Here is a 144,179-nt window from a genome sequence, read left to right as displayed (position 1 = left end):
GAGTTAGAACCAAACCCACAGTTTTGCTTCATTTTACCCGGCATAGTGCGATAATCTATCATCTTTCAAGTACGTACACGGTGTTTACATTTACTTGGATTCATACTTTGTTCCGTTCTCCTCAAAGATTGCAACTCAAACCTTGGCGTGACCTTTTCTCAGAGTTGTAATAATATATTATTTGAATGACGCAATCAAATAAATATTACATTTCCAGGTTATAAAATATTGTTTTCAGAGTGAATTATTTGCTTTTGTTTACATTATATTAGGCCTAGTGTCTTGTTAGCAGCATTAGCATATCATATCATATCATCATATTAACATAACAGTGCATTTGTAATGGGAGAAGCTCAAAGGTTGCACGTGCAGCCAACAGCGTGTTAACAGTAGAAAGCAACTAAAGGTAAAATAACACGAGTTCCGGGTGTTCATCTTTTACCAAACGCAGGGTGCAATCGTGAACACAGTCAAAGCAGAAGTTATCAGTATCAGAATCAGAAAAGGTTTATTGTCATTGTCAGTGAACAAAAGTCACAGGCTATTAACTTGCTTTGGTGATTCGGTGCAACATACAACAATGAATGAGGCAAAATATGTCAAATAAGGCCTGCATTTATGTAAATTATGAATAAGTTATGCTTTTGATCTCACAATTCAAAGTGAAAGTATCCCATTACCACGGAAAACTGCTTTTGTTTTCCGTTTGCATTAAGGAGGACGGACAAATTATTTGAGACATTTTCATCTTATGTCAAAACTGGAAGGCAAAACACTTGGAGAAGCTAAAATGTAACCAGGTCAGAGAATCAGAAAAGGTTTATTGCCATTTTCATTTTGAACAAACATAGGAACTTGTCTCGGCGTTAAGGTGCAACATAAAACAATGAATAATAAAATACTAATAATAGCAACGTCTATAGAGTAAAGTATGGCGTGCATAGCTTACGAATTGACAAATAAAATAAGGTGGAGAATAAAAGATAAACTTGTCTCGGTACACAGATACACAGATGTACACAGATATTTACATAAAAAAATACAGATGGTCATAAATAGTGCAGAAAGTGAAATGTGCGTGAATAATATTGTTGAATAATTGTTAAAGTGGCAGGTGTTAAGTGTTCATGAGTCCAACAGCAGAGGGAAAGAAACTGTTCTTGTGGCAGGAGGTTCTTATCCAGATGGACCGTAGCCTCCTGCATAGTTCTATCACAGCTGCTATCAAAGTCATAAATGCAATGGCAAAAAATAAATAATAATAATAATAGCTAATATTCCAAAATAAAATCAAAATGGAATAGCATAGAATAGGTAAAGTAGGGATAATAAGGGAAGGATATGGGTACAGTTCATTGTTCTGGATGTTAACACACATTTGCACATGCATTAAAAAAAAGAAAGAAAAAAACAGTTTAAAGAACATCCATCCATCCATCCATCTTCTGCCGCTTTATCCGGGGCCGGGTCGCGGGGGCAGCAGTCTGAGCAGGGACTCCCAGACTTCCTTCTCCCCAGACACTTCCTCTAACTCCTCCGGGGGGATCCCGAGGCGTTCCCAGGCCAGCCGAGAGACATAGTCTCTCCAGCGTGTCCTGGGTCTTCCCCGGGGCCTCTTCCCGGTGGGACATGCCTGAAACACCTCCCGAGGGAGGCGCCCAGGAGGCATCCGGAACAGATGCCCGAGCCACCTCAGCTGGCTCCTCTCGACGTGGAGGAGCAGCGGCTCTACTCCGAGCTCCCCCCGTGTGGCCGAGCTCCTCACCTTATCTCTAAGGGAGCGCCCAGCCACACGGCGGAGGAAACTCATTTCGACCGCTTGTATCCGCGATCTTGTTCTTTCGGTCACTACCCAAAGCTCATGACCATAGGTGAGGGTAGGAACGTAGACCGACCGGTAAATAGAGAGCTTTGCCTTTCGGCTCAGCTCCCTCTTTACCACAACGGTCCGATGCAGCGACTGCATCACTGCAGCCGCTGCACCGATCCGCCTGTCGATCTCACGCTCCATCCTTCCCTCACTCGTGAACAAGACCCCGAGATACTTGAACTCCTCCACTTGGGGCAAGGACACCCCACCCACCTGGAGAGGGCAAGCCACCTTTTTCCGGTCGAGAACCATGGCCTCGGATTTGGAGGTGCTGATTCTCATCCCAGCCGCTTCACACTCGGCTGCAAACCGTCCCAGTGCATGTTGCAGGTCCGGGTTTGATGGAGCCATCAGGACAACATCGTCTGCAAACAGCAGAGATGAGATCCTGTGGTCCCCAAACCGGACCCCCTCCGACCCCTGACTGCGCCTAGAAATTCTGTCCATAAAAATTATGAACAGAACCGGTGACACAGGGCAGCCCTGGCGGAGTCCAACATGCACTGGGAACAGGTCTGACTTACTGCCGGCAATGCGAACACAGCTCCTGCTCCGGTCATACAGGGACCGGACAGCCCTGAGCAAAGGGCCCCGGACCCCGTACTCCCGGAGCACCCCCCAAAGGACACCCCGAGGGACACGGTCAAAAGCCTTCTCCAGATCCACAAAGCACATGTGGACTGGTTGGGCAAACTCCCATGAACCCTCGAGCACCCGATGGAGGGTATAGAGCTGGTCCAGTGTTCCACGACCGGGACGAAAACCACCCTGCTCCTCCTGAATCCGAGGTTCGACTATCGGTCGGATTCTCCTCTCCAGTACCTTGGAATAGACCTTACCCGGGAGGCTGAGGAGTGTGATCCCTCTGTAGTTGGAACACACCCTCCGGTCCCCCTTCTTGAACAGAGGGACCACCACCCCGGTCTGCCAGTCTAGAGGCACGGTCCCCGAACGCCACGCGATGTTGCAGAGACGTGTCAACCAAGACAGTCCTACAACATCCAGATACTTTAGGTACTCAGGGCGGATCTCATCCACCCCCGGAGCCCTGCCACCGAGGAGTTTGCGGACAACCTCAGTGACTTCAGCTTGGGTGATGGATGAGCCAGCCTCCGAGTTTAAAGAACAGTTTAATTTAATTCAAATAAAAAATAAAATAAATAAATGCAGTGGCGTGCGGTCAGGACAATTAAGGCAAGCAGTGATTGACCAATATAGTCTAAAATCACCTTGCGTCACAGCTATATTTATATTGGTCCAAAATATGTTCAAATAAGCCTGTTTTCCCCTCACTCCGGCTGCTGAAGCTTGGGTCTTTAAGTGGCTTTTATAGGTCATGACCATTACTGGCAGGAAGTATGATTCTTCTTTTCCCACAGCTGCGCAGTCTGTGACCGTGTTTGGCTGTTCATGCTTCAGTCTCTAACATTAGCTTTTGTTTGTTTTAGAGGTCTGCACATGCGCTGTGAGGACCACACTGCCTCAAACCACAATGAATAAACCTGTGTGTTAATGGATGATTGGATGTTTGCAGGTTGTGGATAACTGCGCATGTGCAGAGCAGATGTGAATCAACAAATGCGGCAAATTGAAAAAACAAACTGACTTAAAAAATACCTTTCAGTGACAGTCTTTGTAACTAAGGCTCTGTTCACGTTTCTAATTGTTAGACGTTGATTATGAGTACAAGCAGTTATTTAACAACATCGAGAGAAAACTTGTGTACTATATTCAGCAGTCTGAACAGGTATTGGAGTTTAGCTCAGTAAGAAAGTTATTCACCGAAGACCAGGGAAGACTGGGGTTTGGAACAGACCTTTGCATTTAAGATTGTTTTTGTGTACAAATATTATCCACTAAATATAGTTGCACACCCCAAGTCTCTTTGCCCATCCATAAAGGTTACTGCATAAATAATATTGCTATTGCATTGGAAAATCATGAAGAATGTGCTGCTTTTTTGTTGCTGTTTTTGATGATTTGTCAAATTTGTTACCTTCGATTCTGTAGATTATTGTATTCTCTTGGATTGTCTGGATCCTATTGGGTTTGATACAATTGCAAAACAAGTTGCTTGCAGATCCGCTCACAAATAGAGCTCAAGTTGTAACTGCTGATGGCTTACAATCTGAAATGAAAGGTGTTCCCCAAGGGGCCGTCCTTGGACCACTGCTATTTACAATTTACATAAACTCAATTGAACATAATCTAAAATATATTAGTTTCAAAATAATAATACAAATACAAGAGCTGACAAATAATCTTAAAGCCAGATTGTCATTCTTCTATAGAAACATAATATAATCCTCTTAATTGTAGAAAACAGCACTGCATTTTGTATAAAGCCCTGTGATTTTAGTGATTTTGTCTAATTGTTTAACACGTTTTCTGACCAACAGATCACGTATACAATCTCAGGACATTCTTATTTTACATTCTCACCAAATCAATACGAAGCAAGGGAAAAAGCCCTTCAGCAACTTTGCTCCCAGCCAATGGAACAAAACAGCAGAAAATTAAATTATTTTCGGCTTTTTAATAAATTCAAAAGACTGGTTAGAGACTGGTTCTGTACCAGTGTTCAGGTTGTACATGATTTTATCCCATTTTGTATTTTTGAGTTTTTTTTAGGTAATTATTGATTTTATTGATTGTTTTATGTTATGTTTTATTTACATTGCATTGTTTGTTTTATTATACATTTTGCATTTGACAGGGTACTGATGGAAAAGAGAGTTGGTTTTCCCCTGTATACATAAAAAAAAGAATCATCAGTTGTATGTACATACAGATAATACTTGCTTTCCTTAAGACTTGATTAAAACTGCACCATAATAACTAATCATACAATATTTGCCATTTTTCATCCAGCTACATGTATCTGATATCTTCCAAATTGCCTCTATTTGTTTGTCTCTTGGCAACTATTGGCCCCGTTCTTTATCTGGAAGTCCTGGATTGGTCCAGCAGCACTGATAATAAGTCTAATCACAGATTCTCATCCATATGATATCTGCATGCCCCAGCATAAACCTAAAACTGCAAGTGAAGAATCAATGCTGACTAATCCTTTAGAAGATTAGTGAACGCAGACATTGAAATTAAGACTCACTAGCTGCAGGAACCTTAACGAAATTGATTGTACAGTGTTTCCTTCAGTGGATACATCTTTGGGCACTAATCATTTTGTGCTAAACTCTTTGCTAGCGCTTTGAATATTTTTTGTAAATATTCTTGGAGTTGTGTTTTGTTCCATTTCTGCATGAGGGGTGGTTGATTTAGCAATGTTTCATACCTTAATAGAGACAAGTTTATAGGTTCATTATCCTCCAAACATCATTTCCATAGTTTGCCCATGAAGTTAACTATTCAACACTGACCTTGAAGAATATAATGCAATCATATCCACCTGTTCAAATGTCTGTGTAGCTCAACGCTAACAAATGTGGTGTATTTCATTTACTGTAATTGTTCTGCAATAGTTTCTCTTATCAGGCTTCCAAAACATGTCATTGTGTTGCATCATGTGAATCTGATCACACTGATATGAAGTTGAAGGGCATGATGTAACACACTACCAATAACATAAAGTTATGAGTCTGATAAACAGACTGATACTTGGGGTGAGATACGGGCTGGCATTAGATTTCAAACATTGCAGATTTTTTACCCTTACTGGGTCTATTCTAACCTAGCTCATGCCAGATTGATCTGTGTCTCACTCTGAGTTCTTCACATAAATACTTCAGGGAAGGCTCTTGCTGAAAGCCACCGGGACGTTAAAAAAATACTTTATGCTGATTGTTAAATCTAGTGTCAAGAAATGCAAAATCCTCTTTCTCATTCACAAATTTACAAAACGCCATTGTGTTCACATTTTAAAAAAACAAAATAGTCCATTTTCTTCTAAAATAGGCCAAAGTGCGGCTGTTCGGATTGTTTTGACTTCCGCTCGAACCACAATAGTGCTCTGTGATTGTTCCTGTCCCGCCTGCTTGCCCTAAATGCCATGTGACTGGCCCGTTTGCCACTGGTGCGGATTGCAAACAAATCAGTGGGAGCCTAACAAGATTGATTCTCAAGAGTTCAACTCAAAAATATCGTGATTCATCTTGCTGCCAATGTTAGGTCTAATCTGGCTCTGTCAGATTGATATGCGTATCACTCTGAATTGAATCTGAACAGGCAAAAGCAGTCAGAAAAAGACGAAACGTCTTGACAATTTTTTTTATCTGATTGGTCGAAGCGTTGTTGTTAAATCCAGTCGGATGTGTGTTTCCATGTGGTTGTTTTTAAAAGGACAATATAGCTCGTAAATCTGCTAAAATAGGCCTGAAACTGTCGTTGTCGTTGTCATCGTCATGTTTGTTTAGGTTCATCCTTTTTACCTTCGCCCAAACTACAATGCTGGGCTGTGATTGGTCAGGCCCACAGCAGTCACAATCAAAACAAACATCGAAGAGTTTGTGAAACAAATATTTGAGAATTCATCTGGCAGTGACATGCATTCAGGGGAGGGAGTGAATAAAATAAAAAAAAAGTGAATTAAAGTGATTTTTTAAAAATAATTATAAAAAATATATATATTTTGTCATCTGGTATGTATTATAAACACCCTTTCCCTTTGGAGGAGGCAGCACCTGCTCTGCCTCTCGGAGCACACACACACTCCTCACAAACTGAGCTGGTGCAGTGCAAATTATGTGTCGCTCTCGCTCTCTGTTTATAACAAATAAAACACCCTGACAATGTGCTCTGTGCTTCCATATTCAAGATAATGTATGAAATGTATTTCTGAAGCGTGTTTTAGGCTCACAGATTCATTATAAAACCTCTGTAAAAGTTCACTCTGCGAGGCAACAGTACATGTGCCTCATGAAAGAGGGCGCTCCTGAGCCCGGCTGTGTGTGGACAGGTTTGCTATTTTCTTCGTTATTATTTTGTATGTAGAATCTGGACAATCTGGACCATTACATTTCCAAGTTAAAACGTTTCGCAAATCTGGATTTTCAATCAAAGCAAGAGGTTATAACTAAAGGAAGACCTACACCGGCGTTGGATGGGTTGCTTCAGACAGGCGTGATATCTCTAAGAACGCTGCAAGCATTACCAGTACACTTAGCCTGGCGGTTAGTGACACTGCCTGGAGTTCCGCTTGCCCCCCAAAAAAAATTGTGTTCAAACTTTTTAAACTTATAGGTTCCTCAGTCTAGTTTGTTTTGGGGTGAGTTATGTCAGTCAGAGATGAACAGAGGCAATGTTTCTTTAACATTTTTGATAACATCAGTGATCAGATTAAAGTCGGGTTTGATCATTTTGCTGAGCTAGCTTTCCTTGGTTTAGGGGTTTGCACAACATTTTGTGAAATGTCCCAACATTTTGATGACACAAAACTGCAGAGCCTGTCAAAATATGCAATGTCTTTTGACTTTATGAGACTAAGGGCGGATCTAGTGGGACTGTATAGCACACAAACTGTGAGGAATGAATCCAGTCTCCTGCAGCTTCTCCTCTTTCTGGTCCAGAACAAACTGTTTAAGGAGCTCTTTTGGGTTCATTCACGTTTGTAAATCTGCCTCACTAGCCCTGAACCTCACCACACGTCACTGGTGAAAACAGACATTTTCTGAGCGCTGATGCCTCAGTTGTAGAACAATATAGGATAAACTCAAATGTGAATCAATCAAAATGCAACTTTGTGTGAACAAATGTTGAAGAAACACTTTTGTAATCACATTAAAGGCTCATTAAATTTGATTTTTCACAAACTGTCCCTTTCAAAGGACTTTTTTTCTCCTGGTACTTGTACTAGTGTTTAGAAATAGCACAGATAGGTCATCATGTTACATTTTGTTCATTTTAAACCGCAATATTGACCTAAAACAGTTTAATAATAGAAACTGGACCATTGTATTCCTGTTCACAATTGTAGAGCTGATAAGCCCCACCTCTTCATAGTTACATTTCACTGTAACAAGCAGCAGGTTGTCATTTACATGTTTTAAAATATAATATATATATTAATATATGTAAGAATGGGGAAAAGAAATGTACTCTTAGTTGAACTTGTATGTTTCTTTTCAAATATCATAATTATTATAAGACAACCTTGAGTGTGAAGCGCCTAACAAACAAAATTGTTATTAGCTATTAAAATATGATTATTATTACAGAATGTTGTGAGTTTCCATGCCCTACAAGTAGGCACAGCCTCAGATGTATCTTCTGTGTAAATCACCTGACCCACTGACCACCTTGCCAAATGCCTACTATTCCTGGGATACGCTCTAGAGGTGTTACAATTTGAGTTATGCATCAGGCCAAAAGAAGGAGTGTGACCTCAGTGAAATGTCTTGGAGCTTGGGGATGGTGCATGCAATTTCTTTAAGGTTACAGTGTGACAGCTTGTATATACAGTGCAATGTGAATAACACAAGAAACAAATGTGTCTTGCTTATATGCAAAAATTCAGGCTTGGCAGTTGTGTACAAGCAACAGAGAATATATGTCATCTATGGGTCCCTCTGCACCTCATTTTACATGTGGCCAAATGTAAATATAAGCACAAAAAAGGGTTTTCTGTCACTGCTCAGAAGCATAGTAAGTCATTAGACACAAGCATGCCACAAGCTACAAGCATTGGAGCACATACAGAACAACACACATGTAAAGGGAAAAAAATAAATAAATACAATTAAAATAAACTAGAAGAACTTGCTTTTTTGTGAAGCCTCTTCTTTGTTACACATTAAATAATTTCATACCACATTTAGTTACCTGGATAGTGTATGTTAATTTTGATATAGGTCAAGGAGCTGACAATTGTTTTACTATACTGTCGTCAGGTTTATGTGCACGGTATAACTTTTCTGGTAGGAGATCAGAGATGTTGTTTATTTGTTCACTGTGAGCGAGCTCTCTTCTCCACTGATCAGGGGTCTCGTTTATAAAGGGTGCGGTCAAAAGAAATGGACGTGTTAAGTTTGGGATTTATAAAAAGACAGCTTGATGTGGTATTGTGCGGTTGTGTTCGCAAACTCTGCACCCGCTGTACAGAGAGGAGGCAGAAGGTGATCTGAGCTCGGATAGAGGGAGCCAGGTGGAGGAAGTTTGTGTTTAGTGCACAATCTATTTAGATCCCTTTACTATTACTCATTTAATCATAACTGCTTGTGAAATGAATTAGGAGAGCCTTTTTAAGTAAGTCATGTTTTATTTATTATTTAAATTTTTAAGCAGGTGCTGGAAATGAAGGGTATCTTAAGCATAGCCGTCAAAACGCTGCTGTCATAGGTATGGATCCCCCCCACACACTCATGTCTGCTCCGTGCACTCACAGCACACACACCGCAGCGGACCTGCTATTCCCTTGAACACGTGCACTCACACACGGGTGGGGTAGCGGGTCTTCTGCCACTGTAGTGTGTGTCTCTGTCCCTCGTTCTCACACACACCCGGTGTTTCATCCTGACGTGCTCAAACTTTCACATGCTACAGTACACAGCAGGTTTTATTAAACAGTAAAGAAGTGCCTCCGGGTAATTCTTTACTGTTTTGTTTAAATATTACAAGTGCCACTAAACACCCGTGGCAGAGCCTTCTTCAGCCGAAAGCTAAAATGGAAAAATGCTTCTTGTTGGCAGTGCCCGGAGGTTATGATAATCTGGATAGGAGCAGATTTGCTCTTGAATTACCTCTTTCCCCTCTTCTCCAAACCCGACAGGACATTGTGGAGCCGAGCGGCCCCGAGCGAGTCTGAGGGGGGCCTGGACAGGTCGCCAGCTCAAGGTGGTGCCTCAATTTGGCCTGAAAGCCATAGTGACCGAGAAGAAACGCCAGGTTCATCCTAGTTTTGTTAACCACAGCAGCAAATGATGCTTTTTGAGAGCAATCAACTATTGTGCCAACAATATAGATCAACGTATATCCAGTGTTGGGGAGGATACACTTAATGTGATGTAATTAGCATTCTTCATAGGTGTTTTAAAATGTAATATGGCTTATACCAATGACACAATACAGACAATTAAAACACACAATACATTGTATCTGGTGTTGCTCCGCAGCTTTCGACTCCTCAGGCACGAGCTGAGATACATCCTCCTGAACCAACTCAACAACTGCCATAGTCTTTATAAAAAACTAAATATTGTAGACATTTTAATACATCATCTTTTGACAGACGCATTAATGATAGAGTAATTCATACTTTTACAAAGTATTTTGTATTTAGTTTTTTGCCTCTCAGCACATTCTGTCATTTATCCTCACAGTGCAGTCTGCACTCTCTACTATGAAAATGCGCAGTATACAGTCAGTTATAAAAAAAAAAAGATAGCGCCTGTGTCTTTGCTGCACACACTCTGCCCCTCCTTCTTGGATTCTGGATTCTAGATTTGACGGAGAAGCATAAATCAGCCTTTTATCTCATTCATAACTCACTTTGCATTGTCCTTACATGCATGTGATGTGGAGGAGAGGAGGAAGCGCATATTTCTGCTCCAGGTTTGACCTGTGAGGAGGAAATGACCTGCTGCTGTACGGGCTTTATAAATCTGAATGTTTTTCTATGTACATGAAGGTTAGGTTTTGTCCCCACATTCTTCTTTTCAACAGAGTTCCACATACTGTTTTATAGATACACTTTTAATCCTGTCTGGTACCTGTGCCCAAGACACCGCGCGCCAAAGACTTCAGCAGCTTCAGGCCGGTGGCTCTCACGTCCCACCTGATGAAGACACTGGAGCGGCTGGTCCTGGACCACCTCCGCTCCACCGTGAGCTCGGCCATGGACCCGCTGCAGTTTGCATACCGGTCTGGCATCGGAGTGGAGGACGCCGTCATCTCCCTCCTGCACCGCTCTCTCTCTCACCTGGAAAAGCCTGGCAGCTCTGTGAGGATCCTGTTCTTCGATCTTTCCAGCGCCTTCAACACCATCCAGCCGCTGCTCCTGAGGGACAAGCTGGAGACGGCTGGTGTGGAGTATGACCTGGCAGAGTGGATCCTGGACTACCTCACGGACCGACCCCAGTTTGTGAGAGCACGGGACTGTGTGTCTGACACTCGGACCTGCAGTGTGGGGGCGCCACAGGGCACTGTCCTCGCACCCTTTCTCTTCACCCTTTACACTGCAGACTTCAGACATGACACGGACAGCTGTGTCCTGCAGAAGTTCTCTGACGACTCTGCCATCATCGGACTCATCACGGACGACGATGATGCGGAGTACAGGGGACTGACACAGGACTTTGTGGACTGGTGTCAGCGGAACCACCTTCTTATCAACGCGGGGAAGACCAAGGAGATGGTGGTGGACTTCCGCAGACGCCACCCCACTGCCCCCTCACCAGTGAACATCCAGGGACGGGACATTGAGAGAGTGGACTCATACAAGTACCTGGGTGTTCATCTGAACCACAAACTGGACTGGACTCATAACACAGACGCACTGCACAGGAAGAGCCAGAGTCGGCTCTACCTCCTGAGGAGACTCAGGTCTTTTGGAGTGACAGGGCCACTCCTGAAGACCTTCTATGACTCTGTGGTGGCATCAGCTCCTGTAGGTGTGGCCTGCTGGAGCAGCAGCATCACAGAGAGGGAGAGGAGGAGGCTGGACAAAGTCATCAAGAAGTCCAGCTCCGTCCTGGGCTGTGCTCTGGACTCGGTGCAGGAGGTGGGGGACAGGAGGGTCCTGGCTAGATTCACATCTATGCTTGACCATTAGTGTCACCCCCTGCAGGACACTCTGTCCGCTCTGGAGAGCAGCTTCAGTGAGAGACTGATCCACCCTCGCTGTGTGAAGGAAAGGTTTCGCAGGTCTTTTCTTCCTGCTGCTGTCAGACTTTATAACAAACACTGTTAGTCCTGAACACTCGCAATACTGACCTAACCATGTGCAATTATGTCGTGATTCATGTGCAATTACTGTGAAATTCATGTGCAATCCATGTGCCGTCGTGACACATATTCATGTACAATTACTGTCATGATCACATGCAATGGTATTTATGTATTTATTTATTTTTATCTTTATTATTTTTTCCCCTCCATCCCTTGTTGGGAAATGGGAGGTTTTGTCTATGGGAGTTTTTGTTTATAGGAGATCTTCTACTGAAAGTGTTTTTCAAACTTCCTATAAGTGATCTGTTCTTTTCTTCTGTATCTATCTCTGTATCTACCTGTGTTGCATCAATGAAATTTCCCCATGTGGGACAATAAAGGAATATCTCATCTTATCTTATCTTATAAATTAGTCCCCTTACCAGTAACTTGGCCTGGTGGTGTTGCCTGCTTGCCTCCATGGGGATAGGGAAGTTTAATCTTACACTGTGGACTATATAATAATAACATATCCTTATAGACAATAGGTGGCTGACCCTTCCCCAGAAAGGTAGCATACTGCACCTTTAACATCTAATACAATATAATAATGTGAGTTAAGCATGCATGTTCATTCCTTTAGTCCCACACAGCTGTTGAATTTGGCCTCTTGTGGGTTTTTACAGATGTATATGCCACAACAATGTTTCATGTTAATTAAGCGTTAATGTGACAATAGATTTGTGCCACTGTTCCCTTGTCTGTTTCTTCTTTTGTCCTCATTACGCATCTCTCTGATTGATGTATTAAACCTTTACTTTCACCGCTGCGCTTCTTCCATTAGTGCTAGACAGTTAATTTTGCTTTCATCTCTTCACTGCCTCTTCATTGTTCCACCTTTTGTCGTTTTCAGACATGGCAGTGTGTTCAAAAGATGGGCTCCCCAAGACAATGATGTCATGGAAAGATGCCAGGCTTGATGTGGAAATGAACAAAGTGAGCAAAAACAGTAGGAATTTCATGTTATTGTTTTTAATTTCCCAGAAATGACCAAGACAGGTAAACTCAACACAGATATAGTGAGTCCCAGAAACCAGGAATCTCTTTGCTATGGCTTTGAAAGTACATTTTTGAGGACTCGCCACATCACACTAGCAGAGTGGTTAACAGTCTTGATCTGCTTCTGAAAGTTCAGGGCAGTCACAAAAAGTATTTTGCAAACCAAATTAGCAGATTCTTTCAAGTTTCTACACTATGTTACAGTGTGGTAGAGAAATACATGGGCTCCATTTATCTGCATATGGCAGTGTGGCACCATGACATTTCAGGAGCTATGCACGTGGGCGATTGTGAAATTTACTGTATTTGTTTCAGTGTAATTCTGGCGCACTGGTACAAGAAATGAAACCTGCACAGACTGTTTTGGTAGGAACTTTTTGTAAAATATATTTAAAAGCAGCATTTTCCAAAAAAGAGCATTTACAAAACTGTTCATAACAGCATCTGTTGAATTCAAACGGTTATGTCCCGGCTCTAATTCCACAGCAGATAACCTACTAACTAGGGTTGGGTATCATTAGTCTCAAAGTCTTATCTCAATACTTGGCTCTCGATACGATGTCTACCTCGATACGATTTCCAATAAAATTTGATAGATTTTTGATGCAATTCCATTTGATAAAATTGGAAAAAAGCATATATATATATATATATATATATATATATATATATATATATATATATATATATATATATATATATATATATATATATATATATATATATATAAATAAATTTCAAGCATTACTTTTATAAACCGGTATATTCTTATGTATTACTATGACACATTTTATACTAAAAAAGTAATAATAACAAAAACTAGTTATAATTTCCACTACTTATTCAGATGCATCCTGGTTGTGAATAATAAACCCAAATAATAGGCTACACTAACCCACTTTTTTCCTGTCACCATTATTATATTGGTTTAAGAAAAGTGTGCATTTTAAACACATAGGCAGGTTTATTTGTAGAGAACATTTCATACACAAGGCAATTCAAAGTGCTTCACACAGCAGGAAAAATGCATTAAAATCACAAAGAAATTACAGAAACAGAAATACAATAAAATTAACTAATTACGAAAAAAAAAAAAAAAAAAAAAAACACCTAGCCACAAAGGGTAACGTGTTTTCGGAGTCCAACTCCCTTTTAAATCAGTCCAAATGATTGTACCTACTTTAGGGTGACACATAGGGTGAGATGCAGTATTAGACACAATGAATGAGGGGTAAAAGCCTGTTTCGCCACACAGCCAGGAAGGGAAGTGTTCTTACTTTCAGGTTAAAACACCTCATTTAAACTCTTTATTATCAATAGAACAAACTAACTTTTTTTGTAACAAAAGATCCATTGATGAGTGCGCCGGTGCATGGACTTTCAGGGCTATTTTTAGTTCAGCGCGCAGCTCGTTCTCCGCAGCCAAACACCGATGTAAAGTGCTGGTAGAGTTTACGCGGGGTATTGGAGGCTTTAATCTTTGTGAACAATTTAGTCTGTGCGTTCAATAGAGTACTCAGAGCAGAAATCTTTCCTATGAGCTCCGATTTGCGTGCAGGGTTGCAAAGGCTAATGTTAGCAGTGGTAGCGCTTCCACAGATGAGGGGGGTCCGGTACTTATGTTCCCCGGTACTTATGTCCCCCCTTTTCTATGAATGGGGGAACACAGCTACCTCCTCAAATGATAGAATAGACAACTGGTTCAGGTTCCACATCCCCAATAGTTGTGCATAAATGTATGGTTTTACAGTACAAAATATAGCAGCATATAACCCTACCCCAAACCCTAACCCAGGTCTCGGGGAACATAGGCACAGGGGGACATAGGGCTGACCCCGATGAGGGGAAATGGCTCACGGCTCATTTTTAATGCTTTTTCCGCCTTTCGGATTGCCACTCCGTGTCTATTGTGTTAAAAACAGAATATGTAAACATGTCTGTTTTTAACAATTTACAAAACTCTGTCATCTTCCAAACTTAAAGGCCCTTTTCACAAAACTTAAGAATGCAGAGCTCTCGCTAAAACAAATCAATAATTAAAGGACATATGGAGGATTTTCATTAGTTTTAGTTGTCAATATCTTTTTAAAAATAGTCTAATAGATGTGCAACAGGCTTTTACTTATGGTAAACTAAAAAAAAGTATAAAAATACATGAAATGTATACGTGGTGTTAACGCGATATGCTTTGAGTTAGAATGATGTGGTTTTAGCAGCGACTCTGAACCGGCCCCGGTCGTAAACACTCACATTTTCCAGCGTAAGGAGGAGGCGTTACTGCTTAAGCTTGGTTTATGCTTCCCGCTTGTAAATTCTGTGCAGAAATGAGACGTGCAGAGGGCAGCGGAGAAGACATTATCAGTATTTATAGTCTGCACGGGGTTCATGTGGTGTCGAGAGTAGATATCTGAGCAAGCTGCTAGGAAATACAAATAATTTCCGGACGACGCGTGAGGGGATGTGTCGGCAAAAATGACGAAATTTTGCGACATGGCCCCTCGTGGACCTCGCATAAACCTACCTTTAGGGAGCAGTGGAGAAGGGGCGGTAGTGTCACATGCATGTGCATGCATGTGCACCATTTGAAAATGGACTCACAGCGTTGGACTTCTCTTTCTTCTCTTTTCCTCCACAAAACCTTTAATGAACTTAAGCTTAGAGTGAGTTACAGTTGGATCGTCACAGGCGTGTTCTCTGTATTTTAAGCTTCAAAACGATATGTTTTTTTTTCAATCCGACTCATATTCACGGGGAAATTACTCTAATGAGGAAGTGAATCTAAACGCGACTGAACGCAAAAACACACATGGAGCGCGGACATGTGATATACAACCGTCTGCAGTTCCAAACCTGCCGCATTGAAATGAGACTTTCTTGGCCCGACCTGACTCACGGGTCAAAAGACAATCCTGCATCACTACCATGGACCAACGTAACACTCACTTGCTAAGCACAAGCTCAGGAGCAGATGAACCAGATGTGAAGACAAAGGTAAATTAGCTCACACAGAGTAATAAAGGACAGAGGGGACGGTAGGGACAGATGTGATGTGTTGATGTTAAACTTCAAAATGCTGTGTGTTTTATTTACAATCCAACTCATATTCACTGAGAAATTAGTCTAATTAAACCCACAGCGCAGACTACTGGCGCATCTCTATTGTGTTCTATATTTATGTGTAAATATCTCATGTTACAATGTGGGCACCTGTGGCTTATTGACAGGCCCGTATATGTAAAATGTATGTTTTCTTTGTAAATTTCATTGGCATGGTTTTTAGCTCTCTATAGCCCGAAAAGTACGGTAAATACTTATACTGTATATGTTTATTCAAGTAAATGTTTTTGCCTCTAAACTGATGCTAACATGCAATAAATGTAATCAGTTTGTGGTATTATTTTAACATGATTGAACTAACCTGTTTGCAAAAACGACTTTGCATTCTATCTACTTTTATCAAGTGTGTGTGTGTGTGTGTGTGTGTGTGTGTGTGTGTGTGTGTGTGTGTGTGTGTGTGTGTGTGCGCGCGCGCGCGCGTGCGTGCATGTGTTTGTGTGTTTTATATTGAAGTTAATGTATGTTAGTCTTTAGATTTGTACGTAGGTACGTCTTAAAATGCTTCCAGTGATTATCCATCTGTAACTCGCTCTCTGCTGTAAGATTTAGATTTATTTGACTTGGCTAATTCCCATAGAGTATAATGGAACCAAAAGTAAAGATCTGCATTTTTTCAGCAGAACTAGCCAGGCACTATACTGAAAAGGACCTAACTTGCTTTGACTAGTCCAGAGGTTCACAAACCTTTTAGGCCGGAACACCCAAAATAACCCTGAAACCGACTCGGGATCCCCACAACAAAATTAAATTGTTGTTTGTAATAATTTTAAGTTTCAAACCATATACAATTAGGTTTAATTGTGTTTTATTATCTGCCCCAATTTAAATACATTTTAACATGGATAGGGTATTGCTACCATAACCCCAGACTATAGATTAGCTTTGAGTTCACTAGCAAGGACCACGCCACAACAATGGAATACAAAAGAATGTTTATTGATAAGTCATGATGGGTCGATGAGAGATCGAGAGATAGAGAGATAGATAGAGAGAGAGAGCGATAGAGCGATATCGAGAGAGAGAGCGATAGAGCGAGAGCGATGAGATAAGAGAGAGAGATAGAGAGATAGAGCGATATCGAGAGAGAGCGCGATAGAGCGATGAGATAAGAGAGAGAGATAGAGCGATATCGAGAGAGAGAGAGATAGAGCGATATCGAGAGAGAGAGAGATAGAGCGAGAGAGAGATAGAGCGAGAGAGAGCGAGAGAGAGCGAGAGAGCGCGAGAGCGAGAGAGCGAGAGAGCGAGAGAGCGATCGATGAGATGGCTGGGTAGAGACTCAGGATGGGGGCTCTGTCTCGGGTAATCAGCCCAGCCGATTCAGAACCCCCAAAATGATTTAAATGAAGGAAGTTGATCTGGATCTTGACGTAAGCCTGGCTGAAAATAATGTTACGAGTGACACGGGGGAAGAGGAGCTGGATAGCCAAGCACTCTTGAAGAGGAGCTGGATGAAATCGAAAGCAGTCCGTCCGTTACTGAGACGAGGGTTAATTCTGGTACATTTGAATAGTGTTTTAGTGTTTGTGGTCGTCGACGGAAGCAGATGGAGAATGAGATGCAAGAGTGATAGGATTGAACGGACAGTCGATAGAACTGGATTTATGGTGGAGTCTCCTTCCTCCGGAGTGGAGAGCGAGATGTTTGCGTGGATTTAGGAGTTGACGAGCTGCGGGTAGCAAAGAAGTCAATATGAGCGATGAACGAGGGAACTTAATTGAGATGAATGAGATTGAGAATGAGAGGAATGAAAGATATGAGGGTAGTAGTATTGAGGAGTAGGAATTGAAGCGATCGTAGAGCGTCGGATTTGGGACGGTGCATCGAGAGTAGGAGTTGGTCAATTACGGTGACTTGAGTATGAGCAATGCAGGAGACGGATTGATAGAGGGGAATAGACTGAGTATTATGAGTTGCGCATAGTAAGATATCCCTTATTGATCTACTAGAGAGGTGTAGAATAAGCCTTCCGACTGATCAAACCCCCAAAATGTCCAGAACGATAGTCGGGTATAATTCTGGCATTATGTGAATGCCTGGTAGAGGAGACTAAGCGCCTGAGGACCGTGTAGTACGCACGGCAGCTGGAATGGGTTGGAAGGGGCCGGAGCGCTCCGGGCGGTCTCCAATGCACCGACCGATGCGCGGTGGATAAGGTGCACGTTGAAAGATGTTTCTTCTGAAAAGAAGGAGGGAATGTGAGATGGATGAGCATCCCGGTGCCCGGTGACTGTTCCGGAGAGAGACTGCTTCCCGGTGCCCGATGAGACCCTGGTGAGGACACAGAAAAGCTTGAGTGGGATGTGGGATGAATGGGGAAGGGGTCGAATGGTTTGGATGAACGGGGAAGGGGGGGGGGAAATAGAGCGGGATGAGTGATTAAGGGAGGGATGAATGAAGAGTCGAAAGATCGAGTGGAGAACGGACTCTGTGCGAGCAGAGGGTCGAAGGAGAGACTGTTGAGAACCAGAGGGGCGTATCCCGGTGGCTCTGTGGTAGACGTCCCTGTGCCCGGTGGCTCAGAAAGGCTCTGGGAAATGAATACATGGATTGGGGCGAGCATGAGGATGCTGCCGTGGGTCGGGGCGAGCGCGTGGGCGTGGCTGCTGATGAGATTTGTGCTTGGAGTGAACATGTTGCCGGCGGGGCTCTTAGCGAGCGTGTGGCTGCGGGGCGGGGCTCTGAGCGAGCGTGTGGCTGCGGGGCGGGGCTCTGAGCGAGCGTGTGGCTGCGGGGCGGGGCTCTGAGCGAGCGTGTGGCTGCGGGGCGGGGCTCTGAGCGAGCGTGTGGCTGCGGGGCGGGGCTCTGAGCGAGCGTGTGGCTGCGGGCGGGGCTCTGAGCGAGCGTGTGGCTGCGGGCGGGGCTCTGAGGATGCGGAAAAGCTTGAGTGGGATGTGGGATGGGGAAGGGGTCGAATGGTTTGGATGAATGGGGAAGGGGAGGGGGGGGAATAGAGCGGGATGAGGGATGAATGGAGGGATAAATGGCTGCTCTGGGGCGAGCGTGGCTGCTCTGCTCTGGGGCGAGCGAGGATGCTCTGGGGCGAGCGTGGCTGCGAGGATGCTCTGGGGCGAGCGAGGATGCTCTGGGGCGAGCGTAGATGCTCTGGATGCTCTGGGGCGAGCGTAGATGCTCTGGGGCGAGCGTAGATGCTCTGGGGCGAGCGTAGATGCTCTGGATGCTCTGGGACGAGCGTAGATGCTCTGGGGCGAGCGTAGATGCTCTGGGGCGAGCGTAGATGCTCTGGGGCGAGCGTAGATGCTCTGGGGCGAGCGTAGATGCTCTGGATGCTCTGGGGCGAGCGTAGATGCTCTGGGGCGAGCGTGGGCGAGCGTGGATGCTCTGGGGCGAGCGTGGATGCTCTGGGGCGAGCGTGGATGCTCTGGGGCGAGCGTGGATGCTCTGGGGCGAGCGTGGATGCTCTGGGGCGAGCGTGGATGCTCTGGGGCGAGCGTGGATGCTCTGGGGCGAGCGTGGATGCTCTGGGGCGAGCGTGGATGCTCTGGGGCGAGCGTGCTGCTGGCGGGTTCTGAGTGAGCTGTAGTTGTAACTGAGCTGTAAGTTGTGACATGTGGGTTGGCTGAGGGCTGTAGCTGAGAGTAGTAGCTCGGAGCTGTAACTGAGCTGTTGAGCTATTGAGCTGTAGCTGTAAATTGAGCTATTGAGCTGTAGCTGTAAGTTGAGCTATTGAGCTGTAGCTGTGAGCTGAGCTATTGAGCTGTGAGCTGAGCTATTGAGCTGTGAGCTGAGCTATTGAGCTGTGAGCTGAGCTATTGAGCTGTGAGCTGAGCTATTGAGCTGTGAGCTGAGCTATTGAGCTGTGAGTTGAGCTGTGAGCTGTAGCTGTGAATTGAGCTGTGAGCTGTAGCTGTGAATTGAGCTATTGAGCTGTGCGTTGAGCTGTGAGCTGTGCGTTGAGCTGTGAGCTGTGCGTTGAGCTGAGAGTTGCGTTGAGCCTGCGCGTTGAGCCTGCGCGTTGAGCCTGCGCGTTGAGCCTGCGCGTTGAGCCTGCGCGTTGAGCCTGCGCGTTGAGCTGCAAGGCGAACATGGTAAGATGAGGTAGCATGAAAAGCCAGAGCTGGGGAATTTTATTTTTATTTTTTTTACTTAAGGTAATATGCGAATGAGAAGATGAGAACCTGCCGCAATGCTAGAAACAGAATCTTTGAAGATACCTGTGGCTAACATGTGGTGGCGAAGCCAGACAGCTGAATGTGACATGAAAGTAATTTAGTGGAAGCATGAATTGTGAGCCTACGAGATGTGAAGGTTGCATGAGAAAGGAAAAGGAAGCTTGAGAGTTCACGTGAGAAGAGTAGGACCGATGAACAGCATGAACAGAGGGCGAAAGAAAGATTAGCTTAAGCCAGAATGATAGTGGATGGTAAAGAGCCAGCGCAGAGAAGATGGTACGTTGATGGTACGTGCAGTAAAATGTAGGTACAGAGGAGGGATAGAGGAAAGCATGTTGAGGGAGTCGAGTGCAGCTGCAGCAAAGGTGATAAGAATTGATGAGGAAGTTTGAGAAAAGAGGGAGTATTTGAACTCAACATTGTTAAGACAAGCTGGGACATTGCAGAGTCCCTATGAACGTTGTTTAATCTGGCTTCAAATTGAGTTGTACAACCTGGCTTCCGCCACCAGGGGGAGCTGAGAGGTCGCACTGCGGCCCGTGGAGCAATGACGTCAACTGCGCGCCTCCGGACGGACGTGGAACCAGAAAGTGAGGCTGACGAAAACATGGATATTTATTGACGTAGCGTCTGAAAGAAATGTCCACCGGCTTCGGCCCGGTGCGCCCGCTGCGGTACGGTCTCTGTTGTCCACCTGAGTGGAGACGCGCGCCTGCCGCAGCACACGGAGCGCAGCACACGGAGCGACGCACGGAGCGCGCCGGCCGGCGCGGGAGCCGTGCCCCGCTCCGGAAGCTCGGATAGCGCCCGGTAAAAATGAGGGGCAGAGAGCGAGAAGGAGCGCGCGTGGGTCCAGGCCGTTGCTGTGGAGTGGAGGTCGGTGTTCTGTGTGGACGCCCGGAGGTGGGGTCCGTGAGAGACACAGGTGCGGAGGAGCTGATGGTGTTTGGAGCTGTGGAATCGCGCTGGGTGAGTCCTGGGGGGAACTGACCGACTGAATGTTTCAGACTGAATTGCTCAGATTAGGAACGGATCAGAATCTGAGGAAATGGCTCATGGTTGGTTTGAATGAACGTGCTGTACTGAGTGTCTCTCTGTCGAGAGAGCAGAGACAACAAGAGATGCTGGGATTGGCCTTTGCATATATAGGCCTTCTGGGTAATAAGAGGCGTGGTTAAAGAGTGGAGGTGTGGTTGCTGGGGAGGTAAGAGGTTGAGGCGTGGTCCTGCTCCCGAATCTAAGTTAGCGATTACATCTCCAACTACACTTAAATCCGGTGTATTTACGGCATTATCTGTTCATTAATACATGCTGTCCCATTCAATTAAACAAATAAACAAACTAAACATGTCATGACTCATAAGTCTTTTGCAGTGGCCATTCCTTTGGTGACAAAAATCCTATGCGGCCCAGAAAGCATTTTTGCACTGTGGCAGAGCGGTTAGAGTGCTCACCTCCAACAAAGGTTGATTCACGAGCTAAACCAACATCACATGATCTCGCTGGGTGGAGTCTGCATATCCTTCCTGTGATACCCTGGGTTTTCTCCAGGTTCTCCAGCTTCGCCCCACCATCCAAAGACATACATGTGTTAAGTAAATTGTCCCTAGTGAATGAATGTGAGAGTGAATGTGTATCTGTGTGTCTCTGCGTTAACTCAGCGACAAGCCGGCCCCTGCCCAGAGTGTACCCCGCCTAAGGCCTAAAGTCACTGAGATAGGCTCCAGTCAACCGCGACCCCTAACAACTTAAAACAAACAGAGGTCAGAGTGTGTGTGGATGATGAAAAAAGGTGGGCACAGGTGGCCAATAGACATCTTGTGTGCACGAGCTCTTAAGGGCACCAAACTCCACCCCCGCAACAGTCAAAAGAACACACGGCAACAGCATGAATACATTTTGCAATGTCTTAATATATAACAATGGATCCAATCATTATAGACAAAAATATAGATTTATATTCATTTAAGTTGCACTTGTGTTACCTGTAAGTCAGTGAATATGAGAAATTGTGTTTTCCTCTCGTATTGTGGTTCTCTGGTAGGAATGTGCTTCTCTCTCCCTTTCTGTGAACTATTACCAGTGGACACAATTTGAAATTGCATGAATAGTTTGCATTTAGCTACAATGTATATCACTCAGGCTTAATCTGAATACAATTTATACAGGAAACATTTTACTTTTGAAGTTCAATACATTTTGTATGTATGATACTTATGAGCTGTACGCTTCATGTGGAATTGCTTGTTTCAGAGAACAAGAGAATATAGTTTTGAATACAAAGAGTGAGCAGCTGCAATGACTGTAGACACTGATTTGTACTCTCGCTCTGCATCAGTCATTATCATCATTTACATGTGCACTACCCACACTGTATCCCATGTTACCTATGAGACAGAGGCAAGCTTTTTCAAGTAGTTATTTGTATAAATTTTTTCATTATTCACAAAGAGATATGGCAGCTGCACTGTGCTTCAGTCACCTGTCTTTGATGGAAACTGAGTCCTTATACTATGGACACTTAGATACAGAAACACTTTCTTAACTGATGAAATATTACCACCAGGAAAGATAGGCCTGTGTCAGGATATTTCATGAGGCTGTCCCCCCAGTAAATACATGAGACAATTTTGTGATTGTCTCTCTGTCTGTATCTCTGTGTCAGACCTAATAGAAGACCCTAAGACCCTAGTCACTCGAAAAGGTGAAAGGGTTCAAAACAAGATTTCTGACAGGAGCAGATCCCCTCCATTTTGTAAGATAATAAGAAAGAACAGTACATTTGTCAAAAGAAAATAAATTCACTCCTTATTATATACAAAAATAGAGAAAAAGTTCAAAAATGCATGAGCAAGCATAGTTTGAATGGCCCCCTGACACAGGCACATAAACACCCACACATCGACACACACATCGGCCAAGACATGGCAATATATCTTGTCAGTTTTAATAAATAAGCACATATTTCAAAATGCTGCTGTCATAAGAAGTGCAATGAGACTAAAAGGGTGAGTGATAATAACATAGGAGCTGATAGAACGCACACGTCAGTCTCAACTCTGACTCATCCCTGTATTGTTCATAAACACAAAGACGAGCACATGAGAAGGGCACATTATAAAACGATTTACAGTCAGACATGTGGCTTACGTTTTGTAGAAAGGAGTTCTAACCTGTTTAATTTAGTATTTTGAAACTCTGCCAGGAGTTTTAGTCACACCAACACACAAACTGATCAATAGTTCGCTCAAACCATGTTTTTAATAACAATAATAAAAATGACCTAAAGCTGATTTCTAACTAGCGATAAGGCTTACGCATTTTCAAACTACAGGTTAGCAATGTACCGGAAATGTAGATAATAATGTGAATGTTGTATTGAAGATATGGAAAATCAAGTGTGTTGTTTACAGTAAAAATGCTATTAAAGGAGCCACCCTAGCGCTCCACATAGCTGTCAAGCATGTACACACGTAGGCGGGTATTTTTTCATAAACGCATACCTGCCACCCTTTGTTTTATAAAAAGTATTGCGTACACACAATCATTTTAAATATATGTCCATCCACACAAACCTGTATAACTGCGATCTTGATTGCGGTCCTAAACAGACGGTGTTTACCTAAATGTTAGACCCAATCTATCCAATGAGAGCAGGCCTTTTCTCGTCGTCACTTCTGCAGAACACGAAGCATGGCGCCAGGTAATTCATTCAAGTGGACCGACACGAGGTGGAATTGCTTTTAAGCTTCGTTTTGGAGTATGAAGACCGATGAAGACACAAGCAAGTATTGATTGGGGGTCATGTCAAAGCAAGTATGTGGACATTTCCTCCATCCATCCATGTTGTCCACTGTCAGGCATAAACAAAGATGCATATGAGATGTGTATTCCTTAATTGTTGCAGAAAGTGACGTTTTATCCATGTCCACACTCAAACACAAAACCGGTGTTGGTCAGAGTTTACCAAAAGCACCGTTTTCAAGGGCATAATCCTTCACTTATGTGTGGACAACAGGTCAAATCGTAGACAAATATATACGTTTTATCAGATACCCGGCTTCGTGTGGACATGGGCTTAGAGTGGACTTCACGGTACACTCATTCAACGAGCAATTCGGACAAACTACTTTTTCCTCATTGCTAATCACATAACTGAAACCTTTTAACTCAATTTCTCAGACCCATACACAGAGACATGCACAAACAAACATTCTCTATGAATTCAACCATAATACACGGTAGGAGCATTCCTATAATTCTGATGAAGATGCACGTGCAGAAGCTACAGGCCTGAAGCTGTTCTTCATTTGGTCAAACTAAAGGTGTAAGTGTGTGAAAGATGTAGCCGCATGAGTCTGTAACATGTGTAAAGTCAAGTGGGGTTAGGCCTCTATTAGCTGCCTGTCAGAGGTGAGCGGGCATCGGTGGCGTTAGTGTCTTTCTCAAACTCCCCCCAGATTACAGAGAGTTTGTTTGTCTCTAGTTTGACGTCAGCACTGCACTGTGGCTCGGAGCTTGCCGCGTTACCATGGCGATGTGTTGGCTGTAGAATGCCCCGTGGCTGGGTACAAATCTGGACGCGTTTTTTCCTTCTTCTATTTGCCTGTACCAAGCCCAATTCCTGTTTCTTCTCACAAACATATACTGCTTTTTAAAGCTTATCCTCTGTGATAAAAGAGCATCTTGCCAAAGCAGCTTGAGGAAATGAGATTTGTTCCGGAAAGGCGAGAGAATGACAAAGGAGATAGTCAGTCAAACGTAAACTGAAGGATCTATTCTTCTGTCTGTCTTCATGTCTTGGACTAAAGTCATTTATAATCCTTTATCCCCTTTTTGACAAGCTAAAACCTTTGACACACCAGAATAAGATGTTATAACAGTGATCTCGAAGTTGAAAATGTTTATATTCCTCCATTTATTTTGTAAGAGATTGACATTAAAAGTACAAAACATTTGGTTTTCTCAACCCACACCAGCAATTTTTCAATACGTGCCTATTGTAAACTAAGAATGAATGGAGGCAATGTGTCACAAAAACATACTAATACAAACAGATCAAATCTTGTCCCTGCTGTTTAAAATGATCCTTGCCGCCACATTAGCAACAGTAGATCTTGGTAATGGATTGAATGTATTAAAACAATAAAAATCAAACTAATCCCAAAAAACTCACATTCACAAGTCAGAAGTTAATGAAAGTGATGCTCAACTAAACTTTCTGACTCCTTCTTTCCTCTTTCCATTCCTTGCGCAAGCTCCCACTCAGTGTGCTCTTGCAGCAAGACTCTCCCATGGCTGTTTTTTTAGCACAGTTCTGAATAAATAAATGCTAAATCAAGCCTGTCTCATAGTGGTAATTCGAAGCAGAGAGGGCAAAAGTGAATTTTAAGATGAGCCTTAATAGCGGAGACTTTCTCATGGATGCTCGAGGTGGAAAAGAAAATAACCTTCTGTACACATACAACAGTTGGTGAACAATCACATGGAACTGATAATGTGTGTGCAAATGTTAAAACTGATATTGCAGTAGCACATTCTCCCTAATTTTACACAATCCACCAATCATTTTGACGTGATCTGCCAGTTTAGTCCTGGTTTAGTGTTGGCTTTGTCCAGGTTTGCTCATTGATTAGTTCTTGTACTTAGATATAAATGTTAGGTGTATGAGTTGAAAGCTTTGAGAATGTGGGGTGGAGCTATTTGGTTAGTTTCCTCCAATCATTGAGAAAAATAAAATGTTTTCAGATCAAAGCAACAACACAAGAAAACACTCTCAATAGTGCAATTTCAATCAGACCGTTTCCTTGCAAAAAGCCCCTATCAGGCAAATGTCCCAACAGCAGCAAAATCTTTTCCTGGATGTGATTGAAATCCTGCCTTGTAGAACTTGACTATAAACCCAGGGATCAAGCGCTAATGAAAACAAGTTGCCTGAAAGTTATCATTGTGAATTTATGTAGATTGGATAGAACAGAATTGTTGTTGGCACCAGACTAGTAGGAATGGGAGTGGAGGAAGACTACCCCTGCCCTGCCAAAACCCCAGAAAATCTCATTGGCACCAAAGCACACATACACACACATACACACACGTAATATTCTAATTCTTGGCTTGAGCTACAGTGCTTTCCTTGCAACTGTCGTGCTGCTCTCGGCAGCTCCCTCCGAATGGCTGAGATGATTTTGTACTGGAGACTTGGCGCTATTGGTCCACCCAATCCCGTGCACACACATCTACATGAGTGTTTAACTTTGTGCGTTACCACGGCATCAGTCTTGCATGCTTGTAGTTTTGTCAAAGCCGCATGCAGGGCTGTAATTCCAAATGACAAAACTCTTGGCTTTTATTCATACAAAAAATACAGCAATATCCCTGAAACAAATTACAACCAACGGGATTTACAATTAATAGCATGCATGATGTTGCAGAGAAATATTCAGTGAAGATTACCATGCATAGATTACAACAGCGTACAACCGACCAGGCCCCACTAAACCATGATGCTGTTTTACATTTCTGCAAGAACAGCAAATACTCGCAATCACAACATGCCCAGAGAGAGTCGCGTCAAATGGAAATGCCGAAGGAAGCAGTTCTACATGTATGACCTGCTGATGCCAAATGGTTTTCTAAAGTCCTTTGCTTCCCCAGTTACTGCCTATGGAGACGCCAAACCAAGATGGGTCGGCACATTTTTCAAAGCGCAAAAGGCATTTGCCTAGAAAGTGGGGGTGATTGCAGTTGTGCTTGGTTAGATTTAAGTAGAACTAAGTAATATTTTTACTCTCTGACAATGCATTTCATATGCATTGTCAGAGAACAGACACAAAAACATTTGCATCATTTCATCATTTCATCATCAACATTTGGTCCAACCTGCAGTTACAATATGATGTACTGATTCTTTTCAAATGATAATATCATCTCCAGTTTTCAAACACAAGAGCTGTGTTAAAGCCTTTTTAAGAGCTGTGACGTACGGCAACAGGGTGTGTTGGTCTTAACATACTCTGTTGGTCACTGTCCAGGAGACACGTCGTCTTCTCTATGTGGCATGTCAGGGGTGTTTTAACTTTAGCTGTTACTGTTAAAACCAAAATCAGATGATCAACAACGCCACCTGCGTATTAATGGGCCCAAGACCATATTAAACACATTAAAAGAAAGGCGCACAGATTCGTTGTTGACAAGAGGTACTTAGACATGTTTAATTCAGAATGATTTATACATAGATAAGTTCTTTCTATGAACAATAAATTTCTTAATAAAAACATAGGTCTCAGTGAAATTACACATTCATTGTTGTCCATAAATTTATGTCGGAGCAGAAAAGATGAGCCTAAAATGCAGCTTTCCTTTCACCTACCGCTGGGAAACTTCTGCTGCGCAGCCTTGACGGGCAGCGGACGTGGCTAATTCAGCCGGCGACACACACATGGGACCCCAGCTTCCAGAACTACCAGTCGCCAAAGCACAATCTAGGAGTAACCCACAGCGCAGTGTGTCGTGAGGCACTAGAGTAAAATGTATATAAGTGGCGGTGGAATTAAATGATTGAAGCGGAAAATGCAGAAACTACCTGAGGACAGGAGAACAGGGCGTCGACAACAGCCCAATCTGAGGCGGAAGTGGGAGTAGCAGAGGAAGAAGAAGTGATAGAGGGGGGGTTTATACACCTGCAGTGTGGAGTGACACCTGCTGGCCAATTTGATTAAAAACATCCACACCGTCACATCTATATTCTAAGCTTCAAAACACTGTGTGTTTAATTCCTCTGTGAATGAGTGAATGTAATTAGTCTAATGAAGAAATGAATCTAGACGCAGCAAAATGCAGACAAACTTTGAGCACGGACATGCGATGTACCGCGGTCTGCAATTTAAGACCTGCCGCATTGAAATGAGACTTTCTTGGCCCGACCTGCCCCACGAGTCAAAAGACAACCCGTGAATCACGACCATGGATTATAATTCTGTGTAAATATCTCGTTACAACGCAACACTCACTCGCTAAGTACAAGCTCAGGAGCAGATGAACCAGATGTGAAGATTCAGACACAGGTAAATCAGCTCACACAGAGTAATCAAGAACAGAAGGGACAGAAGGGAAAGCTGTGATGCATTTTCTGTTTGTTAAGCTTCAAAATGCTGTGTTTCCTGTGTTCAAAAGACATCTTATCTTTTTTTTTGTAAATTTCGTTGGCATGGCTTTTATTCAGGAGTGCTGTATAGCCCGAAATTTACGGTATAAATCTTGTCATGTCACTGTGATGTCACTGAAAAGTTTAGAAAAAATATGTGTAAAGTCTCTACCACACAGACTGTTTTAACAGCTTTTATTTGACAGAAACAATACACAAGGGGAAGAATAATGTTTGTCTAATAGGTGTTTCTAGATCACTGCCAATGTGTAAAACGGATATTGTGACATGGAAAAACAAGGTACACTTAAAGACGGGAGCAGTGTTGGGAAAGTTCACTTTCTACATGAACTAGTTCAGTTCATAGTTCATAATTCAAAATTTTGAACTAAGTTCACAGCTCCAAAAAAGTTTTTTCAATATTATGCTATAATTTTTCAAAATTATTTCCACAGCTCATATACAACCACAGGCAGCAATTATTGTAATAGTTTAATGCTGAAAATATGTGTCAGATTTCATCTTCATATCCAATTTTGAATCCTTACACAACCAGGATTTACATTCACATTGAAGGAACAGACTTCCCCCATGTGTTGCTGTCCATTCAGTCCACACTAGTAGCAGTAGTAGTAGTAGTAGTAGTAGTAGTAGTAGTAGTAGTAGTAGTAGTAGTAGTAGTAGTAGTAGTAGTAGTAGTAGTAGTAGTAGTAGTAGTAGTAGTAGTAGTAGTAGTAGTAGTAGTAGTAGTAGTAGTAGTAGTAGTAGTAGTACTAGTAGCAGTTGCAGCTTTCAACCCCACAGAATATTCTCAAAAACATGAGGGAAAACTTGCTGGGCTAAGTTTGCACAGAAATGTTAGATTGTTCCCATCCTCACCGACCTCATCATAAAACTCACGTAACTGGTCGTAGGGCGACTCCTGCTGCTCTGTTACTGTCGCGTCCGTGCTGCTTTTTGTTTCGATGCACATTCACAGCGCGGTGCGACACTTGAAATCTCTATCTGTCTGCAATAGCGCTATCGGCCTCTACAACTTCAGAGCTCTCACACTTGCCAGGCATAGGCTCTGGTTGGGCAACATAACGGTGTGTTTTTCGCCTGGAAGTCTCAAGAAATCTGACACCTTTTTGAACAAAATTAAAAAGAATGAAAGTGCCGTTCACAGACATCAGAAGGAACGCATTCACAGTTTCGTTCATCAACAGTAATACTGTTGTCAGGCACAACACTGGACGGGGGTATAATATCTGAATGACGAAGTAATGAACAGTTTAGTGGTGAAACTCCTCTTTACTACTACTCATTCCAATTTTACCCATGATTTGTGAAAATGATGTGGATGTACTCACTGGAAGCTTCCTATATTATGTTGAATAGGCACAGCTGCACACCTCCTGCCCTCGCACCCCATAATTCCCCTGCCACTCACTCAGAGCGTTTAGCCTGCTATTGGTGCTGGTGACAATAACCACAGCTCATTTTTGGTGTGCTGTTTTGAGAGACGCTTTTTGAATTTGAATAAGGATGATGGGTCACCAAGGGAGACCTGAGAAGAGCTCACATACCAGGAGAAAAGCACCTGCCACAAACAAAAAAAATTGTCAATATGCGGATTATGCAGTTCTCATAATTTTACATTTTGCTGGCCCAATTGGATTTTGAATGTTATTCTCTTCTGCAACACATACCTACATTTTTACCAAATTAGAATCAGAAAAAGGTTATTATCATTATCAGTGGACAAAAATACACAATCTAGAAACTTGCTATAATGATAAGGTGCAACATTAAACAACAATAATACGCTATAAAATAAGTCTTTCATTAAAGATTTGTGCTGTAGTCTCTATTTGTCCCTGGCTAAGGCTGTGGCTCCAGCATACCATAATTGCATTATTTTACCAATGTTATAGTATTTATTAACTATTTGAACCTGGTAAGTACTTGGATGGTAGACCACTGGGAATACCATGGCCACAGTGGCTCTAAAGACCGTCAGTTCACCCTTCTTTGGTGTGTGGGTGAGTGAGTACTGGTGGTGGTCAGACGGCCAGATTAGCAGCCTAGAGGCTGCCACAATTGGTTGAAGCAATATGACAAATTATTGTATAGAATACATTCAATTCAAATCAATTTATTTTTGTAACGCCAAAAATCACAACAGCAGTTGCCTCGGAGGGCGACAGTGAAAAACAGATTAAACAATGTTCATAAGACTTGGTAATGTCCCAGCATCCTGTGTCCTTGGGACATTTGTCTAAGGACACAGGATGCTGGGACATTTGTCTAAGTTCCCCCTGTCCCTCCTTCTCAGCCAGGAAAAACTACAAAACCTCCTTGGGAAAAAGTAGAAACTTGGAGGAGTTCCACAGTGAAGGAGAGATCCGACTCCCTCAGGCGGGCGCGAGGTGGACAGTGGAGCTGAACTCACTCAGGAGGAGTACCAGTTCTTCGAGGCAGATGAAGAACCATCCATATGGAGTAGAGACCGTTTCTTCAGGCAGTTGAGGAGCATCTGGGTCCACAGGCCATCGTTATGCCTGTCCAGTGGGAAAAGAAGAAGAAAAAGCAATGAACAGATTTTGAAATTAAATATTAAATATTGTTTGATAGAATAAGTACCGGGTAGTCTGAAGCAGAGGATAGTGCTCAAGCTGCCATACTTCCCCCAGCATAGTTGCTCCTAGGACAGCATAGCTGAAACTGTAGGTTTTTATTTCCTAACTGGTCTGACAATAAGCAATTTCAAAGAGGAACGTTTTAAGCCTGGTCTTAAATGAAGAGACTGTGTCGGCCTCTTTAACATGGACAGGAGCTGATTCCATAACACAGGAGCGTGGTAGCTAAAGCTAAAGGCTCTACCTCCTACTGTGCTTTTAGAGACACTAAAAAAATAAGTGTAACGGTACATGGGTTAAAAAAGATCCTCACTTGCAATGGTCATACATTTAAAGGTGTGATGAGGTTATCCTTCTTTTTCTAGGGTCTCGTTACATAAGATAATGTATTGTATAGTGACCAATCACTATGATTATGACATAAATGTTGAGATATTTCTCAGTATCTAAATAGGAGATATAACACATAGGAAAGACTGAAAATAGTAAGAATTAATTTTCTTTCTGTCGGGTGCTTTGGACAGGTGCCTGGATTGTGCTTCATCTTTCAACAGCAATCACTTGTACACATGATCCCGTTCAGGCTTTAATGTGCTCCGTAAAGTCAAGACAATGTTTAAGCCAGCTGTTTTCAAGATTTCAAGCCCCAACAAATCTATTTAGCACAGCACTCTTATTGTGTTATGCTTCAAAGTATAATGGCACTTGCTAAGCTTCTGAATTGTCATTTGGCAAACAAACATAGTTACTCTAAAAATGCATATATATTTGAAAATCAAGAACAAGAAGCTCACATGTTCTGCCATTAATTGTGGGAATTGCAAAAAAAAAGAAAAGAAACAGAAAATTTGGCAGATCTACAAAACTCAAATAAAAGCAAATGTGTCAGAGTAAAACCTAACTGAAGTGCAGCATTTGAAAGGCCAAGTGCCCTGAATAATGTAACACCCTTATCCTCTCCCCAGACTAATGGTGCACATTCTTAAAAGATGCTTTTCAATTAAGACTGACTTGGTGGTGGCAATGTGTATGCTAATATTGTGAAACTCTGTGTGTTCATGCTTATTAGTGCAGGAAGCTGGTTAGTGAATCAGAGAATGAGAAAGGATAATGTGGAATAGACAATAGACACTCTTATCTGCAGGAAAAAGCATGTTATTATGCTGACCAACGGCAAACTTTTTAAAATGATGGTGCACACTTTTTATGAGAGTGTCGCAAATAGTAACATAACCTGCAATGACCTTTTAGATTTCAGTAAACGATAAGAAAAAAAAAGCTTTATCCTAAGTGTCTGCTCCTTGCTATGTACAAATATACAGTACATTATGTGAGAGCATGGGTTTACCCCACAAAATTAAGTAGGTGCCACTATAGAATACATAAGCCTCTCTCCTCATCTTCTTTGCTCTCTGACTCGTGCCTTTCCAATTCCGGTCCGGTGTGTACGTCCTGTCCTCTGCAGAGCCAGGTAGCTATTCAAACCGTTTGTTTTCCAAGTTACCACTATATAGCCATTGAATTTATGCCTGTATTGTCATAGTGTGTGGCTGAGCCCCTTGACGCACCGCTTCATGGCGCTTATTGTCGCTTTGGTGGCCGTCGTATCTTTTGAAGCTGAAGCCATCATGTGTCAAGGGTGCGCATTCACGGGCCTTTACATGAAGTGGGTTTTGCCGCAGTAAGGTTTGTAGGGATGACTATTTGTGTTTTGAGCTAATCTAAAGTTCTCATTCAGGCTTGGGGGTTGAGCCAATGGTCCATCAGCACCTTGCATTTTCTGTGTGTCACGGTCCCTTTGTTTCACATCACCTGGTTTGTGTTTGGTTATGTAGCTTTTCAAAGGATGTGTATCGAGAGTGCGCAATATTACAACTAATGAACTCAGGGACTCAGGGAAGTTTTTATATCTGACACCAAGAACAAACTATTTAAAGCATGAATTGGTTAATAAATTATTGTAAATAATTGAATTGCCTCCTTTTTAATCAGTGTGGATTAATCTTTGCGCCCTATTGCGTATGCTGTGTATGTCACATGGCCTGGCGTTGTTGGGTTTTATTTAATGAAATGTGTATCCATTCTTGAGAGCAGCTAAAAGCTCAGTATGCCATAATTATAATACAGTACATTATACACTGTTAAATCTTGTTTAACATTTCAATCACAAACCAAAGTGACCTATTTTATAGAAGATTTTACAGGTTATGAAACATTGTCATTCGTCTCTGGATGTTCTATTGCTTTGATATTACAATAATTAAAAATAAAACCAAACCAATTAATCCATCCAGCCATCTTATTCCGCTTATCCAGAGCCAGGTCGCAGGAGCAGCAATCTAAGCAGGGACTCCCAGACTTCCCTCTCCCAAGACACTTCATCCAACTCCTCCGGGGGGCAGTCCGTCCAGCGTGTCCTGGGTCTTCCCCGGGGCCTCTTCCCAGTGGGACATGCCCGAAACACCTCCCCAGGGAGGCGCCCAGGAGGAATCCGGAACAGATGCCCGAGCCACCTCAGCTGGCTCCTCTCGACGTGGAGGAGCAGCAGCTCTACTCCGGGCTCCTCACGTGTGACTGAGCTCCTCACCTTATCTCTAAGGGAGCGCCCAGTCACCCGGCGTAGGAAACTCATTTGACCGCTTGTATACGCTATTTTGTGCTTTCGGTCATTACCCAAAGCTCATGACCATAGGTGAGGGTAGGGATGTAGATTGAATGGTAAACTGAGAGCTTTGTCTTTCAACTTGGCTCCTTCTTTACCACAACAGTCCGATGCAGCGACTGCATCACTGCAGCAGCTGCACCGATCCGCCTGTCAAACTTACGTTCCATCTTTCCCTCACTCGTGAACAAGACCCAGAGATACTTGAACTTGGGACAAGGACTCCCTCCCCACCCACCTGGAGAGGGCAAACCATATTTTTCCGTTAAGAACCATGGCCTCGGATTTGGAGGTGCTGATTCTCATCCCAGCCGCTTCACACTCGGCTGCAAACCGTCCCAGTGCATGTTGCAGGTCCGGGTTTGATGGAGCCATCAGGACAACATCGTCTGCAAACAGCAGAGATGAGATCCTGTGGTCCCCAAACCGGACACCCTCCGACCCCTGACTGCCCCTAGAAATTCTGTCCATGAAAATAATGAACAAAACCGGTGACAGAGGGCAGCCCTGGTGGAGTCCAACATGCACTGGGAACAGGTCTGACTTACTGCCGGCAATGCGAACACAGCTCCTGCTCCGGTCATACAGGGACCGGACAGCCCTGAGCAAAGGGCCCTGGACCCCGTACTCCCGGAGCACCACCCAAAGGACACCCCGAGCGACACGGTCAAAAGCCTTCTTCAGTTCCAAAAAGCACATGTGGACTGGTTGGGCAAACTTCCATGAACCCTCGAGCACCCGCTTCCACGACCAGGACGAAAATCACTCTGCTCCTCCTGAATCCGAGGTTCGACGATCTGTCAGATTCTCCCCTCCAGTACCCTGGAATAGAACTTACCGGGGAGGCTGAGGAGTGTGATCCCTCTGTAGTTAGAACACACCCTCCGATCCTTCTTCTTGAACAGAGGGAAAACCCCCCCGGTCAGCCATTCCAGAGGTACTCTTCCCGACTAGGATGCGTGTCAGCCAAGACAGTCCTACAACATCCCGATACTTTAGGGACAGGTCAAATCTCATCCACTCCTGGAGCCCTGCCACCGAGGAGTTTTCCAACAACCTCAGTAACTTCAGCTTGGGTGATGAACGAGTCAGCCTCCGAGTCCTCAGTCTCTGCATCCTCTTCAGAAGACGTGATAGTGGGATTAATTTATAATTATTAAAATTGTATTTTCTATAAAAATATCGGAATGTTTATTTTATTTTAATTGAATCTTGTTGCCTAAATGTGACTCAAGTCAGTATTTGAATGGTTTCATATTAAAAACAAGTAAAGAAAATTTGGCTGGATCTGACTCATATTCGTTCTCTGATGTAATGCAGTCTTCGAGTGTGTTAAAAGCACCAAATATGTCAAATGCCAAATGTTAAAATCTGCAGCTCTATCCCTAATGATAATATATGATTTTGACCAGAAAACCCTGGCTGGACTTTGAGGCACTATCTCCAGTACTTAAACATTTTGACTGGTTTTAGTTTGCCTAATAGCGCCGCTGAAGTAAAGGTCAAATGATCAATACAGCGGGTGAAATCCATATCCCGAGCCTAGAGTCTCGAGCGAGGCGGACAGAATACTAAGTGCTCCCCCAGGGCACTTTTCCCTTATCACTTTTATGTGTTTTGGTCTGCAGAGGAATGTCATGGTGTGACAGACAGGTGTGCAAAGGCTGGAAGTGTCTCCGTAAACTTGAGTGCATATCTGCCTCTGCATCTGTCTCTCTGTGTGAAGGATGAGGGGCAGATTAGTGGTTTGCATCATCTCATGGAAAGAATGACAAAAGAGGGCATAGGAAGGATAAAAGAGCAATTTTACACCTTAACTTGTGATTTATTCGGACTTTGTGTCAATATAAAACATTTGGCACATACTAGAACACCAGGCTTCTTATAGTTGCTTCAATTACTTTGCTTGGAATATGTTCCAGGAAGACTAAAAAATGAGTTCATGTCTTAAAGCATAAAGCTGCTTTCAGACCGCGGCGTCCAATTCGCGCCCGATGCAAGAGGAGGGGTTGTTATGTTTCCCTGTGTAGCTGTGCGATGGCAGAACAGGTGGAGAAAGTGGCTTTTGTGTCTTAACTTTACAAAGTCCAAAGGGGCTTGTCTGGGACCCGCAAATACTTCAGAGGTGAGCAGAGTTTAGTCAATATCATTATATGCTCCAAGAGCTGCGTCTTGAGGATTTTTTTTACTTGTTGCGGGCTTTGTTTTGGGTCTTCTTCCAGGTCGTGCGTAGCACGTCACTGGAGCGTTATCTCTGATTGGCTGCTGCGCCATGTCTGCCGCAGAAAACTTTTCTGCATCCGACGCTTTGGACGCTCTGGACGCAGAAAAGTTGGACAGTTGGATCTGCGGGTCCCAGACAAGCCCCGGAGCCCATTGCCTCCGTTTTTGGACTTTGTAAAGTTAATGCATCAAAGCCACTTTCTCCACTTGCTCTTCCATTGCACAGCTACAGAGCGAAACACGGATGTCCAGGACAAGCTTCCAAGGCGACTGCCTTACAATGTACAGGCGTCTAACTCCTGCGTCGAACGCGGCGTCCAAGACCGGGGGCAAAATATGGCCTGAAATCTCCTCGATTACTGATGTGTTTTTTTTTCATGTTTTTTAAGTATATAAATCATTTTAAAACTCATTATATGAATTTCTCCTGTCTAATCACGATCAGTACAACTGTGTTTTGAGACTAGGAAGTGAACAGGCCAGCCTGATATGCGCTAATGTTTATATTAAACTGTGAGAAATTCTATGGTGCCAAAACATAGGTAGTCCTGGGGTAAGTAGCAGAGATCAAAATGTAATTGTTTGTTATAAACAATGTATTTTTTAGTTCTAAAACATGACAAACTAAATGTTCTCAAGAGCATGTTTAAAGGCCAATAACAATAATGTATAATAATTAATGATATCAATAATTACTTAACCGCATGTGTGTTCATAAGTGAGTCCTTAGCACTACAAGCCCATGAGGTTGTAACTTGTTCAAACTTATCTCAGAAAATATTTCCCACCATTTCACTGCAAAGCTTTTCATCATCCTGCAGCAGCACGTTTACAGGATCCCACTATCCCAAAGCTATAAATTATACAAAAAGTTAGGGCCTTTTTCTGACAACTGTGGCCTGATCTCACCCCACATATGTATAGAAATGGGCTATAATTTGCCTGAGATTGTGAGTGAAGGAGCACTTGAAGTGCCATTATCTGTGTTTCGGGTGTGTTTTGCTGCTCGGGTTTGTTTTGAAAGAGTAGGAAGGGAGGCTGGAGTGCATTGAGTCAGATATTCAAGCTGGTGCCGCCAAGTGCTTTTGTTTACATTTTTATACATAGGCATGCCATTCTTGTAACAGTGTTTGGTCTCTCATGCAGCGAGATCACTTGTCTGGTTGTCGGCCAATTACCGCAGGCCATAAAAACAAGTTTAAGGAATGTCTTAAGAAGAGCGCTGGCAGGAGTTGATAGTCCAAAGAGAAAAATAAAGAAAGCTTGTGTTATAAGAGAGTCTTTTATTCTTAAACAAACTATCAAAGACTCAAGGCTAGAAAGCTAACCGAATAAAAGCATGAGAACTGATTGATTGCTTGGACTTGGTACATGTTATAGTAGAGTATGTCTTTGCTCTTTGTGACAACTCTGAACAAGGGCTTATTCTCTCCTCAGCCATGTTGACATAAATAACCTCAAAAGAAACATATACTTCTTAATATCTGTAGACAACATGCTAGTTATATTGCCCCATGTCTTTCCTGCACTTGCCCACAAGAAGGTCAGGTTAGAGCCACTGCTCCCAAATTTGAGAGACATATTGAATTGCTTTATCTGACATAGTATTAACTTCAAGTTTAATTTCAACTTTATTTTTGTAAACCCATTTATCACAAAATGTGCATAGACTGCGAGGATGTAAAGGACACATTATAAAACAAAGAAAATGTTGCATGTTTTAACAATGTTATGTTATAGCATCCTCAATTATAGTTTCCTGCATTTTGCTTCATTCACGTCACGTTTGATGAGCCTTTCTAAGCTTAAGCTTTAAGCTTTTGGTTAACTCCCCATGGTAATTCCCATACCAGTGGACGGAGCTCCAACACAATTGCTGATGAGGGATCACCTCACAGATATATAGTACTATTTGGTTTAAGATTTAAGATTTTTTCACGTTCTGGAGAAAACATAAAAGAGAGTTACACTAAGCACAGGCCCATGGCTAACCAACAGCCGGAAAATAAAACTACATTAACACAGGTGAGCAAGAATTGTGATAGTGAAAGTTTTGGGCCCATTCTTCAGGAGAGATGCACAAATGGGGGACTGCTGATGAAATTTTTGAAAAATATATTTCCATGTTGGTAGAAGAATGCTCATGAATGTCAATAAGGGGAAACAGTTTTTGAAGGTTGAATCCTAGCGCACAAACAGGCACACTGCTCCCCGCAGTGCATCTAACCCCTGAGATGAGATTAGTCCATCAGGCAAGGTCATGGATTGGTCCTGAAGCCTGACTTCAATTTGGGTCATGTTTCATCTTTATCTGAGTATTGAACCCTCATTAGTGTCAAACAATGGTGCCAAATTCAAAATGTCTGCAGAAGGGCGAGAGAAAAAAACCATTGACATTTGCCAGTACTTCATGTGTCTATGTGTGCCAAACAGTTTTAACAATAGCACAGCAATTGCACTTGACGATTCTGGGCGCAATGTTGGTAAACACAAAAGACACAATTTAGTACTTTGGTAAGGCGAGAGTTTTTTAATTAGTTGTTTCGTGAGCCCGCCGACATCAAAAACGGAGATTCTAAAAAATATATATATTTATTTTTCCTGTTTTTGCGGATTTTCTGCAGTTTTTTTGGCCAAAACCTCAATAAAAATAAAAATGTATTCTGCACCCGAGTTTATTTATTCTGCACTACCCCGAGTTCGTCCGAACGTCAGAGCTTTAAAACTCTCGCAATTCACGGCTTCCTAGATCGACCATAGATCCATTAGATCGACCGGTAGATTAACATGAAGGATACGGCGTGGGCGTGGCTTTGGCTCGGGCTCCCATTCATTGAACTCGTGTTTGAACGAGGAAATTAAGAATACACGTTTTGACCTATTATATCAGAATAATTTTGTCTTTGCCATTTAAGTAGCACAAGTCCTCCTCATGTGGACATGTCCAGCTCGTCTGTGGAGTCACGCGTTCTCTTCTGATCGCATTGTAAGGCCGCTACTTGTCCCGATGATCTGAGTTGCACGTCCACGACTCGAGTGTGGGGAAAATTACTGCGCCGTTGGATCAAATCAGTGTGGACAAATTTAAGCTGCTCAATAAGACATTTTCATTCATGCATACTTTGTGTTCCTGTCAAGACTCAATAAAGTTCATCAAACCGACTTGTTTGGTCACGGGATGATTCATTTTCTGAGAAACTGTCAGTCTGGGACTACTTTCTGTCTGATCACTGTGAGTTCCACCTTCCATTAAACAGTTTATGACCTTGAAGGTATTTTTGTACACCGCAGAATAATAAGACTTATTTTCAATGTCTTGCATTGATAACTATAATTATGTAGATAATGTAGAGAAAATTATTTAGAATGACAATTTATTTTTAAATTCAACTCCGACTTTTGGATGGTAGAAATGTGATTTGATAATGGGAACATAACATTTTATTTTTATTCCGTCCTCCCCTTTTAAAAATGCCAAGGAAAATCTGTGAAACAACAAATTAAAAAACTCGCCTAAAGACAAAATGTAATACATTAAACATATCATGTTTGTGCATAATTAAGATAGATTGATACAATGGTGTATGCGGAAAGGTTTGCTACGTGCCCTTCCTATGGGTCTGTTTGTTCACTAGCTCACTGGATTGATACTGGCTCCACAGAACATCTCAGACCTCAGACCTTCCCCTCTTCTCACTTGTATTTTTCTAGCTTTCAGCACTGCATGAGTCATGTGGACCCCTGTGTCTTTTATTACTTTGTCGATTAAGTGGGTTGAATGTCATTTTAATTGTGTTTTTATTTTTTTGTCAATGCAAATATCTTTTTTTAATCACCATTTCAACTCAACAAAATCTGTTTTGCACTCAAAGAGCTCATGTTATTGCTCCCAAAATTGAGAGGAATTGTCTTAAAATTGTTTTGACTAACAGTATTTGATTCCTGTTATTGTTTTAAACCCAATGCAAATGTGATTCTCAAAAGAAAAAAATCTGGCTTTTACTTCTCCATGGTCTTGTTGGAGAGGCTTTTTGAGAACTACTCCCTACTACCTGCAGCCTCTCTCCCCACTGTGCCATACACCTGCTGCTCACTCCAGCGTGCTTCAGTGTGCCAGGTGGTCATGGTTCATTTTCTGCCTGAGAAAGCGAGCCAGATTTACCTCCTGTTTCCTTGTATTGGCGGCAGATTTTTGGAACCTCTGTTCTATTTGGACTGCCCATTCACACTTGGACGCTCCGCTGTCTATTCACCAAGCCATTTAAATGTCTGTGGGCTATTTCTAAAACACTGAATAATCTCTAAAACTTGTGTCCAGGGACTCTTTGAAGGGAATTACACATATGCCAGCAGTCAGTGGTGCATTGCAGTGAGTAAGCAATCTGTCAAGACATCCAGGAAAACTTTCAAACCCAATAATTGCCACTAGCAGCTTCCATCAGGGCCAAGCTTCCATCAAGGCCAGAAAAAAAAAAAAAAAAACACAAAAAAAAAACATTTGAGTTGAAAGTTGTACTTGTTTTTATCTTCAAAATCCACTGAATGAAACTGCCCTTTGCCCTTTGAAGTGATCGACCCCAAACACCTCCCAAGTCATTGGGAAAATCTCCGTAGTCTCTTGGAGCTTAACTGGACCTGAAAAGAACCCGAAGTTCACACATCCCTCAAAATGAATTGAAAAAACACAGTTAACACCATGATAGCCCTTAGATTATAGTTAGATGTAATGCATGTAGCAATGAAAACAAAATGTACATTATTTTATTCTTTCCTACTCTGCTGGTTTCCAACTTCCTGCCTAAAATGGAGCACAACAAACAAAGTTAGAGTTACTTTATTTTTGATTTTTTTTAAATGGAAGAAATACATTTTTATGCATTAAATGTTTTTCTATGGAACTGCATATAGACATCCTTCTGCATGTCTATGTTGTATTCTGTGTGGGCCATTACTTCAAGCAATATTTCTAACAGACAAATGGCACAGAGCACACCATATGATGATGGCACATTTGTATCATCATTCTTACAAGCATCTATATGTTCACACAATATTTCACATTGGCTTGGCAACTGAAGTCCATTTCACACCTAAACGTTAGTCCTAAAGAATATGAGGCAGACAGGTTGCTACATAACAGAGTGCTGTATGGATCCAGGTAAAAAGCATGATCATTCTCAGTAGCCTCATCATTCAGACGCTGCATCTGCTTTTTGTATGTGCAGTCTGAGCACTCGCGAGACATCACACTGAATCTCTTTATAACAATGCTCTGAAAAAGGTCAATGAAAAAATGAACAGCACATAACAAATTTTACAAGATGAAGGGAAGTGGACGCTGTTACGGTTCCGCAGCCTCACAATACAAGTTTACATAGCGTTATTTATCCCTAAAAAAATCCCTGCTTTAAATTTTATGTTATGTATATGGATATTTGGGTTGTGCTGAGTGACAGATGACAATTAATTAAAGGAAAAAACTCACTTTTAAACTTAGCAAATTAAGCCTTAATGCATTAATCAGCTGGTAGTTCAATGTACAACTTAGTGATGTATAATGAATTAACAGGATAACAATGCACCAGATCATGTCAACATGACATTGCATTGCTAAGAAGTCCGTCGCAATACATTTCCTGTTTTGAGTACAGTCTTATTTTACAGCCCTATCCTCTGTATTTTAATATATTGTTTGACTAAAAAAAGCTTAGTATCACTACCATCACTTTACATTATAAATCAAATCAAATCAAATCAATTTATTTTTGTAAGGCCCAAAATCACAACAACAGTTGCCTCTGAGGGCCACAGGGAGAAATGAATCAACAATGTCTGTGGTGGCGATGGAGTCAGACAATGTCTGTGGTGGCGAGGGACGATGTCCCAGGGTCCTCTGTCCTTAGACTCTCCTTCTCGGCCAGGAAAAACTACAAAAAAAACCTCTTTGGGAAAAAAGCGTAGAAACCTGGAGGAGTTCCAGTGAAGGAGAGATCCGACTCTCACAGACGGACAGACGGACACGAGGAGACTGGAGCTGGACCCACTCTTCAGGCAGATGAGGGACCGACTGAGGCGAACTGGACCCACTCTTCAGGCAGATGAGGGACCGTCGGAGGCAAGCTGGACCCACTCCTCAGGCAGATGAGGGACCGTCCACACAGGGCAGGGACCACTTCACCAGGGGAGGGGCATCTGGGTCCACAGGTCCTCAGGAGTGAGAGAAAGAAAAGAAGGCGGTGAACAGTTTGCAAGTGGAATCAAAAAATAAATATTGTTTGATAGCATAAGTAGTCAGAAGTAGAAAAGGATAGTACTCAAGCTGTCATACTTCCCCCAGCATAGTTACTCCTAGGGCAGCGTAGCTAAAGCTGTGGGTTTATGTGTCTGTTCCTAACTAGTCTGACCATAAGCGATTTCGAAGAGGAACGTTTTAAGCCTGGACTTAAATGAAGAGACTGTGTCAGCATATTTAACATGGGTCGGGAGCTGATTCCATAACACAGGAGCTTGGTAGCTAAACGCTCTACCTCCTACAGTACTTTTAGAGACTCTTGGCACCACCAGAAGGCCGGCATTCTGAGAGCGAAGAGCTCTGTTTGGATGATATGGTTCTATAGCATCTTTGAGGTAGGATGGGGCCATGTCATTTATGGCTTTGTAGGTCAAGAGTAGAATTTTGAATTTGATTCTAGACTCGACGGGGAGCCAGTGAAGAGACTTCAGCACTGGCGTAATGTGCTCTCTTCTTTTTGTTCCTGTTAGTAATCTTGCTGCTGCATTTTGAACCAGTTGAAAGCTTTTTATGGAGCTTTTAGGACACGCTGCAAGCAGGAGTTACAGTAGTCTAATCTAGTCGTTACAAATGCATGGATAAGTTTTTTGGCATCGCTTTTAGGCAGGATTCTTCTGATTTTGGCTATGTTGCGCAAATGGAAATAGGCTGTTTTACAAGCTTGATTTATATGAGCTTTAAATGAGAGCTCCTGGTCAAATAAGACTCCAAGGTTTCTTACAGTAGAACTGGAGGCTACACTGACATTGTCCAGTGTGGCTATCTGCTCAGATAGAGAGTCTCGTAGATGCTTAGGGCCAAGCACAATGACCTCGGTTTTTTCAGGGTTAAGAAGCAGGTAGTTTAGTGTCATCCAGGTTTTTATCTCCTTCACACAAGTACTAAGTCTGTCTACTTGATCGCTCTGATCAGGTTTCATTGATAAATACAGCTGAGTGTCGTCTGCATAGCAGTGGAAGTTAATGTCATGCTTTCTGATAATGTTGCCTAATGGCAGCATATAAAGAGTAAACAGAATTGGACCGAGTACCGAACCCTGTGGCACACCGTAAATTACTTTAGAGCTTGGTGAGGAGCTCTTGTTTACATTAACAAATTGGAACCTATCAGATAGATAGGATTTAAACCAGCTGAGGGCTTTTCCTCCAACACCTACATCACATTCTAACCTCTGCAGTAGAATGTTGTGGTCAATGGTGTCAAACGCTGCGCTCAGGTCCAACAGAACCAGGATTGAGACCAGTCCATCGTCAGCGGCTAATAACAAATCATTTGTGACTTTAACTAGTGCAGTTTCAGTGCTGTGGTGGGCTCTGAACCCTGACTGGAAAACTTCAAATAAGTTATTGTCCTGCTGGTGGCGACAAAGCTGTTTTACTACAACTTTTTCAAGGATTTTAGAGACGAAGGGAAGATTTGAAATAGGTCTGTAGTTTACCAATAGGTCGGGATCTAGATTAGGCTTTTTCAGAAGAGGTTTAATGACTGCATGTTTGAAGGACTGTGGAACATAGCCACTTTCGAGTGAAGTCTTTATTTTATTAAGAATAGGGTCTATAATTAGGGGAAGAATGTCTTTGAGGAGTCTGCTTGGAATGGGGTCAAGGACACAAGTTGAGGGACGTTAGATTTACAGCTTGGGCTAGTTCAGGGCTAATAGCGGGGGTAATTTCATCTAATTTATCTCTGATTGTTTTTATTTTATTGTTAAAAAATAGGAGGAAATCATCAGAGCTAAGTGTAGCTGGGATTGAGGGCTCTACTGCGCTGTGACAGTTTGTTAGCCTAGCTACAGTGCTGAAAAGGAATTTAGTGTTACTTTTGTTGACTTCTATTAGATTTGAATAATATCTGGTTTGGGCCTTACGCAGAGCCTGCTTATAGGACAGCAGGCAACTTTTCCATGCTTTTAGGGATTCTTCTGTGTGAGAGCGACGAAATAATCCCTCTAACTTTCTAACTCTTTGTTTATGTGAACGCAGTTCTTGGTTGTACCATGGGGAGGCGCGCTTTGGCCTAATGACCTTCTGTTTTAACGGCGCTACAACGTCAAGAGCAGACTTCAGAGAATTCATGGTCAAGTCGACACATTGATCACTTAAACTGGGACTAAAGCTGTTCTCAGCAGGATCACATGTACGGTGTACACCGTACACATGACATGTCACTGAATATTGGCTCTATTTCTTTGAATTTTGAGATAGATTTTTCAGATATTGTCCTTTTCATTATAACTTTATTTTGTGGGACTGGATGATCTTTAAGAATAAACTGAAAGGTAATTAGGAAATGATCTGACAATATAGGGTTTTGAGGGAGGACAATGAGGTCACTAATCTCTGTTCCATACGTTAGGACAAGATCCAGAGTGTTCTTGTGAGTGTGAGTCGGTTTATTTACATTCTGAGTGAAACCAATGCTGTCTAACAAGGCGCTGAAGGCATTACTGAGAGCGTCATCACTCATGTTCACGTGGATATTAAAGTCTCCAGCTATAACTATTTTATCCCAGGCTAACACTAAGTTTGATATAAAGTCAGAAAACTGTTAAAAACTCTGAATAGGGACCAGGAGGTCGGTAGATAACTATGAACAAAACTCCTTTTTGGTTTTTCATATTTGGACATGTGATCGACAGCATAAGGCTTTGAAATGAGTGAAATGCATTGTTAGTTTTAGGGCTCATAAGTAGGCTTGAGTGTGAGATCACTGCCACACCACCACCTCGGACTGTGCTCCTGGCAGTCTGAAAGTTAACATGAGTGGGTGGGGTGGACTCATTTAGTCTGACGTCGTCTTGTTGAAGCCACGTTTCAGTTAGAGCTAGTAATAGTATACTAGCTCTAACTGAAACGTTAGAATAGTATAAAAAATAACAATTCGAAAGTCTGTATCAGCAATTATAAAGTGAATTATATCAAGATCTTATGTTGTGCTTGAGTGATTTCCACTACATTAGCACCAGCTATTTCTATTAAAATAAGACTTCAAACTGCAGTGAGGTTTGGAGATAAAATGCAGTATCTGGCGGCTTTGGTGTGTCTGCCTGACTGAACTGGACTGAACCAGAGCCAGGGAATGATGAGCACGCTGCCTGCCCTCCTCAACCCTAATCCGCCCCAATCTCATTTAGATTAGCCCCGACATTCTTTGAGCCGACACCATTACTAACATACCACACAGCACATGGAGGCGAGGTGTTTTCACAAGAAGGCAGCACACTACTGCTGCACATATGTGCGCAAGTGTTCTATATTTTCATTCATTTATTGCATGTGCTATAGCTATGACGTATCTGTACATGTTGGTGCTATTGTTCCCTAGTTTTACTATGTTTCATCCTGAAGAACTGAGTTTGTGAAAGGCCCGTTTGATTAGACTGAACTCTATAGGTGTATAGTAAAGGACACACATTATGCTAAATATACCCTTTATGAGTTTTCAACCATGTTACAATATTGTTCAGTCAACAACAACCCTGGCATTTAGAGTCATTCGCACTTCGTGCTTGATAAATCCTTGTTAGAAAGTTCTCTCCCCACTGAGCGTCAAAAACACTCTGTTCTGAATCTCCAAGATAACTGGCCTTTTTTTGTGTGTGTCCATGAAATTCTCCTATCTAATTACGATCATTACAACTGTGTGATACCCGGACGTGAGGGACAAGCTTGAAATATGCGTTGAAATAATCTTAAACTATGTGTTATTCCGTCTGCAGAGAGTAGATGGCGCCAAAACTCAGCCCGTGGGAAACAGCAAAGATCCAAATGTAATTTTGTTTGGCTAAACATCGCTTGTTGTAGGCTTCTGTCACCTGTTCCCCTTTTGTTTTAGTTTCGCTCCAGAAGAGACAAAATAATTTCGAGGTTGGGATTAAAATGCAAAATATGTTCCTTACTAGGCCCAGAACTTGAGTGCATGTATCTGTGTGTTCCGGGACAGTTTGTTTTGTACAGGTTTGTAGTTAGATACTTGTGTAAAAACATGCACATCAGGTCCCGCAGATCAGGTCACTGAAACCTCCATCCTCCCTTTTGACCTTGCAGATGCAGCTTTATTTTCATTCCTCTAACAGAAGCAAACAATGTTTTCCTAAAAGTTCAGCGTGTACTACACAAGCACTACGCCTTGAAAGTGCTCTTCTCTTTCTCCTTTGGTAAACCTAGCAGTTTCCTGTTTGTTTTTAAAATAATATCACATTGCATTCTGTTACATTCTCGTAGACCGCTTGGTGAAAACCTGTGCAAATGTATTTTTTAAAAAACTGTTTTGAGTTCCAAAACAGCTGAATAAAATGGCTGTAGGGGAAGACACATGTTGAGCCATTTTTTAAAGATGGAACACATGCATTTTATGTGTTCATTGAAGTGGCATACTCTGGTGTTATAACTCATGAATACATTGTTATTGTCATGTTATTTGTTATTCTCCATACTTCTATCCATGGCAGCATCTCCTTCTCTGGCTTTTCATTTCCTCCCCACTCCACTATTTTCTCATACTCAGCCTCAATCATTAAATCCAGACTGAAAAGCCATATCTTCACCAGAAGCCATAATACAAAAGATTTAGGGCAGACATATCTGATCACATAAGTAATAATGGATGTTGAAAATTGCACCTCATTGTAGTCCTACATAGGGATTAATGTCAATAGACTTGTTCTGGTTGTCTTCACCAGGGTCTCATTTGTTCGGCGTTCCTCAAACCCTCCTGTCTTTCCTACCCTCTATTGTCTGCCATCTCATTTCCGTTCCTTTTCTTTGCTGTCCATGTTACACACACAAAGTCACTCAATACGTCCACACTATTTCCTATTCGCTCTATTTGTTCCTCAATAAGACACACTATTGGGTCTTTGATAATGGGCTCCATAAAGAAAGTCCACAAGGTTTGCAACAAAATCATACAATGTAGAAGAAATGGCAGAAGTTCAGACAGTTATGTTTGTGTACCTAAATAAACATGAAAAAATATGTTTGACTTTACTTATTTTTATTGGACCACTGTGATCCTTTCCATAGAGTTAAGATATTTAAAGACAATCATTTAGGAGATGTAAATTACTTGTTGACGTGTCTTTGCTGCCACTGCGAGCCATCTTCAGAACTGTTTTGGGGGTGACGTGTCATGCATCAGCTGTTGCCCGGTGGTCTCTGGAGTAGCGTGTCTCAGTGTGATAGGAGGAAGGCTCTGTTGCCACATCTGCTGTTCATCGCGTTCTGATTTAAATTGCCTCCTTAATCCAGCGTTTTAACTTGTTTTACAGTCCAATGACTTGTGCCCTGTCACTGTTCATATTGTGGTTATTCCTTTTGGTTCTCCTGTTTGATTATTTTTTCCATCTTGGTGAGTGTCCCCAATTACTCCTTCTCATTGTGTGCTTTTCCACAGACGTATTTTACGCTGAAGAAATTATATATTTGTTTATTGAGTCTGTAGTGATTCTAATCAATGCCATGGTACCCTTTATAGCTATGTAGGCAATACAATTTGTCGAACTAGTTCTTAGCTCTCAAACCCTTGTTGACCCATGACACATTCTTAATATTAATGTACTGTACATTAATTTGAAGACGCATGCATGGCTTTAGAACAACTTTGTTCTTATGGCAATGTGAACCCAAGCACTCCTTACTTCCGGGTTGATGAGAAATGAAATCAGAATCGGGTTTATTGACATCGTCAATGAACATAATTCACAAACTAGGCATTTGCTTTGGCATTAAGGTGCAACATACAACAATGACTAACTAGAAAATCTGCAATGGCTGAAGCCATTGCTGGAGTGTCTGCGTCTCTCCCTCTCCCCCCCTCTCCCCCCCTCTCCCTCCCTCTCTCCCCCTCTCCCCCCCTCTCCCTCCCTCTCTCTCTCCCTCCCCCCTCTCCCTCTCTCCCCCTCCCCTTCCCCCCTTTCTCTCTCTCGCTCGACTGGCTGTCACAAAATTCTAAAGAATTCCGCAGACACTCATAATGCCCAAATTCATTTAAATGGGGAAAAAGTACTAATACTTTTGAAAATTCTGCAAAAAGTACAAGTTTTTCAAATGTCAAAAGTAATAGCACACGTACTACAGCGAAAGCAATCACAATGAGTTATACCCAATGACACAATGAGTCACAATATGTTATACCTCATTGTGGTATAACATGTTGAAATTGGTTGAAGCGTTAAGGAGTTGAAACTGGCTAAATGAAAATCATGGAAAATGTAATAATAAAATTTTTTCACAATACAAGAACATATAGTGCCTGCGTGACATCACGCAGACGCTCAACAAAAGTAGCAACATATATCGAAAAGGGCATTCATAAACTTTAGAATGTACAAATAATATAAAATGGACTTTACAATTGGTCGTAATAGTGCAAAAAATTAGCAGCGCAATGAATGGTTATTGATTTGAATAACTGTTAAAGTGGCAGATGTCAAGCGTTCATGAGTCCAGGCCTGAGGGGAGTGGCTCAATCAGTCCATGTCCTGGATGAGAAGGGTCAGCTGTGGGCTGGGAGCTGACACCTTCTCAGCAGAGCGCACAATGTGCTGTAGTCTCTGTTTGTCCCTGGCTGTGGCTCCAGCTTACCACGCGGTGATGGAGGTGGTGAGGATGGAGTCAATGATGGCTGCATAAAATTGCAACATCTGCGCTGGCAGCTTGTTTTTCCTCAGCTGCCACAGGAAGTACATCCTCTGCTGGGCCTTCTTGATGAGGGAGTGGATGGTGGGCTCCCACTTGATATTCTTAGCACAGTGGTCGAATTTTGTCACAAAGGAGGGCGGTTTTTACAATTTTGACACCACTCTTTAGTGAAAAATGTACTAATTGCAAACTGTGTATCTTATGACATCACATACAATTGTTTCTTCAAGATCATAAATGTGTGTCTTCAGACAAGCCTGCCGTCTTTTGTATCAGACGGCGTTGGCCATGTGGAGCTGATAAGTAGAAGGGTGCTGCAGACTTTGATAATATGCTGTTATGGAGAGGAATGGAGCAGATTGGGAGCATAAGATGTGCTGACACGCAGGAATGCAGAGACAGGCAGTGTCAAGATACTGTATATGGTGTGTCAGCCTTTCTGTCAGCATGTGTGGAGGTTCAGGGGAGGGAGGTTCTTTTGCAGATGAGGTGACAAGAGCTAAAACAAGAAAAAAGAGACAAAATTATGAAAAAGGGCTAGAGGAGGAGGCAAATAGTGAGAGCATGGAAACAGACTTGAGCAAAATGAATGTCAGCGTGTGTGGTCCGTGATGTTTAATCTTTTATATCCATCTGCCTCTGTTTCCTGCCTTGGTGTCTCACTCTAGCTACAAGAGTTCTGAATGTTTTGGATCACAATAGTGCCACTCTATGGGTGACATTAAGGAGTACCCAACAACAAGGATAATCGGTGTGAGTTTTTCCTCTTTGCTAGTTGTGTTTATGTGTGGTCGGGGGGATGTCTTAACTTTGCACAGGTACAGTCCTGTGGTTATAACTATTACAAAATCAGAATGTTTACTCTCTGCCTTAAGAAGTCCTGGGTTTTACCTCAAAGTGGTCATAATATTGTTAATTGTAGTTTAGTCCGTATCTGTCTGTGTAAGGCCCCTCTAGCCAACTGAGCCACCAAGTTGTACACTTTAAAGTTGCCTACAAAGTTTATTGTGATTATAGATGTAAATTAGCTCAAGGTAAAGTTATGAATCTCAAATGCACAGCAGAACTATACTTTAATCACACCTCAGAATATGTTATTATATGTATTTTAAAGTAGTAATGGAAAGCCCTTTGAGATATGCAAACTCTCCTAGATTTGTAGGACCATCAATTGTAAATACATAAATTAAGTTTATCTTACACTTGACTAAATAAATGCTGTTTTATCTACATTATCCAAAATGAAAATGTTATCAGACGGCCTTGATTGTGTACGTGTTTCCAAAAGAAATTTCTGGCTTTACAACTTAAAGACGTGGATTTCTGCTACTGCCCAGGGGGGCTTTGGACAAAATACAACGTCTTGCAACACTGTGTTGTTAAAACAAGTTGAAACTGTTTGAAGTTAAAAACAACAAATGTCTGTTTTGATGAACTGTGTTCAAAGCATAAAGGGAATGACAAAAAACAGTACTTTGGCACCCCTTTATTTTACTTTGAATTATTTTTTGTGAAATTCCATTGCTGTGATCCACTGTTCCACTGTGATTTGAGAAATATTTAATGAAAATGTATTTTTCTCTTACATACATTTGACTACAGCAGTAAAGATAAAGACAATGCAAGGCAAGGAAAGTTTATTTGTAGGGCACATTTAATACACAAGGCAATTCAAAGTGCTTCACACAGCAGGAAAAATGCATTAAAATCACAAAGAAATTACAGATACAATAAAATTAACTAACTTGAAAATCTGCAATGGCTGAAGCATTGCTGGAGTCTCTCTCTCTCTCTCTCTCTCTCTCTCTCTCTCTCTCTCTCTCTCTCTCTCTCTCTCTCTCTCTCTCTCTCTCTCTCTCTCTCTCTCTCTCTCTCTCTCTCTCTCACTCTCTCTCTCTCTCTCTCTCTCTCTCTCTCTCTCTCTCTCTCTCTCTCTCTCTCTCTCTCTCTCTCTCTCTCTCTCTCTCTCTCTCTCTCTCTCTCTCTCTCTCTCTCTCTCTCTCTCTCTCTCTCTCTCTCTCTCTCTCCTCTCTCTCTCTCTCTCTCTCTCTCTCTCTCTCTCTCTCTCTCTCTCTCTCTCTCTCTCTCTCTCTCTCTCTCTCTCTCTCGCTCTCTCTCTCTCTCGCTCTCTCTCTCTCTCTCGCTCTCGCTCTCGCTCTCGCTCTCGCTCTCGCTCTCGCTCTCTCGCTCTCTCGCTCTCTCGCTCTCTCGCTCTCGCTCGACTGGCTCCGTCCCAAAAATCTAAAGATTAAAGCCTAAAGAATTCCGCTGACACTCATTATGCCCGAATTCATTTTAAATGGGGAAAAAGTACTAATACTTTTGAAGATTCTGCAAAAAGTACAAGTTTTTCAAATGTCAAAAGTAATAGCACACGTACTACTGTGAAAGCGATCACAATGAGGTATAACATGTTGAAATCGGTTGAAGCGTTCACGCAGACACTCAATTAAAAACAATTTAAGTCATATAAAAGAGAAGAGTGCAAAGAAAATCCTTTAAGTCATATGCACAGCTAAACAAAACTGTTTTTAGCTTAGATTTGAACATTGTCAGAGTAGAAGCCTGTCTCACATCTTCAGGAAGACTGTTCCAGATTTTAGCTGCATAAAACTGAAACACAGATTCCCCATGTTTAGTCCTGACTCTGGCACCAGCAGGAGGCCGGTCCATGTTTTGTCCTGACTCTGGCACCAGCAGGAGGCCGGTCCATGTTTAGTCCTGACTCTGGCACCAGCAGGAGGCCGGTCCATGTTTAGTCCTGACTCTGGCACCAGCAGGAGGCCGGTCCCTAAGGTCCTCAGAGTCCGAGATGGTTCATATGGCACTAACATATCCAAGATGTACTTTGGTGCTAGGCCATGGAGAGACTTGTACACCAGCAGAGCTGCTTTAAAGTCTATTCTCTGAGCCACAGGAGCCAGTGCAGAGACCTGAGAACAGGACTAATGTGATGGTACTTCCTGGTTCTAGTCAGGACCCGAGCAGCAGCGTTCTGGATGTACTGCAGCTGTTTTACAGCTCGTTTGGAGAGGCCAGTGAGCAGGCCGTTACAGTAGTCTAATCTGCTGGAGACAAACGCATGGATAAGTCTCTCCAAATCTGGTTTAGAAAACTATATGTTTGATTTTGGCAATGTTTTTTAGATGGTAAAAAGCTGCTGATGTTATTGATTTGATGTGGCTGTTAAAATTCAAGTCTGAGTCCATTATTACCCCCAGATTTCTAACTTGATTTGTAGGTTTTAGAGCGAGACTCTGGAGGTGACCGCTAACACTTTCTCTTCTCTTTGTTTCTGTGTACAATGTACAAGAATACATTTATATTTAATATGTATATTGTAGGATAAACAAAGTCTGAAAAAAAGGATGGTGACTTGTGGACTCATGCACCTTTAGTAACTACATCCAACTAAACAATATTCACCATTATTAAACTACCGTACTTTTCTGACTTTAGTCCTGCCGCGTAGCAGACCTGAGGTTCGCCGCGAGAACCCTGGTTCTAAACATACATCACTACCACGTTTATTTATGTGTAAATATCTCATGTTACAACGTGGGCACCTGCGATTTAATGTCCGGTGCGGACAAGTTCTATTTTCTTCGTAATTATCATGAGCGCGGCTTTTATTCAGGAGTGCTGAATAGCCCTTTATCATCCCATTAAACCTCCTGCTTCATTTCTCTGGAACATGTGTTTTCTTGTTCAGTTTCAACTCTGAGGTATAGAGGTTGATTGAATATTTTGTTCTTCATTGTAAAATGCTTTTCTCTGAAAGACAGTAATACAGACGCCATGGTGAGGAGCAGCTGGGTTACCAGATCGTCAGCAGTGACCGGTGCAAACAGGCTGCAGTGCCTTAACTTTTACTGCAATAGACTTCTGCAACCTTTGCTAGCCATGCTGAGCAGAAGATGGACGATAAAGGGCATTTTATTGTATGGAGAAGAAAAAAAAGCTGTTTGCAGCTCACAGAAAGGCAATTCCAGCAAATACAGGATACACATGCATGAATGAATTAAAAACACAACTCCCAGCATGTTTCTGATGTCCACACTCGTCCCCTAACCCCTCATTCACTGCAAAGGCCTGCACTATTTGACAGACTATATAGTGCACTCTATCACAGAGCGATTTGGACAGTGAGCACATGATGTGATGCACATATCCCCAGAGTTTGAACAATCCCATTGACCAATCATAAAGTAAACTGCAGCAAGATAGCTGCAGTGGAAACGACAGGAGGTGACCAACCACTTCGCTTCATTTTAGATATGTGTTGACACGCATCCTTGACTAGACAGTTTAAAGGACTCATATTCAGACACATTTGAACCTGAGCTCAGAGGGTAGCCTGACACTAACCCTAACCCAAAAAGCACTATGTAAATCCTACATCTTATTGAATGTAGGATGTAGACGGCCCATAAAAAAGAAAAATAGTCTCAAGTGAAACCAAAATCTCCCTTTATCAGGAGGTCCTGCCCGGTGGGCAGGGCTTACACTTGGTGGGATATAAAACCTGAGATCCCAGACTCTATTCGCAGATTGAGAATGACTCTTGGATGAGAGTTCAAACATTATGCTTTTCAAAAACGGAGTCCAGATGATACAACTGAATTTGTTCAACAATGGAACACTCCTGGACGAATTAATGATTACACTGACCGTAATAATGAAGAAAAAACAAGAAGTTATACTCTAAAGCCCCACCTGCTGGACATCATATTGTGACAGATGTCGCTTTGTGTCATTTATCTTGCAATTGAAATGAGTAACTAGGACTATTGTTTAGTTCTTTTGTTTTCAAAATCTGTCACCTAAACCTGTTGGCCTCTATCAGGGAGGTCAAACCGACTCAAATGCTACGCTGAATGAGTAAACTCAAAAGGCATAAGTGTATAAGTGTCCCGGACAGGGTTCCTTTATTTCAGGAAAAGTGAACAAATGCAAAACAGGTTTCAGATCTGAGATAAGATGAATTAAACTAAAAGTGTCCCTAGAAAAGTAATATGAACAGGAGATAAGAAACAAAAACTTCAGCAGACTTCTTAAACAGATTATGTACAAGGCAAACAGGAGGCTTATATGTCTGTGTTGACACTTTGACAATCCAGCAGAAACTGAAGGGAGAGAGGGAGCATATATACCCTGCCATAGACTAACGAGGGAACGAAGGGCAGCAGCAGAGAGCGGGAAAACAGGGCAGGGAGCAAAACACAAACTGGAGCAGAACAAGAGCTGAACCAGGGAAAACACAAACATGAACAGAAACACAGGATCATGACAGCCTCCTTAAATGGCTTGAATAATGGCTTGAGTATTGATTTCTCAGTAAGAATGAAAGTAGAGGCCTTTCAGTTTTAATCCAAAAGAACATAACATTAGAAAATACCCCAGTAAGCAATTTTTTTTTCTCAGGAGAAGTATGTTTTCCCATGTAGTGATACACTCAATAAGCTGAGCCAGGCTGGCACGAGCAGGCCCAGAGTTGTAGAGAGCTTCATATGCTTTGAGGTAAGCCCTTTCTCTTCCATATGTATTCAAGTCAGATGGGGCTGATCAATACAGGGCATTCCCTCCTGGTTTTGCTCTCAATGTGTGCTGTGCTCTTCCTGAGTTATTCCCCCAGTGAAAGCAGCAGCATTTGCGGAACTGCCCAAGAACATGGGGAAACTCACTATTGGACTATCGAAATGGGCCATTTTTTTTCTATGTTTGCTAAACTGGTTGCAGTACAACATATACTGTATTGCCCTATTTGTGTTTATTAAAGTTATGAAACATATAGTTCAGTGGCACTTTAATCAGTAATATTTTGCAAATGTCATTGTCCCATGTTTTTTTTTTTACTTCACAATTTTGTTGTGTAAGGGTTCAATGGAGATTCTGCATGACAAATAAGTTACCTACAGGTGTTTTACAACTACTTTTGCAACAGGCTAATACCTCAGCCCAACACTTGTGTTGCTGATTTTTGGTTTGGAAACTAGAAAAAGGAAACCAGAATGAGCTGACAGAGCTGAGTCACCACAGGGAAAAAGGACACACTTGTCATAGGTCCACCTATAGCTTTGATAAAAAAAACTGAAAAATACCTGGGTTGCAATAGCCCTCCAAAAAAATTTAGCCCCCTAGAAAATGTTATTGAATAGCCTTGTTGTACACTATATCAAGCACTTGGTTATGGCATTCCATGTATGCATTCCCTGCAAGCACAGGCGTAGTAAGATTTGTTGATATCAGCCACACAGTATTGTGGATTGAACATCCAATGTATGGACTTGTCCTCACATGATAGGCCCTCCAGCACCTCTTCTTCTATTTCCCATTGTCTGGGACATTTACTGAGCACATCTGCTGGTGCCTTATTTGTTATGTATTTATGGAACTTGGATCTTTCATAGATCATTATCATAGATTAATCTTTCATGATAGTGGCTCTCATGCTCACTAGGCCTCCTTTCTTACAGGTAGTGTACAGTCTCAGGTTGCTGGATGTGGGATAGATGATCCCTTCATGTATGGTGAGGAGGTTTAGTGTCTTTGCATGTGTATCTCTTCCTTTGGCTACCTTATCATTTCTGCAGGGTATCTGATCATTGGTTCGGCGTAGCTGTTTATGCCCAAGGAATTGTTCTTGTTCTTGCCAAGGAATTGAACTGGCTTCTTTGTGTGGCAGTATGGTCTGCAGGCAGACTATGCCACTTGGGGCTTATCCTATTGGCTAATTGCTATGGCTGTTGACCAATAAAAAGTGCATCCGTTTTGTCATTCATTCTCTGACATGCACTTCCTGGGTCCTTGGGTGTTGCTCCATGTCCTCCGCTCTCCAGGTAGTCATCATCCTTTGTTAATAAGATTTGATCATGTCGTATTACTCACTTTGGTTAAAGCTCGATGTGATCTCTGCTGACTCGGGATTGTTGTGGTCTCCCTGTCGTAGCAACACAACGCGTGGTCCCGGGCAGCTAACCTGGTACGTCCTGAGATTTTGTCGGTAGCCTAGTGTTCAGGTAGCTATAACCAAATCTCTTTCCAGATGTAATTGAGTACATGAACTCTGGAGGTGTGCGCTGGAGCCGTTGCCTTGCCCTGCCCTCTGCTATTTATTATGGACCCGTCTGTGCCCTGTGTTTGTCCCGGTCCACGGAACTTCTTAAAGACTTTATAGCTGTGCATAAACTGACATCGAAATACTAATTGTGATTACCTCTACTGAATATGAGCTTGTTATGGGAAACTATTTATTAAAATTAGTAGACTGTTAAATAAATTACATTTTGTCATGGAACTAGATTCTGCCTCTGTGTAATCGAGAACAAACCTGTGTGTCCTTTAGTTTACTTTTCTGGGTTAAAGTCCGGTGGCATTATGGTTATTTGGTTATTTAGTTTTCTATTTTAGTTTAATATAAACTTTATTTTAAATTTATAGTACCACCCCAATCATGCCACATTTGCCTTTCTCAATTTTTATCCATTATCAGTCCCTCAAAAATCACTTACTTTTGCATTTCCCAGCACTATGTCAACCTATATACATTGAGGCAACATTATTGTTTTTAAATTTACATTTTTGGACTTAAATGTGTTAAAGTGATAAAATATGAGCTACTTTCTGTTCACCTTTCAGCTTGGACTCCAACAATAAGGAGCATGCTCTGAGTGCAGAATGGCCGCCTTATGAAAATCATGAATTCTTCTGAGATAGGGGAAGAAGCAATAGTCAAAGTTTGCTTTAAAGGACACATTATGCTGAATTTAGCTTGAGCTTTTAACCATGCTCTAACCATGCTTTGTTTAATCCTGGTTAGAAAATGTTCTCCCCCTCCGACCATCAAAAACACCCCTCGATGACTGACATTTTCTCAATCTGTGACTTGGTTCTGAGAATTTTCTCTGCTTTTCTCTGCAAAAAATCATCGCCAGAGTCGCTCTGTGAATTTCTCCCATCTAATCATGATTATTACAACTGCACGCTGAAACCTGAAAGGGAGAGAGGCCAGCTTGAAATGCCCTGAACTCATAGATCCAGGCTTACCATTGACATCATTTGTCTTTTTAAAGGTCAGAGGAGGTTGCCAGAGAGAATTTCAGTTTTTTTTTCTACATTCAATTTGTATTCAGATATTGGACCAATTTCTTGAAGAAAATTCATCACATGTGTATATATGTAAATTCCTGGTTTGGTCAACTACAATAGAACATCATCTGCATAGTAGGCAACTTTATGTTCCACCTATCAATTCCCGCCCTGTGAATTGATTCTGATTGTCTAATAAATTTGCCCAATGGTTCCAAATACAAAGTGAAAAGGCTTTTCAGGGCAGGCACAACCCAGCTTAACCCCCCTTTCCAGAGTCAGTGGATTTGTCAGATGACCATTCTTGAAGTTGGACTATCGTAAAGAGCCCCAATATTTAGTATAATTAAATCATTAATTTGAAATGTGTTCAGCCCTTTAAATAAATATGTCCAATTTCAGGAGGTTTTTTTTTGCAGATCTTTTTAGCATTTTCTCCTCTTTTTTCTTTTTTTGCTAAGGCAATGGCTATATTTTGTCCTCTCAAGACTGCTTTGGAAGCATCTCAAAGGATGGGTGGAGACATTTTCCCTGTATCATTATCCTCCAGATAAGTCTTATTGTTGTTGGACATTTCCTTAAAGGTGGTATGGACGATTTTTTTCAGCAAATTTTTTATTATATTTCCTCGTTGCGTGGATAAATCATTTGTCCTGCCACGTATCAATCATAAAACGCACCTATCGCTCACCTGCAGCCGCATCAGGCTCGTCCCCACGTTTTTGCGTGCCTAAGCGCATGGATCTATCATAATATAGTTCCCTCAGTGTACGGGGCAAAATGAAGACGGAGAAAGACAGTTCGAGCTGAAGCAGAAGTGGACAGAAATCTACGGGAGACGAGAGATGATGCGCTCCGTCGCGCTAATAAACAAACGCACGTGTGTGTTGTATCAGTCCACACGGGGGAGTGCGCATGCGCACTTCCGCCTGCGTTCTCAAATCGCCGAAAAATCGTCCATACCGCCTTTAAAGGAATAATAGAGGATTTTTCGCCGATTTGAGAACTCAAGCGACTGTTAGTCCGTTTTTAAAAAGTGCGCATGTGCACACTCACCCCCGTGCAGAGCCACGTAACAGCCTCGCTGCTACACTTGCGTTTGTTTATTAGCGCAACAGATCGCATCGCACCTCTCGTCTCCGCAGATTTTCGTCTCTTTTGAGCCAGCTCGAACACAGTCTTCCTCTGCCGTCCTTCAGCCTGTATGCTGAAAGATCTCGCTAAACACACACCGGTATATCAACCACGCATGCGCAGCCAGGGAAACGTGCTGCTATGCTGGGGACGAGCCAGAACGAGGCTGCAGCTGCGCAGTAGGATGAAAGGGATGATTGACATGTGGAAGGACTAATCGACTGTCCATGCCACGAGGAAATGAGACTCAGATTTGGCTCCAAAAACTCCTCCATAATTCCTTAAACAAAGGGTCATTAAGCTGGCTGGCATTGAACCTCATTCATTAAAATGTGTCTCTTGTAAATGTACAATGTTTATTCTTTATTTTTTTCATTTTTGTTAAAATTTGTATTTGTTCTATTGGATTCAGTATGCTATTGACATTGAAGGATGCTACTTGTAATATTCTATACTCGCAATACTGTCATATTCATGTGCAATTACTATCGTGATTCATGTGCAATTACTGTGCAATTCATGTGCAATTACTGTTGTGACACATTCATGTGCAATTACTATCGTGATCACATGCAATGGTATTTATTTATATATTTTATCTTTATTATTTTTCCCCTCCATCCCTTGTTGGGAAATGGGAGGTTTTGTCTATGGGAGTTTTTGTTTATAAGAGATCTTCTACTGAGAGTGTTTTTCAAACTTCCTATAAGTTATTTGTTCTTTTCTTCTGTATCTATCTCTGTATCTACCTGCGTTGCAACAATGAAATTTCCCCATGTGTGGACAAAAAAGGATTATCTTATCTTATCTTAACACTTCTGATGCCATTGGGTTGTTAGTTTTGATCGTACCGTTGATAACTCTTTAATGTTTTTAATCTCTCTGGTCGAAAACGACTAACATACACAAGAACCATTGGAACACAAAACCACAGTAAAAAAAAAAAAAAAAAGATTTGTGTCTTCTTTGTTTACTCATCTCTTGTTCTTCCTCTTTGGGATTAGGTGGGTCAAACGATGATTTTAAAGCGAAGTTTTGTATCAGCGGTGTGAAGTGCGTCTTCTCAAAGCACCGCCATAACCGGAAGTCCTCCAGGGTCTTTTTTGATCATTTAAATACCCAGACAGAGCTAAGACTTGTATCTGTAGTGCTGTCTGTTCAGGGTTTGATCTCGTCCTCGAACACCAGAGGCCTTCTCTGCCTGTGAGAGTGTGGAGCGACTGGAACGCAGAGGAAAAAGGAGAGCGTGGCGTGAAGACAGAAGAGGGGCTCTTTCATTTAGCTTTTTGCTTGATACACGTGACCTGTGTTAACGTGGGACAGAATAATGAATCGCGATAAAGCACCCCTGTTGCTGTACACAAAGATAAAATATATTAATAATAATACAGAATTCAACAATTGCTTCGGAAAATCATGGATTTAGTGAAACAACTTAATTATTTGACAATTCCTTCAAGAAAAATATTTTGCAAACTGTAATCAGCTACTGGTACTTTCCATCTGCAGTCCTTGGGTAAGTGCACACAACAGAAAAAAAGTCCACATTACATCAGGAGGGCATATTTTTCCCCAAAAGCCTGACTACAATGAGCCCCATTTCAAACTGAATTTGTTCTTGAACTCTTTGTAGTACAAACAATTGGCTGGACTCTTTGTGAAGCTGACACTCTGTGGTTTAGACCTCTGATGACTGATTTACTCTGATTATAAGTGAAAATAAGCTCTGCGCAGAGGAATATCAGATTTGAAATCCCACCTAAATTTATCTTTGGTAAATATAAAGTGCAGTATAGCTGTAGTTTGGACATTTGCAAGGTTTTGCAACTCCTCTTTGAAAACTGAAGCTAATTTGACTAAAATAATATTTTGGGGGTTTGTAATGAAGTAAAAAAGTCCTATTACATTTTATTTTAATTTTAGGGTATTTTTTTAATTTGTTGTTTTGAAGTACAAACTGAGCCTGATTCATCCCAGAATGTTTGCTTTGACAGAAAATAAGTGGGTTACAGCTTTATTTAATATATAACTTGTTTATTTCATCAGATGTGGACAAAAATAACAAATTAAGAAAAAGTCAAAGGGGCCAACTCGTGGGCCAACCACTCCTTAAAAATTAAAAGTAATTATGTATACATTTTAAGGTGAAAATGTTGCTCTTTCGAGTGAGGTTATTGAGGTCTACTGTCAATATCCGAATGTCCGAATTTATTCCACTGTTAGATAAAATTAAAAAGGCCAACAGTGCAAAGACAGAGAATATTTATGACATTGTACTGTTTCTCTTAGCAGTGGACCAAGTGGATCAAGTAAGTTGTTCAGAGCAAAGTTGTGTTCTGTTTTTTTTTTTCAATGGAGGTGAAACAGCATTATTAATAATGAATACCTTTGAAGTGCCATTCCAAAACCAGATCACACCAAATTGGATTGAACCATTGTGTGACATTCAATAAATGGGTCATAAAGCACGTTGATTACTCTTTTTAGACACAGGAATAGATGGATACCAAATTATAGCCACCAAATTAATTTCAACAACTTCATCCTGGGTTGGTAAAGTCCAATTCTTTGTAGAAATTATCTTTCTCTAGGCGACAGACTGCGTTAAGGCAAAGGTTTTGTAAGGGCAAATTTACAGCAGCTCAAAAGGTCAATCAGTTTTAGCCTATAGAAGCCACAAAACCTAGATTATACCTGTGTTTGACAGGAGGTGATAAGTCAATTTAAGTTAAACTTTATTTATCCACAAAGAGACATTTGGCGTAAAGTGCTTCTAGGTGCCCTCGCAATACGATACGTATCCCAATCCATGTATATTCCGATACAATTCCCTCATTACAATACATATCCGATACATTTTGGAAAAAAGGGTGTTAAAAATTTACCAAATGGGTAAATTTTTAACTGGATAAGAAAATTTATGAAATTTAAAAAAAAAGTTTATCCACAAAGCACTTATTTATAAATCCATTATGCTCTAATAACTTTATACATCCAACCAACTGATCCAAATAGAAATAAATGGAACACATCCTAAAGTATTGCACAGTACAGTTAGCATGGTCTGAACATGCTGCAGCAGCAGATCAGCTTCTGATCAGGTCCAAAGCTCCTTCTCACCTCGGCCGAGAGGAGCAGCACAAACAGCAGATCAAAAGAACAATTCCACCTCGTTTGCACATCAGTCATTAGCGTGTGTTCCGGCAGATTGAGCAGCTTCTGCTTTTCCTGCAGGACAGTAACAGCGCCCCTCATCGCTTCTAAATGGCCTCCTGGACAATTCATAATAAATGAATATTGTTTAAAAGTTTCGAGTGCGGCGACTGAAAAAAATGTTAAGAAAGCGCCAAATACTTTTGTTTTTCAACTATTTTGCCGACTCACCGACTGGTCTTTCCTGAAGCACTGGTAAACCTGACTTTCATCCAATTGGACAAATAACATTTGGCGCAACGCAAGTGCGTCTGTTACAAACCAGTCCATGCTGGAGGGAAACTATGTTGTCAGTGACAGGTAAGTTAGCCTCTGTCAGCGCCACTCATTTGGGCATAGTTCATGTCACTCTCTATCATGGTGTGGCTTGATTTAAATTTGACTTACGCAATGCATTCTGGGAGGGAAACACGCCCAGCAGCGTCATCACAACAAACATGGCGGCGCCCGTGTCCCCCGCATGTTCCCCCGCTAGCCTTCGCTACCAAATTAAAGGATAGCGGTGTACAAAAGGTCGATTGAAATATCTTAAAATCGGGAGATTTAGTCTTTAGTTGATAGAGACGTTTTCCGTCATTGACTGTTGAAGCCTGACCCCTGGCGGTCACTCCGAGTCTAGGCAGTGACCCCCAAACTGGAGGAGTGGCTCGAGCAGAACCCAGGAAGGACGTCAGAGATCTCGGTCCAGAAAAGTGCAGTGCAGGAACAGCAAAGATACTGCGCAGAACCCTCAAGCTACAGGACCCGAGCTTGAAAGGGGACAACCCGCGGAGGGTGAGGTGAGAGTTTTATATCGATACTGTGACTCAGTATCAATATATATCCAAATATCGGTATATACACGTATCGATACTGAGTCTGTGACAATATATTGCTGTATTGATTTTTTGAACACAACCCTAACAGATAACATGTCAAAACAATTCAACATAAAAGGATTAGTGCTAATGCTGAAAACCTGTGAGGAGGTTATTAAAGCAGTTTAGTCCATAATTGACTTGTCTTTTGTTGGGTCAATTAACAAGTTCAAATTATGTTGTTGTTGTTGTTGTTGTTTTATGGCGGTTGGCATCCGAGTGTTGCATTACCGCCAGACTTTATTCCTCAGACGTTTCGTAGTCCTCAGACTCTGTCGTAGTCCGTAAAAGTACTCCTCCCATTGCTTTGGCGTTACAAAGCCCATGAGGTCATGATGTGTTTTTGTGACTAGAATAGTTGTGTCAGAGACCAACCGGCTTTATTCCAGGGAAACTCTTCTTCACCTTCCTCGCCCTCTTTGACGTTCGGTGCTTTGGAAGTACAAAGCCCATGAGATCATGGGACGTCTTTGTTGTTTTACAAAGCCCATGAGGTCATGGGACGTCTTTGTCGTTTTATCCTTTAGAAGTCCTTCTTCCATCACTTTGGCGTTTCTAGGCCCATGAAGTCCAAGCGCGTTAGAACATCCTCTTGCTCCTCATCCTCGGCTCAGTCTCCAACACCCCCCACCGCTATTGCACTTTCCGCACCGGTCCCCATATCATAGCGGGTCCCACCCCCATCATTCAGACAAACCAACTCCCTTTGATTGATAAAACCCTCTACCACCTGCCCATACCTATCGGTACCACTACCGCCCCACAAAGCGCTATGCGCATTAAAATCCCCACACCACACGGCCTTTCCCCGAACATCCTTACCGATACTATGTAAGGACTCTAACGTTAACTCACCACACGGATTATAAAGGTTAACCACAGTAACAGCTTCACCACCCAGCCAGACCCTCACCGCCAGGGCCTCCGGCGCTTTACACACACTGACAACAACGTAATTTAGGTCATCTCGGACAAACACAGCCACACCTCCGCCTCTACCCTGCTCCCTATCATTCCTAACACACACATACCCTTGTATCCCAAAACCCCACCTAGGTTGTAACCAAGTCTCCTGCACGCACATAACGTGAGGCTTGTTCAACAAGGTAGAGACAAAATGCTTAAATTCCTGGCCATTAGCACGAAGACTACGCGCATTCCATTGCAAGACAACCACCGCCATTATGAGCTCCCGGAACCTGACGGCGCATCGGGAGCCCCCCCACTCCCACTGCCAGAATGGGGCAGGGCGCCCTCCCGCAGCGCATCCTCTATCTCCGTCCACTCGGGGCCCCCAGCTCCAAAGTACTTCCCTGCAGCCTTAGCGATGATCTTAGTCTTTTCGGATCTCTTCTTGGTTTGCCCAGTACAGTTAATCACTTCCACTATAAAGAGGAAGAAATCTTTCCTCTTCACAACCAGTACATCCTCCGCACCCACAGGGCCTCTGCCCGTGGAAGCCACACTCACAGGCATCCCAGTGGGGACCTCCCCCTGGCCGCGGGCAACACTGCCCCCTCCCCTGTCGCCTAGGACACCAGCAGCACTGGCAGCCCCCACTGCATCCACCGTCACCTGACTACCAGACACCTTCTTGACCGCATCCGCGTAGGATATGCCTTGAGAGGCTCTAACTTTTTGCACCTCAGCAGCCCTCTTGCTGAACACGCATCCCCCGTAGGCAGAGCTATGCTCTCCCCCACAGTTACAGCACTTGAGTTTTGCTCCGTCGTCACACTTCCCATACTCGTGGTCTCCTGCACATTTACCACACTTCTGCTTCCCTCTACAGACCGCTGCAATATGCCCAAAGCGCTGGCACTTGAAGCAACGCAGGGGCGGCAGAACATATGGGCGTACGCCATAGCGCATGTACCCAACGCACACCACACGAGGCAGGATCCCACCTTCAAATCTAATCATTATCGACAGGCTGTCACACCTTACCCCATCCCGGGTCATCTTCAACCGCCTAGCATCCACCACCTTAGCTCCAGTCAAATTCTCCTTTATGTCATCCACAGATGTCGTCGTAGGGACGCCTACTATAACTCCCCTGACCGTGCCTCTTACAGCATCAGACACAAGAATGTCCTTCCCCCCCAGACACTTAGCTTCAATCGCCTTCCTTTGCTGAGCCACGTCCTTGCACACGACCAGCAGCGAGCCATCCCTAAGGACACTCGCATGCTTGACCACTCCCACAGCTACAGTCAGGCTCCTTGTCAACGCCATCGGATCCCACCCCTTAAAGGACGCATTATCCTGCGCGAGCTTTATGAACACCTTACACTCTGAACTCACATCCCCGACATCTGCAACCCCCCCGCCCTGCTCCTCACTGAGAGAGCCCTCCATAGACGAGCAAGAAGACGCCCTACGCTGCACAGGATCAGTGGCTCCAGGGGAGTCCTCCCCGCTGTTCATATCGTCACCGACCAGGTCACGCTTCCTCTTCTTCTTCCCCGTCATACGGACCGAGGCGTTCCTCTATGTTGCCGTAATATCCAAACTGTTGTCGTTGTTGTTTTTTATGGCAGTTGTTACATGTTGTTGTTGTTGTTGTTTTATGGCGGTTGGCATCCGAGTGTTGCATCACCGCCAGACTTTATTCCTCAGACGTTTCGTAGTCCTCAGACTCTGTCGTATTATGTCCATAACTGCGTAGGGTGGTGGCTGTGATCACAGAATCTCCCATGTCCACGGCCAACTTCAAAGCAGTGCGCAGCATGGCGACGTCACAGGTGAAGAACAGTACTGCAGGACAACAATAGTTGTAGTAGTAACAGTAACCCTCTAAGAAAACCTTGACATCAAAAAAGCAGCTGATGTAAAATTGTGACTGCAATCAATTATTTTTCTTACAGATAGACCAGGAAAGAAAGGTATTTGTATTTTTTCCTATTTATTTTTTCAATTTTGGTAAAGATAAAGCCCTAAAGTGGATTTTATTTAATTGTGTTTTTATCATCAAACTTACAGGTCCCATATCATGCAAAAATCTTTAATTAGATAAAAATCTGACATGTCTAATCAGTCAATTAGTCATTCATTTAGTCAATTTTGTTATTGTTTTAGTTATTTTTATTGAATAATAATAATAATTATTGTATTTAAATATATTTTTGAACTGGACTGTTCAATGCATATGCCTGACAACATAATGACGCTAGTTAGTGGAAAGGCGAGGTTGAATATTTGGACAATGTGGACCTGTAACATAGCTATTACCTAACACAACTCTGTCCAGTCTTGTTCCCATGAATTCCAAGTAGCCTTGGAAACCCAATCCAGCCATTTTGGCGCATTTTCACATCCTCCTCAGTGTGGCCTTCGTGTTGTGCCAGCTGCTTCTCTCTGCTTCAGCCAACTGGAATGTTAAGCCCCACTTGTGGCTTGCTTTGTCCCCTGTAAGACAAGCCAAACAAAAGACAAAGTGGCTTGTGGTTGTATTAGATATTCCAATACCCACAAATCCAGCCTCTCACTGATTCTTCTTCCGCCGTAACAAAAGGACGTGAAAAAGAATGAAAGAACAGTGCACTTTTCTTAACATTATTATAAACACCGTATTTTCCGTACTATAATGCGCACTGGATTATAAGGCGCACTGTCAATGAATGGTCTATTTTTGATCATTTTTCACATATAAGGCGCATTAAGCAAAACAAAACGTGTATCACACAAAATCGCTTCAAGATCAGTGAGCACAACCAGAATTAATCCATATTTAAAGTACACTGGATTATAAGGCACACTGTTGTTTCTTTGAGAAAATTAAAGGTTTTTAAGTGTGCCTTATATTGCGTGAAAAACGGTAAAGATATATTCAAAGACATTCAGTCATTTCGCTGTGGTGTCCTAACTTGTGTAGTCACTTTTTACAAAACGAAGCAGCTAAATATATTCTTATGGCCTCTCTGAAGTGAAGTTATTTTAAGCAGTTATTATGCAACACTAAAAAATCTTGTGAAAGGAAATTAACAAGGATGTGCCTAAACTATCTTGTAAGATTTCCCCTCACGATAAGTACTGAACAGAAAGAGGCATTCTAGTGAGCACACTGACAGGTAAGAGGATAAGCCATCACCATGCCAACACTCCCAAAAATGGAGGAGTAATCACAAAGTATTTCCTGGTCATTAGTGTGAACACAATTGAATGCACAAGGTCAGACAACAATATCAACAGGACAACACAACATGAGGACCATCACGTCATAATTTTTATCTGCTTAATAGGTAAGAACTTTCTGAAATGACAAGGCCTGACTTCCCATGCTTATGTTGACAGTAATGGGGCGGTAATGTCTATTAGGAAGAAAAATCCATCTTTAACTTGCATTCTATACATTCTTTCGAATGATGTTAAATGTTGTTTACACGTGTCATATTGCAGGTGGCAGCAGCAGTCAGATCTATGACAACCTCTTACAAGGTTTACTTTTCCCATTGGCCAGTTTCTGTCAGAGATTACATGGTAAGATAATCATTACTGTTCATTATATATAGTAGCGAATGGTGGCGCAACAATATGTACTTTTAGGCCAATACCGAAACCGATGTTATGGGAAAAGCTTGGGACAAAATTGGGCTGATATTTTCGATAATGTTGTTTGGTTATTTTAAAGACTTTAGTTTGAATAGTTTGAACAAAGAAATAATGCTGTAAAGTTTACAGTGTAAACAAATTACTTTTTAGAAGCTATTTCTTCTTCCATAACCCAAGAAACAAATTTCATTTTTTTTCAATGTATAGAACCATTTGGAACATATAATACTCCACATTTAAGAAAATGTGTGAGAGATAATAATTTATTTATCACTATGTTTAGATATGGGTAGGCTATAATACAATTATTTGCATAAGAATAAAATGAGTCTTCACACTTTCTGTATAAAGTCCCAGTCCATATGTCATCCAAACCCATTGTGTTGCTCTTCCTCCTCCTGTAACAGCAGCAGCAACGGTCTCGTCTCCTCAGACTCTGTGGGCCATATTTTGCCCCCAATCTTTGCCCGTAACTTGGGCTCATTTCCTGACATCTTTGTCGGCGCAACTGCTTCTTCTTCTTAAAACCACTCACATCAAATGTTTATTCGGTTTACATTTGGAATAAATTGATTATTTAGGAGGTAAACTTGTCTGAAAAAAGTTTACGTTTTTTCTAATTTAAAAAAATAATAATTTTAGATTCCAATCATCTTTAACATTTAGAGGGATGTATTATTATTTGAATTTAATTTTCAAGGGTGCACCATGCAAAATGGTGTGTTTATGTGTGTCATCTGACCTATAACTTGTCAACAAGCTTGTCTTCAAGGATACTTTGAGGGTATTCTGTGGAACATTCCAAGCAAAGTAATAATATACAATATATAATATAATATATAATATACACTAGAAAGGTTACGTATTGCCACTTCATATCAATATAATCAATTCCTGGTTAAAATAAAATGACCAAAAAACAAAACAAAAAACATCATATATTAAACTTTATTGGTCAGTGGGAATTCTAATGCCAACTCCATGCAATATCCATGACCCCCTCTATTGCAATGAATGGACAATCGGATTTTTATTTTCCTGTGCAATGTAGAAAACAGCAAACCTTTTACCAACTAATTATCTGTTCCTAAACCGAACTCTAATGTTAACCCTTGCATAATGTTAAACCACCGGAGATTTTAAGGTGCTAAATACTAAACTTAGTGTTCATTAAAACATATTCTGACACTGGGGTGATAAAAGTATTTGCCAGAAGTGACAGAAGCTGCCAGAGTTTATTAGACTTGAGAGGGAAGTGTGAAATGGGGGATGAGAGAGAAGAGAGGACATGCAGTAAATGTCAGAGTCAGGATTCAAACTCACAACACTGCGGCCGGCGGCACATGGAGCCTGGCATACGTGTGCTGTACTTTAACCACTTGACCACCGGCAGCACGGCTGCTGTATTTTTATGAACATTTCTATGAACGTTTTGCTCACTTGCAACAAAAATGGCATATTTCCATGGTAACAGATTTTTGGCCTTATTCCGCTCCGCCCACTTTTGCTTTTGTTTGTCACGGATCCGCACTTCTGTTGTAATCACATTTCCGGTCAAGCAGGAACTTCATTCACTCAAGTGGAACAAGGGAAAATCTTGCTAAAATATGCTATAAAATAGATTGATTTGTGTAAAATGTCCAATGCTCATGTGTAACCATCAAGTCATGAATGCACTGATTCACTGGGCAACCTGAAAACCTTTTTTTTAGTCTGTGTAGAGTTTATTTTCTCTCAAGGTCGACAGCATTAAGTTATTTAATACAACCAGAAGGAGGACTACGTCAGATGGTGGCGCCTGGGATGTCATGGGACATCGGAAATACGGTGAATAGAATTTAACATTTCACAGAGTTGTCCTTTGGTCCCTCTGCCTTAAAAATGTGCATGTAAATCAGAAACAACCCACATTGCAAAAATATACTGTACAATAGACTTAAACATATTTTTTTTGAATACAAATCCAAAAAAGCAACAGACATGTAAAATTGCACCAGTTAAACTTTCAAATAATAAGTTTTAAAAAAAAAACACCCTCACAAAGATATTTTTGAAGCTTTGAACCTCAGGGCCAGTGAGGAGAAGCAGAAGATAAAGAGACCTTGCACGAAAGAAAAAAAATAGATAGAAACACATCAAAGCGGGAGGTAATGAAGCTTGTCCAATCCTGGAGAGGCGCACAAGAAAACAGAGATGGTCTGATTGTGGGGTTGTCGCTGAGGGAGACGAAGAGGGGGGAATTGTGATGAGACAAGAAAGCAGGGGCACAGTGGCAGCTGGACCATTTTCCTTTTTTATTGTTAAAATCACAACTCCATCCGTCTTCTTCCGCTAATCCGGGGCCAGGTCGTGGGGGCAGCAGTCTAAGCAGGGACTCCCAGACTTCTCTCTCCCCAGACACTTCCTCCAACTCTTCCGGGGGGATCCCCAGGCATTCCTAGGCCAGCGTGACATGGGTCTTCCCCGGGGCCTCTTAACCGGTGGCATGTCTGAAAGACCTCCCCAGGGAGATGTCCAGGAGGCATCTGTAACAGATGCCCGAGTCACCCCAGCTGGCTCCTCTCAACGTGGAGGAGCAGCGGCTCTACTCCGAAACTCCTCCAGTGTGACTGAGCTTCTCACCCTATCTCCAAGAGAGAGCCCAGGCACTCTGCAGAGGAAACTCATTTTGACCACTTGTTTTTGCGATCTTGTCCTTTCGGTCATTACCCAAAGCTCATGACCATAGGTGAGGGTAGGAACTTAGATTGACCGGTAAATCGAGAGCTTTGTCTTTCAGTCCAGAGGCACTGCCCCCGACTGCAACGTGATGTTGCAGAGACGTGTCAGCCAAGACAGTCCTACATTATCCAGAGACTGGGTACTCAGGGCAGATCTCATCCACCCCCGGAGCCCTGCCACAAAGGAATTTGTCAACAACCTCAGTGACTTCAGCTTGGGCGATGGACGAGTCAGCCACCGAGTCCTCGGTCTCTGCTTCCTCTTCGGAAGATGTGTAAGTGGGATTAAGGAGGTCCTCAAAGTATTCCTTCCACTGTCCGACGACGTCCCCAGTCGAGGTTAGCAGGTCTCCACCCGCACCATAAACGGTGTCGCCTCTTGAGGCGATGGACGGTTTGCCAGAATTTCTTTGGGGCAGACTAAGAATCCTCCTCCATGGCCTCCCCAACTCCTCCCAGCCCCGTATTTTTGCCTCTTTTACAGCAGATACCGCAGATACCTGTCAACAGCCTCAATAGTCCTACAAGCCAAAGAAGCCTGATAGGCCTCCTTCTTCAGCCTGACGGCATCCCTTACTTCCGGTGTCCACCACCAGGTTTGGGGGTTGCTGCTGCGACAGGCACCTGAGACATTATGACTACAGCTCTGACAATGGAGATCGACAACATGATCCACTCAGTTTGTTCCCAACAGACCCTCACAATGTGCTTGGGTCTGCCAAGTCTTTCTGACTTCCTCCTCCACCAGTGGATCCAACTCACCACCAGGTGGAGACCGGTTGACAGCTCTGCCCTCTCTTCACCCGAGTGTCCAAGACACGCGGCCGGAGGTCAGATGACATGACAACAAAGTCGATCATTGACCTCCGGCCTAGAGTGTCCCGGTGCCATGTGCACTGATGGACACCCTTGTGCATGAACATGGTGTTCGTTATGGACAATCCGTGGCTAGCACAGAAGTCCAATAACTGAACACCGCTCGGGTTCAGATCGGGGAAGCCGTTCTCACCGATCACCCCTCTCCAGGTGTCACTGTCGTTGCCCGTGTGGGCGTTGTTCCCCAGTAGAACAACGGAGTCTCCGGTCGGGTCCCAGGGACCCCAAGAAGGCCGGGTACTCTGCTCTGCTCTTCGGCCCGTGGGCCGCCACAACAGTGAGAGACCTGTCCACAAACACCAGGGTGAACTCCAACACGTGGCGGCTGAGCTGTGGGGCTATAAGCAAGCCCACACCAGCCCCCCGCCTCTCCAGAGAAGTGGAGCGTCCAGCCCCTCTCGAGGAAAAATCACAACTTCTTCAACTGAATGAATCAATTAATCAATCTACTCATACTTTGTTTTCCACCTGGTATACTTTCCCCTGTTGGTTGTGTGTGTGGTGAAGCAAAACCTCAGCGTGTTCGCAGAGGTAGTGCTCAGAAAACGTTTATTCTCCTCCAGCAGGACTTTTCTTCACATCATTAGGCCCAAGCAGGAGTACATAATTGATATCGCAGATATATTTAGAGATATGAGAAGGGAATAAGAACCAGGGAGCACAAGGTAAAATATCAACTTGAGTTATTTAAAAAAATAATAATAATGGTAACTGATATCACTGTGAAAGTTAAAACAGTGAATACACAAATTTGGCTGGCACTAATCAGCTGAAAGTGTGGGATCCCAGTATTTGAGTATCATGAGCAGCAGGGAGGTCAGCTGTACAAAATATATATGGTTGTATGTATGGATGAGTATCCATCAGGTGCTCGGGTTTCCCTTATCAAACCAAAACATGCACAATAGGTTAAATCCTCCACCTACGGTAGTCTAAACCAAACCTGGCACAAAGATCTGGAGATGGGTCCCTGAGCGCAGCTTCTGCTCCAACAATTAATTTCCCTCCTGAGGGATTAATAAAGTACACCTTAACCTTATGTGTTTGTCCAATCTTATATCAGTGGTCAAAAGTCATTTGTCAAAACCATCATCCATTACAGTGATCAGCTGTGACCAGCGAAGCGTTTTCCATTTTGCAGTAGGTATATTAAAGGAATAGTCAACATATCCAAATAAGAGTAGCCTCTTATTTGGATATGTTGATACAATTTAATGGATACGTGTTGACACTTGTGGTGGTCTGGGAGTTAGATTCATGGTATCTGTACATTATTGCCTGGCCAGCCAACATGTAATGGGTTGGCAGTGTTTTAATAATGAGTTCTTGGGGTGCCAGTTAGGTCTCCTTCCTGACATATGGGATAATAAATATTTATATACAGTATTTTTTAAGGAGTCAGCAGTTGTCCCTTAGTTTGAAAAACTCACACAAGGACATATAGTACTAGAAGGTGCATACTCTCCTCTACTTGAATGAAAAGGAAGAGAGATTTCAGTTTTCAACATATAATGTAATAGTAAAGCATAACAAAGTCCACAGAATCAAATGTACATAATTAAAAAAAAGAACCCGACTTCATAGGTTAAAGGCAAGGCAAGCAGGCTAAGAAACAGCTCTCCCAATGAAGGTGCAATGTGTGCAATGTCACAACGTCCCACACACCCAGCCTTTGGCAAATCAGTTGGTTGGTCGAGTCACCTGACGTGCTGATGTATGACACGTGTTTGCAGATGGTGATGGACGAGTGGGGAATGGACGTGAGATGGAAGAATTGCTCTTTTAGAGAGAACTGGATGACGGCGGCTACCAAGGCTGACAAGGGACTGAACAGCCTCTGCAACTGTGGAAACAGGTGTGTTTCATATTCTGATGTGGCTGCTCTCGCTGTGCTGGGATTCAGACATTTTTTTGTATTACAGAAAAGTTTAAATTGACGAATTGGCTGACGAATAGGTGAAAAGACAGGGCATGGGCATGACTCTATACAGTCATGTAGCACACAAGCACATTTTGTTAAGACTGAGACATAAATATACATGAATAGGCAACCATTCCGCACTATTCTTTAGTCAGAAATAACTTACAGTGGAGGAACACCATGTTGGCAAAAGAAGAAAAAACATGCCTTCTGGGGAACCAACCACTCTATGAAATTGTACTTTTGTCACTAAGGTGACACTTTGTGTTTAAAAACTACAGCAATCAGGGTAATTACCATGACAGTGTGAAGTGAGCTCATATCACTCCTTCACTAAAGGTATTCATGCAGGGTTTGACAAACATTAATCTTGTCAGGTGTCAATTTACACTTGCATTCACTTCGACATGATGAATTGCTTTCTGAAAAGAGGCCATACACTTCATCATCCAATAGTTTTTTGCAGATAATAAGCAGCTCTCATAATGACACTTTACAACCTCTGGGGCTTTTTCTATAACACAGCAGGTACACTAACAAGCAATGGTGGAAATAAGTGGGTTAACAGCGGCTTGTTTAGAGTCTTAGGCTGCCATGGTGCTAAATGCACTTGGTCATCAGTGTGAGCTGCCTTCTGGACTCACCCTGATGTGATATTCTGACTGTGGTCAAACAGATGGCGGCCTGGCAGAACACTTCAGTAAACTGGCCTGGGAGCACCTCACCTCCCCCCAAGAAACTGGAGGAGGAAAGTATGTAGTCTGGCATATCTGACTCTGCAGCTCATGGGAATAAAACACAAGCTTGACTGGGAAAAAACAACTGCATTATATTGTGTCTGTGTTACTATATTTCTAGGTGATTCATGACTAAAGTCCAATGTATTTGCTCAAGCTATTATAGTAATAGAGCAATAAAATGTATAAAAGGTAATAATGTGACAGTAAATGTGATAGATTGATGAGTTGGGTACTGCTGACTCCGTAGCACTACATAATGATGCAGCTCACTAAATATTTGCATTTTCCCTGGAGGTTGTATACTAAATGTTAAACAAAAACAAAAACACTCATAGTTTATGGATATTATATATTTGATGATATTCATTCTTGCTATTCTGGCTTATTATACTTGATGCCGTTCCTTAAATGACTTTGAGAATAGCTCAGGCTGTAGTTTTAATGCAAAACTTCAGAGTAAATTTCTACACGTCTTTTTAATTGTTACTTGCTTAATTAGGATTACCACAATGATATTAATAGATGTAATTGTACCTTTGAATTGTATTAGAACAAAGTTGGGTAAACGAATAGTGTAGAGGAGGTAAATGAGCACGGTGTTCCCTGGAGCAGACACAACAGTATAGTGAGAGGAAAGATTACTGCTCGGTAATGCTCTGCTCAATGACGGGGAACCGGACAAGAATAAATGTGCGTCCTGGAGATGAGGGCTTTATACGCTGCAACGTTTCCAAATTACTTCACATCACTCTCTCACAGACTTCCAAATAAATGCCATTCGCACAAGATGGCTTATTTTGTATATTCCCTTTTCTCACCATTTCCAGGTCTTGTTTTGTTGCTAGGGACTTGTTTTGCCTAGTTATTTGTTTTCTTCTACCTCCAATGTTTGGCTGTAGACTTCCATTTAAAATATATATATTTAACTGACTCAAAACAAGTGAAGTAAAATGTCTTGTGAAAAATAAGTACATCGTAAAACACACTATAAAAGACGTGCCCTTGACCATAGTTTCGGAAGGTTAAGTAAACCTCTTGTAAACAACACTCACATAAAGGTTGAAGTTTTAGTTAGCCAACCTTGGCAGTTGTAGCATAAAAAAGAGACCTGTACGATGAAAATAGGTATAAGAATAACATCTGGATATAAATGAAATAGTTATTGTTATTTAATTGCGTATCAAGTGGAAATGTTAGTTCTGAGTAGGTTCGACTACAGTAGGTCACAGTATAAATATACAATACAATATACAATTTAGTTTGTGTAGTAGTATAGTGTAGAAATTGTGTTATTGTTATTTTTTTGGTCAGAACAGTGCATGATAATGAACATACATGCTATACGTGGCTAATGTCTATCTGTTATACATCATTCACTCTAACAAACACTCTCTCCTTCATACACCTGCTTAGATGGACACTGGAAGCAAGGTGGGTGAAGTGTCTAGGCCAAGGACACACTGGCAGTATGCACTACCGCCCACCCCACTGTGGCACCCGGCCTTCAAGTAGTTTCCCATCCTAGTACCGGTAGTAACCAGACCCTTCTTAGCTTCCAAGATCTGATAAGATCTGGCATTTACAAGTTACTTTAGCCACACGATGTATGTCACCTCTGTCCTGTAGTATTCCACATGGGTCCATTCTGGAGCTATTTCTTTTCTGACATGTTTTCTATTGGTTGAATTGTAAATTATTTTAAGCATGTATCATACCACCTGTACGCTGATAACTTACAATTGTATTATTATTTGAAAGAAACAGAATTGGGATAAAAAATTGGCTTGCTGAAAAGTGGAGCCAGATGAGAAATCCTTTATTTCAGGACCACCTTGGCTCTCCGGTCCCTTCTGCACAACCAGACATCAGACATCATTTGGGTGTCTTTTTGTCTTGTGGTCACTGTAGCCGTAACAGTTTTTACTGCGTGCGGCGGAGCACGTCGGGTGTGAGCGGGGGAGCGGGGCGGGCCACGGCACCAACGCAAAGTTGGAAAAGCTTTTTTGCGGCAAGACGTGGCGTAGCAAATGATCAAGAGATTAGGCTCTAGTAACGTGCCTACGCACTGCACGGAAGAAGGACCAACACAAACCCCGCATGACAAGACACATTAGTTTCTCACTCCTCTTGAGAATATCTCAATGTGGTCATCTCACAGTTTCGGTTGAATGGGATGTGTCCTAGAGCCCCCAGGGCCCCAAGGGCCTGTGGACCATGTGGATTGAGTAAACAAACATGCGCGACAGGTGACATTATTTGGAGAGTTCATAACTTCTACTGATAAATTTACCAAAGGATGATCAGGGATGTTCACTAGAGGTGAGCAGGTCTATCAAGCTACTATCGTTTTATCAATGCGTAAAATGTAATGTGATGCCAGACATTTATTTTTTTAGTCTTTTGAGGGGGGAGGGGGTCCAGAGAGAGACACATTTTTTTTCGTCTTTTAAGCTTCAACCTATTTTGAGATGATCCCTAACTAACTCCAATTGTATCTTTACTGCACTGGCTTCCTATTTAATTTTGTTGATTGATTTCAATGTTAGCTTTTAACTTATAGAGCTCTAAACGGACTGGCTCCCCAGTACACTGACTTGCAACACTTCCAGCTCTGCTTTCCGGTACTCAGGTCAGGTTCTCTTGGCAGGTCCCGGTAGGAGCCCGGTACTCAGGTCAGGTTCTCTTGGCAGGACCCGGTAGGAGCCTGGTACACAGGTCAGGTTCTTTTGGCAGGGCCCAGTAGGAGCCCGGTACACAGGTCAGGTTCTTTTGGCAGGGCCCGGTAGGAGCCCGGTACACAGGTCAGGTTCTCTTGGCAGGGCCCGGTAGGAGCCCGGTACTCAGGTCAGGGCCCCTTGGCAGGACCCAGTAGGGGCCCGGTACACAGGTCAGGGCCTCTTGATGATACCAAAGACATGCTTTAAAACCCAGTGGTACCTGTCCTTTCAGGATGTCGTGCTCAAAGTATGGATGCCCTGCCCATGTCCCTCCATAGACTGTTGATTCTTTTAAAAAGCAGCGAGAGACACTTTTATTTAAACAAGCTTTTGATTGACTGATGTTTTTTTATGGTAATTCTTCATTGTTGTCTTGTTATTGCACTCTGTAAAAGATGCTCTATAAAAAAAAGTTTTACTTACTTAGTTTTACTTTACTTACAATTATTATGAGAAAAAACATCACATTTGAAGATTATTCATCATCACTGAGATAATTCCTGTTGTCTGAAAATGATACTATTCCTCTCTTTTGTGACTGGCTTTATGAAATCAAACTTTCTGAATGACAAAATAGTTGATGTGACAACAACAGCCAGATAAAAAGTAGGCAAGGCAAGGCAAGTTTATTTGTAGAGCACATTTCATACACAAGGCAATTCAAAGTGCTTCGTACAGCAGGGAAAATGCAAAAAGTACTTTACTTTTAGATGTATTCGTTGAACTATTCACTTTATTCCACCCCACCCACTTTTGTCTAGCCGATAAAATATGATACAAAGTAAATTGATTTGTGTAAGATGGCCAATGTTTTATATGACTGACAAGTCAACAATGCACCAATTTTCTGAGTGGCCGGAAAACGAGTTTTTAGTTCGTGTAGAACTTATTTTCTCTCTAGGTTGGCAGCCCTATGTAACTAATATAAAAGGAAGGACGATTATGGCTCATGGCGGTGCTCAGGACAATGTCCAGTATTTTGGTATAGGTCTGTGCAGCCTCTTATTTAAAATGTCCACACAAAAATGTTCATAGGAAAGTAAAATCAGGCCCTTCTTGCACAACATTGACAATTATCATGGTTAGTTGCACACCATGTAGGCCCATACATAAAAAAAGGAAATAAACCCCAAAAGAAATAGCATCTCACCCAAGTTTTCAACATCAGCCGCCATGTTAACAGTGTAGTACGTCTTTGCAATAATGGAGGAAAAGTGCTTACTGTCCATTTTTTTTTAAGCTCTGTGACAAGAAATGGTTTTCAAGTAGCTTTTAACTCAAGCTGTCATGTGTCATTTTGAGAAGTTGCCTTCATTTCCACATGATGAATCGCAGTTTGGAAAGAGGCCACACACTTTGCCATTGGCTGTTCCACAAATGACTGATGCGCCAAGCTGATAGATCACTCAATTGGCCAGTGAGACGTTCATGCCTTCTTCCCGTCCACAGAAAAATTGAATTGAAGTCTTCTCTATGTATCAGATAAAAATGTCGAGTTGCTGACAGATATATTAGATTGCTGGACTGGACATATCCCTAAAGACATTGCAGAATATAATTTGTGAATAAATATATGACATATATATATATATATATATATATATATATATATATCACATTTTAGAACCCTATAGGGTTTGACATATATCACTCAGAGTCTTAATTTTTCAAATAATCAGAACTAAGTACGAGGATGTTGGTGGGGGTAGGTGAAAACAATATTCTGTGCTCTTAATTCTCAATTGCAGGAAAATACTTCAAAAGATTATTGAAACATGCACAAATCAATCAAAATGCAACTTTGAAAGTGGAAACACCCAGTGTCTTTGGCCTTCAAATGTACGCCTGCATTTCCAAATCAGTAAAAATGCCAAAGCGACCCTAAAGATCCTCTCAGTCCCTGCGCTCAGCTGTGGAGATGCACTGAGCCTGCAGACACATGAGATACGGCTTTAAATGCACGTTTAACTATTCACAGCCACTGTTCACCAGACGTCTAACTACACTGACACTCTTATATACTTCAAACAAGTTTGTGCCACAGATTGTAGCGAAATGCTCCGCTTGTCTCCACCTCATCATCACATCAGCCGATAGAACCCCCAAAAGCACAGGTCGAGACTGAACTACCACCTTTAACAACTAAACACAACAAGGGACTCATCGGTTTGTTGTTTTGTATTAGACTGATCTTAGTTTATTACTGCACAAAGCCTGTATTAATACACCACACCCCCTCTGACACCCCAATATTTTATGGAACGTTGATACCCTTCATATGACAAACGGTTCCCGACCCAAAAATCTGCTATAAAATAGGACTAAATTACTAATTCGTTCTACTTTCAATGGCTCAAATTTGTGGGCAACTCATCTTTTGTGCAAATATGTCAAGACATTTAAAAATCTTCCATGATTTTTTAGAAAAGATATTGTTTCTGCAAAAGTCAGTTTGTTTAAATGCCAAAAACACAACATATGGATTTTTTTTTTTCTTTTTAAAGGTGGGGCATCCAACAAAAAAGGTTAAGGTACACCACTATTATGGTGATGTAAAAAAATGCAATGCTTTGTTAATTTGTGTCCAATATTTTGGTGCAACCGGACAGTCCCAGATGGTTTGCTTCCTGGTAACCACAGTTTCTCCAACATTCAGCCCCTCACTGTGAATAAATTCTTTGACATGGGGTTAAAAAATTGGTCACATCTTCCAACAGAATTCCTTTTATCTTTTGCTTATAATAACACCTTATTTGTAAATACCTGTACAAATATACAAGTACAATTTTTTCTCCAAGCCAAAGGATTCCTTCAACATATCAAAGCTTTTCATTTGATTTGATTTTACAATCTGGAAAAAACTAGACCTGCAACGAGCTGGCTCCTGTCCAGGGTGTGCCCCGCCTAAGGCCCAAAGTCACTGGGATTGGATCCAGTCACTCGCTAGCTACCCCCTAATGGGAACAAGCGGTAGAAAATGAATGAATGTGAGAAAAAAAATCATTTAACATTTGGTTTAAATGATGATGTTTTAAATCATTAAAACCATGTACAAGGATGAAGCCAGCCCCTCCTTGAACTGCCAACATAACCTGGTGGAGGGGTTTGAGCGCCCGAATGAGCCCAGGAGCTATGTTGTCAGCTGCATAACGCCCCTGATAGGATCTTCCAAGGGAAACAGGTCCTAGGTGACGGGTCAGACCAAGAGCAGTTCAGAAGCCCCTTATGATGAGTAAAATAACAAGGCCAGTTACGTTACCCGGATTAGCATTACCGGTGCCCCATGTTTGTCTTATTCGCCTCTGCCTCCTCCACTCTTTTACTTTGTGTATTTAGGTCTGATTTTAGATCCTTAATTGCCAGCAGCATATCATTGGAACACAAATTCCGGACTCCCATTAAAGCTCTGTTGGAGGGCATTTCACTCGAAGCTGAACATTCCTCCTTGGGTCCTGCGTCATTCCCATTATCAGCAGCTACCTTTGATTGTGTAGTCATTCTGCCAGTTTGTGTTTTAGATGTCTTTTATTTTCCTTTGGAGCTTTTACATGACATTGAGACTCACTCGCCAAGATCATAAATGTGTTACTTTAGCCGTTAGACCTTATATTAAAGGTAGTTTAGGAACAACCTCTTCAACAGCACTACCAGTCCGTTAGAAGTTGTTGGTTGGACTAGCCACTGCACTGGAGCTGCTTTTAGCCTGTCAATCAACTGTAAAGGGAGACTCTGTTATCAGTCATTGGATCAAACACCATCCCATTCCAGCCTCCAGCGGCCAAGTACAGCCTCTTTACGCTAGCGTTAACGTCGTGAAGGCAGCAGAATCCAGAGCTGGAACCGCCCCCTGGCCAATCTTCAGTTAATTCTAAGTCTGGAGGAAAAATACAGCCCAATATGTCTTGGAGTATGTCATAATATGTGGGCCTGTTTTGAATGCAGTGACACATTTCTAGTTCAGAATCATCAGTATTTTAAAAGCCTGGACTCAATTTTATCAAAGTATGTCTAATGAACAATACATTTAAAAAGTACAGCGCTTCATCCTTATAATAATAGTTTTTAGCCCCTATTATTTGATGTTGAAAATGACAGTCTTCTGTCTAAAACACACCAAAATGTTTTTTGTTATCATTGCAGTATTGAAAATATTGATTGAACCTATCCATGATATTGAAATCGCGAATTGTAACAACACTTCTCGTTTTGGAAGTATTTTAACGGCCTCCCTCATTTTTTAATAATACGGCATTGTCCTGCATTCGAGTCATTTACCCACTGTCCCCACCCCCACTTTGTATCCCTCACTACTACTTTGAAGTAATGGGACTACGTGAAATTATTTCTGTTGCATATTTTCTTGACTGTATTGAAAATGCACTGTCTTTTTTCTGGAATGCCTGAGAGCCCAATGTGTGTGCACAAATGGAAAATACATTTCTTGAACCTTTTACTAGAAATTTCAAATTTGGGGTCATCAAATGTTGCAAAGCCGTTTCTCAAAAAGAGAACAAATATGAAAAAGAACAGAAATGAAAATCCTCTGCTTGCAGTCGAATCAGGCAGAGACTCAGGACCCATTTCTTTGAAGTTCTTTAGCTCTTTATTGCAATTCCCAGAGAACAATAAGTAAAATCATGGTGTGGGATTATTTATAAAGCATACGTTTTCTTTCAAACGAGAAAATCTGCTAGATTGTTTTTACCGTATATTCTCTGATGGTTAAATGAACCTTGTAAATGTTTGATGTTAGCACAACTTTCGAAAGCAATCTAATCTTTTGAGTTACAAGGCAGTATCTTATCCTGGATTTAGAGAGTTGCAAGGTTGTTTTTAACACATTAAAAAAGCATACTATAAAAAACTGCTATGTGCAAGTATATGTTTATCTACCCTCATTGCTTTGTCAACTTCCAACAAACTCTACCCAAGGAATAAGATAAACTATAATTTTCTCCCTCTTAGTGGCTAAATTCCTTGATCAAATAATCAAGGTCTGTTTGACCTTCACCTTCTTTCTCAGTCCCGCACCTGTGTCCTTCTATAGTTGTGTCTGCACCGTGGTTAATATTGACAACCAAATATTGTAGATCCCAGAGGCAGATTCTTGCTCTGAACCCACAGAAAAAGAAATGCTGATTCAAAAAGAAAAGGCAATTGGAAGTAAAGGAATAATTGATTAAATGCCACAAAGAAAGGAAAAAAGAAAAATAAGTGATTAGTTAATTCTCTCTATGGAAATGGTGAGGGCAAAATGAGAACAGAGAAGCAGAAAGTGGTGCTTGAGATAATGGGTTTGGGTCAAAGTCTTTTATACCAAAATTGAAAGACAAAACATTTAAAAAAAAGAAAAATCTTTTTGTGATAAAGGTGAAAATAATGAACGGTTCTTGGTTGTGTGGATGTCCTTATAGCCCGATGGAGCTATTGAAGCCAAGGTCAAATGTCAGCGATTCGTGGCTTTATAGGGGCCAGACTAACGATGGTGCCAACAGACAGAGTGATAAAAGCCTACTCAAATGGGCCTGCCCTGGTGACCTGCCAGGTGGAATGTGTGATCCTCATCAGAGCCAACATTCCTGAATCCCATGAGTCTTTGTGAACTAAAAACGTTGCGGTCAAGGGTCACACCAAGTTTTCCCTGGAGACAATGCAGACAAAACAACAAACAGGACAGAGCTAGGGGACTATATTGTCTTAATATGAATCATTCTTGTCTTTGCAGAGCACAAAGATGATTCAAGTAAAGTTAACATGATGAGAATTGTTCATCGTTTTAAGATGTTTTATGTAAAGTTCTGCTAAAGTATATTTTTCAGCTGTGTGTGATTCAGATGCTGTTATGTCATGCATATTCTTGGATGTTCAAACTCTCAGGCGGCATCACTCTTTTCCACAGTTGTTATTTCACCATCTGAGTGCCAGCGCTTTGGTCAATGTTGTATGTGGTTAGCTTTCCACTTGACATTTGCTAACCTTGAGAATAATCAAACCTTGTTTTCTGGCGTTGTTTAGTCAAAGTTAATTGTGCGTAGATTGAGTGGTGCTCCAGCCCTGTTGGCATCCTGGACCCCAGCACTATTGTGTAATAAAATGGAATTATGCCCTTAATCATTGGCCCCTCTCGCTGCTCTTTATCTACTTCCTTCCACACAGCCTTGCCATGTTTTGCCTCTCTTTTTGAAGTCATTATAGGATCCTGGGACACTTTTATGGCATTTATTCTGCTTGGCAGTTCCCCCTCCTCCTCTTTTCTTTCTCATCTCTTTTTCTTTTCTCTCATCATCCCTCTCTCTTTCCTGTTAATTACCCTTGCAGTCTTATCTGTCGACATCCTTCAAACCAGCGGCTCCCTGTCATGAATCAAGAGCCCCCCTCCTACCTTGTGCCTGCTCCTTCCACAGTCATATCAGCCAAACAATTAACCAACGACTCGCTCTAATTAAGCGTCACATAGAGGCATGCAGGCTCCACCTTTTTCTTTGTGCTGACACTTATATGTTGAGCGACTTAACATAAAATGAGCACCTGAGGGTGAACGACTCCGTAACATGACATGTGCCACCTGACAGGTTGTGGCGCCCTGTACCAGAATCTCTGAAGACTTATTTTTGTTAGCTAATAACATTATGTTATATTAAGTTACTTTGCTGTATAGAAACATGTTTAGACTATATTATCGACTAATCTATGTTTTTGTTACAAACTTGGGGTGAGATGTAATCATATATTACGGGTTAGACAACACACTTCATAAAAACCTATCAACAACGTTCATTTTGTTCTTTTACGATATATTTTTACACTTTATTTTTTTTATTTTTTTTTTATTTTTAGAGAACAAAAAACAATTCATTTTGAGATGTTAACATAACACATGACACAGCAAGGTAATAACATCTCCTAATTGATTTTCTTTATCAAGAACTAAGTGTGTGGATGTTACTAAAGTTTTCAGGAGCGACCTGAGCAACAATCTGTCGATGGCTGCTTTACTTTTGTATTTAGTCATTTTAACACAAAAATCAATGATTGATAGAATTTAGGTAAATCATTTACTTATTTATTTTTGTCCTCGCTTTCTTTCTTTTGTGGGAATTAGAACTCTGGTTCAGGTAAATCATTTACTTATTTATTTTTGTCCTCGCTTTCTTTCTTTTGTGGGAATTAGAACTCTGGTTCATATTCCAACACAGTAGGAGGCATAAATACATCTGGTCTGCTGAGTGCCCCGAGCCAACAAGCGAAACGAAAAAGAAGAATGAAGAAATTAAAATTTGATGTTTTTTCTCAAGTATAACGTTCAGTACAGTACACACACTGTGCTGTTCAAAATGTGTTAGTTTGGCTAAACAAGCAGCCAAAAAAAATCTAAATGTCACCGTGAAAAATTAAGTTAAGACTCCTCCCCTCAGGCAGGAGGCTCCGGTCCATCCGGACCAGAACCTCCCGTCACAAGAACACTTTCTTTGCCTCTGCCGTTGGACTCATGAACACTGCCTAAGCACCTTGCACTCACTGCACTGTCACTTCCTATTGCACTACATAACTTTATAGTTTATTATGTACATATCATGCCGTTTTGCATTCAGTGTTCAATGTTTTGTTGTTTGTGTTGCACCAAATCACCAGGACAAGTTCCTATGTCTGTGAATTTTGATCATGACAATTGGCAATAAACCCTATTCTGATTCTGATTCTAAATACAATCTATAAATACAATAGAAAATACAAAAAAAAAAAATATTTCTAATATTTAACATAACAATCCAACCAACTAAATTATGTAATATTTTATTGTTTTTATTTGTTAACCTTTATCTAACCAGGAAAGTCTAACTGAGATTTGTTTGGCCTCAGTGTGTTCCATCCATCTACAATAGTTATGAGTGTGCGTTTGTATGCGTGTGTGTGCCTGTGTGTGTGCCTGTGTGTGTGTGTGTGTGTGTGTGTGTGTGTGTGCGTTTGCGTGCATGTGCCTGTGTGTGTGTGCGTTTGTGTGTGTGTGTGTGCGTTTGCGTGCATGTGCCTGTGTGTGTATGTGTATGTGTGTGTATGTGTGTGCGTTTGTGTGTGTGTGTGTGTGCGTGCGTGTCCGTTGTGTCCGTGTGTGTGCGTGCGTGTCCGTGTGCGTGCCCGTGTCCGTCGTGTCCGTGTCCGTTGTGTCCGTGTGCGTGTGCGTGCGTGTCCGTGTGCGTGTGTGTGTGTCTGTGTGCGTGTCCGTTGTGTCCGTGTGCGTGTCCGTTGTGTCCGTGTGTGTGTGTGTGTGCGTGCGTGTCCGTGTGCGTGTGTGTGTGCGTGCGTGTCCGTGTGCGTGTGTGCGTGTCCGTGTGCGTGTGTGCGTGCGTGTCCGTTGTGTCCGTGTGCGTGCGTGTCCGTGTGTGCGTGTCCGTGTGCGTGTGTGTGTGCGTGCGTGTCCGTGTGCGTGTGTGCGTGTCCGTGTGCGTGTGTGCGTGCGTGTCCGTTGTGTCCGTGTGCGTGCGTGTCCGTGTGTGCGTGTCCGTGTGCGTGTGTGTGTGCGTGCGTGTCCGTGTGCGTGTGTGCGTGTCCGTGTGTGTGTGTGCGTGCGTGTCCGTTGTGTCCGTGTGCGTCCGTGTCCGTCGTGTCCGTGTGCGTGTGTGTGTGTTGTCCCAGATTTCTTTGATGAATGCCACTTATTGATGACATTGACAGAGGCTCTACTTCATGTCAGCTCTACTTCATGTCATTTTCATGATTTCATGTTTATTTTTGTATTATTTTTCTTCTCATACTGGGATTTTACTGATGTAAAACTATATAAATATTTACCACAGTACATATATACAGTATATACGCATATGCACTGTAAGCAAATATATCTTGCAATCAGCCAGAAATGCCATAGAACAATTATTCTAGTCATTTGAAAAAATTAAATTCAACCAAGACAACTCATTCTATCTCTCAATACAAGGGTCAAGATGACTAGAATTCAGAACTCATGATACATTCAAAATAAACTTTTGAGTGGAGTAAATTGCATCAACCACATTCCTTTAGTTAATTTCCAATAATGCAACAGATGGCAACAAACAAGGTGTTTGGTTCCCTGATGGCAAATCGCCTATATAATAGATTTTTTTTCCTTTTGGTTGACTTTGAAGGAGCATTGTGGATAGAGAACTGTGCTCCTGAAATACATTAATTAGCCCTTTGGCATGTGAGGGTGCCCCCTTGAGTAGTTCTGTTTAACATTGATTACTACATTGCCATTACCAACATCTACGTGTTACTGTATATAGCATTTGGGAAATTAAATATCTTCTAGTTGATTGTATTGATGCTGTCTTGCCATCACATTTTCCAACTGGTAATTAAGCCACTGTGTCAATCTCTCTAGTGTAAACTCTGTTTGCTGGATTGGTGTTAACTATACTGACAGAAAAGGTCCCAAATGCCATCTCTCCTGTAGTTAACCTTGAATGTGGGCCCAGCCTATGATTGATGACTTTAATATAATAGGAAGCAATAAAGCAGAACTAAATACAAAGTTTGCAATAATGACATTGTTCTTGTGCTGACTTAATGTTTGCATTGAAAAGTAGCTAATGTCCTGAATACGGAATTTCTCTTCAGCTTATGTTTTTCCCACCCATAACTAACTGTAAACATGGGGTATTGGGGGAAATTTTTTTTCTATGTTTTATAATCTGAAACATTCTCATTGCATTATTTGTAATATGACTATACATATCCAACAAGGTCAACATGCCGACGGCAACTGCATCTTGTAATGATGGGACACGGTAGCGCAAACGACACTGAAAATATTAACCACATGAACAGACAGAAGCAATCACTTTTCTCCTCAAGGTGTCGGATATACTTATTACATTGCAACCAGGGTGATTTGAAATGCATAATCCCTCTCCCCTGCTTCCATGTCTACACTTATTTAATAATTCCCCACCAATAACAGTATGAATGTAATTTAAAATGTCACAGCCACAGTTAGCCCCAGCAGTCCCACGAGTGTCAGTATCAGACGTACCATTTTCATTATTTCCACGGGTACAGAAAGGCATTGATTGACTGGAGAGCAAGAATGGGTGATTAAATTCTGGTTTGGGGAAAATGACACCAAGTAGATAAACCGGATTTCTTCTTTTACACATTGTGATTCTGGTTCATTGTGGGAACATGGAGTTGAGCTGACACGGTTCAGATTTTTTAAAGGGTGTTCATCAATGTAAGATAAGGCCTAATTAACTGATTCATCTTCTGTTTGTTTTTAAAGAATGATATTATTTTAAAGAGTTTAACCTGGAATTATATGACATTCAGTTGGCAGTTAATTTAAACAGTTGTATGACATTAGACACAGTTCTGTGCTGTTATGTTGAAGAATGAAACCAATTTCAAGCCCATTTCCTGGGAACAGCAGTTGCCCTCCGTTGTCCTGACTGCAGCTGTGTATCCGAGCTGCAGCTGCAGTTGTGTCTGGCTTTATTGAGAGCCCAGGTCTGTGTGTGTCTCCTGCCCACATGCGCTGTGCTGATAAGACCAAGGTAATCCCTTAAAATGTGTTTCTTCTTTGGTGGTGTTCTGCCCCAAGCTCTGTTCTCTTACCTTAACTGTAGTTCCTGTTTGGACTCTACGGATTCTAATTTATTTATATACATATGTTAGATATACAGACATAAAATCAGCTTTTAAAATGTATACCAATTATAGGATAGAGCTCATTCTGTAAAGGTTTTGTTAGTTAATGCAAAGGTAGATTTCCAAAACTACAATGACAATGTAAGCCATATACACATATTTTTGTCCTATTCACCTTATGCTCTAATTAGGCTCACTGCTCTTTTAGAAAACCGTGTTGCTCTCATGTGGGCTGACTCAGGTGATGTGGGTCTGTAATACAGTCTGCTGCTGTAGACTTGCTTCCTTGTCTCAGTAATTTACTGCCACTGCTCATCTGTGTTTATTTGCACTTACTCACTTCATAAAACTTATGTGGCGGAATAATGACCTGACCGTTCCTGATAGTGCTAATTTATTCTAAGTTGCATGATCATTAGTGGGGGTTTGTCACTCCAGCTGAAGGATGACTCTAATCCACACAACACACCAAGGTGCATTATACATCTGGGTAATGGGCTGTGCTCATTCTGAGTACCAGCTCGCACAGATATGCAAATGTTCTGTGGCACTGTGCGGTGTCATACTTTATATAGAGTTTACTTTTAGATACTGTATACAGGAGTCTCAATATTTTATTTTCTCCCAGCGAGCTACTTTCACAAAACAAAAATGTCAGAGAGCTACTCATGTTAATGGTGACAAGAAATTGAGTTGCAATTACGGCAACAGCGAGCCTTAGATGGGATACAGTTAGATGCCTATACAACATAAATCATTTCCCTTTTTATAAGTGCACAAACTTAGGCATTAAGTATACATTTGCAATGATAATAGATTTGTGCTGACTCAAATTTCTATTATGTGGCGTCTTATAGTACCGAAATCCTTTGAGTGTCCACTTGGAAGGGTGTGAAGACCCCTATAATTACAGTACTGCTGTCATTGTTAATAATAAGGATCTTTTCTTTTATGTTGGCTACATGCATAGCTCTTCTTGACACTGGCTTATGGTAAAGGTAAACTATAAGAGCCTCCCAGTGGGCACATATACATGGCCAGGGAATAATCAAATAACCCAATGATTAGATCTGGTTTTGGGTGTGTGCTTACATGCTTAAGAGAAATCTGATCTGGTGACATGTCAGTTAATCATTGATTTTAACTCCTGTATTTGGAAGACAAAGTAAAATTCATCTCAACCTGCAATCTCATTATTTTTTTTATTTTTTTTTACTCCCTCCTCCCCAAATTATTATTAATATTTTCAACTGAATTATACATGTTAGAGGTCATATTAAAGGTGGGAAAAGTTCTGAATGAATTTATTTTGCTTTTTTTACATCACTAAAACTGCCATTGTAACAGAGGTGTGTAGACTTTATATATATATTGCACATCTGATTCATGTGGCTTTGAGTTTGTAGCCCACTGGAGCTGTGATGCCTGGATTGTGCAGGTATGGTAGGGCTTGCAATTTGTTTTGTCTCCTTCAAAGTTATAAGTTATGAAAAGTCAAGCTCTAATAATGTTATATTTTTTCTGTCAAAATGGGGATAATGTCTTTTATTTGTCATAACACAATTGATTATTGAATTGCATTATTATATCAATCTGGACAGACACAAAAACATAATTTCCAAGTCTCTGTATTAAGAAATGACAAGGAAATTAAAAGAGATGTGCTCAATGAAAAATATATTTTTTCACAAGAAATTCTTTATTTCTTGCAGCATGTTGCACATTGTTGCAACGGTTTCCCAGTTACACAAATACAACATGCATAACTTAATTAAGTAATCATGTTGCGCTTTTGTACGATTTAATGTCAATGGCATGTATTAATTACAGGTGAACTACAAAATACATGTATTATTGAGTGACATATAAAGTGCATTAAACAATATTCTCCAAACGCTTATAATGTGTCAAGTAGTCGTGTATTTGGGTCAGCTTTGACTTGAAATGTCCTTTTACTGGACAAAACATTTTAATCTTGACAATCTTTCACATTCACCAAGCGTTTAAAAATCCGAAACAATTGCAGCTTCACTTACAGTAAGCCTCCTTCAGCACACATCATCCAAACATCAATATGCTGCAGGCGTATCCATGCACGCGCAACTAACTGTCAGCTCCAATAATTACTCTGCAAACCAACACATTTGAAGCCGATTAGAAAACGTCAACGCTGTGATAGGTGCGGCGTGCCTCTCGAGTAACTTGGTGTGTGTGCGTGTATGTGGCATCTACTGGTGAAAGTCTGTAAGAAATGTTTTGCCAATACAGCAGAGTCCCTAGCTGTGATGTGGTGTAGTGTGCAATCATGCTGACACGCCTGGCTGCTGGAGCGGGGTTAAACTCACACACACCAATAATCGCAGCTACTTAAGGGCTGTCAAGGCACAAAATTGGACAGAGCAGCAAGCTGAATAATTACACAATAACAAGAGAAAAACGGGGGGTCTTTGTTTGGCCGAGGGAAAATAATAAAGTTGGAAGGGCCACAGGGATTTTTTGCTTAACTATTATCTATTTATTTATGTTTTCTTTCACTTTTTTTGCTTTTGCATGCTTCAAAGGACTTGCACGGTCTCTTGCTGTGACACCACTTGGACGGGGAACTTCCAACTGACTAGAAGGGAGAAACAGAGCAGAAGCAAAAAATGTAATTAATTTGATCAGATTAAAATTAATGGAGTAATTAAGGACTGCATGGCCTAGTTGCGGTGGAGGAGAGGTGAGTGTCATAGTGGCGGCGGGAGTGGCAAGGAGCAGACGTACAGACAGGATTAGGTCCGACTTCACTTCAGGTAATAATGAGCCGCGGATGGAACGCTGGAAATAAACAGCGCTTTTCATTTGTTTTGTCACAAAGCTAAAGAGCGACAGGTTTGGAACTGCTGTCATACTTCAAACTGCCCGGAGCTGTACTCAGAAGCACTGCAAATATTTATTTGAATGTTTTTCACTCACTTCTAGTCGTTTGATTATTATTTTTCACTGTACTATGAGCTAAAGGCTAACTGGCAACATGCGCCAATGAGCAGCTGAAATTGACTTGAAGGGACCACCATCTTTGGCCCTGGGGGCTTGGTACTGCCATCTGGAGTTGTATTTTATGTATGTACTATTTTCACCTGTACTACAACTTGCTAAAAATATCAAAAATGTCTGAAATGCCTGGAAACGGTCAGTAGTTGTGCACATAGAACAGGTGCTTGTGTCCCGCATCTAAAATGTGCGTCAAACTCCGAAAATCAGGTAGTGCAAGCCTAGCTTAACGCGTTATGTTACAGAGGTATTTTGTCTTCAAGCATAGTACTGTACTCATGCATTATTCATAATTATTAAAATCCCATATTGGAACTATGGCAATATTTTTGTGATGCTGAAGTGTCCTATACACATCAGTGGCTGTATTTAGTCTATGCAAGGCTTTAGAGAAACGCATAAGCACTTCCCCACAAGCTAAAGTCTGCCAAAAACCCTATCGCTCTATGTTAATGCACTTTGACTCAGAGTTCCCTGTGCAGCAAAGATGCTGCAAGTGCAGATGAGGTGCCGTGTGCGAGGTGGTGTGAGGTGGGCATTTGCAATATTACAAAACACAATGATGTAATCGTAGAGGCACACAATCATGCACACATCAGAAGTCTCATCTGCGTCCTGCATTTTTAGGTGAATAGAGCCTGGGCGGCCCTGTGAGTACAACCTCTGTCTGCAGTCTGCAGCTTCATTGTTTTATGCTCTGCTCCTCCCCAGGGAGGCGCCCAGGAGGCATCCGGAACAGATGCCCGAGCCACCTCAGCTGGCTCCTCTCGACGTGGAGGAGCAGCGGCTCTACTCCGAGCTCCCCCCGTGTGGCCGAGCTCCTCACCCTATCTCTAAGGGAGCGCCCAGCCACCCGGCGGAGGAAACTCATTTCGACCGCTTGTATCCGCGATCTTGTCCTTTCGGTCATTACCCAAAGCTCATGACCATAGATAGGGTAGGAACGACCTACAGGTAAATTGAGAGCTTTGCCTTTCGACTCCTTCTTTACCACAACAGTCCGATGCAGCGACTGCATCACTGCAGCCGCTGCACCGATCCGCCTGTCGTTCTCACAGGAGCCATCAGGACAACATTGTCTGCAAACAGCAGAGATGAGATCCTGTGGTTCCCAAACCGGACACCCTCCGACCCCTGACTGCGCCTAGAAATTCTGTCCATAAAAACTATGAACAGAACCGGTGACAAAGGGCAGCCCTGGCGGAGTGCAACATGCACTGGGAACAAGTCTGACTTACTGCCGGCAATGCCAACACAGCTCCTGCTCCAGTTACACAGGGCCCTGAGCAAGGGGCCCCGGACCCCGTACTCCCGGAGCACCCCCCAAAGGACACCCCGAGGGACACGGTCGAAAGCCTTCTCCAGATCCACAAAGCACATGTGGACTGGTTGGGCAAACTCCCATGAACACTCGAGCACCCAATGGAGGGTATAGAGCTGGTCCAGTGTTCCACGACCGGGACAAAAAACACTCTGCTCCTCCTCAATCCTAGGTTTGACTATTGGTCGGATTCTCCTCGCCAGTACCTTGGAATAGACCTTACCATGGAGGCTGAGGAGTGTGATCCCTCTGTATTTGGAACACACCCTTCGGTCCCCCTTCTTGAACAGAGGGACCACCACCCCGGTCTGCCAGTCCAGAGGCACGGTCCGCGACCGCCACGCGATGTTGTAGAGACGTGTCAGCCAAGACAGTCCTACAACATCCAGAGACTTTAGGTACTCAGGGCGGATCTCATCCACCCCCGGAGCCCTGCCACCGAAGAGTTTGCAAACAACCTCAGTGACTTCAGCTTGGGTGATGGGCAAGCCAGCCCCTGAGTCCCCGGTCTCTGCTTCCTCTTCGGAAGACGTGACTGAGGGATTAAGGAGGTCCTCAAAGTATTCCTTTCACCGTCCGACGACATCCCCAGTCAAGGTCAGCAGGTCTCCACCCGCACCATAAATGGTGTTGGTGAGGCGCTGCTTCCCCTTCCTGAGGCGCCGGACGGTTTGCCAGAATTTCTTTGGTGCCAACCGATAGTCCTCCTCCATGGCCTCCCCGAACTCCTCCCAGGCCCGGGTTTTTGCCTCTGCGACAACACGAGTTACGGCCCGCTTGGCCTGCCGATACCTGTCGATGACCTCAGGAGACCTACAAGCCAGAGTGGCCTGATAGGCCTCCTTCTTCAGTCTGACGGTATCCCTTACTTCTGGTGTCCACCACCGGGTTCGGGGGTTGCCGCCACGACAGGTACCGGAGACCTTGCGACCACAGCTCCGAGCAGCCGCATCAACAATGGAGGCGGAGAACATGGTCCACTCAGACTCGATGTCCCCAGCCTCCCCCGGGATATGGGAGAAGCTCTCCCGGAGGTGCGAGTTGAATACCCTACTGACAGAGGGCTCCGCAAGACGTTCCCAACAGACCCTCACAATGCGCTTGGGTCTGCCAAGTCTGTCCGGCTTCCTCCTCCGCCAGCGGATCCAACTCACCACCAGGTGGTGATCGGTTGACAGCTCTGCCCCTCTCTTCACCCGAGTGTCCAAGACACGCGGCCGGAGGTCTGATGAAACGACAACAAAGTCGATCATTGACCTCCAGCCTAGGGTGTCCTGGTGCCATGTGCACTGATGGACACCCTTGTGCTTGAACACGGTGTTCGTTATGGACAATCTGTGGCTAGCACAGAAGTACAAAAACTGAACACTACTCTGGTTCAGATCGGGGAAGCCGTTCTTCCCGATCACCCCTCTCCAGGTGTCACTGTCATTGCCCACGTGGGCGTTGAAGTCCCCCAGTAGAACAACGGAGTCCCCGGTCGGTGCACTGTCCAGTACCCCTCCCAGGACTCCAAGAAGGCCGGGTACTCTGCACTGCTGTACGGCCCGTAGGACGCCACAACAGTGAGAGACCTGTCCCCCACCCAAAGGCGAAGGGAGGCGACCCTCTCGTCCACCGGGGTGAACTCCAACACGTGGCGGCTGAGCTGTGGGGCTATAAGCAAGCCCACACCAGAGAAGTGGAGCGTCCAGCCCCTCTCGAGAAGATGGGTTCCAGAGCCCAAACTGTGCGTGGAGGTGAGGCGACTATATCTAGTCGATATCGCTCAACCTCCCGCACAAGCTCAAGCTTTTTCCCCCCCAGCGAGGTGACATTCCATGTCCCCAGAGTTAGTCTCTGTGTCTGGAGATCTGGTCGCCGAGGCCCCTGCCGTCGACTGCCGCCCAGATCTCTCTGCACCGGCCCCTTATGGATCCTCCTGCGGGTGGTGGGCCCACGGGAGGGCGGCCCCACGTGGCTCTCTCGGGCTGTGCCCGGCCGGGCCCCGTGGGGAAAGACCCGGCCACCAGGCGCTCGCCATCAAGCTCCCATCCCAGGCCTGGCTCCAGGATGGGGCCCCAGTGACGCCGATCCGGGCGACGTAAACGGCCTTGTTCTTGTTGTCATCATAAAGGGCTTCTGAACCAATCTTGGTCCGACCCATCACCTAGGACCTGTTTGCCTTGGGAGACCCTACCAGGGGCTTGAAGCCCCGACAACATAGCTCCTGGGCTCATTCAGGCGCTCAAACCCCTCCACCACGTTAAGGTGTCGGTTCCTCTACAGATACAGTTTTTTTTCTGGCCCCGCGTAGACCTATTGTAACCTGGACACAGCCCAGTCAAACAGGGAGAAGACAGAGGAGGTATGCAAATTCCAAAGTTATTTTTATAGTATTAATGATTTTCAGTCATGTGACTTATTTGCTGTCACTACAAGCCTCAAGCCCCCGACTGAAAACTGGTAGAGAAACTTAACACTTCCTACCCAATTGCTCCACCACTCTCTCAGTTCAAAGTTAGGATGTGAGCAGGCTCTTTCGGAAATGTAAACCCCCAAAAAGCTCCTGGACCAGACAATGTTTTTACACTGACACTGTGTATGAGAACGGACCCCCGTTTTCACATACATTTTTAACACCTCCCTGGAGTCATGCCATGTCCCAGCCTGCTTCAAGTCATCCATCACCGTGCCTGTCCCCAAGAAGCCCCAGATCATAAGATTTAATGACTACAGGCCTGTGGCACTGACGTCTGTAGTCATGAAGTCATTTGAGCGCTTGGTCCTCCCCGACCTCAAGTCCTTCACCTCACCTTCACCTGCTGTTCGCCCACAGAGCCAACAGGTCTGTAGAGGACGCTATCAACCTGGCACTCCACTTCATCATTATCTGGACTCCCTGGGAACCTACGCCAGGTGGATCGGCTGGTGTCCTAGTGCAGTGGTAACAACCTGGAGCTCAATGCCCAGAAGTCAAGTGTGGCAGTATGGTCTGCGGGCAGACTATGCCACTTGGGGCTCTTCCTATTGGCTAATCACTATGGCTGTTGACCAATAAAAAGTGCATCAGTTTTGTCATTCATCCTCTGACCTACGCACTTCCTGGGTCCTTGGGTGTTGCTCCACATACCTCCGCTCTCCAGTGCCGTGGCCCGTCACCTGGCGCCGCTTTGTTAACGCTCCGATGTGGTCTCGCTGTCATAACCCCACAACGCCTGGTCCCGTGCCGCTTACGTGGTACGTCCTGAGCTTGAGATGTCGGTAGCCTAGTGTCCAGGTTAGCGTTAACCAGATCTCTTTCCAGATGTAACCGAGTACATGAACTCTGGAGCGGCGGTGTGCGCTGGAGCCGTTGCCTTGCCCTGCCCTCTGTTGTTATGGACCGTCTGTGCCCTGTGTTTGTCCAGTTCCACTGAACTCCTCCTAAAAGACTGTACATCCACGTATAAACGGACATCAGGATACGAACTGTGATTACCTCCACTGAATGAGCTTGTTTTGTAAAAGTATTTATTAAATTAGTAACCTGTTGAATAAATTACATGTCATGGAACTGGAATCTGCCTCTATATAATCAAGAACGAATCTGTGTGTCCTTTTAGTTACTTTTCCGGGTGTAAGCCCGGTGCCGTTGTTGGTTATTTTCTTTTCTTTATTTAATTCAAGGTAAAGTGTATTTGAAACATAGTACCACCCGCACGCCACATAAGGGAGATGATCGTGGACTTCAGGAAAGTCAAAGCCCCCCCTTAACTTGACAGACTCCCCCATCCTTCTGCTTCCTTGGCACCACCATCACCCAGGACCTCAAGTGGGAGCCCATCTTCAGTTCCCTCATCAAGAAGGCCCAGCAGAAGATGTACTTCCTGCGGCAGCTGATGATGGTGCAGTTCTACACGGCCATCATTGAGTCCATCCTCACCTCCTCCATCACCGTGTGGTACACTGGAGCTACAGCCAGGAACAAACAGAGACTAAAGCGCATTGTGCCTCTGCTGAGAAGGGGATTGGCAGCAAACTTCCATCTCTGCAGGACCTGTACGTCTCCAGGGCTCTGGGTAGAGCATTTCGAATCTCAACTGACCCTTCTCACCCTAGACACAGACTAATTGAGCCACTCCCCTCAGGCAGGAGGCCACTCCCCCCAGGCAGGAGGCCACTCCCCCCAGGCAGGAGCCTACGGTCCATCCGGACCAGAACCTCCCGCCAAAAGAACAGTTTCATTCCCTCTGCCGTTGCACTCATGAACAATTAACACTTGCCACTTCAACAATTATGCAACCAATACTATTTACGCACAGTTCACTTTCTGCACTATTTGCGACCATCTCTACATTTTTGTGTAAATTTCTGTGTACATACCGAGACGATGTTTATTTTTAATTTTGTGTCTTATTTTAGTTGTATATTCTTAATTCACCTATGCCATATTTGACTCTTTAGATGTTGATATTATTATTTTATTATTACTTGTTTTATGTTGCAGCTAAAAGCTGAGACAAGTTCCTATGTTTCTGACAATGACAATTTTCATATTCTGATTCTGATTTTGAAGAAATCAGAATCAGATTATGCTCTTGCCTATATCTGCTGTCATGGAAAACAACGCATACAACTGAAAATTAAAAAGGTTGATAATAAAGAAGAAAGAAGTTATCCTTTTTAACTTCTCTAAGCAGGATTAGACATTGGCCAAAGTCAATTCTGCATTTAATGATAACTGTATTAAATAGAAATATTTATTTTGAAGCATAACATCAGCATTTAGTAAGAGCTATGCTGTGTTAAATCCTCAGCAAGTATTGATAATTCTGTGATTGATTTCAGTCCGGTGACATGCCATTTTCTCCTCATTTTGTCAGCATATACATTTTAGGTTATTTGGAGTTTGAATCTCATCTGGTTTTCACACTACAAAATGTATTTCTCAAGTGTGTTCGGCTAAGAGCACTAAGATACTATTCTACAGACACTATTCCCTTCACAGCTCTGGGCAGCTATCATATTTTAGGCGGATAAGCTGTCCATGCGTAGTGAATAGAGACAGTGAGAAAAAGTGTGTCTCCTCACCCACAGAGATGTTCTCTGCTCAGACAGTCTGCCTCCAGAGATACAAGGTGCTAAATTCTACACATACTTCAGACACACACGCTGTGTGAATGAAAACACAGTTGACTCTATTAGAAGTACTCCAACCTGCTCTCCATATGGCCTCAGTCTGTGGGAAGGGTCAGAAAGAAATGCTTGCTATATTTTAGTGCAATGTGATTGGCACAAAGTTTGGCACTAACGTTACACTAGAGTGCACTTGCTGAGTTTTAGATGTGTTTTGTAAAATATTTTTTTCTTGTTTTTTCCTCCCCCCCAAGGTCAGGAAAGAAAAGTGAGCACTGTAGGGATATACAGCTGAATACGTTCATATCTTGTGAATTGTGGCACTTTTGTACAGTCATTTTGTACATCTGGTGTGGGGCAGAGGGCCGGAGCTGTCGACCATGAAGTCTGTAACGTCTGCAAAACAACTACAGGTCAGGGAACTTTGCAACGTGCCATTTCCCATAGCTCTCTCGGTTTGACAGTCATTTACTGTGGAACCAAAAGCATAAAATTTGACTTTGTGTGAGGGAATATGCTACACTTCAGTATTACACTTCAGTAATTACTTTAGATTTTAGACTGTAAAATGGCTCGTTTCCAAAGACGGGATCTTGAAGCAGGGTATCTGATTTTCAAACTATGATACTGAACCACCAACGCTCAGTCAATCGGATCTCATCTAAAAGCATCATATGACTTTATGACAGAGACTTTTTTTTTTTTTACAATCAGGGTACCAAAAAGAAGATTGTCAACATAAAACACCAATTTTGACTTCGAATTGGAGATGTGTCCCATGGCTCCACACCTCTTCTACTGACCTCTTCTACTTCTATACCTCTTCTACTGTCTATCTCATGGATGCAAAACATTGGTCTCATCATTCATATTTTATCATTGTCACAGTTTCAGTGGGAGAAAGAGGATGCAACATAACTGTGATCTGCAGGGGGCAGCAGCCTGACCCACAGCATACAGCCAGCCAGAAAGGATTAGAACTCTTCTTCTGCGCTGATCTGAAAGGAAATGTCCATCGCCTCAATTAGAGGAATTCCAAACAAGCAACAGTTTTGTACAAAACAGGCCAAAACTTTGTTCAAGCTCAGAAACTAAGGCAGGTAGTAACCAAATGTGACAAAAATACCTAGACATTTTATAAAATATGTTTGTATGTAAAAATATTTTTATTTTTCTACTCTTCAACTATTCTGTATCTTTCGGTAAAAATCTTAGAAAAGTCTGTTTCATGCCATAGGAAGTTCCAAGGTCACATGACTCCAGTAGAACCGAAAGGGTAACACGTATGTGACACTTCCACAGTTTGAGAGCTCTAACTGTGAAACTGAAACATTGTCTATGTGGTTCACAGTTTTCTGTGAGAGCGGGTTGAAAAATACAAAGATATAGCATTCTGGACTTTTCCTACCAGACCTTGTCAATCACAAGACACACATGGAGCCTCACCTGGCAGACCGTCTACTACATGAAGCGCACTGACCCAGATTTGATTCCTAGCTTGAGCCCATTTGTTCCACATCTCAATGTGGTTCTCTCTCCTGTCTGCCAATGCTATGTCCTGAACAAGGTTAAAATGACAAAAAGAGGCACAACAAATGGCACTAATATCACATATCACGGTCATGTAATGCCAGTATGAAACTGATAAACAAGGCAGCACAAGGGCAAGTGTAAAGAGGGTAGATGTAGGCGCTGGATCCACCCTCTTCAAATTCTTCTGTCCTATAATCAGTGAGAGAATTGAACCATTTCAAATTGATTTAGAAGCTCTATTCTAACACCATTTTGAGGAGAGCCATTTAGATCTGACAAACCAATCCCAAATCGATCCATATGGCCTCATTATTTGGTTATTAGGGCCACTGAGGACACTTTATCATAATAATCTGTTAATTACATACACATATTCCTCTCAAGAATATAATATAAATATCTTTTGAAAGCAAGAACCACAGCCCCACCAATTGTCAACACTCTGCCTATTAAAACTGAGATGAGAATGCTTGCTGGTATTTTGGCTGCAGTTACAGGTGCTGGCACACATTTTCATTGCGATTCAATAGCAATGCTCAGTCCACTCCAAAGGAGGAGGAGGAAGAGCAAGCCAAGTCGAGTAATTAACATAACTTCTTTGTAATTGTGAATCAAACCCAGGAATGTCATGTTGTTTGAAAAGAGGCTTTTGTCAAATAATCAGTTAAAGGCATTCAAGGTTCTAAAATGTTTTGTTCTGTTATTGATGCTCTATTTCACACTACATTTAACTTTAACCATAGTTTAATCACCCACTGTACTGTTCACTTTCTGCAATACATGTGTAAATCCAACTGTAAATGCGTGTACATAGTTAGCCTATTTTTATTGTTTCATCTTATAGCCTATTTTAATTTTTTATCCTATAGCAGATTTTAATTGTTTTTCTTTTTGACTTATAGAGGGTTTTTTATCCTTGTTCATTGTTTTATGTTGCACGGAAGTTCCTATGTTTGTGAATTCTGCTTCTGACGTTTACATTGTGTTTGGAAGTGTACTCGCTTTAGACACAAACTCTGGTTACTCCGCTACAAACTAGCTTGAGTGGTTCCATTGTTTGGGTCTGCTACATTAAAAGGGAGAAGTAAAAACTACCAAAACTTCGATGCCTTCACTTTTGCAATGTAGAGCAAATGACTTGTGAGCAACACAATTAAGATAAAAGAACCTTTATTTGTCCCACAATGGGGAAATTACAGTTTTGTAATACACAGTTCAAGAACATGTGAATAGAAATATATAATAAAACTATTACATTTGTTCTTAACATGTCTGAGAATCAAATGGTCAATGTAAATGTAAATGAGATGTCATTTATCTTCCAAAAGTGTAGTTAAATGTATGATAGCCATTTTTATTAGACCTGATTTACTTGGATCGGTTCTCTGGTGAGTCGAGAAATAAGATCAAGTGCATATCCAGAGTTACCTGTACTTGTAAATCGAGTTATAGAGAAAGACATATGCGGAAGAAAGCGCAATTTTGATTACATGTTTTTCCATTTCAAATAAAATTTCAAACTACTTTCATTGACAGTAGTCTTTTCAATGTGATACCAATTCAAATAAATGTGATGTGCTTCTTTGGCATCCACGAGAAAGCACTATTTCACTAGTACTGGCCACAAAAAGTTAATGGAACAGCTTTCCTGTTGTCTTGTTGTGTCTCAGGGGTATTGTTTGGGAAATAATAGACACTAAAATCATTCAAATTAGTTTTTAGAGTTTGCATAATAATTCTTACTTCAATACATGCAGACCACATATTTTGCCATGCTTCCTGATGGCAGGTGTCTATTTAAATTCAGCAGAGCAGGTAACAATGGCCGACGTGCTTTGAGCGGTTTGCCTTTGTCCTGTTGACTTTTCACATGCATGAGTTGTGTCAACATGCATGAGAACACGTTAGGAGAATCAAGGCCTGCCATTCAGATGGATGAGGCTATTCGGCGCTCTCAGCGGGAGGTCTGAGCAGGTCATCTGTCCAAACACACACTTTCACTCTTTATTTAGTTGGGCAAACGCTACATGCCAAGAGCGTCGCTGAACTCTTACAAAGAATGAGATTTCAAATTTGTTATAGTGATATGCAGATACGTCTTGAATTAATGAATTTTACTGTGACAAAATGGGGGGGAGAAAAAAACATACAAATTACAAAGAAAACATGACATACATTTATGTCATCAAGTTACAAAATGTATTTAGCCTCACCCTTTTACCAAATATAATAAAACTAAATTAATTCAAACAGCACAGTTACGGATTCTTACATGGTACTTAATCAGTTTGATTATGATAAATTTGTATTTTTTTGGATGCTACTATTTTCTGTATGATGTGTTTTATGTTACGTTATACAACTTCAAAAATAAATAAACCTTTTACAATAAAGCAATGTTTTTTACGCATTTTAGAAAACTGTTCATTTAGAAACATCTTGTGATTTTGCCGGATTATTGGACCGTGTAAGAACAAGTACGTAAAATGCCCCAGATAAAGACACAGACTGACACCCAAAGGACTAGTGCGTACGAGCTGTTTATGGCAATGAGGCAAAATGAGGCAAAATGAGGCAAAATGAAGCCATCGCTGCTGGAGAGGAGAGAGAGTCACAGATAAGTCAAAGAGGCGATAAACAAGGAGACTAGGGAGAGTTAAGGCGACTATAGACAAGGCAACAGGGAGCGAGTGAGGAAGCAGGAAATTTGAAAAGGAAAGGATTTAGGGAACGAAAGGGGATAAAAGAGAAACCAGGCTGAGGCAGTACAAAGAAGAGAGGACAGAAGAGAGAGAGGATATAGGATGCTTAGAGATTAGCTGGATTATTAACTGTGCTGCTCATTAACGACCACTGCAGAGGTTTTCTTCAGTGTCCACGTCACACCAGGATACCAACACCATCTGTGCAGAGAAGACTAATGTGGTTTACAGCTTCTCAGAGTGAACTATTATTAAGGGCAATCGTCAACTTGAGACCACTATTTTTACCCATGTGTTAACGGAATGCACGGCCATCTCCAGAGTTTGGGGCGATGCGTTTGCTAGTAACGCAATAGAGTACTCAAATTACTTTTTTAGTGTAATGAGGAATGTAACGCTTTGGTTTTGTGCTCCCCAAGTGACTTTTTCAAACGCGTTACTTTTGGTTGGGTCCCATTTCCTCTCCTCACGGCGATCCCAAAGCCAGGTTTGTTTTTCACAGCCGCAGAGAGAGAGAGAGGCAGCAAACACTTGATGTGATTATGTGTATTGTTGCAACTAGTGACGAGTGACTCTTGTCCTTGCACCAAAGAGAAGTAAAGTTTCAGATGCACCTTTTGAAAAACTCCCTCTCCTTCTTTATAACCTCTATTTTGTAGCTGTGGAGTAATTGTAGGTGAGTTTTAAAACGTTCTGTTGTTGTGTGTCGCTGCTTTTGCCAATCCACACGTGTTTATTGTATGGCATTGTACTGTGGTAATCTGTCAAAATAAAATATAAGTAAAGCTCAGTCAAACACATTTACTTCTTTATTTGATGTTTTAACGATGAATTGTTACTGTGTTTGTAGAAAAGCCAGGCTGTCAAGGTCACCCCCTGTCTTAGGTTTCATTTTGGCATCAGTGGTGTGATAAGACAGTAACGTCAGCCTCGAGTTTGGTGGAGAAATGGCCAAACCAATGAAGGACTCACCTCTGTTTACCTCTGCTGAGCGTGAGTGAACAACGGAGAGGGGTTGTCGGCAAACGATATAGGTTGTACAATAATGTTGATTGTCGGTAATGCAAGAGTACTCTTTTATAACACAGTAGCGCAGTAATGTAACGTGTTAGTTTTCCAGGGCAGTCTTTACATTTACATTTTTAAAAACAATTTTATTTGCTGACTTTACATAATGAAAAAAGCAAGTAAGAAGCACTTTACTTTTTAGCATATTGACATAAATACACACAGTACAGTACAGTTTATGATTGTATTTCCTGGTTGGACATGAGCAGCAGATGTGATGTGAAATTAATTCCACAACTGCAATGTAAACAAGGGCCAAAATCCCACAATGGTTATGGTTAATACTTGACAACACCTTCATTTTTGTAGCAGTATAGCCTGCAGGCGGGCTCTACCACTGATCAGACGTTCTATTGGCTGACGGTGACGTCAACCAGTCTTAAAAGCGCTTCCTTTCTTACCTTTTGCCCTCTGACCTCTCGCTCTGACTTCTGGTCTCCCGGTGTTTACGCCACTCACACCACTCTCAGGTAGTATTCAACATTCAGACATGTGAGAGCGTTAGCCTTATTTGTAGCGCTGATTGTAACAGTTTAATTTAGTGCTTGTTGCCATGGGCCTGTACTTTCTTCTGCAACACGCTCGCTGTGTGCCGCCCGTTATGCCGGCTATCGGGCGTGTTATTGTTTGCCGTCTGTCCAGTCCTCCGTCGCACTTGTCTAGCCACAACTACATCTACAGGTGCGTCGCACACGTAGGAAATCTAACAGTCATCCAGCTGTACATTTAGTAGTGACCATGTTGTCTTTCATAGATCTGAGCCATGGAGCTAGTGTGCACTGTCACCGCCGTGCTTTGCCTTTCCTTGCCTTGCTTTGCATTCTTCTACACTGTTCCGGTCCAATCTGATTTCTGGACTTTGTGAATGACATAAACTGTTTGTGAAATGTACGTCCACCAATGAATTGTGCTTAATTTATGCCAACTTTAATGTCCATCCAGAAACTAATTTATTCACAATGTATAAATAAACATATGTATTTTTGCTAACCTCAAGTCTCTGCCTAGCAACAACGATCCTACGTGCCTTGTATTTAGCTGGTCCTGTGCCAACTCCCAGGTGGCGTTATTGACTTTTATAGACATTGGATGGTTTAATCTGGTTTAGCCACTATGGACAAGAAGGGCTAAGCTGAATACCCTCGAATACCACATTTTGTTAAATAATTGGTTGAAACTGTCAGTTGCGTGTAAATTGTCTCTGCATTTTTGTTTGTCTGCAAGTTTTCTTCAAATTAAGTAATAATTAGAAAAAAACATGAGAACCTGTCATATGCCCTTCAATCATGCGTCCACATGTCCATTCCATCAGACATACGCTATGCAATGATGACCTTAAGGTGACTACTGCTGTTTTGGTGTTGGACAAGGTGCCAGAGGAATGTAGACATAGTGTCACGTATGAGCACAGGAGCAGACTGGAGCAGACAGGAGGGAGAGATGTGACGCCGGACGACCCACCACTGCTGCATGTGTGGTCCAGGTCTGTGTACACTGTCCCGTTTGGGAGAGAAGCAGGAGCATGGACTCTGCATTCCAATTTTCATCGTTTTTAACTTTCCTACGAAGACATGACATTGAGGTTATAATAATAAATATAGCCGCAAGCGGCAATGATCGGCCCTCGCCACGCCGCCGCCACGCCGCTGCCACACCGCCGCCACACCGCAAGAGGAGGGGGCGCTAACGCGCCCCAATTGTCCTTTTATTACGCCTACTGCTGAATCTGTGACGCTGTCACATCTTCTCCCCTTTGTTTTACCATCAAAAAGCTATTTTATTTTGAATTCTTGGCAAAATGTGCGGCTTTGCCGCACAGACACCGTGACTCTTTGAATGAAAATGTGGATAACTTTTGATGGTCCTGAAGATGAGTCTCACCAAATTTCAGGTTAATAGGGCGAACGCCCTAAGAGGAGTTTGTGAAAGTGTAAACATGTTCTGGCGATTTCCCCATTGGAATAACATGGAAGGTTTCGGTCATCGTTACGGCAACGCCATAACAATTATGACATGGGTCTCCTTGACTTTTTTGATGGGGATGCTAAAATTGAGTTGTGTGTCAAATTTCATAAAATTTCGCAAAACTAAACATTTAACCTCCGCATAAAATCTGTAGGGGGCGCTGTGGCTTCAAATTAATTTATTTCACTTCAAGTAGGTTTAGGGCAAAGAGTTTAACAACTGATTCTAATTTGACGCAATTCGGACTTTATCCGCGCAAACGGCAGAAATTTTAAATATGGGAGATTTATGAAATTCTAGCTACAGTTTGCGGCTTCGCCGCACAGAGACCGTGAGAGGTATCAATGTAATTTGGATAACTTTTGATGTCCCACTCCTCAGTAGCATTTTTACCAAATTTCAGCTTTTTAGGGCTAACGCCCTGGGAGGAGTTCGTAAAAGTACAACGTTTGGAAAAACTCCGAAGTCATGTTTAGCCATTTTTGAAGCAATATGGCCGACATTTGGTTGGGCGGACGGCGTTGCCGTAATAATATTTTTTACTTCTCTTGTCACCATCTACCTCTGCGCCAAATTTCATGATTCTACGATCAGATTTTTTTTGGGTCATTTCCCATCTCTCAATGCATTTTTGGTACATTTGGGGGCGCTGACGCGCCAATTTTTTTTATTTTAGAAAAGGGAAATAGCCAGAATGTAGAGAGGCACGATTTTTAGAGGTGTGAACATTTTTGTGACTTTTCGTCAATGTTCACTGGGTGAAAAATAGGGGGGTTGGTCCCGAGAAGAAGAAAAAGAAGAAGAAGAATTAAAGCCGCAAGCGGCATCCAACGGCCCTCGCGGGCCGCCGGCCTTCCGACTCTGCGCTTTCGACTTGATAAAGATGGCGCCCTTATTGTGTGTTGAATTAAAAAAGAACTTGACAGACGGCGACACATTGGACATGGCCAATCCAGTGGAAATGAACACAAATGTCGGTCAAATGTGCGGGTCCGCCGCACAGAGACCGTGACACTTGGAATAAAAATATGGATAAGTTTTGATGCCCCGCTTGTGTAGATGATTTTACCCAAATATGAGTTTGATCGGACAATCGCCCTAGGAGGAGTTCGTTAAAGTGTGAAGCGTAAAAATGTGGTGATTTGAGCGATTCTACGATTTTCTCATAAGGATAACATGGGATGTTTCTGTCATCGCTACGGTTACGCCGTACAAAATATGACTTTGGCTCTCATACTTGTATGATCAGGATGGCAAATTAGAATTTTGTGCAAAATATCATGTCATTTGGAAAAACTCTATTGTTTATAGGCTACTCTGAAGGCCAAATAGTCAGAATTCTGGGAAACGTTTGCGGCTCCGTCGCACAGAGACCGTAAAAATTATCCTTAAAATTTGGATAACTTTAGATGCCCCACTTGTCTAGAGGACGTACACCGATTTTGAGGTTGGTGGGCAAAACGCACTAGGAGGAGTTCGTTAAAGTGTGAAACATAAAAATGTGGTAATTTGAGAGATTTTGTGGTTTTCCCATAGGGATAACATGGGATGTTTCTGTCATCGCTACGACTACGCCGTAAAAATTAAGGCATTTGTCTGATTGGCTTTTGTGATCGGGACGGCAAAATAGAATTTTGGGTAAAGTTTAGACAATTTTGGTAAAACTAATTTTTGACCTTCAATGTTAATTTAAAGGTCACTCTGTAGGGGGCGCTATCGCGGCCATTTCAATTTTGTTAGCCTAAACTGGTCCAAACTAGAAAGTTTAACAACTGATTCAAATTTGGTCCTAATCGGACTTGTTTTGATCAAATGGGAGCAATTTTTAGATCTGCAATATTCCAAAATAAGTTGTCCAACTTTGCGGCTGCGCCTCACACAGACCGTAAAAGGTATCTCAAAAAATTTGATAACTTTAGATGCCCCACTTGTCCAGAGGACGTCCGCCGATTTTGAAGTCGGTGGGCAAAACGCCCTAGGAGGAGTTCGTCAAAGTTTGACGTGAACAAAATGGCTAACACAGCGTGTTTTCATTTTCAAAGGAAGATGGCGGCCATAGGGTAAATCTGGGGGCGTGGCCACAATAATATTTTTTTTTTGTCCTCACGAGAGGAATTTGTGTTCCGAATTTCGTAGCTCTACGACAAAGTTGACCTCGGGGCGTCTCCCATAGGCGCAATGTAGTTTGACTTTTGTCGGTGGCGCTGTCGCGCCATTTTTTAACGGAAAAAAAAATGGCCCAGAAAAAACAAAATTTTTCGCCGATTCTGAATTTTGGGCAAAGTTTGGTGAGTTTTTGAGCATGTTCAGGGGGTCAAATTAGAGTTCAAAGCGATGAAGAACAAGAAAAATTAAAGCCGCAAGCGGCATCCAACGGCCCTCGCGGGCCGCCGGCCTTCCGACTCTGCGCTTTCGACTTGATAAAGATGGCGCCCTTATTGTGTGTTGAATAAAAAAATAACTTGACAGACGGCGACACATTGGACATGGCCAATCCAGTGCAAATCAACACAAATGTCAGTCAAATTTGCTGCGCCGCCGCACAGAGACCGTAGCACTTGGAATAAAAATATGGATAACTTTTGATGCCCCGCTTGTGTAGATGATATTTCCCAAAGTAAAGCTTGATCGAGCTATTGCCCAGGGAGGAGTTTGTTAAAGTGTGAAGCGTAAATGTGAACATTTCAGAGATTTCGCTGTTTTCCCATTTCTGACATATATTTGCGGGTCCGCCACACAGAGACCGTAGCACTTAGAATCAAAATATGGATAAGTTTTGATGCCCCACTTGTGTAGATGATATTCTCCAAATATGAACTTGATCGGACAATCGCCCTAGGAGGAGTTTGTTAAAGTGTGAAGCGTAGAAATGTGGTGATTTTAGAGATTTCGCTGTTTTCCCATTTCTGACATATATTTGCGGGTCCGCCACACAGAGACCGTAGCACTTAGAATCAAAATATGGGTAAGTTTTGATGCCCCGCTTGTGTAGATGATATTCTCCAAATATGAACTTGATCGGACAATCGCCCTAGGAGGAGTTCATTAAAGTGTGAAGCGTAAAAATGTGGTGATTTGAGCGATTCTACGATTTTCCCATAAGGATAACATGGGATGTTTCTGTCAACGCTACGGTTACGCCGTACAAAATATGACTTTGGCTCTCATACTTTTATGATCAGGATGGCAAATTAGAATTTTGTTCAAAATATCATGTCATTTGGAAAAACTCTATTGTTTATAGGCCACTCTGAAGGCCAAATAGTCAGAATTCTGGGAAACGTTTGCGGCTCCGTCGCACAAAGACCGTAAAAGTTATCCTTAAAATTTGGATAACTTTAGATACACCACTTGTCTAGAGGACGTACACCGATTTTGAGGTTGGTGGGCAAAACGCACTAGGAGGACTTCGTTAAAGTGTAAAACATAAAAATGTGGTAATTTGAGAGATTTTGTGGTTTTCCCATAGGGATAACATGGGAGGTTTCTGTCATCGCTACGACTACGGCGTAAAAATTTAGGCATTTTTGTGATTGGCTTTTGTGATCGGGACGGCAAAATAGAATTTTGGGTAAAGTTTAGACAATTTTGGTAAAACTAATTTTTGACCTTCAATGTTAATTTAAAGGTCACTCTGTAGGGGGCGCTATCACTGCCATTTCAATTTTGTCAGCCTAAACTGGTCCAAACTAGAAAGTTTAACAAATGATTCAAATTTGGTCCTAATCGGACTGGTTTTGATCAAATGGGAGCAATTTTTAGACCTGCAATATTCCAAAATAAGTTGTCCAACTTTGCGGCTGCGCCGCACACAGACCGTAAAAGGTATCTCAAAAAATTGAATAACTTTAGATGCCCCACTTGTCCAGAGGACGTACGCCGATTTTGAAGTCGGTGGGCAAAACGCCCTAGGAGGAGTTCGTCAAAGTTTGACGTGAACAAAATGGCTAACACAGCGTGTTTTCATTTTCAAAGGAAGATGGTGGCCATAGGGTAAGTTTGGGGGCGTGGCCACAATAATATTTTTTTTTTGGCCTCACAAGAGGAATGCGTGTCCCGAATTTCGTAGCTCTACGACAAAGTTGACCTCGGGGCGTCTTCCATAGGCGCAATGTATTTTGACTTTTGTCGGTGGCGCTGTCGCGCCATTTTTTAACGCAAAAAAAAATGGCCCAGAAAAAACAAAATTTTTCGCCGATTCTGAATTTTGGGCAAAGTTTGGTGAGTTTTTGAGCATGTTCAGGGGGTCAAATTAGAGTTCAAAGCGCTGAAGAAGAACAAGAAAAATAATAAAAATTAAAGCCGCAAGCGGCATCCAACGGCCCTCGCGGGCCGCCGGCCTTCCGACTCTGCGCTTTCGACTTGATAAAGATGGCGCCCTTATTGTGTCTTGAATTAAAAAAGAACTTGACAGACGGAGACACATTGGACATGGCCAATCCAGTGCAAATCAACACAAGTGTCAGTCAAATTTGCTGCTCCGCTGCACAGAGACCGTAGCACTTAGAATATAAATATGGATAACTTTTGATGCCCCGCTTGTGTAGATGATATTTCCCAAAGTAAAGCTTGATCGAGCTATTGCCCACGGAGGAGTTTGTTAAAGTGTGAAGCATAAATTTGAACATTTCATAGATTTAGCGTTTTTCCCATTTGTGACAGTATATTTGCAGCTCCACGGCACAGAGACCGTAGCACTTAGAATCCAAATATGACTAACTTTTGATGCTTCCCTTGTGTAGATGATTTCCCCCAAATATGAGCTTGATCGGGCAATCGCACTAGGAGGAGTTTGTTTAAGTGTGAAGCGTAAAAATGTGGTCATTTTAGAGATTTCGCTGTTTTCCCATTTCTGACATATATTTGCGGGTCCGCCACACAGAGACCGTAGCACTTAGAATAAAAATATGGATAGCTTTTGATGCCCCGCTTGTATAGATGATTTTCCCTAAATATGAGTTTGATCGGACAATCGCCCTAGGAGGAGTTTGTTAAAGTGTGAAGCGTAAAAATGTGGTGATTTGAGGGATTTCGCGATTTTCCCATAAGGATAACATGGGATATTTCTGTCATGGCTACGGTTACGCTGTACAAAATATGACTTTGTCTCTCATACTTTTATGATCAGGATGGCAAATTAGAATTTTGTGCAAAATATCAAATCAAATCAAATCAATTTATTTTTGTAAGGCCCAAAATCACAACAACAGTTGCCTCTGAGGGCCACAGGGAGAAATGAATCAACAATGTCTGTGGTGGCGAGGGACGATGTCCCAGGGTCCTCTGTCCTTAGACTCTCCTTCTCGGCCAGGAAAAACTACAAAAAAAAACCTCTTTGGGAAAAAAAACGTAGAAACCTGGAGGAGTTCCAGTGAAGGAGAGATCCGACTCTCACAGACGGACGGACGGACACAAGGAGACTGGAGCTGGACCCACTCTTCAGGCAGAAGAGGGACCGTCTGAGTCGAGCTGGACCCACTCTTCAGGCAGATGAGGGACCGTCTGAGTCGAGCTGGACCCACTCTTCAGGCAGATGAGGGACCGTCTGAGTCGAGCTGGACCCACTCTTCAGGCAGAAGAGGGACCGTCGGAGGCGAGCTGGACCCACTCTTCAGGCAGACGAGGGACCGTCGGAGGCGAGCTGGACCCACTCTTCAGGCAGATGAGGGACCGACTGAGGCGAACTGGAGCCACTCTTCAGGCAGATGAGGGACCGTCCACACAGGGCAGGGACCACTTCACCAGGGGAGGGGCATCTGGGTCCACAGGTCCTCAGGAGTGAGAGAAAGAAAAGAAGGCGGTGAACAGTTTGCAAGTGGAATCAAAAAATAAATATTGTTTGATAGCATAAGTAGTCAGAAGAAGAAGAGGATAGTGCTCAAGCTGTCATACTTCCCCCAGCATAGTTACTCCTAGGGCAGCGTAGCTGAAGCTGTGGGTTTATATTTCTGTTCCTAACTACTCTGACCATAAGAGATTTCGAAGAGGAACGTTTTAAGCCTGGACTTAAATGAAGAGACTGTGTCAGCATATTTAACATGGGTCGGGAGCTGATTCCATAACACAGGAGCTTGGTAACTAAACGCTCTCCCTCCTACAGTACTTTTAGAGACTCTTGGCACCACCAGAAGGCCAGCATTCTGAGAGCGAAGAGCTCTGTTTGGATGATATGGTTCTATAGCATCTTTGAGGTAGGATGGGGCCATGTCATTTATGGCTTTGTAGGTCAAGAGTAGAATTTTGAATTTGATTCTAGACTCGACGGGGAGCCAGTGAAGAGACTTCAGCACTGGTGTAATGTGCTCTCTTCTTTTTGTTCCTGTTAGTAATCTTGCTGCTGCATTTTGAACCAGTTGAAAGCTTTTTATGGAGCTTTTAGGACACGCTGCAAGCAGGGAGTTACAGTAGTCTAATCTAGTCGTTACAAATGCATGGATAAGTTTTTCAGCATCACTTTTAGGCAGGATTCTTCTGATTTTGGCGATGTTGCGCAAATGGAAATAGGCTGTTTTACAAGCTTGATTTATATGAGCCTTAAATGAGAGCTCCTGGTCAAATAAGACTCCAAGGTTTCTTACAGTAGAACTGGAGGCTACACTGACATTGTCCAGTGTGGCTAACTGCTCAGATAGAGCGTCTCGTAGATGCTTAGGGCCAAGCACAATGACCTCGGTTTTTTCAGGGTTAAGAAGCAGGTAGTTTAGTGTCATCCAGGTTTTTATCTCCTTCACACAAGCACTAAGTCTGTCTACTTGATCGCTCTGATCAGGTTTCATTGATAAATACAGCTGAGTGTCATCTGCATAGCAGTGGAAGTTAATGCCATGCTTTCTAATAATGTTGCCTAATGGTAGCATATAAAGAGTAAACAGAATTGGACCGAGTACCGAACCCTGTGGCACACCGTAAATTACTTTAGAGCTTGGTGAGGAGCTCTGGTTTACATTAACAAATTGGAACCTATCAGATAGATAGGATTTAAACCAGCTGAGGGCTGTTCCTCCAACACCTACATCACATTCTAACCTCTGCAGTAGAATGTTGTGGTCGATGGTGTCAAACGCTGCGCTGAGGTCCAACAGAACCAGGACTGAGACCAGTCCATCGTCAGCGGCTAATAACAAATCATTTGTGACTTTAACTAGTGCAGTTTCAGTGCTGTGGTGGGCTCTGAACCCTGACTGGAAAACTTCAAATAAGTTATTATCCTGCAGGTGGCGACAAAGCTGTTTTACTACAACTTTTTCAAGGATTTTAGAGACGAAGGGAAGATTTGAAATAGGTCTGTAGTTTACCAATAGGTCGGGGTCTAGATTAGGCTTTTTCAGAAGAGGTTTAATGACTGCATGTTTGAAGGACTGTGGAACATAGCCACTTTCGAGTGAAGTATTTATTCTATTAAGAATAGGGTCTATAATTAGGGGAAGAATGTCTTTGAGGAGTCTGCTTGGAATGGGGTCTAGGACACAAGTTGAGCTTTTAGAGGACATAATGGCTGAAGTTATCTCTGCTTGATCAACAGCTGTGAACCTTTCTAGGTTTACAGGTGGATTTATATGGGACGTTAGATTTACAGCTTGGGCTAGTTCAGGGCTAATAGCGGGGGTAATTTCATCTAATTTATCTCTGATTGTTTTTATTTTATTATTAAAAAATAGGAGGAAATCATCAGAGCTAAGTGTAGCTGGGATTGAGGGCTCTACTGCGCTGTGACAGTTTGTTAGCCTAGCTACAGTGCTGAAAAGGAATTTAGTGTTACTTTTGTTGACTTCTATTAGATTTGAATAATATCTGGTTTGGGCCTTACGCAGAGCCTGCTTATAGGACAGCAGGCAACTTTTCCATGCTTTTAGGGATTCTTCGGTGTGAGAGCGACGAAATAATCCCTCTAACTTTCTAACTTTTTGTTTATGTGAACGCAGTTCTTGGTTGTACCATGGGGAGGCGCGCTTTGGCCTAATGACCTTCTGTTTTAACGGCGCGACAACGTCAAGAGCAGACTTCAGAGAATTCATGGTCAAGTCGACACATTGATCACTTAAACTGGGACTAAAGCTGTTCTCAGCAGGATCACATGACATGTCACTGAATATTGGCTCTATTATTTCTTTGAATTTTGAGATAGATTTTTCAGATATTGTCCTTTTCATTATAACTTTATTTTGTGGGACTGGATGATCTTTAAGAATAAACTGAAAGGTAATTAGGAAATGATCTGACAATATAGGGTTTTGAGGGAGGACACTGAGGTCACTAATCTCTGTTCCATACGTTAGGACAAGATCCAGAGTGTTCTTGTGAGTGTGAGTCGGTTTATTTACATTCTGAGTGAAACCAATGCTGTCTAACAAGGCGCTGAAGGCATTACTGAGAGCGTCATCACTCATGTTCACGTGGATATTAAAGTCTCCAACTATAACTATTTTATCCCAGGCTAACACTAAGTTTGATATAAAGTCAGAAAACTCTGTTAAAAACTCTGAATAGGGACCAGGAGGTCGGTAGATAACTATGAACAAAACTCCTTTTTGGTTTTTCATATTTGGACATGTGATTGACAGCATAAGGCTTTCAAATGAGTGAAATGCATTGTTAGTTTTAGGGCTCATGAGTAGGCTTGAGTGGGAGATCACTGCCACACCACCACCTCGGCCTGTGCTCCTGGCAGTCTGAAAGTTAACATGGGTGGGTGGGGTGGACTCATTTAGTCTGACGTAGTCGTCTTGTTGAAGCCACGTTTCAGTTAGAGCTAGAAGATCTATGTTATAGTCACTAATTAATTCATTAACTAAGAGCGATTTGGAGGAAATTGCTCTAATGTTTAGCAGTCCACATTTTACGTGTTTATTCATTTGTGTATTTGTGTCATTTGTGATTGTTATTTTCCTTAAGTTATTTGGTCTGACGCCTGAAATATTTTTTCTGAGATGTGACTTTTTGGCATTATTTGTACGAGGGACACGAGGGACACGAGGGACACACACAGTCTCTATCTGTCTTGAATCTGAACACTTCACATGTAACAGAACGGGCGAGAGTTCAGCGACAGAGGAGCGTCTTGAACTGCTGCTCTGCACCTGGGGCTCATCCCTAGATGGTCACTTAACACGACTAAGACTATCGGTCAAATTCCGAACTAATAGGGATGTACCCTCCGAAGTCGGATGGATGCCATCCCTGCGTATGAGCCCGGGCTTTCCCCAAAACGCACTCCAGTTATCAATAAAGACAACGTTGTTTTGAGGGCACCATCTGGATAACCAGTTGTTGAATGCTGAGAGACGGCTGTACAATTCAGCATTGATCCGATTGGGCAGGGGACCAGAAAATATTACAGTGTCCGACATCGACTTCGCTAGGTCACACACCGCGGCTACTTGAACTTTGAGCACCTCTGATTGTCTCCGCCGGGCGTCGTTACCGCCTGCGTGAACCACGACTCGCCGGAAACGGGTCCTACTCCGCTTTAAGATCCTAAGGTTTCCTTCGATGTCACCCATTCTGGCCCCCGGGTAACACCTAACGCTAGCAGCTGGCAGCTTCACGTCTCTAACAATAGAACTCCCGATTACAAGAGTTTCTCTCGTGTGTTCAGCGGGCGTGTGATCGCTGAGGGGAGAAAACCTATTATAGACGTGAAGCTCACGGCGCTCTGAGGTTCGGCGTTTAGCGCCTTGTCCCCTCCGAACTGTCACAAAATGGTCCCTATTCTGTTCCTGGTCTAGTCCCGGCTGCACGGGAGACGCTGAGGGGCTGAGCTCGGCCTTACTGCTACTGCTAATGCTAATGCTACGCCCTGCAGCGCGGTCCGGTAGCCCTCGCGCTAAAACCGAACTATAACTGGACTTAAGCTCCTCTAAACAGCGGATCCGCGCTTCTAACTCCGTAACCCTGGCCTCCAAAACTACCACTACACTGCACTTCACGCACCTATCATCAGAGAAGGAGCCAGGGTTCTGACTCGACATATGACAGCTCAAACAGGTAAAGGTAGATCCAGCCATGACGCTAGCGGCTAGGCTACGCTAGGCTAGTTCAGGCTGGAGCTAGAAAGTGAGGAGGGCTTTTTAATCCACGAAATACTGAAAAGCGAGCGGCTTGAGGCTCCGGATTGTTTGCGGAGAAATCAAACGTTCACTTTCGTGTATATGATGCGTAAATAGTGTGTATAATTCGTGGATTAATCGGTAAAAGGCTCTAAGAACGAACAGCTCTGAAAACGCGACACACTCACCGGAAATGACGTCACTTCTCTCACTTCATGTCATTTGGAAAAACTCTATTGTTTATAGGCCACTCTGAAGGCCAAATAGTCAGAATTCTGGGAAACGTTTGAGGCTCCGTCGCACAGAGACCTTAAAAGCTATCCTTAAAATTTGGATAACTTTAGATGCCCCACTTGTCTAGAGGACGTACACCGATTTTGAGGTTGGTGGGCAAAACGCACTAGGAGGAGTTCGTCAAAGTTTGAAACAGAAAAATGTGGATATTCGAGAGATTTAGCGGTTTTCCCATAGGGATAACATGGGAGATTTATGTCATCGCTACGACTACGCCGTAAAAATTAAGGCATTTGTCTGATAGGCTTTTTTGATCGGGACGCCAAAATAGAATTTTGGGTAAAGTTTAGAAAATTTTGGTAAAACTAATTTTTGACCTTCAATGTTAATTTAAAGGTCACTCTGTAGGGGGCGCGATCGCGCCCATTTCAATTTTGTCAGCCTAAACTGGTCCAAACTAGAACGTTTAACAACTGATTCAAATTTGGTCCTAATCGGACTGGTTTTGATCAAATGGGAGCAATTTTTAGATCTGCAATATTCCAAAATAAGTTGTCCAACTTTGCGGCTGCGCCGCACACAGACCGTAAAAGGTATCTCAAAAAATTGGATAACTTTTGATGCCCCACTTGTCCAGAGAACGTACGCCGATTTTGAAGTTTGTGGGCAAAACGCCCTAGGAGGAGTTCGTCAAAGTTTGACGTGAACAAAATGGCTAACACAGCGTGTTTTCATTTTCAAAGGAAGATGGCGGCCATAGGGTAAGTCTGGGGGCGTGGCCACAATGATTTTTTTTGTTTGTCCTCACGAGAGGAATGCGTGTCCCGAATTTCGTAGCTTTACGTCAAAGTTGACCTCGGGGCGTCTCCCATAGGCGCAATGTATTTTGACTTTTGTCGGTGGCGCTGTCGCGCCATTTTTTAACGAAAAAAAAAATGGCCCAGAAAAAATTAAATTTTTCGCCGATTCTGAATTTTGGGCAAAGTTTGGTGAGTTTTTGAGCATGTTCAGGGGGTCAAATTAGAGTTCAAAGCGATGAAGAACAAGAAAAATAATAATAATATTTTTAGCAAAAACAATATAGCCGTTTCCACTATAACAACAAATTATACATCGTTTGAAAGCTCTAAGCCTTCCCGATGCCGCCATGGGGTGGAATCATCATTACGAGCGCTTACGCGCTCGTCACTCCCTATTCCGTCGGGATGCCCCGCCCACTCCCCATAGACTTCCATTGATTTGAGCAGATACAAGCATGGCCCATGCCTGCGGCATGGATTCTCGCGTACGGGACGATGCCAGGAGGGTTTTTGGAGGAATGCAGCGCTTCGCGCTGCTGTTGTCAACAATTAGTGAATGGGCTACGCCCATTCACTAATTGTTGACTATTTCTGTCATAGCAGGAGTAAGTATGCATGATCCATGCCTTCGGCATGGGCTAGTTCACTGTACTTGCCAGGGGCGACGGGGTACCAAACATGCGGGCGCAGCCCGCATGTTTGGTCAGACAGTTGCAACGCTGCCTTCGGCAGCGTTGCGGGAGCAATAGGCCCTCCGCCCTGCTGGGGCGCGGGCCTAATAATAATATTTTTAGCAAAAACAATATAGCCGTTTCCACTATAACAACAAATTATACATCGTTTGAAAGCTCTAAGCCTTCCCGATGCCGCCATGGGGTGGAATCATCATTACGAGCGCTTACGCGCTCGTCACTCCCTATTCCGTCGGGATGCCCCGCCCACTCCCCATAGACTTCCATTGATTTGAGCAGATACAAGCATGGCCCATGCCTGCGGCATGGATTCTCGCGTACGGGACGATGCCAGGAGGGCTTCGCGCTGCTGTTGTCAACAATTGTTGACTATTTCTGTCATAGCAGGAGTAAGTATGCATGATCCATGCCTTCGGCATGGGCTAGTTCACTGTACTTGCCAGGGGCGACGGGGTACCAAACATGCGGGCTGCGCCCGCATGTTTGGTCAGACAGTTGCAACGCTGCCTTCGGCAGCGTTGCGGGAGCAATAGGCCCTCCGCCCTGCTGGGGCGCGGGCCTAATAATATTCCGATGCGAAAACAATGTTTCCCATTTTTCAAATATCATAAACTATACATTTTCGGAAAGCGCTCGCGCTTTCCTACCTCATGGTGTGGGTCCCTGGTCACTGACGGGTACTTTCGTTAATTTTGAGTGGGCTCCGCCCACTTTGTGTTTTTGGCCCTCTATACAGTAATAATGTTCAATTTTTGCATTACATGCTTATATGCACGGAACATGCAAGAGATGGGGAACGTATTCGTGAGCTACTTGAGCTACGTGAGCAAATGAGTGCTTTATATGGTGCTTTATATATCTCAATGTAAAGTGCTCGTTTAGTGCGCACTTTTGCACGGGCTTCGCCCGTTTACAACGGTAATGTTCCATTTTCCTACTACTAATTAGTATGCACGGGGCGTGCATGAGTGAAGGAGTGCGTTAGTGAGTGTTTGGAAGTGGGCGAGCGCTTCGCGCTCGATTTCGTGCGCACTACGTGCGCACTTTCGCAGCCGTGCTTCGCACGGCCTTACAAGATTAATAGGCCTTTCGCCAGCTTGTGGCGCTCGGGCCTAATAATAATAAATATGGCCTTCCTGTGTAAAAAACGTTAAATTAACTCAGAATCAGAATAGGTTTATTGCCATTGTCAATGCACAAAATTCACAGAGGAACTTGTCTTGGCGATTCGGTGCAACATAAAACAATGAGCAACGAATAAGTCATAACAATAAGCTATCAGATATAAAAGGATAAAAGAATAAAAGGGGAACCATCAGCAAGTTGTATTTAACTTTATTACAAAATACAAAATACATGCAGTTTAAGAAAGAATGTGAATGTTTGGAAGAACCCATGTTGTGATTAAATGCCCAGTTTGCTCCTTTACATGCCTCTGCTCAACCTAAGAAACCTGTTTTATCAATATGAGGTCCCAATAATAAGGAAGGTCAAATGTTTGTATCTCTTCTCATATCTAGTCAGTACACATGTATGTTATAAATGAACCAGATATTTACATTATCTGTATACACTGTATGATGCATAGCTTTTCTCCTATAGAGTTAGAGATTATGGTTAGCTTTACTGGCTGTGGTTAGCTGAGCAGCCAGGCAGGCGGCATAAACAAGAGATCTGAATGACTTGAGACTGCAAGTGAACAGCTGCAGCGTCCACTGCTCAGGTTCGCAAATACGATCATTTAGTAACATAACCAGTGTAAAAATAAACAGCGTGGAGAGAAGGAAAGTGACAGGGAGAGAGAGGGAGAGAGAGGGAGAGAAGTGTGGAGCAGAGCTGATAAGGAGAACGAGACAGAGGGTCAGACCAAGCGGAGACAAAGATAGAGGCGAATGCATAAAGAAGGTGCAGTGAAGGTACAAAGTGCCACAGAGCAGTACATCTAAAGAGAGCACGATGGAAATGAGCTGGGCTGTTGTGCACTTGGGCTGAAAAGACAATGGTGTTTAGATTTGTGCAAGTTGAAAATAATAAAAGATTAAATAAAGTAAACTTATGCTTATTTACTGACTTGGCTTGGTATACAAGGTATCATTTAACTCTTTCACTGCCAGCCATGTTCGCACAAGACCCCCTAGCGTGCCAGAATATTCGCTAAGATTCAATTTAATCTTCAATGCTCCACAGAACACTTTGTGCAACAGGATTAACCACATGTTGTACAGTATACCAAAATAAACACCAAAAGCTTTACTTTCATTGACAAATAAAATACAAATGTTATTGGACATTGAACATGTGTATGAAAAATAAACTTTTGTTCAGTTCAGTTTTGTTTTTTGTTTGAAATTGCAGCTGAGATTAAATAATGTCTTTAGCATTAGAATATGAGGTGTAGATTGCAAAAAGAGTAGAGCAAGATGACAAGCGTCTTTTTTTTTACAACTTGCAAGCAGCATAGACATAAAGGCGCTACATGACTTTTGTCTTTTTAATTATGCACAAATTATGTGCAGCACTACATGCACGAACAAATAGATTTACTTACTTTTAGTAACTATCGATCCTTTGCACGTGTCATCACACAGTAGTCACAGGCAGAAGTGCCTGTGTGCGACAAAATTATGAACTCGCCTTCATCCCTTTGTTTTCCGGACTAAACCAAGTCCAAAACCCGGAGATGCAGAGCACAGAATACGGTTCAGTCCGCGCACACATCTCTACTTATAAACTCCAGAGCCACGAGAGCAGATGATCCTGAAGCGCACATCTTAAACTGCTGCAATGACCCGCATTAGTCCCAGTGCCAGCACTCTGAGCCCCCGGTGATGGTTGTCACCCAACATGGAGACTTTACAGGCCTGTATGCACGGACCTCTTGTGCTTAAAGACGTAATGGACGATTTTTCGCTGATTTGAGAATTCAAGCCGAAGTGCGCATGTGCACTCACCCCGTGCGGAAGCAGAGAAAAGCTTTGCGGTTAGACGTGCGTTTGTTTATTAGCTGTTATCTCTCGTCTCCGTAGATTTCCGTCTCTTCGAGTCAGCTCGAACTCTCTTTCTCTGTCTCAATTTTGTCCCGTACACTGAGGGAACTATATTATGATAGATCCATGTGTGGCAAGACGAGGGCTGTCTAGGACAATTTGACTTGTAAACTATAATTAAAACCAACAACGCCACCTGAGAGAAGGCTCAGGACCTAAAATAGATAAAAGCTAAAAGGCACACAGGTAAGTAAAATGACAGAGGCAATGATTTACTAGACAATTTATTTGAAGTTGCAATAATAATTTAAATTAATGAGTTACACATTCAGTCCTGTTCAACACTGTTCCAAAAGTTTGGCTTTCGTTTCACATTACAGTCTCACTTTCCTTTTTATCCGGAGTGAGTTCGTCCAACTGCAGCCAACCCGCAGCCACGGTGACAGTGTAAAAACAGCGATTGTCCTTGACACGGTCCAGAGAAAGGTGTCCGCAACACGGTCCACCAAAAAGGGGAGGCGGCAGCGCCGTTGGAACTCTGAATATAGATAAACACATTACACACAATACAATACATTTTTGCCCAACCACAGAGGTGCCATATTTCAGTGGGGCTATGACAGCACACCTACCCGGAGACCCAGACACCCCCATTTAGACCTCTGCACCGCGCCCAAGTTAATTAAATATGCCGATTACGCTTACCCGCAGAGCAGATTAGTTGATTGTTGCTGGCTTTACGCCCTACGACCGCAGGCTTGACGCTCCAACACGACGCATCTCACAACTTCAAACTATTTTGCTACTTGCGCCGAGCGCTGCATGGCGGATGTGACGTCAGAGAGGGGAGAGGTCAGGTAAGGGAAAGCGGACCCATTTTATAGTGCGCCCCTACAGCTGATTGGATAAAATGCAGTGGCGCTCGACACCACACCACTACACATGCGCTTAGACACAGCGAAACATGCTGCTCTCCTGGGGACGAGCCGACGAGGCTGCAGGTGAGCAGTAGGTGCATCCTATGATTGTTACGTGGCAGGACTAATCGGCAGTTCACGCCGCGAGGAAATGAGACTCAAATTTGGCACCAAAAAATCGTTCATTACGCCTTTAACTGTGTGGCACTTGCCCTGCCGCGACCACAGTCCAATCACAGAGTTTCCCAGGTGATTGGAGCGTATGTCCGCGAGATTGGCTTGTGCCAATTTAACTGGACTAAACCAAGACCAGGTCCAGGATAACCAGGCGGCATGAGTCGTGTTCAGCATGGAACCGCACCATTATGCACAGCTGGACACCTGAGTGCTCAGTGGGATGCGGCGTGGTCCGGAGGGCGCAAGAACGAAGCACACACTCTGGTGAGCTCCGGAGCCAAAAGTCTGATTGTACATGCAGATCTCGTGTTGTGCTGTCAGTCTGAGCCAGTTTCACGCAGACTGGGATAAGGGTGTTGGGTGAATGTGATGTGACGGTGGAGATTTATCAAGTTTCCCAAATACACGTTCCTCTCCAAGTTGCACTCATTAGTCTGCGTGGTCCAGTCTGGCCCAGACCGCTCTTGCATAACGGCACGAGTGGGAGAAAAAATAACAACATAAATTTGGGCTGTATTTATTATTCTATATCTTATCATTTGTGTCATTTATGCTCAGGAAGATTGTTTCATTATGATTATCTTGTCCATATGGGGATAATAACATCCTCCTGTGCACTAGTTTTGAAGTTTATTAGCCACTCACACTTAAGGCGTCGCATGGGACGTTGGACTTTTTCTTTATTTATTCCATTTTGTCCGCCATCTTATAAAAGAAAAGCTGCTTGATATGCTGTACTTGAAAGTAAAGCTGTAACCCACTTATTTCCAGTCAAATCAGTCATTCTGGAAGCTTCAGGGTCAGTTTTTTCTCCAAACTCACAAATAAAAAATTACCCTAAAATAAAATAAAAAAATTATTTGACTTTAATATGGATTTTACCTGGACATTTTTGCTTTTAGTCAATTTACCTTGACCTTACCGTGTCAATCAGCCGATCCCTCCAGAAACCAGCTTTACTCATTCATTTATTTAACAAAGAAAATCTGATTTCCCCTGTGCAGAGCTTGTTTCTACTTATGATTAGAGTAAAACTGAGCCCAAAACTACAGTCTCAGGTTCACAAAGCCATTTGTTTTTACTCCAGAGGGTTCAGGAACTGCTTCTGTTTTTAATGTGGGTAATTATTTTTGGCGATTTAGGAAAAATAGACCCCTGCGTGCAAGGGGTTAGTCAGGATTCTGGCCCTTCACAGAAAACACCACACGCCCTCAGTTTGCTTCACTCCAAACTGGCATGATCACACCTCTTCTTTAGAATTCCACCCCCTGCACTGTCAACAGCTGCTTCGACCAGGGGCAAAATACAGCCCTGTGTCTGCTCCTCTGCCGATGGATCTACTGTACGTGTGCTAAGGCCTTAGTTATTTTATTACTTGGTATACGGATCCGCCGCACTTAGATTATTGATTTCTACAATATAAATAAAATTAATTATTATCAATTTTTTTTTTTTTTTATAAAGTGCCGTCAATGCAAAATAGCTTCAAATGAAATATAAAAAGCGGTATTAAGTCAAAAGATAAGAGCGCGTGGAGCAATTTTTCGTCAAAATCCTGAGTGAGTCTGTGACGGAGCGGGTCCGTTCCTGCGCGCGTCTCTCTGTCTGCTGCGTGCCTTTATATCGCAAATACACATTTTAAACCTGTTTGCCACATTTTCTCCAGCGTGTTTTGCTGTAACTAAGGCTGTACACTTAGAAGCGTCAGTTCTACCAATGCAAAACACGCTAAATCTACTGTTACACTCACCTGCGCGCAGCGTCTCCCCCCCTCCTCCTCCCGTGGTGCGTTTTGGGAAAACCCGGAAGAAAAAATCTTTTGAAATTATATTTATATTTCGCCCGCCTGTTCAATATATTTAATTTAAAAATCCTTTAACCAAGTAATAAAATAACTGCGGCCTAATGTGTGTGTCAACATGGACCACCATGCTTGGAATGTCAACAACTATGCAGCTACAGTATATGTGCAATAAATGTGTTTTTTAAAAAGCCCCCATTTATATCATATAGTCATCAACCTCTTGGTGAGTTCTACAGTGGACTGTCAGAATATCCCGCTCATTTTCCCTCACTACTGTCAGGTGTATTGATAAAATGCCTGATGTACTGTGTGTGATAATATTCTCCAAGTCTGTCAGAAACATATGGAATTGCAAGTTACCACAAAATGCATTTGGAAACACAGTGTTGACTCAAACTAGGAAATGGACTGCGTGTGTGTGCAGAGTCTGTATTTAAAATTCCCTGAGTATTCCTCTCACAATTCCCTGCCTAAAATTCTCTTCTCTTGGGGAACCTAATCCTACAAGCCCCCATGATAAGGCAGGTCCCTTTTGGGAGCCAATTGTAGCCTCTGGGAAAATCCCTCATGAGGATCTTGTTCCACAGGACCTCATTCCTTTGTCATGGCACACAGTTTAAAAGAGCTAGATGACCTCCCTGCAGCTGGAGAATTGGATTTGATGATATAGAGTTAAAGACTTAAAGAGAAAGCGTCAGGAGACTGCAGACTGCTGCCTTGTTGGCTGTCTTAACTAGAATTATAAGAGAGTCATATTGTTTTGGACGGACAATATGAGCAAACTACTGCATGAAAATCCCAAATGTATTCAATGAGCAATCTCAAAATGATAATCTGTAGAACTCGACTCAAAGTGCCACTCATGTCAGGCTAGTAAAACCAAGCCACTTACCAAACTGAAAATTAACAATCAATCTTAGTTCACTACTAAATTAACTACTACTTTTGTATTGGTGGACTATTTTGACCCAGGAACTGTCCATCCGTCTAAATCAAAGCAAGCAACACAGTGAGCAGGTGGCAGTGTCTCTACTGTCAGCCCTGCCAAATTGGACAGGCTAAGAGCAGCAGAAACAGCAGATAATTGGCCAGTGAATGAAATGGGAGCTGCACAGAAAGAGAAAGAGACATGAGTGAGAGGACAGGAGACAGAGGGACGGATTGGGAATCAGAGGGGTGTTATAGGGAGGGCCAAAGTGAGAAGATGAAGGAGGTTATAGCATGTAGACCTAGTTGCAGTAGTAACAGAAAAAGATTGTCCTAGCGCTTTACATTGCATATTCACACATATTATAATTAAATGGCAAATTTTATGAAAATCCTGATTTAGTATAAAGCTTAGCATAGTGGATCAGCTGCTGTCTTTTAGTTTGCAATATAAGACATTGGTTTATTTTATGGATGTTTTGTGAATATGAAAATATCATAAAAAGATAAACAATTAGTTTAGAATAGTTTGGACAGCAGCAATTGTCCTCTTAAATAAGCTCACTCTGCGTGTTTAGTTAATTAATCAATCAATCAATCAATCAATCCATGATGTCTGTTTTCTTTATTATGTGTGTGTATGTTTGATGCCTCTTATTCAATGCAAACCAAGTCACCCAAGGGTACAAATAAAGATCCCTAACCTAACCTAACAGCCATGTGTGCCTCGAACACTCGGACCATCAGCCTAGGTCTTCCACAGGGATGTGTACTTTCTCCTCTGCTCTTCTCCCTTGTACACCAACTACTGCTCTTTCAGCCACAAAATAATGCGTGTAATACTGATACAATTTGAGGATGTATCCACATTGGTGGATTGCATTGCTTTTCAATTATATAATCTATAAAGGGGGGGAAAGCAGGTTAATAGAAAACAGATTAGAAAACTTTGCACGCCTTCAGCTATAAAAGTCATTAGCATTAAGTGTTACAAATGCTAAACAAGCAGCAAAGCAATAGGTAGACAGTGCACATTTAAACACAATATCCTCATTTAATTCGCCTGCCTTTCTACAAACACAGGAGAACATGCAAACTCTCGACAGAAGACACCACGCCACCCACGTTTCAAACCAGGGACTTTTTGGCTGTGAAGCTGAAGCTCTAACAACTTTGCCTTTGTGTCACCTACTGTTAAGAACTTAAATAACCATAAAGGAGAAACGTGGAGATGATAAATGATTTTAAAAACTATTAACCTCAATTCCGTTCAAACCTTGGTTGTCACTTGAATCTACGTATTACTTGCCAAAAGTAGAAGTGGGCGGTGGAAGGAAAAGAGAGTGTGTGGGTGGGATAAAACAATGGAGGAGAACATAATGACCATGGTTTCCTTTACAGTAGTTACACAAGTCTACAAAGGGTTATTTCCATTTTCTGTGGGCCGCTGTTGGTGCTGTGAAGACGCATATGTATCTGCCCGCTGCTTTCCTGCCGAGGCTCAAAGATGCAAATAAACAAGAGGCAGCATATGCTCTCATTTCAATATGCATGACTAATGAGCCTCACAAGCTAATCACTTCGTCATCGGCCAAGGAAGTGGGCTGGAGGCTGGCAAAGAGGCTGACAGTCACATGTAGCATTGAATGGGGTCTTGATTAGCATGTGAACTTTGACCTCCCTGACTTTTGTAAATGGTTTAGCTTTTTGTCTTACAATTGCGGAGCTGGTTGGGATTGGCCCACTTAGCACTAAAACAAAGATTCCCAAGGGTGGAAGCTGATCAAAGAATGGAAGAGGATTAAAACAGCTTGGTGTCTTTCATCAAGATGCTTAGGTCTTAAGAGGTGATTTCAAGTTTTCAGACCCTCACTGACCCTCACAAGTTTTCAGACCCTCACCTTTGTCATATATATTAAAAGCCATGTCTTAATTGTAGATCGCAGACAGGGCAAACAATGTAACATCCTGCACTGTTTAGAGAACTGACTTATAGATCAAGAAAATAAACTTCACACATAAGAACTGCTTGAAAAAACTGCGCGGAACTTGTTAAACTTTACATTTGAATAAAATAAATGTCTCAAAAGTAAATTTACCAATATGTTTTTTGCTTTTTGTGTCGTTTACATTTAAAACCTGAAACATTAAGTAAAACTTGACAATGACCACTTGATAGTGAAGTAATTGTATCAATGCTTTGGAAGATGTGCAGCGTGTCTAGATAAGAGTCTGTATCAAACGTTTCCATGTACATCATTTAATAACATGGCAGAATTGCAGATAGACAGATTTTGCGACATGACTGAATTCCTCTGATATTACCTCTGAACTCTGAACGATGTTTGAAATGCTGGGATGCACAGTGGCAACAGTCAGGTAGCCATCTGCTCTGACTCTCAGCTACAGTTCTTCCCAGCTGCCCATGGGTTGTACTGGCCCTTGAGAGACCCACTCTCACAGAAACCACTCCTTACATATTTAAGGCAGCAGGAGGCTCTTTCAACTCCTTATCTCAAATATCCAACAGAGCTATTCTCCCTTGCTTTTTACTTTTGTCAGCAGATTCTTGATGGATTTGGCTGCAAATCCATGTTGTTACACTCCCTCTTGGTTCTATGGAAAACTCGGAAAGTGTATTAACGTCTTTATCTCCACGATCCTGAACACGCTGAGGGGACTTGGCCTTTTCCTCTCAGTCACATCCTTCTGCCCTTCTCTCATTGGATTCTCCAGCTACTCTCCTTTTTGTAACATGAACCAAAACATCCCAAATATTATTATGTACAAGAGATCAAATCCAATATATACTGCACAGTTATTGTTATTGAGAGTTATTCTTACTATTACATACATTGGTTGGAATTTTGGTTTGGTTTATTAAGCAATTAATCATGTAAATCATGACTGAAGTGACTTGATTTACAGTATAATAGCAACAAAAGCAAAGCCACTGTCACACAATGTCACATGTTTTATGTTCTATACAGTCAGTACGGCTCTGCACATGGGGAGGGTTCAAAGCTGACACAGAGTGAAAGTGAAAGGCTACACATAGAAAATAGCTTTCACTGTGTGTGGAGGTTTGTAAAAGATTTAAACATGTATATTGAAAACATATTTGGACTTCTTAGTAGTTTTAGAATTGTATAGATGTTTGTGGTAATCCAAATACTGGTAGTTTTATTTATTTCTAAACACTAAAGGTCTTTTAATGGTGCACACAGAATAGAAGTGGGGCAGTTCTTTGTTGTAAAAGGTTTCCCAGACTCCTGCACCTCCTTCACACTGAATGCTTTTTTCTTCTATTTGTAAAGCCATCTGTCCAGTAATTGACCGCCAGTAGTCAAACTCTCCAAAGAAATGATTTCATGACCTCTTGGATAATGGACCATCAATAACCACTAATAACTTCTCCGAGGCCCAAGGACATTTCAAGCAAATCCTGAATTTTGTGAGTGTGTTTTGAACTGAATTACTACTTGAAACACTTTACTTCACTAACTTCAGTGACGGTCACATATATTGAAAGTGTTTAAACAAGGAATTGTTGTAAACATCAGCGTTTACGTACAAATCTACTGCATAACCTTGCTAAAATATCTACTCAAGTCAAGTTTGAATCACTTGTCTCAGTATTTGTGGAATGCAATATCTAAGCCCAGCAGTCTTAACAGTAAAGTTTATCTGATAATTTTTTTTGGACTTGAGATCTAAATTTGATAACAATTGTTATTTTGAGTGGGGGCCACAACTAATAAGAATGTTCAACTTAAGTGGAAACCATCACAATTTTGAATTTGTCTTAAATTATCTCTTTTGTTTATATGTGGCAGGCTGTGTGGGCCTGTGCTGAGGGTACTCTTACCTGCCGCTCGGTGGCGCTGAGCTGGTGGACTATTTAAGCGCTCCTTCCTCCTTCGCTTCTTGTTTGCCCAAAACACTCTTCCGGGCCTAGTTTGGTGGCCGCTCTGTCCTCCATTCCCAGGTAAATGTCCAATCTTAGGCTCCGACGCATCTATTTTCCAAATGTATCAAATAACTTCTTCTTCCTTCTCTGCTGGCGTGCCGCAGCTTCAAACCAAGTCAAGCCCGGTGCTCCGTTGAGTCTCTTTGCGCAATGAGGGGCCTCGTTTGCAGGTGATGAACGCCCAATACTCCTCATTCAGTTCAAACGCTCATGAATCCAGTTTTCTCCTAGTTACACAGGTCAGATCAGAACAACGGTGGTCTACAGGTGGTCTACAGGTGGTCTACAGGTGGTCTACAGGTGGTCTACAGGAGGTCTACAGGAGGTCTACAGCGGTGGTCTACAGGTGGTCTACAGCGGTGGTCTACAGGTGGTCTACAGCGGTGGTCTACAGGTGGTCTACAGCGGTGGTCTACAGGTGGTCTACAGCGGTGGTCTACAGGTGGTCTACAGGAGGTCTACAGTGGTCTACAGCGGTGGTCTACAGTGGTCTACAGGTGGTCTACAGCGGTGGTCTACAGGTGGTCTACAGTGGTCTACAGATGGTCTACAGCGGTGGTCTACAGGTGGTCTACAGCGGTGGTCTACAGGTGGTCTACAGCGGTGGTCAACAGGTGGTCTACAGCGGTGGTCTACAGCGGTGGTCTACAGGTTGTCTACAGCGGTGGTCTATAGGTGGTCTACAGGTGGTCTACAGCGGTGGTCTACAGGAGGTTTACAGCGGTGGTCTACAGGTGGTCTACAGCGGTGGTCTACAGGAGGTCTACAGCGGTGGTCTACAGGAGGTTTACAGCGGTGGTCTACAGGTGGTCTACAGCGGTGGTCTACAGGTGGTCTACAGGTGGTCTACAGGAGGTCTACAGGTGGTCTACAGGTGGTCTACAGCGGTGGTCTACAGTGGTCTACAGCGGTGGTCTAAAGGTGGTCTACAGGTGGTCGACTGCGGTGGTCTACAGGTGGTCTACAGCAGTGGTCTACAGGTGGTCTACAGGTGGTCTACAGCGGTGGTCTACAGGTGGTCTACAGCGGTGGTCTACAGGTGGTCTACAGGGGTGGTCTACAGGTGGTCTACAGCGGTGGTCTACAGCGGTGGTCTAAAGGTGGTCTACAGGTGGTCTACAGCGGTGGTCTACAGCTGTGGTCTACAGTGGTCTACAGCGGTGGTCTACAGCGGTGGTTTACAGGAGGTCTACAGCGGTGGTCTACAGCGGTGGTCTACAGCGGTGGTTTACAGGAGGTCTACAGGAGGTCTACAGCGGTGGTCTACAGGAGGTCTACAGGTGGTCTACAGCGGTGGTCTACAGTGGTCTACAGTGGTCTACAGGTGGTCTACAGCGGTGGTCTAAAGGTGGTCTACAGGTGGTCTACAGGTGGTCTACAGCGGTGGTCTACAGGTGGTCTACAGCGGTGGTCTACAGGTGGTCTACAGGTGGTCTACAGCGGTGGTCTACAGGTGGTCTACAGCGGTGGTCTAAAGGTGGTCTACAGGTGGTCTACAGCGGTGGTCTACAGCTGTGGTCTACAGTGGTGGTCTACAGGAGGTCTACAGGAGGTCTACAGCGGTGGTCTACAGCGGTGGTCTACAGCGGTGGTTTACAGGAGGTCTACAGGAGGTCTACAGCGGTGGTCTACAGGAGGTCTACAGGTGGTCTACAGCGGTGGTCTACAGTGGTCTACAGTGGTCTACAGGTGGTCTACAGCGGTGGTCTAAAGGTGGTCTACAGGTGGTCTACAGCGGTGGTCTACAGGTGGTCTACAGCGGTGGTCTACAGGAGGTCTACAGCGGTGGTCGGTCTACAGGAGGTTTACAGCGGTGGTCTACAGGTGGTCTACAGCGGTGGTCTACAGCGGTGGTCTACAGCGGTGGTCTACAGGTGGTCTACAGGAGGTCTACAGGTGGTCTACAGGTGGTCTACAGCGGTGGTCTACAGTGGTCTACAGCGGTGGTCTAAAGGTGGTCTACAGGTGGTCGACTGCGGTGGTCTACAGGTGGTCTACAGCAGTGGTCTACAGGTGGTCTACAGGTGGTCTACAGCGGTGGTCTACAGGTGGTCTACAGGTGGTCTACAGCGGTGGTCTACAGGTGGTCTACAGGTGGTCTACAGGTGGTCTACAGCGGTGGTCTACAGGTGGTCTACAGCGGTGGTCTAAAGGTGGTCTACAGGTGGTCTACAGCGGTGGTCTACAGCTGTGGTCTACAGTGGTCTACAGCGGTGGTCTACAGCGGTGGTTTACAGGAGGTCTACAGCGGTGGTCTACAGCGGTGGTTTACAGGAGGTCTACAGGAGGTCTACAGCGGTGGTCTACAGGAGGTCTACAGGTGGTCTACAGCGGTGGTCTACAGTGGTCTACAGTGGTCTACAGGTGGTCTACAGCGGTGGTCTAAAGGTGGTCTACAGGTGGTCTACAGGTGGTCTACAGCGGTGGTCTACAGGTGGTCTACAGCGGTGGTCTACAGGTGGTCTACAGGTGGTCTACAGCGGTGGTCTACAGGTGGTCTACAGGTGGTCTACAGCGGTGGTCTACAGCTGTGGTCTACAGTGGTGGTCTACAGGAGGTCTACAGCGGTGGTCTACAGGAGGTCTACAGCGGTGGTCTACAGCGGTGGTCTACAGCGGTGGTTTACAGGAGGTCTACAGGAGGTCTACAGCGGTGGTCTACAGGAGGTCTACAGGTGGTCTACAGCGGTGGTCTACAGTGGTCTACAGGTGGTCTACAGCGGTGGTCTAAAGGTGGTCTACAGGTGGTCTACAGCGGTGGTCTACAGCGGTGGTCTACAGGTGGTCTACAGCGGTGGTCTACAGGTGGTCTACAGCGGTGGTCTACAGCGGTGGTCTACAGGTGGTCTACAGGAGGTCTACAGGTGGTCTACAGGTGGTCTACAGGTGGTCTACAGCGGTGGTCTAAAGGTGGTCTACAGGTGGTCTACAGCGGTGGTCTACAGGAGGTCTACAGCGATGGTCTACAGCGGTGGTCTACAGGTGGTCTACAGTGGTCTACAGCGGTGGTCTACAGGTGGTCTACAGTGGTCTACAGCGGTGGTCTACAGGTGGTCTACAGTGGTCTACAGTGGTGGTCTACAGCGGTGGAGGAGGTCTACAGGTGGTCTACAGCGGTGGTCTACAGTGGTCTACAGGTGGTCTACAGCGGTGGTCTACAGGTGGTCTACAGCGGTGGTCTACAGGTGGTCTACAGCGGTGGTCTACAGGTGGTCTACAGCGGTGGTCTACAGGTGGTCTACAGGAGGTCTACAGGTGGTCTACAGGAGGTCTACAGGTGGTCTACAGGTGGTCTACAGGAGGTCTACAGGTGGTCTACAGCGGTGGTCTACAGTGGTCTACAGGTGGTCTACAGCGGTGGTCTAAAGGTGGTCTACAGGTGGTCTACAGCGGTGGTCTACAGGAGGTCTACAGCGATGGTCTACAGCGGTGGTCTACAGGTGGTCTACAGGTGGTCTACAGTGGTCTACAGCGGTGGTCTACAGTGGTCTACAGCGGTGGTTTACAGGAGATCTACAGGTGGTCTATAGCGGTGGTCTACAGCGGTGGTCTACAGGTGGTCTACAGGAGGTCTACAGCGGTGGTCTACAGCGGTGGTCTACAGGAGGTCTACAGCCGTGGTCTACAGCGGTGGTCTACAGGTGGTCTACAGGTGGTCTACAGCGGTGGTCTACAGGAGGTCTACAGCCGTGGTCTACAGGTGGTCTACAGCCGTGGTCTACAGGCGGTCTACAGGTGGTCTACAGGTGGTCTACAGGTGGTCTACAGGAGGTCTACAGCCGTGGTCTACAGGTGGTCTACAGCCGTGGTCTACAGGTGGTCTACAGCCGTGGTCTACAGGTGGTCTACAGGTGGTCTACAGGGGGTCTACAGGTGGTCTACAGGAGGTCTACAGCGGTGGTCTACAGCCGTGGTCTACAGCCGTGGTCTACAGGTGGTCTACAGGTGGTCTACAGGAGGTCTACAGGAGGTCTACAGGAGGTCTACAGCGGTGGTCTACAGGTGGTCTACAGTGGTCTACAGGTTGTCTACAGCGGTGGTCTACAGCTGTGGTCTACAGTGGTGGTCTACAGGAGGTCTACAGGAGGTCTACAGCGGTGGTCTACAGCGGTGGTCTACAGCGGTGGTTTACAGGAGGTCTACAGGAGGTCTACAGCGGTGGTCTACAGGAGGTCTACAGGTGGTCTACAGCGGTGGTCTACAGTGGTCTACAGTGGTCTACAGGTGGTCTACAGCGGTGGTCTAAAGGTGGTCTACAGGTGGTCTACAGCGGTGGTCTACAGGTGGTCTACAGCGGTGGTCTACAGGAGGTCTACAGCGGTGGTCGGTCTACAGGAGGTTTACAGCGGTGGTCTACAGGTGGTCTACAGCGGTGGTCTACAGCGGTGGTCTACAGCGGTGGTCTACAGGTGGTCTACAGGAGGTCTACAGGTGGTCTACAGGTGGTCTACAGCGGTGGTCTACAGTGGTCTACAGCGGTGGTCTAAAGGTGGTCTACAGGTGGTCGACTGCGGTGGTCTACAGGTGGTCTACAGCAGTGGTCTACAGGTGGTCTACAGGTGGTCTACAGCGGTGGTCTACAGGTGGTCTACAGGTGGTCTACAGCGGTGGTCTACAGGTGGTCTACAGGTGGTCTACAGGTGGTCTACAGCGGTGGTCTACAGGTGGTCTACAGCGGTGGTCTAAAGGTGGTCTACAGGTGGTCTACAGCGGTGGTCTACAGCTGTGGTCTACAGTGGTCTACAGCGGTGGTCTACAGCGGTGGTTTACAGGAGGTCTACAGGAGGTCTACAGCGGTGGTCTACAGGAGGTCTACAGGTGGTCTACAGCGGTGGTCTACAGTGGTCTACAGTGGTCTACAGGTGGTCTACAGCGGTGGTCTAAAGGTGGTCTACAGGTGGTCTACAGGTGGTCTACAGCGGTGGTCTACAGGTGGTCTACAGCGGTGGTCTACAGGTGGTCTACAGGTGGTCTACAGCGGTGGTCTACAGGTGGTCTACAGGTGGTCTACAGCGGTGGTCTACAGCTGTGGTCTACAGTGGTGGTCTACAGGAGGTCTACAGCGGTGGTCTACAGGAGGTCTACAGCGGTGGTCTACAGCGGTGGTCTACAGGAGGTCTACAGCGGTGGTCTACAGCGGTGGTCTACAGCGGTGGTTTACAGGAGGTCTACAGGAGGTCTACAGCGGTGGTCTACAGGAGGTCTACAGGTGGTCTACAGCGGTGGTCTACAGTGGTCTACAGGTGGTCTACAGCGGTGGTCTAAAGGTGGTCTACAGGTGGTCTACAGCGGTGGTCTACAGCGGTGGTCTACAGGTGGTCTACAGCGGTGGTCTACAGGTGGTCTACAGCGGTGGTCTACAGCGGTGGTCTACAGGTGGTCTACAGGAGGTCTACAGGTGGTCTACAGGTGGTCTACAGGTGGTCTACAGCGGTGGTCTAAAGGTGGTCTACAGGTGGTCTACAGCGGTGGTCTACAGGAGGTCTACAGCGATGGTCTACAGCGGTGGTCTACAGGTGGTCTACAGTGGTCTACAGCGGTGGTCTACAGGTGGTCTACAGTGGTCTACAGCGGTGGTCTACAGGTGGTCTACAGTGGTCTACAGTGGTGGTCTACAGCGGTGGAGGAGGTCTACAGGTGGTCTACAGCGGTGGTCTACAGTGGTCTACAGGTGGTCTACAGCGGTGGTCTACAGGTGGTCTACAGCGGTGGTCTACAGGTGGTCTACAGCGGTGGTCTACAGGTGGTCTACAGCGGTGGTCTACAGGTGGTCTACAGGAGGTCTACAGGTGGTCTACAGGAGGTCTACAGGTGGTCTACAGGTGGTCTACAGGAGGTCTACAGGTGGTCTACAGCGGTGGTCTACAGTGGTCTACAGGTGGTCTACAGCGGTGGTCTAAAGGTGGTCTACAGGTGGTCTACAGCGGTGGTCTACAGGAGGTCTACAGCGATGGTCTACAGCGGTGGTCTACAGGTGGTCTACAGGTGGTCTACAGTGGTCTACAGCGGTGGTCTACAGTGGTCTACAGCGGTGGTTTACAGGAGATCTACAGGTGGTCTATAGCGGTGGTCTACAGCGGTGGTCTACAGGTGGTCTACAGGAGGTCTACAGCGGTGGTCTACAGCGGTGGTCTACAGGAGGTCTACAGCCGTGGTCTACAGCGGTGGTCTACAGGTGGTCTACAGGTGGTCTACAGCGGTGGTCTACAGGAGGTCTACAGCCGTGGTCTACAGGTGGTCTACAGCCGTGGTCTACAGGCGGTCTACAGGTGGTCTACAGGTGGTCTACAGGTGGTCTACAGGTGGTCTACAGCGGTGGTCTACAGGAGGTCTACAGCCGTGGTCTACAGGTGGTCTACAGCCGTGGTCTACAGGCGGTCTACAGGTGGTCTACAGGTGGTCTACAGGTGGTCTACAGGAGGTCTACAGCCGTGGTCTACAGGTGGTCTACAGCCGTGGTCTACAGGTGGTCTACAGCCGTGGTCTACAGGTGGTCTACAGGTGGTCTACAGGTGGTCTACAGGTGGTCTACAGGAGGTCTACAGCGGTGGTCTACAGCCGTGGTCTACAGCCGTGGTCTACAGGTGGTCTACAGGTGGTCTACAGGAGGTCTACAGGAGGTCTACAGGAGGTCTACAGCGGTGGTCTACAGGTGGTCTACAGTGGTCTACAGGTTGTCTACAGCGGTGGTCTACAGGTGGTTTACAGTGGTCTACAGGTGGTCTACAGGAGGTCTACAGGAGGTCTACAGGAGGTCTACAGCGGTGGTCTACAGGTGGTTTACAGGAGGTCTACAGGAGGTCTACAGCGGTGGTCTACAGGTGGTCTACAGTGGTCTACAGGTCTACAGCAGCTTGGGTGGGCAGCCTCTGCTGTTTTGTGCTCTGCCGATTTACTCTTTTCCTGATTTCTTTTTTGTTTTCTGTTGTGGTCGTCAGTGTCTCTTGCCACCTCCTGGTGTCGGGTTACAGCTGGACTCTGGATCTATTATATTATCTCACTTTTGCTCTGATTTTGGCCTAGCAGGCAATCAGGCTGGGGTTAGTTTTTAGGAAGTTAGAAGCGTGTGAAAGTGTTTTATATGTGTTTTAAATAAATAGTGTTAATTAAATGGAATCTGGGGAGTCTGTCTTTTTAAAATATACTTATCTGTGCACCTACTTGAGATTTTTTCTCCAGGAAACCTGGAGTGACGTTGTTGCAACAAATTAAAGGCGCAATGGAAGATTTTTCGGCGATTTGAGAACGCAGGCGGAAGTGCGCATGCGCACTCCCCCGTGGACTGATACAACACACACTTGCGTTTGTTTATCAGCGCGACGGATCGCATTGCATCTCTCGTCTCCCGTAGATTTCCGTCTCTTATGAGTCAGCTTGAACAGTCTTTCTCCTCCTTCATTTTGTCCTGTACACTGAGGGAACTATATTATGATAGATCAATGCGCTTAGACACAGGGAAACGTGGTGACGAGCCTCACGAGGCTGCAGGTGAGCGGTAGGTGTGTTTTATGATTGATACGTGGCAGGACTAATCGACAGTCCACGCCGCGAGGAAATAAGACTCAGATTTGGGCCAAAAAAATCGTCCATTCAACCTTTAACTTTAATCCACAACTCAACCACTACACATACATTTTTAAAGTTAGTTTATACAACTGTTTATCTCACTTAAGGCTACTCACATTGGTGATTTAGAATAGTTAAACTCACCTTGAGATTATTTGAAGACACTCCAACATTAGCCTGCTATTAAGATTGGTATAGGATGTCCCTGTTGTTACGTCTGCACAAGGACTGGGACTTTCAAAAAGCCTACCCTACTCAAATGATCCTGCTCATTTATCATTATAAACTTCACTGTTTTCTACTATTATTTCCCAAAGGATTAATTTGCCAATTGCGTGACTGGTCCAGTGCAGGGGAAAAGGCTCACAGTGTCACCATTACAGTACTATTACTATTACTATACTGCGCTGTAACTAATTACACATCTGCTTCCAGACATATTTGTCAATGTGCAGTTGAAGTGTTAGATTTTAATGGCAGACAATATATCTGATAAAAATAACATTTTTTTTAATGAAAGCAGTTTATATTCTGACAAAAGGAAACAGCATTTTAGAACAAACATTAACACAGGTCGGTGTAATCCCTCGGTGTTCCAGAGTGTTCCATAGTGTTCCTTAGCTGCGTATTCGATTTCTCAGACTTTTTGGGATGAAAAGCGATTTTTTTTCCAAAACAGTGTCCAGATGACTACAACCAAAGCTTTTTCTACAAACTTTGACCTTATGTGGCATCAGTTCAAGCCAACATGCCATGATGAATCTATTGAACGCCTTCGTGGCTTTTCACAGACTGATGGAGAGATAGAATAATCTAAGCTCTGATTGGTCAAAATCATTCAAATAATGTAATGCAGTTCATATTTACTATGGCTCACTAACCAACCTGTTGCAAAAGAATTGACTTGATCTCTGGACCTTACAAGGTGTGGGTTAGGGACAAACTACTGGTGTTGAGATTCTAGCATAACCTTAAGTCATAACCTCAGATGGGGCAAGAGCCAGAATCCACTATTCATTACATTGTCATGAAATATCTAACTAATATATCTCAAATCACAAATTCTTAATCTGAAGGTTTCTATTTGTGACGAAACTCACTAACTTCTTGTATTATAGCAAAAATAGCATTTTAACTGTATTCATTGTATCTGCCCCCCTCTGTATTAAATATCATTGGCCTATAGAAAGCTGTGATGTCAACTGACTTCTGTTTTCTTTTTCATATTCATACATTTAGTGACCTTCAAAGATGACATAGAAAACATGTATTGTCAGTCACTAATAGCATATCAAGACAAATAAGAACAATATATTTGCTACGGCTGTAGTGAAAGACACATATATGAGAGTTAACTTAACAGAAAGAAAGAAAGAAACTAAATAGACAAGAAGAGGTGTTAAAAGAAATCACGTACCAATGATTAAAACACCTGCTATCTAGTGATATCCTTTTTAAAAACAGGAGGATCCAGACAAAACATAAGCTGATTGTCGTAGAGCCAAAGATAACCAGACATCAAGGTGTAAAAAAACAGTGTCTTTAGTAATTCAGGGGCTCTAAACTCACAAACCTCGTGCAAACCTCTGTGCTGGCAATTACAGTGTACATGAAATAATGTGGAATAACATAAGCATCTAGGACTGAAATCCTTTTAAAATGTGTATCATTTGAGGCCATTAAGACAGTGGGAAATGCAGTGTTGGAGGAGGAGTGAAGACATGGACTACACTGAGGGCTGTCGGGCTTTCTGTTAGTTCAGACTGAGTGGCCTCGTAAAGAGCCTCTATGGCCAAGGGTGCTTTATGGTGCCAGCTGTGTCAGAAACAGATGTTTTACTGGACCAACCTGGCACTGAGAGGAGAGCGGGGGGAAAGGGTCGGGGGGTTGGTGCAGGTTGTAAAGAGGCAGGACCCAACTGTACAAGACACACTGACGGGATGAGACAAGGATACAAACCAAACCATCCAACACCATAATCAAATACATGAAAGGGTTATACTTTTGTTTGATATTTCTATAAATGAATGCAACAATTTAGAATCTAAAGCAAATTGTTTTTTTGCTTGAATGGATGCACACCATAAACAGTGTTCGGGTCATTTTTCTCGCTGTTCAATAGAGCATGCTGACAATGACAAGGCTGTACAGTCATACTTACATGAGGGTGTCCTGCTTGAACGCTGCTTGAGTTGCACAGGACAACGCACAGGATATTCTACGATGTACCACTGTCTTAAGAAAAATAACAGTATTTGTATTTGTTAAACTACTACTTGCACAAACTGAATATTAAATGCACCAATTGTAATAATTAAAATAGTGCGCGCATCAAATATTTTGAATGAACCAGTTGCCTTTCTTAAAACATTTTAATGCAGTCACAAAAATAATGTTGTGAAATGTATCAAAAAAAATACCATGGGGCTGTATTGTTACTGCAAACTACGATATGAATACTCTATCACCACATTCAGTATCACGATCAACTGGTATTTTGATATTATAGCACGGCCCAATTATGATGTACAAGAAATGCAAATACGGCACTTTTTAGCCTGTTAAGAAGCACAGTTTTGGTAGAACGGCAGCACAAGTCTCCATGCGTGAGGGTGATAATGGACACAAGAGTGGCCGTGTCTACTTAGGGCCTAAACCTATGGTGAACCACTTGAATTCACACAAGAGCGTCTAAAACCATTATCGGGAAACACTGGAACTGCTCCATGGGGCCATTTTGAATTTTCTGATTTGTTCAGGTGGAGCGGCCGTCTACTGAGTATGTGTCAAGTTAAGTCTTTACATCTGTATCAGACGCAAGTACACAGGACAAAAAATAAACATAATTTCAAGCCCTGAGTCAAGGCCAGCTGAAGGGTTATGCAGTTTATGTCTGGTATAAGGCCGCTAGTTATTCATTTCATCACCATTATAGTTTAAAAGGCTATTTACCTTTCCATTCAAAATGCTTGCAGTGCTGCATTGACAAAATGGTGGGAGGTAAGTCTGTTGCATCATACGAGATTCGGCAACAATGCAAGGAGAGGTGTAAGTTTATCATCAGAGAGAAAAGCATATGCAATGTTATCTGGCTGAATTATTAATTAATTTGACTAATAATAAATACTCGGAACACAAACATCCCTAAGCTCTTGGTACTGAGGGAAGAGGGTAAAGTCATATGACTGTGTGTTCCACTGGTCCTCGCCACACATTTATTATGAATGAGCCAAGTGGCCATTTGGGGGCACAAGAACTCACCAGGTCTAATATACAAAGCACCGAGTTTAAAGGATGATATGAAGAAGAAAAAGACAAATGGGAGTGGGAAAATAGTGGTGATGAAGCTGGGGCCACTGGAGAGGAGCCGAAGAGTAATGGAGAGCACAGATAGTAGTGTACAATGGAAACAAACACAGAAGGGAGGCTGATGAAAGAAAGGAATGAAGGCATGACACACACGGGATGTAGCTTCTATTTAACCGAAATATAAAACCTTGTTAATTATTAAAAAAACATAATCTAATCCCTGCTAAAGTCAAGGCAAAATAATTATTAGAGCATATCAGTTCTAAAGAAGTTTCCCTGATGTTTTTCCAGGCTCAAACCGTGTTTGCATGTTTGGTGTTGCCGAACACAACCGCAAGCAAAGGATGGAATGGTAAGTTATACCCCAATATTTTGGTTAAAGGGGCTCCAGTATAGAAGTTGAAATATCTGTGTTTAGAAGTATATAATGTATAATAATGCTAATGATCTAAATATTGTTTGAGACTGTGGTATTTGAAACTCAAGCAGTTTATTACAGTGCCTTAACTTTTTCAGAAGTAGACTGACAAAACTTAGATTTCCCGCAGTGTTTCTTCCAGTTTCTGTCTCACAGGTAGCAGGGCTCCTGTCTTGTATCTCGTCACGCCACAAAGTAGATTACGACGCGAGGCTGAAGAAAAGCCTGCGTGCAGCATGTACACAAACACTACAAAACACTAACAGGTATGAAACTGTTTGGAAACACAATGTGCCAGCAGCACAGTAACTCATTCAATTCATTTTCAGATCTTTGATATGATACTGATCGTGTGATGCTTTGAATCTATCTCCAAATGGGATTTTGGTCCAAATAGCATGACATTGGATTGAGGCAGCAAGAAAACTAACCGTGGAGAAAAAAAAAAAGCAACAGTTTACAGGGGGCCGTCTGTGGCTTTTAACTCCAGAACTCCCAACTACCTTTTACCTATTTAGCTTTGATGGTCTACAGTCACGCTCGATACTGTACGCCAAGAACCGTCCTACAACAAGCCCTACACATTAGTACAAACCTTTAGTTTTATTGTATTTTTCCTAGTGGTTTGGTATATCTCTGAACCAGGGAATGACTGCAAGACAATATACAAACTGTTGCCCCCAAACTCTGGAACGATCTTCCGCTCTCCCTGCGGTCACTGGACTCAGTTACTGCTTTTAAGGGTCAGCTTAAAACCTTCTTATTTAGTCAAGCCTTTTAAATGCACTTGTTTTACGGACTGATTTTACTGTATATTGTTGTATATGTATTGTTCACTGTAAGTTTTTTTGTGTTTTTATTGTTTTATTCTGTGTTTTGTGAAGACTTTGTGACTTCTGTCTGTGAAAGGTGCTATACAAATAAAATGTACTTACTTTTTTACAAAAGAAAGAATCAGGAGATAAAAATTGGATTTTGTTTTTTTAACCAATCCAGAAACCATGTGATTCCTCAATAATATATTTCAACAGTGATAAAGCGAACCTCCTTTTTCTATTTGATGTTTTATCTTGTGTTTTTATCAGCTCATCCTAACTGACCCTGACCAGTGCCGTATGTGTAATTGCTCTATTGTTGATTAAGCATCTGTAAGTGTTTCTAAACAGGACTATGGATCATGACTGTCCCTGAATTCATTCAACTATCTTTTTTCAAGTGATTTTTGTCTGCTCTCCTATCATTTACTTGTTACATTATTGTTCCATGGCTATAGTAATTATGCAAAGCCGCCAGTGTCCTGCTCCTTGCCCTCTCGCTCATCTTTTTTAATCAAATGTTTTAATGACACAGTAGGGTCAGCTTAGGCCAGCATCACTGTTCTTACATAAAGCTTGCTGTGTACAATTCAGATAAATTATGAATCTGCACTGCTGGAGTCCACCCCATATTTGTTAATAACAGTAATCAGTAAAACTTTAACCAAGACTAAACGTATCTTTATTTTTTAATCACGGTTTCCTGTGCTGCTGACTCATTAATAACGCCATGTGGAGCCTGTAACAAAGAACACAATGACTACAAATGATGTCCTGTGCTGCCCGGTGGTCCAGTGGTTAAGGCAGCAGCACATATGCCAGGCTCCACGTGTTGTGAGTTTGAATTTCGGCTCTGAACTCACTGCATGTCCTTCCCTTTTCTCTCACCCCCCAATTTCACGTCACGCTCAGCTGTCCTGTCCTGTCTTGTTATTGGGAAGATTCCAATATTTAACTCTTTTAAATATCACAGCTAAAAATAGCTCGGTACAAAGGTTAAATTTAAAGCTTAGAGTGACATCTTGGCTCCAGATAGTTCTCTAGGTCTAAAAGAGGACGACAAAACTGCACCGAATAAAATGACGGCAGAAGAAAAACAGAATGTAGTGTGATGCCCAAAGAGAAAAGCAGAGATCTGAGGGATTTGATCAAATGTCTTGCTAAATTTTTCATTGAGTCATAATTAGTCAAATTTCACATCAGGGGGAAGGTGGGTGAAAACTGACATTTTTGGAGCAATCAGAATAAAGATGACATAAACATGCACAAATCACTTTAAACTTAAAGGGGGTAAATTAGAAGGGAAAATAATGAAATGAAATAATGAAATCAGTTTTACACAAACTGTCTCCTTTATTACAACTGGGTAAAAGCTGTAACATTCTGTACCATAAATCCACCAGTGCCATCCTATCTCTGACCATCATTTGTTGTAGTTTTCTCCAGCGACTCACTCAGTCCTCTTGATACTGGCTTTCTATGTCTCATTGCCTTCCAAACCTCTCTGATGTCTTCGCTTCCACCATCCTCTCTGATGGATTATTCAACATACAGCCCATTTAGCCGTGATACACCATGCCTACTGATGGGGATCATGTTAATGCTAATGCAGACGCAGTATCTCTCCATTTATTTATGCGATAGATATGCGTTATGGCCAGTGCAGATGTGTTGAAGTTCATCCATCGGCTCTGGTATTTACAGTAGGCGGCCTCACACAAACAACATAATAAGCTTTTTATTTATGTGTTCTATTAAGCAAAGGTTGACATTTCATACTTGTGTGAATCTATTTGCAAATGTAAAAAATGTAAATGTAAAGATTTGCTTATAACCACTAAGAGCAAAGCTGTATATATATATATATATATATATATATATATATATATATATATATATATATATATATATATATATACATACATTTTTGAGGTTTTTGTTCCTTCCTTTGTTCCTAAATAATAATAGAAAATATACCAAATTCGACATTCAATCTATGTCAAATTATGATTTTATTTTGTGCTGAAGTAATATAAGGTGTTAACTATAGTAATTCCTGCTCTTTTTTCCTTCTAAATCTATTTTGTTTCTGGTCATTCTTATGTTTGTAGGTGTTACAACCCTTTGAGTATAAGCAAAAGGCTGGGCTCTGTAGTTTTTGCCTTTGCAGTCAGATTTACTCTAAAATTATGAACAGATGAAATTCTTATTTAAAATGATGATTATTATCATGTTTCTCTTCCTGCTCCTTTAAGTAGGTATGGACTAAAATACTATTGTTTATTGAGAATGTGCTGTGCCTTGACAATTCTCATTTCAAAAGAAAAACTTTGACGGAAAATAACATTCTAGACTTGATAAAAAAAGAGGCCGAATGCAGTCAATATTGTGCTTTTGCTGTGTATACTGATATTGTTGTTCATTTCACAATGAATCTCAGAATTATAGCTTATGATGCCAAGAGTTCCCCTTTTTTCACACAACAGTCACACTGTAGAATCTTGATTCATAATTCACTGTGTGCTTTAAGATGAGCAGATCTGTAAAAACAAAGCCAGTGTTGATGCGTTTCATTTTACAGCTGTAGAGACAACGCCCCTGTATCAATGGCCCCTGAGACAGTGTACCATAAACAGGCAGATGGTGCTCAGTGGTCTGCCAAATGGACCATGACTGTGAACTGACCTCAGATGTGTTCGTCAATAACTGTCCAAATATTTAGTTTTTCAATTTAAATTATGTGATTATTTGTTTTGTTTATACATTATTCGAATAAAAGGTATAATTAGTTTGCCATTTTACAAATAAATAAAAACCAAACTGCATGACTGGTCCTCGTTAGGCTTTATTAATTTATAAGACAACAAAACATCATAAAAATACACTTTATATATATTTTTTTCATGCCAGTAGTTTAATTTTGTCATCAAATTGTGTGCAAAGTCAAGCTACAAACTCAATTGTGCCGAGCTGTGAAAGAGTTAAGCCTGACATTCTGGACTAAATGTCAGCGGGTAATGCAGATCGCTCATATTCATACTTCCATAATTATGCTAATCATGTCCAGTAAGCTCATATCGGCGTGGGGTCAAAAAAGGGTTAAGAAGGACTATTATCTGCCATTCGGGCCGCCTGCATGACTCGGCGCTCAAACCCCATCCCTGTCCCACGTTAGACCACCGCAAATGCATCCATTGTCTCGCTGTCCTGGGCCAGCTGAGCCAACTAATCAATTATAATCAGGTAGCCAATCAGGGACCAGGTACATCAATTTGGAAACACTGGGAATCCTGGGAATATCAATTAGGAGACCTGATTTGTCTCTAATTTAGAACAGATGCTACTGCGCTCTCCTGGTGACAGCTCGCGTTCCCCTTTCCAGGACTGTGGCGCGTGTACCTGAAAGATGTGCCGCGGCGATGTCTTTGATGAGCAGGAAAATGTGTGTAAGCAAAACATGACGCTCCCAATATGCTGTGCTGGTGATGAAGGCGCATACGGGGCATCCAAATCCTCCAAGGTTTGGACTAATAATACTAAATGTTTGCACTGAGCGCTGGTGTGGAACGGTCATGCTCCAAAGCCTAGTTTACACAACATGGGACATTTATGTGACATTGACGGCACAGCTTCTGGTGGTATTGTCAAAATGTCTGTTGAAAAGTGTGTGGAGCTTTGTCATTAAAGCCATTTTGACGTGTACCAGAGAGGGCAAAGGTGACTGAAACATGGACGTATGAAACTCAAACAACTCAATCAGAAAAAAACGGTGAAAATGTGGGTTCTGTGTATGTAATGTGAAAGTATATAAAACGTTTCATACTGTGAGTCAGCGTCAAGCACGTCTATGGTTTGTTTGATTGAAGTGTAGGTGGCGCTCTATAAAAGAGGGGTCTGTTGGCTTATCTGACCTCTCGCCTCTCCAAAGTCAGCAAGCTGAAGTTGTGAAGAGCTAAGAGAGAAAAGAGAGAAAAGAGAGACACGAACCTGGAGAGAAGCGTACGTCAGGTAAGTATTCAGGCCTCCGAACGGCACGAAACGAGAGAAAACCATGACATTGTGAAAGTTGTGTGCATTAGTGCGTGTGTGGGCAGCTGCGCATGGAGCCAGGGTCTCCAACATGTTTGTCTCTGTGAGCTACTTTCATTAGAACAAAACAACCTTGAGCTACTCATATTCCGAAACATTTTATAATTGATTTTGGCCCGAGCAAAGTGTAAAGAAGCGCTCGGGGAAGAGGAGAGTAACGTTTGTACAGGTCTACACAGAGAGGTCTTATTATAGTAACTCTTAAATTGATGAATAGCTCTTTTTAATGCTCAGGATTCATTCCTTTTGAATATTTTTAAAGAGTCATAAGCATCACTAACCACAGCTGCCATCAGGACTGTTCAAATCAAATCAAATCAATTTATTTTTGTAAGGCCCAAAATCACAACAACAGTTGCCTCTGAGGGCCACAGGGAGAAATGAATCAACAATGTCTGTGGTGGCGATGAAGTCAGACAATGTCTGTGGTGGCGTGGGACGATGTCCCAGGGTCCTCTGTCCTTAGACTCTCCTTCTCGGCCAGGAAAAACTACAAAAAAAACCTCTTTGGGAAAAAAGCGTAGAAACCTGGAGGAGTTCCAGTGAAGGAGAGATCCGACTCTCACAGACGGACAGACGGACACAAGGAGACTGGAGCTGGACCCACTCTTCAGGCAGATGAGGGACCGACTGAGGCGAACTGGACCCACTCTTCAGGCAGATGAGGGACCGTCGGAGGCGAGCTGGACCCACTCTTCAGGCAGATGAGGGACCGTCCACACAGGGCAGGGACCACTTCACCAGGAGAGGGGCATCTGGGTCCACAGGTCCTCAGGAGTGAGAGAAAGAAAAGAAGGCGGTGAACAGTTTGCAAGTGGAATTAAAAAATAAATATTGTTTGATAGCATGAGTAGTCAGAAGAAGAAGAGGATAGTGCTCAAGCTGTCATACTTCCCCCAGCATAGTTACTCCTAGGGCAGCGTAGCTGAAGCTGTGGGTTTATCTTTCTGTTCCTAACTAGTCTGACCATAAGCGATTTCGAAGAGGAACGTTTTAAGCCTGGACGTAAATGAAGAGACTGTGTCAGCATATTTAACATGGGTCGGGAGCTGATTCCATAACACAGGAGCTTGGTAGCTAAACGCTCTACCTCCTACAGTACTTTTAGAGACTCTTGGCACCACCAGAAGGCCAGCATTCTGAGAGCGAAGAGCTCTGTTTGGATGATATGGTTCTATAGCATCTTTGAGGTAGGATGGGGCCATGTCATTTATGGCTTTGTAGGTCAAGAGTATAATTTTAAATTTGATTCTAGACTCGACGGGGAGCCAGTGAAGAGGCTTCAGCACTGGCGTAATGTGCTCTCTTCTTTTTGTTCCTGTTAGTAATCTTGCTGCTGCATTTTGAACCAGTTGAAAGCTTTTTATGGAGCTTTTAGGACACGCTGCAAGCAGGGAGTTACAGTAGTCTAATCTAGTCGTTACGAATGCATGGATAAGTTTTTCAGCATCACTTTTAGGCAGGATTCTTCTGATTTTGGCTATGTTGCGCAAATGGAAATAGGCTGTTTTACAAGCTTGATTTATATGAGCTTTAAATGAGAGCTCCTGGTCAAATAAGACTCCAAGGTTTCTTACAGTAGAACTGGAGGCTACACTGACATTGTCCAGTGTGACTATCTGCTCAGATAGACCGTCTCGTAGATGCTTAGGGCCAAGCACAATGACCTCGGTTTTTTCAGGGTTAAGAAGCAGGTAGTTAAGTGTCATCCAGGTTTTTATCTCCTTCACACAAGTACTAAGTCTGTCTACTTGATCGCTCTGATCAGGTTTCATTGATAAATACAGCTGAGTGTCGTCTGCATAGCAGTGGAAGTTAATGTCATGCTTTCTGATAATGTTGCCTAATGGCAGCAGATAAAGAGTAAACAGAATTGGACCGAGTACCGAACCCTGTGGCACACCGTAAATTACTTTAGAGCATGGTGAGGAGCTCTGGTTTACATTAACAAATTGGAACCTATCAAATAGATAGGATTTAAACCAGCTGAGGGCTGTTCCTCCAACACCTACATCACATTCTAACCTCTGCAGTAGAATGTTGTGGTCGATGGTGTCAAACGCTGCGCTGAGGTCCAACAGAACCAGGATTGAGACCAGTCCATCGTCAGCGGCTAATAACAAATCATTTGTGACTTTAACTAGTGCAGTTTCAGTGCTGTGGTGGGCTCTGAACCCTGACTGGAAAACTTCAAATAAGTTATTGTCCTGCAGGTGGCGACAAAGCTGTTTTACTACAACTTTTTCAAGGATTTTAGAGATGAAGGGAAGATTTGAAATAGGTCTGTAGTTTACCAATAGGTCGGGATCTAGATTAGGCTTTTTCAGAAGAGGTTTAATGACTGCATGTTTGAAGGACTGTGGAACATAGCCACTTTCGAGTGAAGTATTTATTATATTAAGAATAGGGTCTATAATTAGGGGGAGAATGTCTTTGAGGAGTCTGCTTGGAATGGGGTCTAGGACACAAGTTGAGGGACGTTAGATTTACAGCTTGGGCTAGTTCAGGGCTAATAGCGGGGGTAATTTCATCTAATTTATCTCTGATTGTTTTTATTTTATTGTTAAAAAATAGGAGGAAATCATCAGAGCTAAGTGTAGCTGGGATTGAGGGCTCTACTGCACTGTGACAGTTTGTTAGCCTAGCTACAGTGCTGAAAAGGAATTTAGTGTTACTTTTGTTGACTTCTA

Source organism: Eucyclogobius newberryi, unplaced genomic scaffold (genome assembly GCF_026437365.1).
Source record: "Eucyclogobius newberryi isolate DKJ021-1_F unplaced genomic scaffold, fEucNew1.0.hap1 SCAF_19, whole genome shotgun sequence".
Classification (NCBI taxonomy): Eukaryota; Metazoa; Chordata; class Actinopteri; order Gobiiformes; family Gobiidae; genus Eucyclogobius; species Eucyclogobius newberryi.
This window is presented reverse-complemented; position numbering follows the sequence as displayed.